Source organism: Adiantum capillus-veneris, chromosome 29 (assembly GCF_014529385.1).
Source record: "Adiantum capillus-veneris isolate H3 chromosome 29, ASM1452938v2, whole genome shotgun sequence".
Taxonomy (NCBI): Eukaryota; Viridiplantae; Streptophyta; class Polypodiopsida; order Polypodiales; family Pteridaceae; genus Adiantum; species Adiantum capillus-veneris.
In genome coordinates, this window is record NC_140959.1 from 82,959,479 (window position 1) to 83,103,657 (window position 144,179).

A 144,179-nucleotide genomic window follows, 5' to 3' on the forward strand; every position below is an offset into this window, starting at 1 on the left:
TTCTAGAGAAAGGTCAGTTTAGATTGATGGTTGATTACCAGAATAGTCTACATCATAAAATTTTAGCTTCAAACAAGAGAAACAACCCTACAGCAAACGGCTCAACAACTTCTAATGAAGAAACTCCAATAGTACTCACACCAGATGTTCACAACGATCTATTGGAAGTCAAAAATCTTTTTAATGACTATGCTACTGGTATTCGGACATACAAAAAAGCAGAGTCATTGGCCAAGAAAAAGGGAGGTGGGCCAAACTGGCTACTTCCACATAATCAAGAATTGGAAGAATGGAATCTTGGAGAATCCCGAAATGATTAAATCAACAAGCATCTAAAGTCAGAGATTAAGGAGAAGGCCAAGGCACTGCTCTAGAAATACAAAGACGTATTTGCCTGGGAAGATACATATCTAAAAGGAATAGATCTAGAAGTGTGCTAGCATCGGATACCACTTAAGCCTGATGCCACACCAGCATGACTGCAGTGGTACATAATGAATCCTAATTACGCAAAGAAGGCCAAGGAGGAAATTGATAATCTTCTTAAAACTGGGTTCGTTACAGAGGTGGCAAGTAGCAACTGATTATTTTCCATAGTGGTTGTTGCAAAAAAGAACGGTACGCTCAGAGTATGCATGGATTATAGGAAGATGAACACCCAGACCATTAAAGATCCCTTCCCATTACCATTCACGGAGATGATGTTAGATGAGATTGCAAGCCACAAAATGTATAACTTCATGGATGGCTATAGTGGCTACAATCAGTTGAATATTGCACCAAAAGACATGGCTAAAATAACATTCATCATTGAATGGGGAGCATTTATGTATTTGGTAATGCCATTTGGACTTTATAATGCTCTAGCAACCTTTCAACAATATATGATGGAGATCTTCAATGAATTTTTGCACAAGTTTTTGGCCATCTTCATGGACAACTTTACTGTTTTTTCCACTCAAGAAATGCATATATTGTTTTTGGAAATGGTCTTTGAGAGGTGCAAGGAGAAGAGGATCTGTTTAAATCCATTCAAGAAATGGTATTGAGATGGATGAAGATAAATATAAGAGTATTGCGCAAGCCAGAGCACCCACCACTATTTTAGAACTGAGTTCATTCTTGGGGTAGATTAATTTTATCGAAGATTTGTTCATATGTTTGCAGCTAAAGCATTACCCCTATATGAGCTCACAAAGAAAGGGAATGAATTCATATGGACCGAAGAATGTGAACGTAGTTTCTAATGCTTAAAAGATGAGATCAATAGGAATTCAACCCAATTGGGATATTATCTTCCATGTACATGTTGATGCTTCATGTATGGTGATGGGGGTTATACTGGCTCAATATGATGGGAAGACTGAATATCCAATCTACTTCGCCAGTCTCGGAGGTTCAGTTCGGCCGAACAAGGATATTCACTTACAGAGAGAGAGAGAGAGAGAGAGAGAGAGAGAGAGAGAGAGAGAGAGAGAGAGAGAGAGAGAGAGAGAGAGAGAGAGAGAGAGAGAGAGACACTGGGAATGGTGCTTAGTGCATCTAAATTCAAACATTATCTACTATGCAAGCTATTCCACTTCTATGATGATCATTAGACTTTATTGTTTTTTATCAATAAAGTAATCATACACGGGAGGTTAATCAGGTGAATGATGTTCCTAATGGAATTTGAATTCAAGATCTTCCACAAGCCAGGAAAATCACATTGCGGGGTTGATTTTCTTTCCAAAAGCACTGAAGGCTATTCAAAAACATCTTTGAGAGATGAACCAATAGATGCTGAATTTCAAAGCAGAGCTAAGGAAGAGCATGATCCAAATGGCAAGAAGTGTATGATTTCCTTGAGCTAGGCAAATTCCCAGATGATTGGTCTCAGAACAAGAAAAAGGCACTGATTACTTGGAGTTTGAAATTCACCATCATTGTGGGAGCGCTTTATAGGTTGGGTATTGATGGTGTACTTTGACAATGTGTTCCATTAAAAGGATGAATATAGGTTATTACTGAGGCCCATATTGGAGATGCAGGAGGTCATTTTTCAACATACATCACCTATAAGAAAATTCTTCAAGCTGGATTATGGTGGCAATCAATGATGGCTGATGTCAGAACTCTTTGTAAAACGTGTGATATATGCCAAAGGATGGGTAGACCTACTACAACAGATGATATGACACCTCTGACTCCAATACAACCAATGGGAGTATTTATGAAATGGGGACTTGACTTCATGGGACCATTCAAGAAGGTGACTCCCAGAAAGAATAAATACATCATTATGGCTACGTGCTATGTCAGCAAATGGGTGGAGGCTAAAGCACTTCCACATAATACTGCCAGGTCTACTGTCTTATTCATTAATGAGAATATCATTTGCAGATGCTGCTATCCTATTGAAGTAGTGTCAAACCGGGACATTCATTTCACTAATGACACGACGGAGATCCTCATGGATATGTTTTCAGTCAATCACAGAAAATCACTGCCATATTATCCTAGGTGTAATGGCCAAGCTGAAAGAAGCAATAAAAATCAAAACAATTCTCACTAAGATTGTTCAAAAGGAACCACATCAATGGGATGCCAAACTTCAGACAACGTTATGGGCATACCGCATTGCTTACAAGGTCACTACGAGAATGACACCATTTAAGTTGGTCTATGGAACAGAAGCAGCAGTGCCCATGGAATTTGTCATTCCAAGCTTATGACTCGCAGTTGAGCATGGGATAGATTTCAATTAGAACTTGAAACAACAGCTGGATAAATTCCTACAGCTGGATGAGATAAGATAGAGGGCTTTACTGGAACAATAATTGGTGCAACAAAGAAGGAAGAATTGGCATGACAATATGATCAAGGTCAGAGAGTTCCAGAGAGGTGATTTAGTACTGCTATACCAGTCCAAACTAGGACCAAAGAAGCCAAACTTGAAAATATCTTGGTCAGGACTTGTTCTACATTAGGACCATTATGAAACCAATAAAGAATTCAGCACCGGTACCAAATATATACTTCCAACTACAGTCAACAATTCCAGTACCAGTACGGATTCCAATTGTCCGATCATGTCAATCATATACACCCGGACCATTAATAGCACAAGCAAGTTGCAAGTGGGAAATGCAGCAAATCCCAAAAAGAATCTTGCCAATAATGATTAATCGGACAAGCAATGCATGTTTGACACGTCACAAACAGAGCGCAGAGATCAAGGGTGGGAAGCAAGTGGATCATTCATGGCAAGGATACATATAACTATGCGATGGGTTTGCCCATTGAAATTTTACTTGCGACCTCTAGCGCCGCTTGATTCTCAACCTGTAGAGCAGGCTTCGAGTTCACAAATACCTGCTTCATGTCTGTGTATCCCAACTCCTTGGACATTCACCATCCCTGACACACCTCGCTACTCTTTCAATGACTCATTCACGACAGCTACCACAAGTAAGTCATTTTCAACCAAAACTTCTTCATCTGAGTCGTGTATGGGAAGAAAATTGAAGTCACAGAGCATGCTAAAAACCCTTGATAAGATGACAAAAAAAACAGAGAGCATTAAGGCATCACTTGCAAAGTCTTTGGGAATGGTTCAACACAGTAAAATAGCCAAGTACGTATTTCAAGAAAATGAGCAAGCTCTGCTCATGTTATGGGGGTTTAGAAGTCATTGTGGAGGCTGCGACACTTCCATTTGATGGACACATTACACAACGGTACTGGCCTCCTACCAGGCAGATAAAAGTATTGCTGTCTTCAGTGCAAGAGAGATAGATCTGACCCCTTGAGAGTTGGAGCATGTTTTCAAACTCCCAAATGCTCAGAAAGCCACATCAGCAATGACGGATGAAGTCAGAGAGTTTCTGAGAGAAGATGACTAAGCTAGGAAGAAACGTAAAGATGGTGCTCAAGGCATTCTAGTAGCAGGACTGGAACACCCTGTAGTATATCGATTCATTGCTGAGACCATCATTTTGACAAATAACCCAACTTATTTGTCAGAGAAGCTGTTTTGATGCTACTGGCCAAGGTTATGAACCCAAAAGCCAGTATCAATATTACACAATTTATGTATAATAGTGTCATAAACAAACTGTTAAGGCCAAATCCCCAGGAATCTATTCAAGGCTTGGTATGTCTGACAGTTTGTGTATTGGACAGATTTTCCAGATGTACCTAGGGTTGTTCAAACAATCTATGATAAAGTCTTTGCTTTGTGAGCAAACAAGATTAAGATGGAATCATCTAATGAGGACATGGATGATATGACTGGTTCACATGCAAAGGAGAGTACATCAAAGTCATGTGATGACAAAGGCAAAGGAAATGAGCAAGTTGGGGAGAAATGGTCTATCACTGACACAACCATTAGATCTGCAACCAAGAAGCCAAGGACACTTGAATTAATTAAAGGATTCAAGGCCAAAAGTCAAAAACTAGCTGGCCTTGATACCATTACTATACAAAGTACATCGAAAAAGGAGAAACCAGACATTTGGCAGTGGCTCAGTCCCAAAAATAAGCAAATTTACCAATGGTAAAGTTGGACCGGCTACAATGGCTACAGACAACACCCCTTAAGGGAAAGCCGACCATAAAGAAACCTGATCGAGCTACCTTCCCATATCCCTTTCCAATGACAATGTATGAGACAAATCAGATTGACCCAAAGGTCATCATTCAAGGGTGTACGATAGCCATTCAATTTCGTTGGAATACATTGTGAATTCCATTGGTCAAATGATGGACGCTCGGGCTCTACCTCTAGTGATGATACAACACAAATTCAAGATGAACTTCATCAAACCCAGGCGAAGTTGAAGAAGCTAAGGGAGGACAATGCTGGCTGGTCATCTAAGAATCTGGCCCTACAGATAAGGAATAACAACAAAGAAGAGAGTTGGAGGAACTGGAGAAGAAGATTCACAAGCTCACTCAAGAACATAGAATAATGATGGAATCAAAAGCAGTCGGCCAACGGGATGTTGATCGCTTCCAGAGACTTCTTGAGGCTAAAAGAGGAGACTATAAGGACCTATACAAGACACATCAAGTAATGAAAGAGGACATTTCCCAAAAGTATATTAATCACTAGCTGGTATAGATTGTGGACAAGAATGGAGATTTAACTCTCAATGTGAGTGACCTCGAGAATTTTATTATATATATATATCTATATATATATATATATATATATATATATATATATACATATGAGATAGCTCAGTCTGAGCTCAAAGAGAAAGTAGGCCAGTACACTACAACACTAGCCAATGAAGCCCTCATGGAATATCTAGACAATTAGAAAAATTAGGATGATGATTATGAAGAGGAAGATGATGATGATAAGACTCGATCAAGACATACAAACTCAGAAGAAACCTGATGACGATGATGATGATGAGGATGGACCAGGTGGTCACAATACTGGTTCATCCGTCAAGGGTTCAACAACTGGTAGCAGGCATACCGCAATCAAAATAAAGGGGCATTAAGGAAAAGACTACGGAGAGATAAGAATCAATTTCTAGAGGATGACTCGCTCTATTCGGATCTAGAGAGATTCCAGATGCTTTGTATCGGAGCAAGAAGGATGGTTGCAGACTAGAATTCAGCAAGTTACCACAGTCAAGTAGTTTGTTAGTTACCTGCACAATCTCCATGTGTCCAAGTATTGGAAATAATTCCAGAATGGTGTTACCATATACATGTGGTAATGATGTGTGTGAACACACTAGGACCGCTAGGGCATTTTTTCCCTCTTTAGGAGGTTTCTTCCCCCGTGCATTGTATATATGCCCATCACTCTAGGGCTATCTATCTTTCCATTGCACACTAAGTAATACACTCTCTATTGTGTGCCTTGATCTTCCTTCATCTTCTCCAAGCTGTGTGTGTTTTCTTGCAACCGTAATTCCAACAATTGGTATCAGAGCAGGTTGAATCCTCCCGGGCTTAGTCGCCAGCAGCTCCAGCACACGCCTGCTCACTCTCTCTGATTTTAGTGAGCTTTGGCAAGCGTCATAGGTTGACAAAGATTTAGGGAGAGCGTTCGTTCGCTCAGATTTTTGATTCGGGCCCATTTCGGCCTCCTTTTCCACTACAGCCAGGTCTGCACAGGCAATTTCGTCATTTTGTGCAAAATTTTTGTCAGTTCCATACAGTCTATTGCGGGTTGTGCTATATAGCACCTGTTGGTCTCACTCAGTTTCTCCTCATTTTTGGCAGTTTTCACATCAAGTGCAGGCATTTTCGATGACTGAAACAACACAAATGTGTTCAAAATGTTTGCTGTTGAGGAGGACAGATTGGATGGGGACAATTACCCTATGTGGGCTTACATGATGCAAAATGTTCTTGTGTCAAAGGGTGTCTAGAATATTGTGCAGGGCATTGATGTACATCCTGGTTCTGAGGATGTAGGCGATGTTGAGGATGTGGCAGGTCTTGCTGCAAGGATTGTTGCTATTAGAGTTGTTTTACCTACGGTAGAACAAGCTCGTTGGGATGTAAAGGATGCGCACACTCATGCATTGATTGCGTTGTCTGTGAAGCGCACCATTACTCCTCACATTCGTTCAACGAAATTTGCAAAACAAGCTTGGGATATTTTGGCTGGTCTTTATGCAAGCCGCAATGAGGCAAAAATTGCATTGTTGCGTAAAGAGTTGGAGTCAAAGATTATGCATGAGGAAGATGATATGGACACTTTCCTTGCTGGTGTCAAGGATATCAATGAGCAACTTATTTCTGCAGGTGAAGTCATTTTAGATAGCTCCCTTGTGCAAACTGTTCTTGATGCCTTACAAGATTCTTACCAGACTTTTACTAGTACTTGGAGACTTATGACCCAAGGAAAATCTGAAATTGTCAATTTTGATGCATTATGCACATTGCTGTTGCAAGAGTCACTTTCTAGAAAAAACAGGACTAAGCAGCGTGCAATTGAACAGGATTTTATTGCTTCTCAAAGAAAGGGTGGTAATAGCAATGCAGCCACTTCTTATGGTTCTGCTGCGAGTGGCAAAAATTCTGTTCCTAATGCTTTTGCTGGCAGCAATTTATCTGGAAATTTTGGTGATAAGGGCAAAAAGAAGATGTGTTGCCATTATTGTAAAGCTAATGATCACTTGATCAAGCAGTGTCCTAAGTTGAAGGCCAAAGAGGCTAAGAAGAAAGAGGGTGGTTCCATTGCAAATGCTAGTTCCACTACAAATGCAGCCATTGTTGAGTCTTCTGTGAAAGGAGATTGTAATGCTGATGTTGATGCAGAATGGGTTTTTAATGCAGAGTGCATTTACAATCCTGCTGTCCATGATGCATGCATGTCCGTTAGTGCAAATTCACATGTGTGGTATTTCGACAGTGGTGCTACAAAGCACATTACCTCACATCGTGAATTGTTCACCTCTCTCAAGTCTGTCCCTCATGGGAATTTAGTCACTTGTGCCAACAATGCCTCTTATCCGATTCAGGGGGTTGGAAAGATTGTGCTTACTGCTGCAAATGGTAGTTCATTTACACTTGTTGATGCACTTTATGTACCTGGGATCAAGAAGAATCATTTGTCTGTATCTACACTTGCTAGACTTGGACTTGTAGTCAAATTTGTGGATGACAAATGTACAATTCATGATCTCAGTTTTTGTGATGAAATTGTTGCATCTCGTCTTGTGCCGTGGGCTGTATAAGGTCACTTTATGACAAGTATGGACAAAATTTTGCAAATGCAGTTGCAGATTCATGGGCTGTTTCAGATGCAAAAGTGTGGCATGCACGTTTTGGGCCTTTGAATTTTTCCAGTTTGCTGCGTTTGCAAAAAATTGATATGGTTTCTTCTTTGCCGCCTCTTGAAGCACCTACGAAAGATGTTTGTGAAGGATGTATTTTGGGTAAAATGCAGCGTTTTTATGTGCTTCAAACAATTTTAGGCTATGGCTGAAAATGTTTCAAAATGTACTATGGGCACCCTCCGTTCCGGTCGAGGGGGGGAGTATATGTCTCATGAATTTAATGCATTTCTGGCTAGTCATGGGATAAAACACCAATGTACAGTGCCTTATACACCTCAGCAAAATGGTGTTACTGAGAGGAAAAACAGGTCACTTACGGAAATGGCACGATGTATGGTCAAAAGCAAGCTTTGCCGCATTCTTTTTTGGCTTGAGGTCATCATGTGTGCCACTTATGTACTTAACAGGCGTCCTACGAAAGCTTTGCAGTCTATTGCTGCATACGAAGCATGGCCTGATATAAAGCCTTCTATTGAGCACATGCGTGTTTTTGGCTATTTGGCATATGCTTTGGTGCCACAAACACAACGCAAGAAATTGGATGATAAGGCTGTCAAATGTATTTTTGTTGGTTATAGTGTTGAAAGAAAATGTTACAGGTTGTATAATCTGCAAACAAAGCGTATTCTGGTTTCACGGGATGTAGTGTTTGTGGAAGATTCTGTTCAGCCCTTCCTGTCATGTACTAGAGACGGTAATGGAAGCTCACATGACATTTATGACACTTTGTTGCCTCATTTCAGTGGTGGAAGTTTGAATGTAAATTCCAATTAGGCAAACGTGAAGCCTATGGGGGTTTTCGAAAATGCTACAGATTAGCCTATTACTGATGCAGATGTACATGATATACTTGATGAGGAAGTGGCTAGAAGTGAGCAGGCTAGAGGTATGCCAAAATGGATGGTGCATACATTGCACCTTTGTCTAGTTGTACTCGTTCAGGCTCTCGCCATGCATCTTATGCATCAGATTGTTATGCTTTGGCTGTGCCTAGCTTACATGATGTTGAGGAACCTCTCTCTTTTGATGAAGCACAAAATTCAAAAAATTGGATGGCTGCCTTCAATCAGAATATGATGCACTTATAGAAAATGACACATGGACTTTATGTGATTTGCCTCCTGGAAAAAAGGCCATTGGTACAAAGTGGGTTTACAAGTTGAAACGCAAGCCGGATGGTGAGATCGATTGCCATAACACTCGACTTGTTGAAAAGGGTTATGCACAGCAAAAAGGCATAGATCATGAATAGAATTTTGCTCCCACTTGTCGTATGACTACTATGTGTTTTCTATGTGCATTGACAGCTCATTTTGGTTGGGATGTACATCAATCAGACATTGTTATTGCTTTCTTGAATGGTGACATATTTGAGGAAGTTTATGTAACGTAGCCGTGGTTTTGTCAAGAAAAGACAAGAGGACAAAGTGTGCAGATGTAAGAAGGGTTTGTATGGGTTGAAGAAATCTCCTCGTGCTTGGTATGAGAAAGCTGACACATGACATTTGGTCAAACAAGGATTTCGTAACAGTCTAATAGAAAGCACATCGTATGTAAAGTGTGAGGGTGATGTACTTCTCATTGTGGTTCTTTATGTAGATGATTTGGTGATCATTGGACCAAATGAGAGACATATTGCTGAATTTAAGGCTGATTTGAATGCTACTTTCAAGATGAAAAATTTGGGGCTGTTGTATCATTAGTTGGGCATACCGTTTACGTAGTGTGATGGTGGTATTCCCTTGTGTCAGAAAAGTTACATAGAGACATTGCTATGTAAATTTGCACTTGAGGATTGCAAACCTATTGCCACTCCCATGGAAACACGTTTGAAATTGAGTCTTCATGATGCTGGTGATCCTGATGATGTCACTCTTTACCAAACTGTTGTTGGCTGCCTCATTTATGTATGCAACACGAGGCTGGATATTTAGTTTGTAGTCTCACAGGTTAGCAGATTTATGCATAGCCCAGGGTCAACATTGGCAGGCTGTCAAGAGGATTCTTTGCTACCTTAGTGGCACTTTATATCTTGGCTTGTTTTACCCCAAGGGGGGATCATTGCCGCCAGACTTACATGCTTTTTTGGACTAAGATTGGGCTGGTTGTTTTGACATGCGAGTGTCCAAAAATGGTTTTTGTATCATGCTTGGCAGTTCATGTATATCATGATTGAGCAAGAAGCAACCTACTGTGGCCACTTCTAGTTGTGAGGCTGAGTACAGGGCAGTCTTCACAGCTACGGCTGAGTGTGTATGGCTTAGACGCCTTATGGCTGATTTGGGTGTTGGACAGGACACTGCCAACACTATCTACACTGACAGTCAGAGCGCATTGGTAGTTGTGAGAAACCCAATTTTTCATGCTCACACAAAGCACATTGAGGTGCATTACCACTATGTTAGGGAGAGGCTCTCAATAGGAGCAATCAATTTGGCTTATGTGCCAACACAGGACAACCTTGCAGATCTTTTCACAAAGGAATTGTCTCGTGAGAAGCTCGAAGCTTTTCGCAAAGATTTGGGCTTACTCCCCTTTGTGGATTGATCATGTCCTCAGGGCATGGCACTTCCCTTTACTCATGTGCCAGCTCTTGTTCACTGCATCATTCCAGGGGGGATTTGTTACCATATACATGTGGTAGTGATGTGTGTGGACACACTACGACCACCGGGGCATTTTTTCCCTCTTTAGGAGGTTTTTTCCCCCGTGCATTGTATATACACCCATCACTCTAGGGCTATCTATCTTTCCATTGCACACTAAGTAATACACTCTCTATTGTGTGCCTGAAGCTTCCTTCGTCTTCTCCAAGCTATATGTGTTTTCTTGCAACCCTAATTCCAACAAATGGGACCTCACCAATGATAATAGAGTGGTAAACACAACTGCTAAATACTTGACTACATCAAACCTTAAGTCGCTAGGGAATCAAGTGGAAATGCTATTAGGTAATAAACCAACATAGAAATGCATGATAGATATTCGGCAACAACTAAATGAGATGCTCGTGCATATGCAAAGTGCCAGGGGCATTCTCAATTTGAGGGTCAAAGCCTTATTAGAAACAATGAAGCCAACAGTAGAGGACCCAAAGCCAGAATGATCTTGCAGGAACATGAAACACAACTGAAGACTGTTTTCCACTTAGTAAGGGTTATAAGGAAAATGATGTGGCAAGAAAATCACATGGTTTTGAAATTTCTAGCATTTATTCCTGATTCTCTAGCACTTCTATATGCCATCCCAGCCAAAGAATTAAAATTACCTTGCTTCTTTCCATCTCTCTATCCACCTCACGCTAAGCCAACAGATCAACATAGATATCTTCAGATAGCCAATGTGCTCAGAACCTAGTATGAAGAGGCAACCATGGAATGGCTGGCATGGAATAAATTACTGTAGGACGCACTTCAAAAGACTGTGGTCAGTGAACTACTAGGTGACCTCCACGGGTTTCAACTTTCAATGGGCCAATGGAAAGTTCAAATCAAAAGGCTCATTAGTATCACAAATTAGCTGTTGCAGCTGACAATTGAGGCTTGTAAGATTCCAGAGAAGGAATTGGCTAGCAAGGAAAGCTCTAAACCTCAATTCAGAGAAATGTTTGAGATCCTATTTGAAGCTCGCATTGAATGCAACCAGCCATTACCTCAGGGATGGATGCACACTCCTTCCTATTGTCACAAACTGGCCGAACCTCGCCTAACAAGAGGCAAACTCACTCAATATGATGCTGAGACAAAGACTTGGGATGCTATGATGCCCTATGAAGTGGAAATGAAGATTGCTAGGAAGGACCGGCTGGGGCAAGAGGCACTGCTCAAAATGATTGAGAAGGAAAATGCTAGAACCACTACCTCGGAGGCATCCCAGGCACCATCCAAGAGGAAGAAGGCACCTGACAAGAAGAGGGTTCTCTAGACAGACACTTTGTGAGTTAATTGGTGTTCTACTATTGGACTTTTGCAAGATGAAGTAGATCCGATGGTTTCAGCAGCAAGCACCTTTGGAGTCATATGCTGACATAGGAGGGCTTGATGCCCAAATACAAGAGATACAACAAGCAACTAGGAACTGTTATTGGGCAATTGGAGAATAGCCTGGGAATCATCATCTGGAAATTTTGGTATATACCAAAATTCAAGAAAGGAGAGAAAATATGTAGAAGGTGAACCACCTCTAGCAGGATTGGCGGATATCAGAAGCTTCCAGAAGTAGTAACCAGTGAGTTACCATAGTAACTGACAGTGCACAGTCAACCAGACACCAATCCAACAACCTATAAATAAGACCCACTATTCATTTTTGGGGACTTTTGAATCTTGAAACTCTTGTGACTTTTGTATCTCTTTGTAATATTCTTGTAACAAAATCTTGTACTGTTGCACTCTCTCTCTCTGTAATTCCAAAGCCATTTACTGGCATACTTAATGCTCACCAATTTTACACTGACTATTCTAAATATAATTTCAATTTTAGTTCCAGTCACAGTGTTTTGTAATTTTATTTTCTAATTCTATCTTCCAGTAGTCTAAAGTGCTATCTAAATTCTTTGAATCTGACATCTCTAACTCTAAGTACTAACCTACCATACACATATCTACCAATGTACCCAAGAGTGGTGCGAGAGGAAGCAGACGAAGAACTAGATATGGAGGGAGCATGTGAAGAGCCAAATGTGGTTTGATGGTGCATTCAGAAGAGTGGTACAAAGGGTAGGTGGATGAGTTGTCATCCAAGATCTTCAAGGTAAAGTGGTGTTTCCATGTCTTATGATCTCAAGAACTTGCATACCATTAACAAAGCAAAATACTTGGCACTTCATTTTGAATTGAAGCAGTGCATAGAATATGGGATTTTCATACTTATTGTGAAAGGTGATGCTCTCCTTATTATAAAGCAATCTTTGGGGCAATGGTAGGTAAAGAGGGATTCTCTCAAGCATTGGTTCTATTCAATAAAAAAGCCCTCGAATTTTGTTGAAGCAATTTAGGTCAAATATGTTAGAAGAGAGCAAAAGCAAATGGCACATCAATTTACAAGTAACCGTTTGTAGATGTATGTAGCAAGCTTGTAGGTGGTTTTAGTCATGTATGCACGAAAGGAAAATTTGCAGGGATTGATGATGTTTTGAGTATGAGGCAATACTCGGCAACCATGACAAAGTTGTAGAAGAGGAGAATTGTCCAAAAAGCATGTAGGTTCACTTTTGTGGATGAAGTTGTTTTGGTTTATGATCACGACGAGATGCTAATCATGTTAATAATCTTCCCCTTAATTATGGTTATATGCATGCTAGTTTGAATCTGAATGTAAAAATGATGCTTTGTTATGCACCCAAAAGTGTAACCTGTGCTAAGGTGAGTTTATCCCTAAAGCAAGCTATATCTAATTAAGTTTCATGGTACATCCATGATGATATACATGTGGAAGGAGAGATCAACTACAGTTTTACATGTATGGAAACATTAATCATGCCTAAAGCAAGCTAGATCTAATTAAGGTTTCACACAACATCCATGCTGATATACACGTGGAAGGAGAGATCAACTATGGTTTTACAGGTTTGGCAACATTATTGCAAGGACTATAAAAAGAAGCTAGTTATCACTGCACAAGAAGTAGCTTAAATGGTGGAACATCAATATTTTCAAAATGCGAAGTACATGTAGCACGAGCTTGAACATTGCACAGAAACACTAGATTTCTTTTGGAATAGAGTAGCTAGAAGCAAGAACACATCTAGATGAGAATCTTTTGGTTGTTGTTGCTAAATGATTCCTTGAAAATGGGATCCTTGGTGCCAGAGTCTATTGACAATAGAGGTTAAAACTGGAAGGAGATCTATGTTTTCTTCCTGTGTAGTAAGTTCAAGCAAACACTATTATTGATAGAGAAGAAAGATTCTAAACCATTAGCAACTGCCAACTATGACTTATCTCGGAGGATGGAGCACAAAATGGATGTGGATAACTTGAAGATAACAAATTCATGTTCAAGCAATACATATCTAAAAAGAAAGTGACCCTCCAACATTGGAGAAGAAGTATATCACAACTCTTCACACAACATTGGAGGAAAAAGCGAGTATCTTGGAGAAGGGCATGCTCTCTATGGTTATAGCACCTAGGTAAGGACAGTGCCACCTCCCCACTATACATGTTTATGTTAAGTTTCTCTCTTTTTTACAGGCATAACATGCGAGCACATATTAAATTTCCCATGGTTTTTTGAAAACCACGTTTGTAAATTTTTTTAATTACCATAAACATCTTGCTACCTCCCAAGGTTAGGCTTTAGAATCAAAATTGCACGATGACTTCTATCTGCAGTTGTACCACTACTTGCACTCCATGAATATTTGTGCAATGAATCGAAAGATTTTCTGCTAAGTAATCATGGCACTATCGTTGAAAGTTTTGGAAGGATGTTCTAAGGCAGAGATTTTGGAAGGGGCATTCTTTTGGTGTGGCGGTCATGGATTGGACGAAAAGGAGAAGGCGGGTTCCGGGCCTACCAAAATTTTGGGAGCTGCCCCCCCCCCCCCCCAAAAAAAAAAAAAGAGGAGGGTTTCCACTGTACTCTTCAACGGAATGGCAATCCAAGTTGAATTGAGGCCCACACTTTGAGAGCTTGAGGTTGTTCCACTGTGCCATTGCTTATTCGCTACAACACTGTCAAAATTTTTTTCTTCTCTTTTTTGCTGCCGTCTCTTGTGAACTGAGGAAGCGGAGGCACAAAAACTGGTTGAGGCCCACACTTTGAGAGCCAGAGGTTGTTTCGCTGTGCCATTGCTTATTCGCTACAATGCTATCGAAATTTTTTTCTTCTCTTTTCTGCTGCCGTCTCTTGTGAACTGAGGAAGCGGAGGCACAAAAACTGGTGCCATCCTCGTCTGAACGCAGCCTAAGTTTTCTCCCACTCTTTCCCCCTTGTGAGATAGTTCCTAAAGGAAATCTTCTCTCTCTCTCTCTCTCTCTCTCTCTCTCTCTCTCTCTCTCGCGTGTGTGTGGGGAGTGGTTGTTCGACCTCAGGGCTAAGTGGCACGGGCATGGGAGAGTGGGATCTACGGCGGGGACATTGTGGATAGATCCCAGCGGTGGCGCCGAAAGTTATAAAAAGTAATTTAGGATACCCTAGATTACTTTCGGCTATCGCTTTTGTGCATACATGTTTTAAGTAAATTAAGGTCCCCACGTTTCAGAACGCGCGTATGGCATAATGGTTAGGGTATGCGTCTCTCACGAGTGAGATCACGGGTTTCAAACCCACGCCCCCAAAAGGGGGTACCCTATATTACTTTCAAAACTCGGGTACACTAGATTACATTTTTGTAATCTAGGGTACCCGCATTCCAGATCTACGGCCCACAATCCTCCGACCGTAGATCCCACCCTCCCATGCCCGTGCCACTTAGTTGTGAGGCCCGCCCTAGGCCTAGCTTGATGTCAAGGTGTGCACGAGGACGTTGCCAATGACTCGCCATTCCACCGCCGTCTTAGGATACACTCGTGCTTGCCCTTGAGTCTGCAGTTTGAAGCAAGTCTTTCTACTATAGATGTGAGGTATGGTTGGAGACGAGCTGCCACTGCTTTGACCTAGTGCGATTGACATGGTGATACTGGAACTGGCATGGCGGAGTGCCCTCTGCGAGTAGGACACGGGGGGTGACCTGAGTAGACGTGAAGACCATCATCTTGAGAAGTTGAGATTCCCCGCATCTCATTGCCTTGGTGATGCTCTTTGTCTTGTTGAAGGCTGCTCCAGCGGCATTGTCCTCTCGCAGCAGGGAACAAAAGCGAAGGTTCCTAGGAGGTACATCTGATAGCTCTAGTGGGTTACATGAGAAGGATGCATGGTTTCGGGACATATGTATGCCAATTGCGGCGCTCTTCTCAGAGCACATCGTCATTGATAAGCTTCGTATCTGGGATGTTCTTGTTTAGTTGCAAAGCAAGGGCTTCTTTTCATGTGCGGTCACATATGAAGGTATCCATAATTTTGCAAGACAACTAACATGCTTGTCAGGGGACGAGGCGTTGCACTTTGGTTATGCTCTGGTCAATATGTATGCTGAATGCAGTGTACTTTTGAGAGCAGAAGAAGTTTGAAGGTATGGAACATTATGCATGATGTGAGTCCGGTTAAAAGATGTTGCAAATAACTTCTTGTGCTTTCAAAAGTACACTACATTCGGCAGCATGAAGCTATGGAAACATAATCCACAGGAGGATTTGTCCAACATGGACTGGCGAAGGAAACTTTGGACTATTTTAATGGCATGCAACTGGACATCATTTTGCTTAGTCACATTCTCTTCGTATTATGTGCTCAATGCATGTAGTCACTTGAGTGTGTTGGTCTCTTCCCAATGCCAATACCCTAGGAAGCTGCAGTGTCAAAAGTTTTTCATGAGCTTCTTGCTTGGGATGCCATCTTTGGAGTGCATTCATTGTAGGATGCTTTGAGCTATTCTTAGCAAAGGCAGAGAGAGGGCTTCTCTCTAAATAGGATATCCACTATAGGGGCAGGGCTAGGAAGGTTTCAAATTTTTTTATCAATTGTGAAGTGAGGTCCTCTTTCCAGATGTGGTTATTTATGCTTGAAGATTGTGGCCATAAGCAAGACATTGACATTAACTAACGAATCCATTAAGTAAAGGGCTGTTGAAACAAGATGTGGTTTTGGGCATTGCTTTGATCGATATGTATGCTTAGATGGTGTATGCTTGAAAGCACAAAAAATTCTTGAAAGAGTTTTCTAACCGAGTTGTTATCTTTTGGATTGCAGTGATTGCATGATATGCCTGACAAGGGCAAGGCCCAAAAGCTTGGGGTTGTTCTCCGTAAGTGAAGAGCAAGAGCTTCTCCCTAAACGCGATCACTTTTTTATAATGTGCTCAGTGTGCATGTAGTCACTCAAGTGTGGGTCTTTTTTTCCCAGTGCAGAGTGCTTAGACAAGCTTCAGTTAGTCAAAATCTTCGACAACTTATTTTGTCCCAAATGTCATCTTTTGGATTGTATCGATTGCGAAATATGCTTTAACAAGGCATGGCTAGGGAGCTTTGAGCTATTTTCATCGAATGCGAAGCAAAGGTTATATGTTTGATATGGTCCTGCCAAGAAGCCCTTGGTTGTTCTCAGAAGGTGCGAGGTGAGGGCATCTCTTCACATGCAATCACCTAGCTCTTATCTATCTCTTCGGATGCGGTAGCCTATGCTTGCATTTTGAAGGTATTTGACATTATGCAATATGATGGCTTTGGCTTGGGAAAATTACAATGGACATGAATGTCAAATGTGAGATCACTTGGAGTGTTCTCAAGAGAAAGATTTAAAAACTTTTAGAACGCACACATTGCCAATTTCTTAAGGTGTCAACTAATTTTAGAGAAATTTTATTGGACTCGATAAGGTTTGTCCTAAAAGTACCCCTAGACTACAAGTGGGAGGTCTAAAGGGTCTGATAATCACAAAAAGTACCTAGATCGCCAACTTCATAGTAAATTTTGAACAAATCGTTATAAAACAATGTGGTCCCAACTAGTTGCACTCCTTGGGACCTTTGTGATTGACGGGGATGATTACCGTCTTACCTTGAGAGAATTAGTTTGGAATAGCACTACATCCACCAAAGCTAGAGATTAAATTATAATTCTAACACTATTGAGTCTTGGCTAAATTAATAGACTAATAGTGTATTTAGCGAGTATAAGGGCTACATGAGATGGTGAAGACAAGCTTTCCATTGACATGCAACTCATCATTAGTGGATCAAATTATCTTAGAGAAATGAAAAGGCAATATGAAGTGAACTTGGTGGTGAAGAGGCTTTTGTGGTGCTTCTATGTAATGCCAATGATAATGTTAAGTATAGTTTTTTTTTGTGATCATAAAATATGAAAAAGGGTGGGTGTTGTGCTCTTCCCAATGGCATTGGAGATCATTTCTTTTGTTTGATGAAAGTTTATAGACATGAAAGCTAAGGTGGCAATTCTCTTGATTTATGGACAAAATTGAATTTTGTGATAGTATTTAATGTGCAACATTGCCATTGAAGGTATAAAAGGAAGAGTATACTTGATATTGGTTGTTCAAAAGTTGTGTATTGTGAGTAGGTGTTGAGAACAAAAAAGTAAGATGAATCTCTTGGACCAAAAGGACCGAAGTGTTGTGTAGGTGCGAGATGAAGATTGAAAGAGAGAGGAATGTGTTTTAGGACGGAGCTTTGTCTACGACAAAACCTATAGCTCCTTATAATGTGTATTCATAAGAATGATAGAATAAACAGTTTAGTAAGGTTAGTGGATGGGCAATCGGTTATAATGGCAGGTGGCCACAATGTAGGTCTTTCTACCAACAACCTCTTACTTAAAAGGCCAATGGGCCTTTAAGCAAGGCATGTAACATATCTATGAGGTGTGTTGAGAGAGTGGCATGGGCACTTCCTAGATTGGCATGTTACACATGTATATATATATATATATATAGATAGATAGAGAGAGAGAGAGAGAGAGAGAGAGAGAGAGAGAGAGAGAGAGAGAGAGAGTTTATAAATAGAGATAATAGCTGAGCTTTATTGGTGAGCATCCAACATCCGTCATTAGATTTTGAGATGATCCAACGATCTAAATTACTTTCCACTTGTTAGCCATATATTAAATATAAGATAATATGCCATAATTAAATACCATTACACTATCTTACCAATTAAAATCACTTTCTACCCACTTTTATCATCATTTTTCGAGCACCCCATTACCACTTTCGAGAAACGTTCAAATCGAAAAAGGACAGATAAAGTGAAAAAACCTTGTGGGAAAAAAGCTTTATCATTTTTTGATTCTCTCATTGAGATGATTTGATGAGAGTATTAAGAGCATGTGTACAATTATGCAAACTCAAGAAGTAAGTAATGAAAACAGTATGTGGTGCAAGAGCAAGTTGTGATGAATCTCTAAGGAATTTATGTAGTATTTTTGACACACATAACCTTCATAAGTGTTGGCACAAACCTCTAGAGGGCTTTTATAGTAGAGGTTTGTCCACTCTTCCTCACTATGCATGAGTGCATTAGTGATTCACCATCATTGGACTAAGTTGGACTTAAAATTCAACTCATGCTGACCTCATCCAACATGAGTGACACAACTTACATATGGTCAGCTTTCGAGCTTGAGAATGGAGTAAAGCTTAAACGACATGAGCTCCTTGTTTGGTTATTTTTTGGTACTAAGGCTAGCTAGCACCATGCTCCATGTTGACATTCCCAACTTCCTTTTTTGTATATCTTGAGTTGGTTGGACATGATTTCAACCTTCTCATGGGTATGGAATTTCCTACTAGGTATCCATTAGTGGTTGGGGTTATTGTCATGCAATTAACCCAATGTGCTCATTGGGGAAGAGGTTTTTGGTATTTATACCATCCTTCTCCTTGTATATTTTTGGGTTTGAAGGTCTCCTTAAGTTGTCAAGATTGATGGAGTCAGGCTTGGGGTTTGTTGGTACCCAATGGTCTGTCTGGTGGGGTATAATACTTTGTAACTTTGACTTTTGGGACCCATTTACCCAGCTCCTCTATGTCATGACATTGCCATTGTTTATGTTTCTTTAGCGATTTATTGTTGGTTGATGGGATATTTTGGCTTTTCAATGTGTGTCTTCTTTGACCTTGGATTTGCATATTTAGAAGCCAAATTTCTTCATCACCCTCAAAGTATCCTTCTTCTTTGAGAGTGTCCTTAGGCACCTATCTTTGTTGGGTACTATTCTTGTAGTGCGTCCTTACTATATTGCACATGGTGATCTCCCTTGGGGCATTGGGACTGGGCTAATGTTGATGATCCTCTTGTTTCTTTGGCCTTCCTTGACATGTTGACTTCTTTTAATTTTGTAATCACTGCTTCGGCACCCCCAATTAAGTAGCTTTGGCTATCAAATGCTTTCCATTTATTTCATTATTCTCTTTTTTGTCTTTTGTTGAAGGATCGCCAATAATAGGATGAGCCATGGTGCACATACAAGGTAGTTTAGCATAATCAAGGTGGTTATAGCACACAAGATATGCCATAGCTAAAGTAGAGAGAGAGAGAGAGAGAGAGAGAGAGAGAGAGAGAGAGAGAGAGAGTTTGTTGCACACTCATCAATTCACTCCTACTACATATATGCTCTACACATTATAACATTGCATCAGCTTATCCGATAAATAGTCCCATCTCCTCTTTACATCTGTTGTGTGCCCGTGTGGCACTATGCTCCTCCATGCATCACATAATCAAACATCACTTAGGGTGCATTCTCATGTACACAAAACATCGGTGATTACATATTCACAATACTCTCCTAATCAAGATGTCTTTGGCCACTTGTGCATGCATAGATATATCTCTTTGATCACTCACCCTCGATGCATCCCATGGATTACATTGGACTTTTTTTAAAAGCTTTAGCCACTTGTGCATGCATAGATCTCTCTCTCTCTCTCTCTCTCTCTCTCTCTCTCTCATCACTCACCCTCAATGCATCCCATGGATTACATTTGACTTTTAAAAAAAGCTTTTAGCTTGGTTACCCATCTCATATACACAAGGATTGTAAAGTGATACAAGGCCCTTTTGCTAAAATTCTTCTTTGATTTTTGGATTTGCTTGTTCGTTATCAATGTATAATTCCTTTGTGATAGGTTTGCTGTATTTGAGTCTTCTTTTAAAAGGAAGAATCTAAAATGTTTAGTGTTTGTCAAATTTTTGCATGCTGCAACCTTTTTGACTTGGGGGGGAGCCCCAACCCTTAACACTAGTCATGTAGAGAGAAAGACACTTTGTGGTGTTTAGAGACTTTTGTAAGAAATCATCAATAATTCTAAAGAGGAACCCGATTGAAAAAACATGCCCAACACATAGTGCAAGTTCCCAAAAGAAATATAAAAGAAAATCTACCAATGCTAAATTTGCCTTTTTGTAGCCATCTCAAAGGACTAATGTAGTAAAATTACTCAAAGATAGGTCAAAACTATTTTAAGCATTCTCAAACTTCATTGAAAAATACCTACATAGGTACTTCATAGACCTATCAAACTTTTGTATTTTTGGGATAAAGACTGATGACATTTAAGAGTCATCCAAAATTAGATAAAAGAACTATTAGTTTGATGCAAAAAATGCAATTACTTTTCCATTTTTTGACTATTTGAGTAAACACGTTATCTCAAATACTTTTTTGCATGTGAAACACATGTTTTAGAAGTTTTGTGAAGCTTTGGAGTCATATGCAAAAGTTATGCATAAATGACTAAATTTTGGCATGACCCACAATAGTGGCCCAAGCCATTTTTGTAGCCTAGATACAAGACTAGTGTTAAGAAATTTTAGCTTTTTATAATAATTGTTCCATGTTGCAACCTTCTTCCACTAGTTCGCTACACTCCTTGGCTCACCTTGATACATGCACACACACATTACATGAAAGCTCTACCAAGTTGGGTCATGTTGAAGCACACCATCCCCATCAAGCCATTAGATGTGATCATGGGCTTGTTTCATACTCTTGCATATCTTGGAATCTACAATCGTAATCTTGACTGTCTCTCCACTTCTTTGGTTCACATTGGCTTCTATCAAAATATACCTTTGTGAGGGCCACCCAACATGTCCTGTGTTTTTTAATGCTGATTCACATAGATTGCAATCTCTTATGTATAGATGTTGCTATATGTAGGACATCGCAATCTTCCTCCATTCCTAGTTTGTTTGATGCTTATATACACATACATGTGTTCATTGCTACTAGTTCTTCATGCCTTTGTTAACACTAGTTTGGTAACCTAACAGGATATAAAAGTGTCCTTTTTGGGTTTTGGAAAAAAATCAAAATACTTGTATCATATGTATGTGTTTGTAGAAGTTCTTACTTTAGCTCAAAGCTAACACCACACTTTATGTGGGAAAAATACCAAACATTCACAACTCTAGACTATATGGTCACGAGGAGCTAAAAATATCCAAAGAGAGAACCTATTTTTTTCGTAACATCAATAAGTTCTTGAACAAAGTCTATGGTTTTTGTAGGCCCAAAAAATTTCATTTGAACATCGAGTTGAATATAAACAATTGCATTCTCTGCATTCTGTTGACATTCATCAATGTTTCTATATGTAAACCTATCATTACCTTCGTAAATGTTTCCACTTTACACATGGGTTCTTTAGTTCATGTTAAAGCACAAAAAGCCAATGTAGTATAAAAACTGCACGGATGAAAAAACTGGCTTGAACAATGTGGCCTTCCATATGGCATATACACCTATTAACTTGGCACCAAATTGGACTTGTATGCTTATATTTGGACTTAAGCTTGAAATTTACCATGTTTATTGAGTAAAATTTAGCAATTTGAAGACAATATAAACTCAAAATGAGTCAGATTCTAGAAAAAAAGGAAAATCACTCTCGCCTTTGTGTTGTTTGCTTTTTAGGGTATTAGGTGCCCCAAAACTCAAGGATGAAGAGCTACATAGGGATAACTTCATAAACACACTCAAAGTTACCTTTTGATTACAAAGACACTTCAAAAATATTGGAATTTACTAGGAAATCAACACATACAATTTTCATTAAATGGATCATAGATTCCAATACATAGGCTTCTATTTCTGAAAAGCATGGAAAGACCTTTAGAACTACCTAAGATTGCTATATAGCATTTTAGAAGACATAAGCTTGTTTAAAGGCGATTTAATGCCAATTTCATGAAAATTAGACAAAAATAGCAAATGTTTTTTTTGGCTCGAGTTAACTTTAGAAATGTAATTCAAACACAACTCAATACGTGGAATCAATAGCCCAATTGAGTGTGGATAGAGTTTGCTAAAGGGTGTTTGATTTGAGACATCTTAAAGGGTTGAAGGTCATTAATATCAAATAATTTGGACTATCTTGCCTTTGAAGCACAAGTCTGTGTTGGAAATGTGCCAAGCATAAACTAGAACAATTTTAAATCAGCATCTTTTGCTAGCAAAAAAATTGACATCTTTCAGAAAACTCAGTGTGGAAATTTGGTTATGTACATCCTCAACCAGTGAGATGAAGTTTTTGTAAAAGCACAACTATTTTTGGTAGCTCATGCAAGGTGAGCAAACAACTTCAACACACAACCATTGCATGTATTCTTGAGCAAAAGTAGCCATCAATGCGTATCATCTATTGCGCACTTTGGAAAAGAAATTACCTGGAGGTAATCTACACACAGAGTTGGAGAAACTAAAGGCCTTTCATACATAAATCTTGATGCACACCACAAAGCACTTGCAATGTATAATACAATGCTTCCGCGCACACACATATTCTCATTGTTAATGTATAGAGCCGACATTCCCATTATGTATACAAATATGTATGCAAAATGTCTTTAGAGAAACCAATAGAAGAAGAAGATCAATCATTTGTGATTGAAAGGTGGAAAAATAGTAGCATCATCGACAATAGCAATAAGAACAAGGAATCAACACAAGAAGAAGAGTAGAAATTGACAAAAAGAACCCTGGCTCCTATGAAATAATGACATTATGTATCTTTCTTTAGCCTTTACATCTTGCGGTCTATTATTGTTGGAGATTGCTTGAGTAGCATGGTCTCGGGTTTGCATACATTTGTTGAGGGGAGGTATCTTGTTGGTTGTCTCTTGGATTAGAGATGTTTCTTGTCTCTTGGATTGGAACATTTTGATGCTCTTAGATTGGAGTGTGATCTATCGATTTTGTCATCATATCCCAAACCCCAAGGGGAGGATCGTTAGGTTATGTGGGCTTTTGGCGTATGATTGTATGCTTCTTTGTGTGTACCCTCTCTAGTCTACGAGGATGCCAATGTGCATGATTCATGTGATATACCATGTGATAGCATTTTTCACCTAGGAAGATGAGGTATATGGTGAGATTTCAGCCCATGATGTAGCTCTAATGTCTCCCTTTATGTATGCCTATATATGAGGCTTGTAATATCTCTTTCTAATGTATAATCATGTTTTACTTTGAGTCTTCATTGTCTCCCTTTCTCTAATTGAAAAAAAAAACACACACACACACACACACACACACACACACACACACACACACACACACACCATGAATGCTTCAGTCTCACTAATCGTCCGCAGTTCCATCATTTTTGAGCATAAGCTTGATAAAGCCAAAATTTCAATGAGCACAGCCCGATGGGAGAAATCTCTCGAGTAAAGTCCAAAGTTCCAAATCAAGTAGGCCAAAGCTTAAATTATCTTTTGAGCATGAACATAACGTCGAAAAAGCTCAAATATGGCAAGCGAGCAGCATGCAGAGAAAGTTTGGCATTTGTTTTTCCTTGTAGGAGTTGATAGAGGCAAAAATCAAGACCTTCATAATGTCAAGAATTGCATCTCAATCCAAGGCAATGACAATGACGCATTCATGGTGTAGTGGCAAAAAATGAAAGAAAGATAGCTTGTAAAAGACCAACCTCATGGATAGTGTACCGAGCGATGAGTAATGCACAGGTAAATGAAATAATTGAAACATGGTCAATGGAAGGTGAATCAAGAGTTATTGATGTAGAGGTAGTTAAAACTATGAGTCTTTTGAGTTGTAGGTGGTGGATCATTGGTCACAAAGTGGTTGCATGGATGCATGAGCCTCCTAATGATGCATGGGTTTGGAGTGTAGATGATGAAATTGACATATACATTCTCGAGTAGATCGAGCTCGTTGTGGAGAAAGATTATTGGTGTCCTTGCTCTTGGTTCCTTGACTACCCCGAAGGCACATTCCACCAAATGAATTGAACACTAAAAAAGGTACAAGTCTTCAATGAGAATCAAGAATGTATTGTGAAAAGCATTGCAGTACTCATTGTGCACTTTCTTCCTCAAGTTTAAGGCTGAAAGTGAAGGGCAAAGGAATGGAGGCTAAGGCCCCTAGCCTTGCAATCAAGAAGGGTGATAAGGGAAAACCAAGTGAGCATGCCTCTCACGCTAAAGATGTTGAGAAGCCCCCAACCAAGAAACAAAGATAACATGTGGAATATGAAGAAATTGATGAAGGAGAGTGGGAAGATAGCCAAGGAGACTCTTGCCATGAAAACCAGTCCTGTGTTGATGAGGGATCATTGCGCAGACGCATAACCACCGAAACACACATGAAGCAATTGATCAAGGAGAGCACGCACCATCAAGGAGCGAGGAAATTTGAGCACCTTTACTACATGTTTGTTATTGTTGTTGGGAAAACATTTTGAGTGCCTTAACCACATATTTGTTATTGTTGTAGGAAAGCCTAAGCTACTAATGTTGTGATTTCCTTAGGTCTTCTGGTATCCCAAATTTTTAGTGCGAATCTTCCATGATTCTTTTGTCCTGCCTTTGCCAGCCTCTCACCTGGAAGGGGTTCACATGGGCCTCGTCATGCGCACAGATGCATCTCAGCGCTGCGCCCTCCCTTGCTTTGCCCAGTCACGCACCTACCTTGGTTTGGCCACGCGAGAACCCCTCCCTTCAGCTGTACGCTACTCCCTCTCGTCGTCACACTCACACGCAGACCGCCTCTGTCTCTCGCCACTTCCATTCGCAGATTGTCGCCCATCTTATCTCGCCTATCAGATAGAGACAGACGGCGTTTAGAGAGAGAGAGAGAGAGAGAGAGCCTCTCCTGCCAAATCTCCACCTGCAAACCCTCCTCTCCTGTGCCATCGCCTGGCCCACCCCCTCTTCCATTGTCGCTCCTCGTTGCTGTGACCTATTCACAACTTAACATGCACACCACCCTGGGCGCACCAGCACAGAGCAGCATGGGCGAAGAGAGAGAGAGAGAGAGAGAGAGAGAGAGAGAGAGAGGCTCCACACTATGCGCCAGGAATGAACAGCGAATAAAAAGAATCTTCTCCACCTGGCGGAACACAAAAAAAACAACCAAAACACCCTTGCCAAATACCCCTCTAATTTCAAAAATTCCCAAGTTTCCAAAATGCCCTTAAATTTTTTGGAAATTTCCAAAATATCCCTGGTTGTGAAAAATCGTAGCTTTTCACACGAAGACTGATTGTCAAATCAATACAAGATGATAAAGCTAAAATTTGAGTTAGTTATGTAGGCCTCGGAGATGAATTGCTTGATTAATTTTAGACATAATTGCCCTTTTTGCGAGGCAATTTGTGACAAATGACATGCTGCGCAAGGGGTATTTTAGGAATTTCCACCAATTAGAGGGGTAGTTTGGTAATTCTCCCTAACTTTTAGCAAGAGAAAGAAATATCTCTGGCACGGCTTGTCCTCCCTCTGTTAATGCGCAATTTCAAAACAAACGACCGCCTCATATCGGTGTCATGGCCTCTGCTCAGCAAACTGACCTCGCCATCACACAAGCTTGGACCTTGCACAGATCCCCCATCCTATTCTCTGCAGCACACACACCCTAATTGCAATCCGACATGCGCAACCACCTGCTAGTCGCACAACGAGAGGACAAGGCTCAGGGAGACCCCAACAAGCTCATGACAGCTCTTCTGCTACTACCTTTCCTGCACCAAACTGGGGGGAGAGAGAGAGAGAGAGAGGGGGAGAAAGACCCTATGCTCGATCGCGTGCACTAGGTCTGACATCGGCGAAAAAAATCTCTCCGATCCTCGTAAATATATCACCCAAGCGTAATAGATTGGTTATGCCATTTCCCCTTGAATAAAAGGTCTTCAGTTCAACTCCTCGGCGACAAGATCTTTAAGGTCTCTTGGGATAGTTTCCTGCAACATTAAAACTCTCTTCTTCTTCTTCTTCTTCTCTCTCTCCACGTGCCTCCCCACCCCTCTTTTTCCGCTTTCAAATTTGGCATGACCTACCCCTAGTGACCCACCCCTTTTCTTTTCCCTTCACCTTTCCCTTTTCCTTTCTTTGCCTCCACAACTAATTCATCGATTGACTTAAAAACAACGTTTTGAATTCAAAATGCCCTTCCCTTTCACTCTGGTTACTGGGTCTATACTCTTTTTGTTTCTCATTAGATAGAATCTCCACAAGATCCCTTAGAATCTCCAATTAGCATGTCCATGCACGTCACCATCTAAAACCAACCTTAACGAGTAGCATGTGAACTCATCATTTAGATACTATGAAACTCAAGCTAAACCACTAGGCTATACGCCTTGCGTGCCCTTAGGCCTCCCTTCAGCACTTAAAAAAACAAATATCCCTCCCCCCCCCCCCCCCCCCAAAAACCTTTCCCTTTTTCTTTCTCCCCCCCCCCCCTCCCCCCCAAAAAAAAAAAAACTAATTAATTAATGCCTTTGTGAAAAAGTTGTGTAGGGGACCTACTAGGTCTATGCAACACACATTAATTAATTTCATATGAAGATTCTCCACCCGCTTAACTTTTAGAACAGGCAGTTGAGTATGAGCTGTTGCACACAACACTCTCTCCTCCATACCCGCCTTCTTGCACATGCCATCCACCTCTGCTGCTCGTCCTCACCCTGATGCTCATGCTCCGGACTGCCCCTGCTCGGCACTGATTCCACTGATGCAATCCAACTCTCATACTCGTCTTCACCCTGATCCTCATGCTGCGCACTCTCCCTCCCCGCCTCAGTGCGATTCTCCATCGAGCCTGCGGCGGACAACAAAGCCCCACTCAAGCCTAACGGACGACCTGCACACAACCGTGACGCATGGCAGCGGCATAGCGAACCTATTCCACCGAACTGCATCTGTTCGGCCTCTCTCTCTCTCTCTGCCCTCATAGCAGTACTCCCACCATCACTTGCAGGCCTATGCGCAATCAGCCCCTGACACTGCACTCATCGCCATGGCATTGACCATCAGAGTGTCTGTCTCTGTGCGAGTGTGTGGGTGTCAGAGAGAGAGAGAGAGAGAGAGAGAGAGAGAGAGAGAGAGAGAGAGAGAGCCCTTCACTGCACGCGATGGACCGCAGGTACAGACAATAAAAAAAAATCATTCACCGCCGCTCTCGCTCCGGTCGCCATCTCTTCAACCTCGGAGTTCCTGCGACACTCCACGTCCTGCTCCTCTCTCTTATCCTGTCTCCTACACTTGCCACATTTCCCTTTTTTTCCTTTCTTAGACACGAGAGCATCCCCTCAGATTCCTACCAATTGACCTGCTTCCCAAAATTAGGGACACATACTTGGCTCTACTCTTTTTGTTTTTCATTAGATAGAATCTCCCCAAGATCCTTTAGGATCTCCAATTAGCATGTCCATGCTCGTCACCATCTAAAACCAACCTTAATGAGTAACATTTGAACTCATCACGTAGATACTATGAAACTCAAGCTAAACCACTAGCCTATACACACCCCCCCACCCTTCCATTTTCCTTCCCCCCCCCCCAAAACTAATTAATTAATGCCTTTGTGAAAAAGTTGTTTCGGGACCGACTAGGGGCAAATGTCCCAATTTGACCCCCCTGCACTAACTATTGGTTTATGCTAGACTTGATGTGTCATATTAAATGTTAGAACATTTAAATGGTCCCAAATTTAAATGGTGAGGAATCACGAAGGCCTGTTGATAAAGTGAAGAAATGTTTGTAGCTGATATTATTTTAGGGTTTGCAGTGGACGTTAGTAAGTATATAGTGCAATGGTTATACAAAAATGTGAAGTTAGTTCTTATTGTAATGTTGAGTAAGGTGGAACGTCAATTATACTGGTGAACACCTATTCTTTATATGGTGCACTCTTCATTTATGTCACTTCTTGCGACATAATCACACTTGCATTTTCAAGCATGTGGCTACACATAACCCCATGCATGTTTGTGGGTCCTCAAAACACATTTATACCTTTATGAATCTAGAGCAGCATCGCAAACCGTCTCTAAGGATAATGTGATGTAGTTATTTCTAACATATTGATATGTTTCTTGAGTTGTTGTTTACATGATAAATAACACATCAAATAGCATATGTGACTCGGGATAAATGATGCTAAAGCTGCTCTACCAAAGCATTTACAATAGCTCAATTGTATAGGGTGGCTCCTGTAATTAAAAACTTTAACTACATGTCAATTAAAAATTTTATGGCCCTTCATGGCCTTTGTTGTATATTATGGAGTGATGTAACTCTTTGAGAAGATATTTTGTAAAGTAGATAATTGATTAGTGTATCTATGAAGTGTTGTGGGAATTTCCTCTGTACCCCCAAGGGTTTTTTCATCCAGGGACCTCAATTTGAGCAAGGGTGTTGGAGCTTTGTATAGAGTTCACCCTCATACTATATATATATAGGTTGAGATCTCCACTTTATATGTACACTTACTGTGTAGAGTAATCACACTTTTGGGTTGCAACGTTGTGGTGTCTCGTTTCTATGATCCTCTTGTATATCAGTGTTGCTCCCTTGTCTCCACTCCTTTCAACACTTTTCACACCAAGCTCGCAAGGCCTCTAGGCCTTAGATCAATTTCAAGTAATTCTAAGGGAGGTTGCCCATGCCCCCCCCCCCCCCCCCCCCCCCCCCCCCCCCCAAACCTCTTTTCCTTGTGATAAAAGCCAAGCAACCCACTCCAAGAGATCAAATGAGCTCTCCACAAATTGATGAATTTATGAACTTTTCATAAACTTACAAAAATTTGCAGGCAAGCGAGTATACAAGATAATCAAAGTTAGAGAACTTCACCATAGCCAACACTTTGGAGCAAGCTTTGCACAACGAGAAGGCTTCCAACAAAAATTCAAGCAGTAGCATACGCTTCATTGGCAACAATCTCAAAGGGAGCTTCGACGACAATAGAGTTTTGCAAGATTTCTTGATTTTAAATGCTCAAAATTGACAAGATCTTTTCGGGCAAAGGTGTTGTGCTTTGGCTAGACACATTAGCAGTTGGAGATGGTCTCGCGATAGCGGGAGGCACTATGGATGGAGCAACTGGGGGTGGTCTAACAATAGGTGGAGGTCCTATGGCCACAGTGGAAACGTGAGCAACATGGGGTGTATGAGCTACAATAGAATGTCCTGCAGCAGCTGTACTAGAGCCTTGGGCAATGGGAGAGGGACCACAAACTGAACAAGAACGTGTGAAAGTACTGGCAATAGGTGAAGGGCTGACACCAAAAACCTGCACAAATGGAGCCGATCGCGCACCAATAAGCGGTTGCATGGGAGCCCTAGGAGCTAAGAGTTGGGCAGTTGGAGCAATAGGCTACAAATTATGGGGGCGACCTAGAGTCGCAGCCACAGGGGGTGTATGGGGATCACAAAAAGTTGCACTATGGTCTTGGGAGTCCCCGATAGAATCATTAACTTGGGAATCTAGCTAGTTTTCGTCCTGAAGCATACTCAAAAGCTCGCATCACTCCCCACTTGCGTGCTGAAGACCACGTCCTCTCCCTAGACTCACTCTCTTCCTGAACGCTATTTGGCCTAGTGCCCCCCCACGACCGTTTTGGAATGCGGCATTAAAATGGCTCATTGTTCACCCTGGCACCCACACATCCGTCCAAGTCACAAAATGTTATAGTGCAATAAAACAAATTTTAATATTGAGTGTGTGTTTGTGCGAGACAATGAAACCAGTCTTCATATATTAAGATTTATTCATTGTGTGTGTGCGTGTGTGTGTGTGTGTGTGTGTGTAAGCTGCATAACAACTTAACAAATTGGCAAGCTGGTGGCAATACAATATCGTGAAAAATGTATGTGTGATTGACAGAATTCATTGCATTTTTAATAGTGTTTGTTGAACAGCACGTATCCTTTGAGTATCATCAGAAATGTTAAAATTGTGTATGTGAGACTTCATAACCATTTGGCAAGCAACTATGGAAAGCAAAAAAATATCACGAATGAAGATTGTATCTGTGGATGTATATAAGCTTCATATGTTAAACAATTCCAATGGGATAAAACTTCAATGGAAACTTTAGTTAGTCCCTTGAAAATCAATAGTAATATGCAGATTAAAAATGAAGTGAGCTACTCACTAAAACAAATACTCATACCAGGCAGCCAAATAACGATTGAAGACAACAATTAGATGTTACGCCAAAAATATAAAATGAAGACAACAACTAGATGTTACGCCAAAAATATAAAATCAAGACAAAAAATTGGTTGAGTTGAGTTGGTAAACTGGCGGCCTTGGCCTTGCAATCAGCAGTGGGAGCTCGCAACCTACTTGTGGGCGTTGCAGTAGGAGCCCTCCTTGCTACAGGAAAACAGAGAGCCACAGGAATCTTGAGGTAATAATCTACACCAGTAGCAGGGCTGAAATGGAATTGCTATATTGTTAGAACGATTAAAGCAATCTAATTACCTCAGGTATTGCAGTAGAATGAGCTTCAAGCTGCGCTCATAAGAGCTGCGCGAGCTGGAAACGGTGCGCTCGTAAGAGCTGCGCATGCAAGCTAAAGCACTTGGGCATGCGAACCCTGGAGAAAACAGGCATGCAACAGAACTGCACGAGCTGCATGCGCTATGGAAGGTTGACGAAGGGGAAGAAACAACTGCAGGTGCGCATGTGAAATAGCCGCGAGAGGAGGGGAAGGCCGTTGGCAAGGCGCGCGTTGATTGGTTGGAATGAATGAGCACGAGATGGCTGGGAGAGGCGAGGGTTGGGCTACAACGGCCAGCCAGCCACTCCACGGCGAAAAAAAGGAAGTGCCGCATAATGAAGCGCCCCTGCACGATTCCTTTTGGCTGCCGTCGCCTTGTGCTCATGCTAAGAAGACAACGTACTGGCAGGCTCACAGTGCGCGTTCAGAGATCCACTCTTAGGAGAGAGCTCATTTCAGGCTGGCAGGGAGGCTAGGCTAGCCTCGTGAGTCGTGACTCGTTTAGACTGCGCGTCTGCAGCCCAAAGGCCAGTACCCTTCTCCTTTTCCACAGATCTCCCACGCGTGTAAACATAGGCAATGCTAGGCATGCCGTGCGAAATTCTACTTGGAGCCGTCTACTTTCTGCCTCGCGAGTTCACCTGCAGCGAGTTCACCTATTGTCGCACGCCTTCTCCCAAATGCTGGCCGTCCACATGGACGCCATCCGTCAAAGACCGCCTAACCTACCCCAACACTAAGGCCTTCCCTTAGCAGGCCAAAAAAAACCCACCACCAACAAACACCCCGCCCCCCCCCCCCCCCCCCCCAAAAAAAAAGTTCAAAAGATCAGATCCTTTCTTTTTCATGCCTCAACTCTCTCCACATTCTCTGCTTAGTAGCATTATTCTTTGGGCTTGAGTCCTAGAAGCTAGCATCATTAAAAGTAAAAGGTCAATGGTTCCAATATCTCCATTCTTATCACATAGGAATGCTTAAGCAAAAAGCGAACTATATAAGCCAAATATTAAAGTGCTCAAATCAGTCTCCAAAACGTTCATACACTAGGACCTCTTTTAAGAAAATCATGCTCGATTCATGTTCCACTGGTCAACTTTGGCCCCCTTTATCAATGAATGTATTCGGCTATATGTGTCATAGATGGTGTTTTGATGTGATGGGAGCATGGATTTCATTGTAACTTTTTTTGGTTTTTATATAAATCACTCACTATTGTGAGCTTGGCAAAAAACAAAATTAAAAAAATCATTATAAACATTAAACAAATTCCATAGTCTATTATTTGTAGTGAACAATACTTGAGAAGAAAGGGAAGGGGGACTTGGGTAACCCCCACACCGAGGGGGTAATCATGAAAGAGCAGATAAATTGATTGATGTGATGTGGCGTGCCTCACGCACACGTACTAGAGAGTGGGGGGTAATCCACTCATTTTGCAACTGTTGCAAATGCACCTCTTTGAGATGCAATTATTGGTGTGTGGTTGGGGTAAATGTCTTCTAAGCCAACCACACACCAGGATGAAGAAAACTACTCCCACTAATGTCATTTATGGCTAACATCCGGAGGCAAACCTCCTCTTTTTGTGGAGAGACAGACAAAGGTGCTCATTGGATGATCGTCGCATCATTGAATACACACCTAATGTAACTTGTGTAGATTGTCCTATACACTCTCGATTGTGAAATCATGCACTATATGACCTCAGAATGCAAATATTATATGCTGTGAAAATTTAGAGGCTTCAGCTTATGTGTCATAGAATTTTTAGTGTATGAAAAACTTGGGAAAATAAAAACCTAAATGTACTCCACAAAGATGCATTATTCCACTCATAAGTGTAAAACATGGAAAACTATGGATTGATGAAGCCTTCAAACTAGTGTTAGAAAAAAACCGGGGTACAATGTATTTTAACCGGTTAAAATCGTAAAATCTTGGTTAGATTTTGAGCTTGCCTTAAAGAAAACCGGCAAATTTACACAAGTTTTAGTGTAAATATCGGCAAAAGCTTCAAATTTTGACCTAAAAACCGATAGAATTTCAAGTTTGCTCTTATTTTCTTCGGTTAGGAAAAATATATTTTTGTAGCCCTACTTCAAACACAAACGTGCAAACCTAAATCTATTCCACATTCCAATGATTAGTGTTGAACATGGAAAAGGGTAAAAAATTTATGTCAAGTTTCAACTTTCAAGCAAGTGAAGCAAGTGGATGAAATGATGAGTTTCTCAAGCACTTTCACAAAAGCTATACATTTTTGTATCAAGGTACTTGACATCAACGCATGTGGCTCCATTATGCCAACATGTGAGCATTTGAGATATTTTAAAAGCATTTGAGATATTTTCTATCAAGGTACTTGACATCAACTCATGTGGCTCCATTATGCCAACCCACGAGACTAAGTGACACACAAGATTTAATGTTGGGGGGGTGAGGGGATCTACAGTTCACGAGTGTGAGGCGAGATCTCGAGGTGGGCTAAATCCGAGTAGCACAAAAATCGAGACGGACAAAACCCAAGCAATGTAAAATTTTGGCCGGTCGGTTTTGAACCCACCCCCTCATAACCTAGGTTTTGGGTCACATGAGCTAACCAACTCACCCACGCGTACATGTTATACGCAATCTATTTTTATGATGTATTATGCTTAAAAACATGCACTATCAGTGTTTAGGGGGTCCAATTTGTGGTCGGGTTTAGTTTTTAATAGGACTATTGCAACTACGATTGCATAAAATCTCGTGTGTGAACTTCACAACCATGGATCCCCTCACCACCCTACGTTCAATTTTGTGTGTAACTTAGTCCTGAGGTATGCCAACATGTGAGCATTTGAGATTTAATTTTTTTTTTAATTTTACTTATATATATATATTTTAGTAGTGCTTACAAATGATGAGCCAGTGTTAGGGAAAACTTTGATCCCAAACATATATAAAACCATTTAAGACAATTCGTAGCAAGTTTGCAAGTTAAATGACTACCATACACTATTTTCTTGCAAAATCGAGCGGCCATTTTCCTTTTTATTTTCCTCTTAAACAAGCAGTGACAACGTTTTCATTAGATGGAATCTAAAGGGATCCCTTGGGTTAAGAGAAAGAGAAAAGAAAAAGAAAAACTTTTTCTTTATTGATTTCTTTAAAGAGAAAAGGGGACAAGAGAGGAGCAGTCTCACATGGTAGGGGCTGAACAAGGCTTGGACATCGACGTCGATGCATGGAGGAGTGGGTAGCCAGAGCCCCGATTTTTTGTTTTAGTTGGGGAGGGGAATTTTTTGGGGGAAATGACCAACTTATTTGTGAAACCCCTAAAATTTCAAAAATTTTCAAATACCCATGTATCTATTTTGGTTGGATTATCTAGATTTTCTAAGCTTTATTCCTTTTTCAGAATTGAGATCCGTTTTCAAGTGCTTGGCGAAGAGAGGGAGGTTGGTCAATGAAGGGCATGTTTCTTGGTCATCCACAGAGGCACTCTCTCTCCCTCGCACGCGCTGGTCTGTAGGGCTGCTTATAAAGCTGATAAGGTGACAAGGGGGGTAGGGGCCAGGCGACGCCTACATGCAATCTCTCTTCGTTAACGCACAACCCATGCTTGTCCAATGCTCGGACGGAGGCAGAGACTCGATAGTCAAGCAGAGGCATGATAAGGGGGGTTGGAGCATCCTGCAAGGGAAGCGGATGCATTGGCTTCTATGCATCTCGCGTGGGCAAAGCAAGGCAGACAAAGGAAACGAACTGGGTGGATCACAAAGGGGTGGGAGAACCCTCAAGATGAAGGGGATGCACTGACGAATTCTCTACATCATGCACAAGGAAATTTTTAAGAATTTATGACAAAATGTCTTACAACCAGGAATATTTTAGACATTTTGGAAAATTTGAAGGGCATTTTGGGAATTTTTGAAATTTGAGGGGTATTGAAATAAAAGGAAAAGGTGATGGGAAGAAAAGAGAAGAGAAGGGAGAGGGGAATATTTTTTTTTTTTCAATGTTAAGGCCACCGTAAAAGCCACGATAGGCTTGTAGCCTAGTGGTTTAGCTTGACCCTTATAATTTCAACGTGATGGGTTCAAATATTGAAAGTTGAAATTATGTGGTTTTGTGCAGCCTTTGAAATGCAAAGTGGGTGGAGTATCTTGTCTAGATTCCACGCAAAGAATTGAAGTAGAGCCAGTACAGTAAAAGTAAAATAGGAATTAGCTATCTTGAATTTCTAACCGGCTCAAAGCTAAGTTGAGGCACACTTTTCCCGAACACCATGGTGAGCAGATTATATAAATCAACCAAAAATTTACATCAATTAGTGTCGTGCATTACTGCATGGTAAATGCCTTTAGAATGTGGTTTCCAAAAGAGTCTACTCCCGGGCCATCTCCAAGCGTCCCATCCAAAGTTGGATTCACAAATTGACATCACCACCTTATCAAGCTCTTTCATCTCCCTGTAGACTAGTAAGATCTCAACGCCATTCAGTTGAAATTGGATGGCTAAAGAGTCAACAGTTTTCTAGCACTTATTGTTGCCATCCCAGAATTGCTCTAGTCGAACGAGCTCCTTATTATTCACATTCCTGGCCATTTCTACCCAATAGGGGCTTTGCGACGGCCCCAATATTTTAGAGAGCCAAGGGGACCAGTGCAAAATGGAGTTCTTAAAGTATCTGGTTGCTTCTCCCCATTCCGAAACCTCAGCTGCTCTTTTGCACTTCCTCATCAGTTCCCTTAAGAGTCCACCAAATCTAAGATAAGACCACTTCGGGGTGAGAAGTTTGTCGTGCATCACAACCCCCTTCCACTTTTCCCCTTTCGATCCTTGTTTTACTGCATCAAGCATTTCCTTGGTCATGATAGCCCAAGCGTGATCCTATTTAGCCAATGAGACCATAAATTTGGCACAAAGTGCCTTAGCATGGGATACATGGTTAAGAATGCCGAGCCCTCCTTGGTAAACCGGGCGAGCAACTACCTCCTATCTAACCCACTGCCATGGCCGGGAGGTTTTCATGTTGTTCTTCCAAAGAAACCTTTTCACTGATTTTAAGAATTCTTTCTAGTTACACTTAGACATCTTAAGCACGGGGCTGAGGAAAGCAATATACGAGATCATAAAAGCATTAATCACTCTAATCCGGCTTTGGAAGGGGAGGAGAACAAACTCCCATCTTCTCATTTTTTAGCTTATTTTTTCAAGGACCCATTGAAATCTTTGCCTATGGGTTACGTCCATCCCTACGGGGGCTCCCAGGTGTCTGAATACACTCCCTTTTGAGATAATCTCTCCTGTCCAGACTGCTGGGTCAAAAGAGTCGTTCTCCAACAGGGAGATAAGTCTTGACTTCTCTACATTGCACTTGGATCCCGAGGCCACGGCAAATGTTTGCACAATCTCCAGAGCTCTCTTGTGACAACTTGAGGGCACGCCTTCAAGAATAGGAGTGAATCATCTGCGAACATTTTTACCAATAGCTGGTTGTTGCCCGATAATGCCAGACCTTGAATCTCTCCCCGCACATCACTGGCTTCAAGCATCGTAATGAGAGGATGCAATTGGATGGCAAAAAGCAAGGGGGCTAGGGGACATCCTTGCTTAATAGACCTTCTAACCTCAAAAGAGCCCACAATTCTATCATTAAACAGGAGCTCTGATTTGATGCCAAAGCCTAGTGTGCGTATGAGGCAACAAAGGTGAGGCCCAAAGCCCAGAGCTCCCATGATGATGCACTCTTGCTTCTTGGAGAAGGATGCATACTCTATTCCTACCATTACTGCCAAGATATTGTCATATATAGATCTCCCTTTAATGAACCCGTGTTGATGGGGAGAAATGATCCGACTCAGGAGGGGGGCAAGTCTAAGAGCTATTGCCTTGGCAATAATTTTGTATGCTACTGACATCATCGTAATGGGACGCCAATGTTTAAGTTGAAAGTAGCAGATCTATTTGGGGATGGGCTTGATAAGCCCTCTCTTAACACTTGCATCCAACGACTCTTCGGAAACAGCTTGATTGGCCATCCGTGTGACTGGACCCTTGAGATCATCCCAAAATTCTTTGAAGAATTCAGCCATCAATCCATCCCAACCGGGGGACTTTTCATTGCCAAGAGCTTTTAGTGCCATTGAGCATTCCTCCTCAGAGAAGGCCATTTCCATGCGGTTGGCTTCCTCCTGGGGAACCTTCTTTTCAACACTCCCAAGTAAAGACGCTCGGGCTTCTTCCACTTCCTGAGATTGGGTCTCTGGCTGGCTGATAATTTGGCTGAGATAATTAAGCATAAGTCCAACCATGTCATCCTGGTTTTGAATTGTATTCCCTTCCTCATCATCGAGCACTTGCACGCAGCCTCGACTCTTTCTCACTTTCAGAGCCCTAAAAAATGTGCTTGGTTAGAAGGCTCTGGTTGAAGGAAAGTTTCCCAAGAGAGCAATCTCGCCTTCTTGATTTCCTTCATCTGTTCGTTGGCCAGGTGAGATTTAGCTTCAAGCCATCGCTTGTGCTCATCCTCGGTAGCCAGTCCGGCAGCCTTCCTAGAGGCTAATTGCGCTACCTCCTCTGTGAGATGTTTGATATGTGCCTCATGTTGGCTTTTTTAACCCGAGGACCCGAAGTTTTGATAGCTTTTTGTACACTCCGAACAAATAGATTCCAAGCACTAAGTTTATTCATCACCGCATCTTTCTTGAGCGTTCCCAACGCTTTCTTGGTGATGCTTCTAAAGAGAGGGTCTTTGAACAGGTGTGCCCATGTAACCAGAAGCTTTTTCTCCCCTCTCCCGGATTCCCCCCCCTTCTTTATCTTTCTTGAGTTGTAAGTGTAATGGCATGTGATCGGAGAGGCTTTTTGTTCAGATTACCTTCATCTCTAACATCGATGAGATCCGGCTAGCTTGATGAGCGCACTAGCATTTGTCCAGCCGGGAGGCAGTGCGGGCATATTGAAGGCTTGTGTAGGTGAATCCAGGCATGTTGTTCCATGGGCCCACTTCCCACAAGTCAATCATGGCCCACTTCTCACATAAGCTCAGCCATTTAGACTTTTTTGAGCCAACCAGTATACTGGCGGAGCCTGTTCTGTCCTTGCTTTTCTCGACCATATTGAAATCTCCAACCATCAGCCACTCCCCTTCGATCGGAGTATGCTTGAGCTGCAACCACAGTTTAGCTCTATCCTTCGCGTTGCAAGGGCCATAAACATTTACTATGGTGATAGGTTCATCCTCCCATCTAATTCTAACACCAAGGACTCTTCCAGAGAGGTGGTTTAGAACCGTCTTTGGCTCCAAATCTCTGTCAGCAATGAACAAGACACCACTGAAACTTCCTTCCCCATAAAGATAAGTTTTTTTCCTACAACCTATTTTCTCTTACTATGAGCAGAATGGCCCAGCAACTGACTGCCTTCTCTTTCTTCACTTCTTCCCAGAAGTGAGTGCCCTTCTTCTGGGTTTTTAATCCCTTCACGTTCCAAGATTGAATAAAGAGAGTATCCATCATTGGGAAAGGGGGACAAATTCTTCTGCCTCCAGGAACTCTTCACCAGACAGAGTTCCCATTCAGGTTGTCCTCTTGCATTGGCTCCTTTTCTACTGGAACCTGCATGCTATCCAGCTTTGAAGAGAACAGGTTCTCTTGATTCGTCTTCCCCAAAACTTCGAATAAGTTGTCATATAGGAAAGGAGGCTTTGGGAAATCCGGCGGGAGACCTTTGATTTGTCCCAAGGCCTTAGCCTGCGCTTTGAACCATTTACATGAAACATGAGATATTTGTTGCCAGCCCTCATCTTTTGACCTAAGAGTTGGAGACATCACAATCTTCTACTGAGCGGTGGACGAAAAGCGGTAGCTTTGGGTGGTCTTGCCCTTACTCCAGTTGCCATGATCTTGTTTCTCCACATCTTTATCCGAGTTGACTTTATTTTGATCACCCTCTGCATTGCCAAGATTTTCAGTAGGCTTCTTTGTTGGATCTACTGCATTTGTGCCACCCTGCGGGGTAGCCTGTAATTCGCTTCTCTCCATCATCTGGTCTGTAGGCTTTAGCACCTCAACGGGACACGCCCTCGCATAATGCCCAAATTTGTTGCATTTGAAGCAGGCCCCGAAGAAGGTGTTAAAGTTCAGAGGAATGATCTTTAGTCCTGTCCCAACATTCACCACCAAGTTCTTTGGCTGTGGCTTCCGCAGATCCCACCAGATACAGACCTTGTTTGCTGCTACACCCGAGGCTCTAACAACTGGGACAAAAAGTGGATCACCAAGCGAAGTTGCGGAGTCCTTCAAGTTCTTCCTAAGCCATACGGGGAGGTTGACAAACTCCACCTATACTGGGCAAAGATCCTTGAATGCCTCGTTAGATTCAAACAGAGGGTCCCAAGAGAGCACGCACACCGGCGCGCGATTGAAGAACATCGGGCTTTTTGCCAAAACCCTCTCAACCATTGCACTGTCGTTGAAATGTATTGAGAGGAATCCTTTCGCTATATATTGGGCGAACATTACTGAGCCGTGCTAATTCAGAACCAGTGGACTGCAGAGCCAGTTACTGAGCTCAATTCTATTGGGAACTCTCCCCATAAACCCAAAGACCATAGTCGAATTTGCAACTCCGCAAGTTGTCTTTTCACAATGGCAGGGGGAACAATCACCGTAGTGGTATCTTCCACCTCGACACACTGTGGGAGCACTTTCTTGAGTGCTTGGAAAGCTCTATCCCCGTTTTGCCACTTCAACAGCATCCTCCTGCGTCGTCGAATCTTTGTGCGACCTTTTGTTCAATGATAGTGCACAAAGGATTGTCGCTAGGTCTTTTTCCAACTACGTCTTTCTTTGTTTCAGTTCCTCCTTACTCAGATTAGTAAGGGAGCTTTGACCGCTATCATCGGCGCCCGATTTCACAAAGTCGCCTATCGGATTGATAGCCTTCAGAGCGTCGGGTTGCTCGATCGCCGACCTCTGTTTGCCTGCCTTCGGCGTAGGACGGCTTAGAGGAGCTCGCCATGCCAAGTCACAAAAGGACAAAAAAAAAACAAGTTTTTGGAGATTATAAGATCAAAGAAAAGTAGCACAAAAGAACAAGTATTTGGAGAATATAAGGTAAGGAATAGTAGTGTCAAAGCCAATATTAGATGCACTAGTGTGGCCAACGGGCTTCGCCCGCCTCTCTCTTGGTTTTTGTGCAGGTTATCTCTCTCTCTCTCTCTCTCTCTCTCTCTCTCTCTCTCTCTCTCTCTCTCTCTCTCTCTCTCTCTCACTCTCTCTCTCTCTCTCTCTCTCATCCTCTCATCGTTGTGCACCCAGACTTGCAAGCCACACCCGTCAGATGAATCTACTTTGGACGTGTGGCAGGGAGGGGAGGCGGAATCCCTCCCCCCATTATAGATAGTATAGATGATGTGTTACTTCAAAAGCAAAAAAGTATGCAAGGTAATCCCTAACATAGCTTGTGACCTACTGGGTCTGCGCACACATTAATCGGAATCTAGCGAGATCCTGCTGATGTGGATCCGCTGATTTATATACTCGCGGTTTGGTGCGTGCAGAACAAATAAAGAACATACAAAGCATGTGCGCATGGCGCCTGCCGTCCATGAGGGAACGATCGAACAGAAGTGTTTTAATTCACTGCAACATGTACTGTGTGGCATGAGCAGGACAGAGACACTCCTGACTCTGTCGAAAGCAATCAGAGAGACAGCAATGCTTTAAATGCTGTTGTATACAGCAAGGAGCCATTACAAGGCTACCATAATGGAGCTCTGCTATGACCAGCACACATAGAGTGGTGAGACTGTTGACAGGAATGAGAGACAGAGCAGTGCCTTAAACAATCCCTATATTGTATAGAGTAACTAGGATGATGGAACTTTTTGTTTCAGATTTTGCACATACAAAAAAACCAAAACATGTCCGAGCTTGAAGTAGCTCCATTTACGTTATTACAAACTCGGAGTAGTTCGATTTACATTTTGAGAATTTATGACAGGTTCTAACTGCGATTCAGCATATTTGAAAACCTACATAGTATTGCATTAAGACAATTGACTTGGGCTTTCAGAGCTGTTAGTTCTTTTCCCAATGACAAAATCTGCTCTTCCAACTTTGTTACTTGTATGTCAACAACGTTGATTGCATAGTCCTCGATAGTATCCCTCAAACTATGTATCGCTTCAATAAGCTCCGACCGAAGCGCACGGGTATTTGTGGTTTGATCCCCAACCAACTCTTTCAAAATTGTAGCAAGAGCATCCTCTATCCTGTCAATATGTGCGTCTTCTATCATACCAAAAGAGTCATCTGGTTGTGTCTCACTCAATTGAACCATCTGATTTTCATCTTCTTCATCCATCTCAACACTGCAACCAAAGCAAATTGTTATCAGTTTATATTTTTTGGTCATAACAAAAAGCAATAATGTTATTGGTAGCAAACACACCACACTATGCATCTGTCGTTATGTCAACACGATGTACAAGCGGAATGAAATCATCTCCTATTTCCGGATCTCTTATGCCAAGTTCAACATCAAAATCATTCACAACACTTCTTGGTGGACTACAAAAGACGTAGGTCATGGTCAAAAACTCGACAACAAACATAGTCCTACATCAACTATCACAAGCATACCTTTGTCTCTCTTGCCAACGGGAATCGAACTACTCTGCACGAGATCGTGTCTTTGCATACGCATCATCATTAACAAAAATATTGAGAATGTCTTCATATGTTGCCGTGGATGGGTATATCATACACCTCCACAATGCTTTGATTTTTGCAAGATGCATTCCACGGCCCTGATAAGGAGTTATCCAACATGATGATGGATAGTAGTTTCCGCTCTTCACCATTATATGCAGGGTAGATAGAAATTTGTAGCCTGTTGGATGTTGAAGATTAAATTTCCAATACATTAGGGCCCTATCAAAGATGTTTGTCGGTGTTAAGCGGACCCTATTCTTCAATTCATTGGCACCATATAAGCTGTACAATTGTACACCGGCATTCACGTCATTACTACTTATATTGTGGACAACCTTTTGAAAGTGTGGTTCATCGTGGTCTTTCAAACAATACCCCACCATGCCCTCGAACGTATGAATCTTGTGTTGTTTCAAGCCGCGGCACAAAACCATTCCGCCTGCAAGTGTTGACTTAGCCCAACCTAAGTACGCTTTTATCTTCCTATTCACTGCAATCAACGAGGTTGCACAAATACGGACAACCATTTGCAGATGAAGGTGCAATAGCGCTCCTCCTCTCTCCAATGTGCACAGTCCAGCTAATGTTTCTCTTTCAAGAAACAACTGCATGCACCCCAACAACCCTACGTCTACATCGTCACCACCGACAGATATAGTAACACTGACTTCCATTACTCTCGCCTCGGGTTTCTTCGCTTTCGAGGAGCCAACATTGCAGCCTTTAGTATTGGTCACAGCCTGCTTCCCTTTCCCCCGTGCCGCAGACTTTAGTCTCGCCATTGTTCACACCTACAAGAACAGTATCAATGGGAAACACGTATTGTCGGCCCAACAACAAAGACGAAACAACATGTCTGTCACACATAACTTACTTGACAACCTACCCCATGGATTGCACTAGCTAAACACACAATGTAATAACTTGACGACCTGCTTCATGACGTGCAGTAGCTAAACACACAGACTAACAACCAATAGTTGCTCTCAACAACAGCAGAAGAAGACAACAGCGTTGTTTCATCAGCGGGTAGCTAAACACAGACACTAACAACAGCAGAAGGAAAGAAGACAGGACTTACGTAAGTAGTTGTAGGCCTCACGAAGAGTCGCAGAGAAACGCGGCCACCAGCAGCCGTCAGTGACAATGCCAGAAACACGTAGCCAACAAATATAGGCCTGCCTTGTTGGAGCCGCCCTGCCTTGCTGGAGCCTACTTGCAACGCGTCAGAGGGAGCCAAGCCTTGCATGACACGCAATGTTGGATTTTCGATTAATCCACATAAACCATAGAGCATCTCCATAGATTCGGTCTATTAAACCTGCTTGCCAAAATTGGGAGCGCCTACTCCCTAACCTGTGCTATTCTTTCTAGTACAATAAAAGAATGCAAGAAGGTAATTTAATTAATTACAAAATAGTACTTTGAAAAAAATTGAACGCATATTTTTTATAGTTATATGGATTTTTAGCTCGTAGGAATTGTTTTGGTTTTGTAATACATCTATAAATAATGGTCCTCAAATTAGATAGTTTTTTATTATGAATAAAAATAATTGTGTTAGCTTATCCCTGACGACTACGCATACTATTCTTTAAAAAATTATTGATAATGTGCATACATACATTTCCAAAAGGGCATTAGCAACTAAATTCGCATAAATCTTGCCTGTACAAAGTGTACATAGGTGGTGTTTGTAAGCCACGACACTGAGTGACACATGGGGGCACGTGGGGGTGGGTAAGGGGATCGACGGTGAAGGGTTATGTCGGGCATCTCGAGGTGGAGGAGTGCACTCAAAAAATAGCGGCGCCGTTGAGGGACTGGGATTGGAACCCATGACGTCCCACCCCAATGCTTTTGGAAGCATGGGCTAACCACGTCGCCCGTCCGCGTACATGTGAAAGAACTCCCATTTTACACAATGATATAAACGATAAACCTGGACGGCCTAGAATAGAACCCGGACGGGGCCCTTGGCCGGGTTGACATCTACGGTCGGGTTTAGTTTTAATAAGCCATCTACGGTCCAGAACACCTCGACGATCGCGCGTGGAGTTCCCGTCCATTGATCCCCTCAGCCCCCCCTCTTAAATGATCCGTGTCACTTAGTCCTGAGGGTTTGCAAGGTTTCATTGTGTATGTACTATCTTTTGAAATATTTTTTCCATAGAGAAATGTTGACATAAATAATAAGGAGAAACAAGGTGAGAAGTCACGAAGGTGAGTTGAAGTTAAGGTGTAGGGAATGGTCGTCCATTGACCATTCTCCATAATCAGGACAACTGACAGAGGCCGAGAGCACTGATTGTGGGAATGGTCTGTGTACGACCATTTTCGGCCATCAAAGTCCAGGGGAATGGGGGCCAATGCCAACTTGACACGTCATACATAGCAACGCTCTGCAAGTGACCACATATACAGTAACAATGCTAATGTGCCGCACATCATCATTCCATGAATTGAGCTTCTGAAGTGCTCATCATTCCAGGGAGCTCACCAGTCCTTGCGCTGACTTGGATAACAATGATTGGTTGTGTAACATTCACTATTGTTTTTAATAACGTGTGTTTAGTTGTCACTCCAATCTGAGCAGGTGACTCTGGCTACCTGCAAATGCCGCCCCGAGTCTCGATCTAATACTGATACCAGTTGAAGGAGTACGAGCGGAAGTGCGACGCGAGAGAGAGAGAGTGCGAGAAGAAGAGCACGATGATATGGTGAACTCGCTCTACTGTAATGTGTAGAGCATAGTGAGTTCTTATTAGGTTTTTACAAAAGAATATGTGTACATACCTGGCGGCCCGCCCACTTACCTGGGTGACCACATTGGGCTTTATACCCCAACACTTCCCCCTTGGAGAAGCGTTTTCGTCCGCGAAAACACAAGTGATGGTATCTTCATAAGAACACTAATGTTTTCCACCGTGACATCCCTCAAGGATCCAACGGTTCATTTGAGGGGAACCCGGTTCAATAGGAGGTTCAATGAAACCAAGAGTAACATCTTGATTTTCTACATTGTTGTCCATTTGCAACCATCTGATGGTACCGGTTCCTATCCAAACATAGTGTGTAGACTCCATTTAGAACGCTCATGAGCATGGTAAATGAGTTTATCACAACTAAGATGTACAAAAAGAAGTACCTCTTGTCACTTTTCATGAAAATAACTTATTGGCATAACTCATCAGCCAAGTTTAAGTCCTTGACTTGTTCCCCCATGTCATCATCAGTAAATAACCCCACCCTAATGAATGTTCAAGGTTAAGAACTTGACCTATACATGAAGAGACTAAACCTAGTCGCAAACATGCGTTAACTGATAGTAAGTAAACTCCAAGAAGATCAATAAATGCTTATTAATTGGAGTGCTTGGTGCTAATGTTCGCACTTTGCATATCCTTTAGCCCAAGATTACACTTTGTAATTTGCCTATCCCCTTGGATAACTAACAGTACTGAGGTGTGTTTTCCCTCACGGTTTACCAACAGTCTTCCTAGATGACTGATAAATGGGAATCACATTATCGTGTAACATTGTTGAGGAATCAACAATGTCCGGAATAACCATCATGGTTAACTTGAAAATCCACAAACACCCAAACCGAGCCATGACCTCTATTGGTGATTAGTAGACCCAAAAGTAATCTCATAGAGATTCTGCACATAGAGTGCAAAATGCTTCATAAGCAACAACTTGAGGAATATGCATGCCATTCCAAATCAGCCTTTGCTAAACACTAGGGCCCATAACACCTAGTGTGCATGCATTTAGCAAAAAGCAGATCCGAACCTGTATATCCATGGTGATCCTTGCCTAGCACACATTAAAAAGGAATGTAATTAGTTTTGAAAAGAAACTAAATATTTGCAGTTCCAATCTTTTGCAAGCCTTGCTAAAACGTCTGAACCATAATAGAAGGTGAAACATTGATCACTTCTAGGTACAAACAATGAAACTTTCACAATTTAGAGCCTTGCTATATGTATAAACAACCATCTGTAATGTTGTTTAGCAGTACTTGTACCTGGACAAGTCATTCTAAGTATCCGACAATTTCTGGTCACGAAATTGCTCCTGATATGTCGTGCTAAAAATGGTCTAGAAAACAGACGTGACAAACACCTAGGGACTTTGTCGTGACACATTTAGAAATAGTGGCGCCAGTGTCAGTCCAGAGACTCATATTCTCCACATGTGGAATATGTCTCATGTGAAGATGTGTTAAAAAGAACATCCTTTAAGTACAAGATGTACTTGTGTGTGGAGGTAACTCTAAACACTCTACGGCAAGAGTGAGAGGGACCCTCATTCATTGCTTCACACTGGCTAAACTGAACTCCTTGAGTTCCTAGACCATGTTGTCTCGCATGTGACAAAATGTGCCAAATTGAACCTTACAAGTAGGTTCGTAAGAGCATAAGGCAGAAGATAGATTGGACACTAGGCCCAAAATACTTTGTGCCGACATGCCCTTGGCATGGCTCTGTAACATTCAAGTGTACTTATACGTCTTGAAAAGCAAGCAAAGCATACTAAAAATGGAATAACACCAAATCAATAGATGCGTACCTGGAGATTTAAACATAATATTCACTTACTTGTATTCAAATGGAGAGGAGCACGTCCCCTACCTGAAAAAACAAATAGCATTGCACTGGGAACCCTGGGTGTTGCCTTTACAATCCAAGCCCTTGGATTAGAATCTACGTAGTCAAACCCCTTGGTAAGACTCTTTGTAGAAACTGCTCAACTAGCAGATAACGATAACCAACATAGTCAACCGTGTACAGAATGATTGGAATCAACTTGAAAAGTATGTTCGTCCGCTACTACGTGGTAGATTGCAAAATTCTTCCCTGAAAGTATAACTGAGAGAGATCAACTGTGATCCTTAAGGCCTAGGGGTGATGTAGCAATCACCCGCCGGGTCTTACCCCAAAACAGTATGTCCATAGACACTCCGTAGTGCTATAGAGAGAGCAGGGGACCCACACAAGTGAACTGCCGAGCTCTTATGGACAGCCATGATGTCATAACTGATTGTTGCATCTATACTTTCTTGTAGAGATCAGCTGCTGTGAGTTGAAGATTATCAAAAACTCAACTTGAGTGTCGCACAGAAAACATGTAGTGCAAAAATGACACCCTAAACATCCGTAATGACAGGACCCTTGCTTGTCCATTAACGTCGATGTGTACTTCCTTGGGTAGATCTTGAAAACAATCACCCAAAGAATGCCAATAGTTGGGTCTTACCCTTGGCCTGACAACGACTCTTAGCCTATTTGGCTAATAGCCCTTATGCAAAATAGTGTTCAATCGATGAACCAATGAAGACTAATTTGAGCAGCATCTTAGCCACGTGCTAGCTGTGAATTAGAGCACCTTGGCTCAAGCTGACTCACGAGAAAACAAGAGCATGCTGGGCTGAGGAACTTTCCTTAAGGTTTTAGAATGTGTACCGAAGGTATGTGCTCTTACGTATGCCTAAATTGCAGCTTATCGTATAAGAATTCCACAGGTTTCCGATATGACTCTCTCATCGCGAGAGGTAACCGGAGAACACAAAACTCATTGCGACCCACCTACCATGCAGGGGTCGTGATTGTATGAGGACGACTGAGCATTGGCACTTTGCCCGTGAAATAAGTCCTAGAATTAGGCTCCTTTTAGTGTTGTTGTGTGTTGATAGCAACCAACAATCATGAAGAGTTAGCTAAAATCCCGAGCAAATGTGTTCATCGGCAAGTTCCAAGCAACCAATGGCACAAAGTCGTTAATCTGTCCTTGACAGAGTTGCGAGTGTGTTAACGGAAGCGTAATGCATGAAATGGTAGTATTGAATCCATCGCCCTAGCATGCATTGCATGCAGAATTGGAAGCCGTTGCAGAGAGTGATGGCCTCAACTGCAAGAACCAAAACTATAAGTGCCTTGCATAGTGTAGACCGGTAGGGATTCTGAAGTGCCTTGCACAGTTTAGACTGGTAGGGATTCTGTAGTGCCTTCCACAGTTTAGACTGGTAGGGATGTTGTGAGATGATATTCCCTATTGTGCCTGTTCCTTGAATCCCTGTTTCCTATAAAATTGCCAAAGCACTTTGCTTTGCACAATGATAGTAATTGCAAAGTAAAGTTTAAACAGGAGCAAACAAAAAAAACTTAAACTTGGCTAACCTGGTCGTTGTTGCTGCAACCAGTTGTCATGAAATTTGGAAGGAAAAACTCGTTCCAAAACGGCTTATAGCCATATTTGCACATACGCCATCGTATATCCTATACACCTGTCTGGTACATAATGAAATAACCTGCAAACACATTGCATATTTCTTTCCAATTTTGTATGGTCATACCACATGCCAAACGTGCGAAGTCTCGATACAAAATTGAGCAATTATGAAAGTTGTGCTTCACATAAATACTTCTATGCTCATAGCGAACAGATATTCTTGCCAATTTACAGAGCAAAAGAAAGTCGACCTTGTTGAGCATTTACTGATAATCGACCTTGTTGAATTGGCCCCATGTACTGAAAAGCAGAAAAACTTGCAAAATGTGTACTGTGTACCTGCTTGGCTTGATTACGTTGTCCTTGAGATATACGTAAATAATGTCCTTGACATATATGTAGATATGGAGCCCTTCTTCTGGAATCCTTGCTTCCCCCAAGTTAGAGACCATGTCCGGTCTTGCCCTTACTCGCTAGGTAATTTTGCCTTGTTGGAGCCTTGTTCCGTTGTGAAAACATGATGGAAGCACCATCGTGCAGCTTATGACGGTGGTATATCGAAAGTAATCCCTACCACTTTGTGGCTTTGTCGAGCAAAATGATGTACCCAAGGCATATAAATAGTTACCTTAAGGGCACAAAGAAAGCGTAAACGAATAAAATAAAAATAAAAAGAATTAGTCGGCCATGCCAACATCTGTACCATACCCATTGCAGGCATTGCATGTACTTTCCTGAATGCAATTGGATAACAGTACCAATTGGTAGCAACCTCGAGACCGTTAACCATTCGTGCATGTTTTTCCTGAAAACTTTAGTCAAATACAAAAATTTTAAACCTTATTGAGATGCGTACCTCCCTTGCATGTCAAATGTAATCAGTAGCATTTGGATGAATCTTCCAATCCTATGACAAGCTGGTCGTCTGTTATTTATGTGTAGATTGCTTCCCGAAACCGAGGAGCTTCCTTGCCACATGACTGGCATCCGAATTTCTGATTGCATGTGATTGACAGCTTCTGAACACGAGATTGATTCCATGGTCATGATGTCCTGACATCATGCCGATGGCTTTGCAAAGTGGCATTAGCCATAGACTTCATAATGTAGTTGAGCTTGCCCTCCTTGCTTTGAAACCCTGCGGACTCGCCCTCCGTGCTCGACCTGGTAGGGATGGGCCCGTGGCACCCGCAACTGCAAGGTTGCTATCCGTGTCCTTGCAAAACTGCAAGATAGCTCGTGGGCCAACACCCCTAATTGGGGGTGGTAAATTTAGGGCAATAAACTATTTTGAAAAAAAAATCAATCCTTCAATGGCATGCTGCCACTGTGAGGAGGGAGTACAAGCGACGGCCAGCAAGCTGTGGTGCGCCTCAGTCGGCTACAAAACCGGATTTTCTCCCCAGCCCTGGGCGAACGTGCAGAGCCCATCTGCGCTCCATTTGGTGAAGATGGCCTGCGCCAGCTGCCGCTTACCAAGTCCCTCTGCACACGAGCAATTTCGGCCTCCTCCAAGCGGCCTCTTACCAAGCCCCTCTGCACACGAATTTCGGCTTCTTCCTCCGCTTGTTTGTCAAGCCGTGAACTTCCTCCGTTCTGCAGGGACCGCTTCCCACAGCCATGCACACAGCCTTGCAACTCGTGTCCTCCATAGCCTTCCTCGAAAACAAAAGTCATGCTTCACCATGCGAATCATCCCGAACGAGAGAGAGAGAGAGAGAGAGAGAGAGAGAGAGAGAGAGAGAGAGAGAGAGAGAGAGAGAGAGAGAGAGAAAACTTCATGCGAGACCTCCATCTCCGCTCTTCCATAGCTCCCCCCTTCCTCCTCCCACCTTGCTCTGATACCAGTGAAAGGGCAAGGTGACTGGAACATGCTAATCTCCACCCATCCATGCCCTATATATGCCCTTAGCCTTCTAAATATAGGGACCCCCTTGACTGCATGTCCGTCCTGGCGCTTGGCCGTGCCTGGTCCTACCATTGTCCTGACAATCAATAGATAACCTACTAAGGAAACCTTGATCTTTCTTGAGAAGATGGATTTTCAAGAAACACATGAGAGGTTACTATTAAAGCATATGATGCAGAAGCGTAGGGTTAGAGAGAATGCACGAGAGAGAGATTTCTCAACAAACAGACCATGGCAATGAATTAGATTATTAGCTTGCTCAAAAAGGCCTTAGAGAACACGGGATTAAGGAGTGCATTTATAAGTGTTTGATCCCACGATATGAAATATTGAATCAATGAAATTATCTTTAACACTTTAATTTGTGAGAGAGTTTTCCATTCAAGAACCTCATAAAGGTCCACCTCAAATTGTTTTCTATGTTCACTAGACCTACCTTTTCTTGTGAAAGCATTTAAATGTTCTTTTGTTTCATTTTTCATGATTGTAGGCACTCATTTAAACCTACTCTCCATAACTCTCATTCCTCCTTAACTTTAACAGTCTTTCGTGACCCTTCACCTTGTTATTAAATGGGGATAGAATATTTGGGGACCTTAAGTACCCCACCCTCATGATTACCTGACCTAGTACCATGTCAAATAAGTAAAGAAAATACCTACATGGCAAAACAATAAATAGGATCTCATTGGGCGTTCACTTAAAGATAAATGAACTTTAACACCCTCTTTGTAGCTCACAGTGGACATATGTATGAAGACGAAGTCGATGAAGAAGCTACCATGGACACCCCAGTAGGTGCCATATACACCTTGGATTTGCAACCACCAACTTGTCATTAAAAAAAAAAGAATGTCATCTTCAGTGCCACGTGTCTCATAGAAAGTTAAACTATAGTCCACACTACGTCCAAGAATCCCCATTTGTGAACCATTAATACATCACGTCCAAGATAATACAAGATAATGAACTTTGAAACACACCCTGTTCATAGTCCTCCAGAGTGTTTTGAATATGTCATGCTGCTTCCTTTACCAGATGCAATGTGATTTTGACCTTCAACACACCGATTCAAATACGGATGACTATAACTCCTACACATGGATCCAAATCAAGTATTGGGAGGTCCATTTACCCCTCACTACTATTCAAGTGCCTCTCTCTGGCAATCATCACCAAACTAGGAAGTTGGAACTAAAGCCATTTAAGCTGCCACCACGTGAGCCATGTCTTGGTAGAATCATTCTCACTGCAGGCTTCATAGAGCTTGCCTTTGCCTTTTTCCTTTTGCAAGGTCTTACATTTGGCTTTGGCTTTACAATTCTGAGACAAATGGATCTTTAGTTCTCTTAAGAACTTCGTCAGTGTCAAGGCAGTTAACTGAGTATGTTCTTTCCATAGGTGAGTTGGACATGTTGGTCATCATTGTCGTTGGAGGCCACCCTCTTCCACGATCAATGAGCACAATGGTCTTGATATAATGCCAAAGTCGATGATGTGGAAGCGTAGGGTTAGAGAGAGAGATTGCAAGAACCCAACGGATCACAACTATGAATTAGGTTATTATGCATTGACAGAGTGCTACCTTTAGGGTAAAGGGGCCAATATAAGGCCATTTAAAACATGGGGGCCAATAGAGGGACATTCAATTTGAAAGATATGGATTAAATGATAGGATTCACAGTTTTCAATGAAATTGATATGGAAAGATAGATCATATCAAGCTCTTGCCATTCCCAATGCCATCCAATCATAATTCCCATCTATTTAGGTAATATTTTCCATTTAATATAAAGGTGGCCTTGTCTTGGACCCCGGTCCGTTATTGGCCCCTCTAGCCTATACCTACTTGTACCCCGCCTTTGGGAATTTTCTGACCCAATAGCATGTCAAATAAACAGAATAAATACGTAGAGGACAAAATAATGAATAGGACCACACTAGTCATTCACTTGAGATGCATAAACTTTATAACAATTACTAAGATGTCATTACAACATCCTCGATGGTCAACCTCTATGTTGGGCCATTTCACTTGGATAAGTCTCAAAGATGGGAATAAACTCGGGTTTGGGTTGTTTGATTGTAAAAGGCATTTGTAGACTATTTTTAGGGATGCTAACCCCTTTTAGAGGGGTTGCCTCTGTCTCCATCTTTGAGGTTATTGTACACTTTTGTTGCTTCCTTTTTTTAATTGGCCTACCTAAGATCTGAGTCGACTTCTGTAACTCTTGTGAGCAATTATGGATAGTTAGATCAAGATTGTTGTGAGTAATTAAGGGCTATTGGATTAAGCTCATTGATTTCACATGGCAATGTCTTCTCTATTGTGATGGGGTGGTTAAGAACGACATTAGCTACGGACCATACACACACTCTATTATCATCTTATTAAGAGGGGGCATTAAAAAAGGGGGGGGGACATATTGTCATAATTATTGTAATATGTATACTAAATAATAACCTTCTCTAACTTGGATCATGGGTGATGCTATCCTTTGATGATCTTAAGGCGTGCTTTTTGCCTCCACAATACTTGAAGAGATTGAAAGAGGACTTTAGGACTTTGTCTCGACAAAGTAAACCTATTATGTCTTATGCTAACCAAGTGTTGTAGCTACAACTGGTATGAGAAAAGTAAATCAGATGAGAAAAGGCATGGAGGTTGCTTCTATTGATTGAAGCTATTTGCTTGACACAACTTGAAGACTTGAGGCATAACACTGTTTTTATGGAAGATAGGTGACAATAGATCTCTTACAATTAAAATCTATTCACCTTGATGGAATTTTATGTGTTGGTCAGAGAACCTTTAATTAACAAGGTGAAGAATCTTAAGACAAGAGAGACTCACATGGAGGGTTGAATGCTAGAGGGACCCTTTGCAAGCCAAAAAAAAAAACACATATGAAAGAATATAGACATGTTACTGTTTTTATCTCAGAAGGCATGTTGTCGCGCATGGCAAAAACAGATATTAAAAGTTGTAATTGTGAGTTGTGGAGATTTTTCGGCCTGCGTAAGGCCGTAGGGGGACGTGCAGATTTTTGGTGTAATTCCTTGACCATTGGATTGAATTGTTGGATGTTCCCCTAGTGGTCTTTGAACTTTAATGTGTGCATATGGGGCTACCACTTATTGAGTGGTTTGTGGGCTTTAACTCACACACACACACACACACACACACAAGTTGGGACCTCTTGTGGGAATTATTAGGCATGAGACTGGACTATTGAATTGTGGGCTCTTGAGTCTAATAAGACATGCTCTTGAGTCTCTCTCTCTCTCTCTCTCTCTCTCTCTCTCTCTCTCTCACACACACACACACACACACACACACACTCACACACACAAAGCTACCCAAGCACTTGTTGGAGACAGAGAACAGAGAATCATCAGCCTTGCAAATACCCACTAGTGGATTCCTACTTACCCCTTTGATTTTAAAAAAAAAACGGTTTCTGGCACTCTGAGAATTTGTACTGCCCTTGCAAAGTTCTCTTCCTCACCAGCCATCTTCAGAAAATGAAGGAAAACCAGCTAAGCTGCTGGGTCTCCTACCCTGACCTTGAGAACTCCGGCAATGGAGGCGATGGCGACAGAGGATATGACAAGGGCTGGATCACCCCAAATGGTGAAGAGGATCCTTTCCTTGTAGCTCACTTACATCTCATTGCACACATGGCCATAGACCGTGCCGAAATGCATTCCATCCTTGCTCAACAAAGAGATAACTGGAACAAGCTCTTCCAAAGCTCTTTGATAGCCCTTGCCATGGCCTCAACCATCTTGTCTGCACTTAGTGGCTTTGCCCCCAATATATGCTTCAGCTTGCCCGCCTGCACCATCAACTTATTCCTCGCTTTCATCATGATCGGATTCAACCACTTCCAACCATCTCAGCTTGCTGAAGAGCAGCGCACCGCCGCCCGCCTGTCCAAGAAGCTTGCTCACGACATCGAATTCACTCTCAAAATTGCACCTCATCTGCGGCAACATGCGTATGGCTATGTCCGAGAGGCGACAGAGAGGCTACATGCCATTGACAAGGCATATCCGCTGCCATTGACACCCATGGTGGTGGAGAAGTTTCCCAAGAAGGTAAGGGCACCTGTGTTGAGCAAGCATGTGGATGAGGATGTGGGCTTCAAGAATTCAACACAAGTAGGAGGAAATGGGTGGGAAGAAGGCATCGCGCAAACGCTGCAGCGAGTTGGTGAGCTCATGGTGAAAGGCGACGCAAGGGTGTATAAGGAAAGAGCTGAGAGGGCAAAGAAGATGAACTTGGCATGTGCTGTGGTGGGGCCATTGTGTGCAGGTGTAGGGGCAGCATTGAATTTGATAGGGGTAATGAAAGAGGAGGGGCTCATTGGGGGTGCTTTGCACATGAATGTGGGTGTCATAGCAGCAATGGCAAGCACATTTGCAGCATTTGTCGCGATCTTTTCACACGACGCACAGCTTGGGATGATATTTGAGCTATTCAGAAGTAGCATGGGCTACTTTGAAGAGATTGATGCTTCCATAACAAGGGCAGTAAGCTTGCCGGTGGAGAAGAGAGAGAATGGGGTGCTCTTTATGCTTCAAGTGGCTTATGAGCTGGGACATAGAGTAGAGGATCTTGCCACTCTTAATCTCTCCTCTCACAAGACAGCAGGAGCCTTGTTCTAGCTGGTTTAGCTCTGTTTAATACCTTACAAATCAAAATAGTGTAATCTTTGCATGTTAGAAAAAAGAGTATGCTTCATATCTCCTCTCTAACTCTATCTATGGTGTGTGTGTGTGTGTGTGTGTGTGAGAGAGAGAGAGAGAGAGAGAGAGAGAGAGAGAGGAAGAAGAGAATTTTAACGTTGTAGGAAACTATCCCAAGAGACCTTAAATCTCTACCCGACGAGGAGAGTTGAGAGACAGAGATAGATAGATAGATAGATTGTATTATCATCCATGGAGGTCAAATATGACCTATGGGACCAAAAGACCAAACATTACAAACGTGGGGGGATTTTGGGATATATCTCAATTAAGGACTGAAGGTCCAAAAAGAAGGTGAGATAAAATAAGATGAATAAAATCTATACATAGGGGGGTGAGAAGGGAGCTGGTTTGGGAGTTCAAAACTCTTGAATAATGGTTTTACCTCTTCGGCAGATTGCCCATTTTCCTGTTGTGCGCGCTTTTCGCACCTTTTGTAGTTTTGCTTGAGTTGTGCGGATGTAAGATCTTCTGCAAACCATATTTTGGTGTCTTTGAGAAGCCTTGATTGCTCAAGAAATTTGATTCGGTCCGCATTGGTTTTGAAGGTGTAGATTGCATTATTGGTGCGAGGTTCGTGTGTAAGAGAAGTGATTGTTGCCGGATCACACTGTACCATAGGGATTGCGGATTGGATGTGGACAAATGACTCGTGATTGAGATCTCCCTCTCCTTTCCAATCGCTTTTGAGCCCACCAATGCGAACATTGAGAGCGATATCCTCTTGCTGTTGCCGTTCACGTAACGTGGATGTCACGCGATCTTCGACCATGCGAGAGATTACCTCTTGTACTTGAGTTCTGACCTCCTTTGTGACGGTCGTGTCTACTTCTTCTTTTGCCTTCGTGAATTGATTTATATTTGCTTCAACTCCTCCTCCTTGCGATTCTCTATTGTGGCAAGCCCAGCTTCGAAAACTGAAAGCCTTTGTTTTAGCTCGTCATTCTCCTTCCGGAGGCTTTCGACTTCGGTTGGAGGCGGGTGATATTGTCTACCTTGAGAGGTGTTGCTAAGACTCCAACGAAACTGAGCTTACCTCGGGACGAGGCCCGAGTAGCCATGAATGCTAAGGGTGAGCTGCTTGGGTTGCGGTAGCCTTTTGATAAAGGCCGACCTTCTCGGAATAGTCACATGCTTGAAACGGAGACACCTTAGGTTGGAGTTAACGCCGACGACCTTGTGATTGAGGTCCTAAGGTAAGGGCAAGAATCACCTTCAGTGAAATTCTTAGGTCGGAGTCAAGGCAGTTGTGCTGGTCGTAAGGTAAGAGGTAAAAAACATCGCAGATTGACGAGGGCGAAATCAGGCAGGGCATCACCGAGCAGGTTGACGGGGCAGGGTCGCAGGCGACCACATAGGACCAGGTCGCGCAAGAAGCCGAGACTAGGCCGCGCAGGGCCGATTCGAGCACAGCAGGGGAGTTTCTTGAGTCGGGTAGGGGCGAGCTAAGGCTTGATGCCCCCCACAGGGCAGCCCCTCGCCCAGGGGGAGGCTGAGGAGGAAGAAGAGAGAAACGGCTAGGTCGTAACGAGCGAGAGAGAGAGAGAGAGAGAGAGAGAGAGAGAGAGACGTTGTGACGTCGTAGGAGCAATCCCAAAAGACCTCAAGGCTCATAGATCTATCCTAGGAGTTTTGAACTGATAAGACATGTTGTTCAAGAGGGAATTGGGATAACCTATCTAATGGCAAGGGTGGTTGAGAGGGGATCTATGGTCGAGGTAAGGTACAAAACGCTGATAAAGTGTCAAAAATAATTCAAATTTGGTTGGGCTTTGTGTGGTACGTTCTAGGAGTAATAGTCTGGCTCTAGGCTTTGCAACAATTTTGTGGATGTGTTAAAGGGTGTCCATGTGGGGGGGGGGGGGGGGTGTGTTGTGTAGCACATGTTTGGGCACGAGTTTTAAGAGCCATCATGAACGAGTAGATTGCGGCCCTGCCTTGCTTGTGATAACTATAGATGATTGTCATCGGCAAGCATCTGCCACTGTTAGGCTTAACATGATTATGTTAAGTTCATGGTCTTGTCTCCATATTGCTGCAAGAGGCCGAGTCCAAGAAAAACAGGGCTGAACAGTGTTGTTTAAAGGGTGCGTGAATGCTGTGCGTGTGCGGAGGAGGAGGAGAGAGACACAACACAAGGTCATAAGCATTTCGGTTGTTTGTGAAAGATTGGTTGTTTGGTCTGGCACCCTGATTATTCCTTTCTTAGCTTCTACATACTAGCTCAACTACTACATATATTCTTCATAATATAAAATGTTAACATCCAAGACCACTTGCATTGCAGCAACCTTGACTTTTCTGGTTATGATGTCCAAAGCATTCAAGAGAAGTCTTGTCCACCATTTTTGGTGCATTTGTTCAGTGACACCTATGTTTGCAAGTATGAACTCTTATGAGTCAACAGCTTGCAACCATAAATATCTCTTCAACGTAAATTTGAAAGAGGACAACAGCTAGAGAGAGAGAGAGAGAGAGAGAGAGAGAGACCACTTGCACTTGTTGCCGCCATCAAGCTTCCCTGAAGCTTGTTCACACCATGCAACACAAGAGAAAGAAAAGGTTGTGTTCGGCTGCATGAAAGGTAGGTTCCAACTTGCTCTACCTACAACAAGCGGATGTCCTGGCAGCCAATTCCATGTTGCCCTACCCCACATAGAGTTCTACGCTGACGCTATCAACCCATCTTGATCAAACATGCAAAATTTTTACATACTCCACATTTGTCAAAGGGTGTTTCGAATAGATGTCAATCACCAACTAAGTTCTTTGTAGTGCACTATCAAAAGGCTACAAAAATCAACAGCTCCACTTCACCAATTGTGGCAGGACTGAATGTGCTTGTCTAATTGCCACGTACAAGCAGACCAACCTTTCACCATCGGAAGTGCTCTGTACGTTGACTAGTGGCTGCTTCAAAATTGAATCAATAGCTAGTAGTCTTTTTAATTTATTAGTCACAAATTAATAGCTCTCATAAACCACAACCTAGATTCTAGAGGGACTAGACTAGTGTTTTTCAGGGGCTTAAAATGGTCCCTCTACAGCCACAAGGTATCCAAATTTGCCAGATAACATGGATCCTTGTGGCAAGAGTACGTTTGTGTGCCGAACATCCTTTTCAGTCCTAGGCCAGTACCTGCCTACAAATTGATCGCAACGAGCAATAAACCACCAAGGCTCCACAGATTTAATGGGAGGCCACTGATTACTGACCACAAGAAGATCCATTGAAAGTAGACCAAATTTGTCAACCAAAGTCTGCCACTACAATTATTCAACAACATTAATAGGCCTACTTCATCATTTATTGACAGTCTTGATTGTTGTTAAAGCCTCACCTGTCACTATTTTTGAAGCCAAACACATCACAGCTGGGTGAATGCATACCATTTCTTGACTGAGCCCCAAGTGGTGGGATCAACGAAGCTGAACTGGGTGAAAAAAAAAGGGCGTTAATCCACCGCCCAGGGTTCATTAAAGATCCCGTGGGAGAGGGTGTTCCAGACTGAAGTGTAGCTGCTTTTCGTTAAAGAATGCACCATCTCTATAAATTTCCTAGCATTTACACCCAGGCTAGCACATTATTCAAGTTTACAAGTGGAGAAATGAGGTAACACGTTTATTGATCCCATATTGACAGTAATCCATAAAGCTTCCAACTATTAATTTAATGCTGCATAATTCAAATACTGGATCAATCCCTGCATTACACATGGAAGCAAGAGGACCATATTGAGACGCAACTTTCTGTGACTAAGTCTTCAAAGAATCTATACTAGCAAATCACAAGAAACCTTAACCTCACCATAAATGTGACAAGCCAGTTCAAGGAATAGGCCCCTTGCAGGTATTAAAGAAAAGATTACCAACCGTTAAGTGCTTTTAAGCATTTGAAGCAACCTACAGCTACCATCTCTGGTTAAACAACTACAAGAAACTATGCCAAAAGCATTTGTGAAGGCCTCTCAAGGACCAAGAGAAAAGCAGTGCCGTTCATGACACAACCTCGCCTTGTACTTGATTTATGGCAACCTCACCTGGGAAGCACCAGCTCAAAACTTGATGAGTGTGTATGTGTATGAGTACAAACATAGGGCCACTCTAACTAAATCGACTCGCATTCATCCTCCAGAATATTAGAGCACCCAACTACAGCATCACAAGTTTATGACATCGTTTACTACACGATGAGTATAACAATTTTAATTCCCCGCGATCAATGAAATGGGGCACCTAATCACATCAAGGACCACCAGGTGAGGCAGATTCAGGATCTGTATCACCCCTTGTATCACCATCAAAGTGGCTTCCAAAACAGTCAATTGCTTGAAGCGGCACATTTTGGAATGCTCGAGGCTGGACCTCACCATCACCAGAATGCTCGAGGCTGGACCTCACCATCACATTTTGGAATGCTCGAGGCTGGACCTCACCATCACCAGAATGCCCTAGCATATGATCTTGCATAGAGTCGACAACCTCCATACGCACTTGCTGTATCATAGGCGCAGGGGGAGGTGTTCGAGCGAGAGTGAAACCAACAGGTTTAGCTTCTTCCCCAATTACTAGTGGTTTCCTTATTTCTGTGAAAAATGTACCTACCACCACCTGTGCCACCATGATAGAAGTAGTTAGCTATTAAACAGCGTAAACCAGGCCACAACACACTCCATGAGCTCACCTGAACTGGACTAGCTGCCATCAAAAGTCCAGCCACCCCTCCTCCTATCACACGACCATCAGGTCCTGCCAATGACACGCTCAGGCCTCCAGTTCTGCTGCGTGTCCCAGCGTTCTCTATCAGCAGAAATGAACCAGACAGGGATAGAATCTCAAAGCGGCCCTGCCACAAGTCACCACAAATACCAGAATGTTACCAACAGCTTACTTGCAGAAAAGGATAACTAAATTAACAACTTCCAAGAGCATTGCTAATGCAATTAATGTTTGACATGAACCAGTCTTCATACACCACAGGGAAGGGTGAAAATAAGATGCTTTGATCGCAAAAAACTACTCATCCAAGGTTGACATGTTCGAGCGTATGTTGTTAGTACGGTACAGAATGGCAAGTACGATGAAAGAGAAAGAGACAGGGAGAGTCTAGAAAAGAGCTTAGGATGCCAAAGTTGAAAAGGTCCGAATGGCATCTTTGCAGCACATGAGGCATGAGGTTTGAATGGCATCTTTGCAGCACATGAGGCATGAGGTTTGAACTTTGGCCGCATGGCCTAGAGCCTTGGTTGGGCCTTGTCCCATGGACCCTATGACAATAGAGGCCTAAAGGACCCAATTTACCCAAAACAATAGCCCATCAGGCAACGATGCACAATCACACTGACCGAAAGCCTACATACTAGTTTGGACGTCCGTATGGGACGGACGCAGGAGTCCGTTCGTCGGACATGGCCAAACCTATACTCATCTCAGGGATGGAAGAACAACTCCATGAAGAAGATTTGGATTCAAACCTCTGCACTAACCTGGAACCCACACTGCACAGTGCAGACACCCATCTCGCACCTGATGTAAGATTTACGCAGGATGTGCTATGACCAATTGAGAGCACGGCATAGGACCACAGTGATAAACGGCACTGCCGAAATCAGGTCCCATTGTATTACTCAGATACCGTCATCCATAAACTGCTACCTCGACAGTCACTATCAGGCACAGTAGAAGGTAGATGTGACGAAGATCTCACAATCCTCTTTCCTACCTCCTCTGTAATCATTCTAGAGTTGTCGCTGAAACCCACTACTGACACTCACCCAGTAGGAGATAAACTTTAGAAGAATCAAATTGAACAGTGAGTTGAAGAACCAAAACATGAGAACTTCAAAGGAATACAGAAAATAGGAGAGCAGAAGTTCCCCTCAAGATAGTACTGGCACCAACTAGCACCCCTTGTGGTATTTCTTTACTTTTATAGATGAAAAATGCTCAGACCAGCAATAATCGAAGCCAATCTAGGTGGCCATCAAGGTCCTACCTATTTCGCAGACACAAGGTCACCTCCAAATCCCCCAAGGTTTGCATGTTCAGAGGAGAAAAGTCCAGGGGAGGGCCATTGGAATGGAATGGCTTCCAATGGAATGCTCTTGGAAGCAGCCGGAAGTAGCCTTCTACAACCCTAGGTTCATGTCAGTCCACATCAAACCATTGGATCTAGAAACCAGCCCACTAGAAGGCTTCTTTCAGCCAAGTAGCACCTAGGTCTAAGAGCCCTATCCTCACTCCAATCAACTCCAAGAGGTATCTCTAACAGTGGTGTTTTGTCAGGTGCAGCAGAAGTGAATTATGGTGTATGGCTCAAGATGAGTGATCAGTGAGTGCTAAAGGTTCCTTTTACTTAGCGGAAGGGAGAGCCTTCCGTACTTAGAGAGAATGTGCAATGACCAAAACAAGAGAGTGGAAAACTGTGAGTGCAAAGTGCATGAGAGTGCTAGAGAGAGTATGCAACTATGACTGGCAAGGGCATGCACGTCCTGCTAGAGGCTCACAGAGTGCCACGCTAATGACTCATGCTAGACTATAGCAGAAGCATGTCCACGTAGTGCAAGTGAAGTGCGCACGTGACATCCCCCCCTGTTGAAGATGAGGCACAACTATCGAACTTCTATGTTGGGATTCTTTCTGTACTTTTGATGTTTACTGCTTTTGATGCATGCGGATGCATAACCAATTAAAACTCCTCCAAACACCGATATTGCGGATGTAGGTTTGGTGCGATGTAAACACCGACCAATCGAGTTACTAGGTAGACTTACTACTGTCGTAGAAAACCAGCCTCAGTGCTTACTCTGCCTTGTGAGCAAGTACGACCACTCGAATAGTCCTGTCGTGAAAACATTGCAAGAGAAGCTGAAAGGTCAGGGTGCTCGGAGGTATTCCCAAGGGTTTGTTGTCGACGGAAGTGGATGCGCACACTATGCGAATGCGAGTGTAGAAGAGGGTTAGGGATCCTATCTCCAACTCCTTCCATATCCGCATACGAGGCAAGTAGATCCTGGTACTCAAGATCTGGGTTCTTGTGTATCCGATGTCGATCTTCCTTCAAAGACATGGCAATGAAGATGGGAGCTAATAAGTCCATGATCGGGACTCGAAGATTCTTTCAAGAAAAAAAACCGGGAGAGGTTCTTTGGGTTCTTGGTTCTCGTTGGGTTCTTGATGGTTCTTGGGTTCTTCTTTAGGTTCTTCCCTTGGGTTTGCGAAGGCGAAGCGCACACACAGCTCTGATACCAATGTCAAGTGCAGCGGGAGTGAATGATGGTGTATGGCTGAGGATGAGTGAGCAGTGAGTGCTCAAGGTTCCTTTTACTTAACAAAAAGGAAAGCCTTCCGTACTTAAGAGAAAATGTGCAATGACCAAAACAAGAGAGTGGAAAACTGTGAGTGCAAAGTGCACGAGAGTGCTAGAGAGAGTATGCAACTACGATCGGCCTGGGCATGCACGCCCTACTAGAGGCTCACAAAGTGCTAGGCTAGGTCCTAAGCTAATGAATCATGCTAGACTGTAGCGAATGCATGTCCACATAGCACAAGTGAAGTGCGCACGTGAATGGGTAGAGCGATGTGGATTACTCTCGAGATTGATGACGCTTTGGTAGGTGTGATGTGTATCTACGCCCCCACTTTAGCTCAGGAGAGCCGAATTTTGGCAGTAGATTGTGAATGCATTGCGTGTGCATTCATGAGTTGCTGGAGGTGATTTCAACGATGTAGAGACCACTGAGGATTGGTGACCTATTCAAGCTCTATCTTTACCAGCACCATGTGAGAGGGAACCTTGGGACCGATTGCTTTCAGCAGTTTTTAGTGCAAATGCTTGGCATATTTCATTTGTGGCTCACACTCCACAATCATTGCAGTTTTCGTATGGTTTTAGAAGGTAGTCACGTTGTTTGCTCAAATGACTAGATAGATTTTACATGGGCGCCTAGGCAGTATCTCATGGTGGGACAAGTACGATTCGGACTCGCACAGTGCTCTTTGATCATGCCTAGTTTCTTTGCGTTTGAGATTTGAGACTTCCTCTACGCCTAGACAAGGATCGCGCATATCTGACTTGGTGTTACACGATGCTTCATTGTTTCAGATGATTCAAAATGTTTGGGCACGCATTGATCCTACATTTCTCACGCCCCATTTGACTACATGCATCATTGCGTCTTCCGAGGCTTGCAAACAGACAAAATTGCAAAGCGACAACAAGGTTTGTTCTGTAGGGAACGTGAGCTACAAGACCATTTGAGTTGCATGCACTGGCATCTCGAGGAGATTCAAGAAGACAAGTTCTTGGGTGAGCGTGAGGTTGATAGGAGAGAGACACTTAGTCACATTCAAACTACAAAAATAGAATTCCCTACCATGCTTCGATCTCGACATGGATATCCAAAGCGAATAGGATCAATGAGGATTTCTCTGCACACTTCCGGAAGAGTCCCAAGAGGACTTCTATTAGAGCCTTACGAGATTCTCTAGATAGGTTACATACGGAGTTTGATGAGGACCGAGGTCCTTGACATAGCTTCAAATTATTATGAGCGTTTGTTTACTACTAATCAACTCACTGTGACGATTTTTTGCATGCCAGAGAACAGGTTTGGTCTCATGTACAGCCTGTGGTTACAGAGAGCTGTGGCTACAGAGATTAAGCGTCACATTTTACCATTCGTCATGATCCAACTTGTCATATATACCAACGAAGTCGACAGTAAAAAGCCATGAATTGGCGGTTTTAATTGTCGACCAGCTTTATAAGTTGTATGGTCTGCTAGAAGACATCGTCAATGATTGAGATACTAAGTTCACTCGGCAATTTTGACATGTTGTGTTCGCTCACCTTTGGACGAAGTTGAGTATGTCATGCTCGAAACATCCTGAGTCCGACAGACAAACTGAAAGGATGAATTAGACGTAGAGGACATGTTGAGGACTTATGAGTTTGATTGAGAAAGGTACCTTCCATGATTAGAGTTTGCCTATAATAGTAGCAAGCATTCTGCTACTGGATTTAGCCCATTCATGTTGATGTATGGATTTGAAGCTAAATCCCCTATTGCGATTGGCTTAGAGAAAGTCAAAGATCGTGAGGCCCAAGATTTCTTGTATGATATGCAAGAGATGCTTGAATTGGATAAGCATAGTATAAGGATGGCTTGTGATCGAGCTACTACTTATGCTAATCAAAAGAGACCTCCAAGGACTCTAGAGGTGGGACAACGGGTCCATTTGAAGATACCCAAGGATTCCAAGACTATGCGAACTAGAAAGCATTATAAGCTTTCAACTAAATATTGTGGTCCATTCTTGATCACAAAGAAAATTGGCCAAGTTGCCTATAAACTTGCTCTTCCTTCGCATGTTAGTATACATCCAGTGTTTCATGTCAGCCGCCTTAAAGAAAAGTTAGGCGAAGCCGACACTGTTGTGCCTATCAAGGAAAATGTATAGCATGATATGCAAGCTTGAGTATATTCCTCGAGAACCAATGGCCATTCAAGATCATCGTACCTGTCATTCCCGCCAAAAAGCTTATGATTAGTACTTAATCAAATGGAAGGGGCAATCTGAAAGGTTTGCTACTTGGGAATCACTTGGAGCTTTGAAAGCTCAGTATCCCCACTTCATTGATGAGGACATCAATGGTTCTTAAGGAGGGAATTATGTTATGTCCCGCTTTCAAGAGGGGGTCTTGTCTAAGACACCGTCGGGATGGGCGTTTGGTGCCCAAGCGGACGTAGTGTGAACCCGATTAATGTGATTGGCCACTTTTATGAAAGGGCACATCAAAAGGCCCAAGGAAGTTTGAAACAGGCTCCTTGGACACCAAAGGCCCAAAGTCAAGTCAGAGACTGTGTTCACAATAGTCCAAAACAGCCTGATAAAAAATATGTTATGCACCCTAACAGCCCAGCAGCTGCCTCTTTATTCTGCTTGCAATGATCTGTTGAACTTCACCTAAATTAACATCCGCTAAACAGAAAGATAATTCTCAAAATGGCAAAGATAAGATAGCACCTTATTTAACAGCTCCCTAGTGTTATCACATGTAGGGAAAAAATGCCAGCAGCAAAACAATCACATTAATTAAGTTGTAAAAGCATTTTTAGACAAACAAGAAATATCAAAAACCTCGTATGTCACAGCACCACCAGAAACGCCAGCATGGCGGAGTGTTGCATTAGAAATGGCTCCATTTGCTGATAATACACAAACGGCCCATGGTCCATGACTTGTGAAAGTAATAATCTTTGTAGAGACATCCTGCATGTTGACACAAGTAAGATAGCAGTAAAACAATAAACAAAACAAAATGCAAGCAACCATTAGTTCAGCTACAGCCAGACCCTCCCAAACATGTCACAAATAACAAAATAAATGAAAAGTGTTCACAAATAAACCTTTTACATTCATGAAAGGGCATGGTTTCCTCAAAGAAGGTGTCTCCTGTCAGATAATACAATTGAAGACCTCAGAAAACTTAAGGTTGGTGCTACTCTTTCCATGTAATTTTGGTCCTCTTCATGAGTTTGCTTGTGACTTATCCATCACCAGTTTGAAATTGTGGCCTATTCACAGTCACTTACGGAAGACCTTCACTGTGGTAAGATTAGACACAATTCGATCTTCTAACCTTTTACGTAAACTACAATTGCTAGACTTTAACATCTCTGCCAAACAAGGGATCATCAACACTATCATTGTTTCATATTGGGCTCCATCACAAGTTCCCAGAAGGTAGTTTGCATGCAGTTTCAATATGTACTCCATCGAGCAATCACACTAGGTCCATAAAAAAACTAAAATGCTTGCTACTAGTTCAACAACTCTAACCTATCAAGAAAGTACAACTTACAGCCTCATATGACAAAAAAGCCACAAGCTCCATCATGCATTGTAGTAGCTAGATATAACAACATCCCACCAATGTTATCAAATCCAAATCAGCCTAATAAGACTTAAAATTAGTTCAAAGCATACAAAACTACACTGCAAATAAACGTTACTTCATTGCAGATGTCCATGGCCATACCTCGCCTGCATTGATTGTCAAGACATGCGGGGTAAAATTTTGCCCTGCTGCACCTGTAACACAATGCAAAGAACACTCTCTCTCTCTCTCTCTCTCTCTCTCTCTCTCTCTCTCTCTCTCTCTCTCTCTCTCTCTCTCTCTCTCTCTCTGTGTGTGTGTGTGTGTGTGCGCGCGCGCGCCTGCTGTGCACCCCCCGCCACCTGCCTCGCGCCCGCCGCCCACACCCCCAGCCCTCCCTCCAAACTGAGCCCCCTCTCCCTTGCCCAGTCGCCCACACACACACACACAGGTGCACGCACATACACACATTCCTCCACGCATACATACAAACAAGATGGAAACGTGAGGACGGTGCAGGCAATTGCATCCAAAATGGCCTCCCCCATGGCCAACTTTGACAAATAAGTAAAATAAAATACCTAAAGGCCAAAATAAATAATGGGATCACATTGGGCAGTTCACTCATAACTTTAACACCCTCTTTGCAGCTCTCAGTGGACATAAATGGTGAGACCAACTCGATGAAGAAGCTACTACGGACACCCTAGCAACAATTGTCATGCTGCATACACCTTGGATTTGCTAAACTCAACTTTGTACCTTAGAAGAATGCCATCTTGTGTATCGGTTGCCTTCTAGATAATTTGAATTATAGACCACACTACATCCAAGAATCCCCATTCATGAACTGTGAACACATCATGTTCAAAATGCTCTCAAGATAATGAGCTTTGGAACACACCATGCCCATAATCCGGCCAACAACAATGGATTTGGTGCCTTGCACTCATCCATAGTGCTTTAGATACCATCACACAGGTTCCTTGCCAGATGCATGTGCATTGAACTCATACCCACAAGTTCTAACACCGAGAGCTTGAACACCAACACAAGGGTCCAAATTATTTATAGGGTGCACTGCTTGCCCCTCTCTACCACTCACAAGCCTCTCTCATGCTTAAGGTAGTGGCGACAACGCTCTCCATGTGACTAGTAGGCAAGAGTCCCTACCAGTGTAGTCCTTGAGTCACTATCAGTCAAGGTGGAAAGGTACGTAGTGTACAACATGGTTAAGGTACGTACGGAACGTACTTCCGTACTGAACCACCTTTCAAGTACGTAATAGGTAAGTACCATTTGTAAAAAAACCATATTATATTAAAATTAAGTTCACAGAGCTTTCAAAAAATAGACTCATAAGCAAATTAACATTACGATAGACACACATGAGAAATGAGAGAGGAAAACAAGTGATAAAATCACAAGGCTTGCCTATAATTGATAAATTGGTCATATGATAAAATTTAGAATGCTTCAAAAAAAAAAACTAACTAAATCATTTGCAAAAATGTGGCCAGATTTAAAGCTTGCCTTGAAGAAAACTCGTAAAGTTGTAAAAGTTTTAATGTAAATGCATGCAAATGCTTCAAATATTATTAACTTAAAAGTCATTTCCATCTAAATATTAACCTAAAAGTTAGGGAAGCTTTAAATGTGCCCTTCTTTCCATGGTTAAAACAAAAGAAATTGGCTTAGCTCTTACCATAATAGAAATGCAAAGAGAGGGGGTTAAATTTGTAATCAAAAACTAAGCACATGCATCTTGGACATTCAAATGGCAAAGAAACATGACTGTCTATCATCAATGTTTTCATTGCAAGTCAAGCTAGTTTTGAATCAATAGCCCATTTTAAAAAAAAATTAAGGGACCTGTCGCCATCATCAATGTTTTCATGGAAAGTCAAGCTAGGTTTTGGATCAATAATCAAATTTTGTTAAAAAAATAAGGGACCTGTCGTGCCATCATTTGTCTGTGTGGCACCCCCCCACCCCTTGCCATGCTTGCCTTTGGGAAACCCCCTTAGCCATTTCTCACCCTCAGTCAGATCGTTTGTCTCTATGGATGCAGCCAAAGTATAACCTATCGCTTGCTCGTTGTGTGTGTGTGTGTGTGTGTGTGTGTGTGTGTGTGTGTGTGAGAGAGAGAGAGAGAGAGAGAGAGAGAGAGAGAGAACTTCCAAGTTTTTGTACTCGCTCAATTGAGGTGGGATAGTCCCCGACAAAGCATTATCGCCTGCTCAAAACTCAACAAGGTTGCTTTAGTTGCCAAGAGATGCAAGGAGAGCACCTCATCTGTAAGCCGGTTTGTGTGAAACAACATATACATAAGAGATTCAAGGTTACCATATTCTATTGGTATACTTCCTGCTAGAAAATTTCTGCTTAGATTTAAGGTCTCAAGAAACTGAAGATTACCATTCTCTTTTGGAAGTCTGCTAGAGATGCTATTGTCGCTAATGTTGAGTATGAGAATCCCTAAAAGTGAACCAAGCTCCCTGGAAAGATCGCCTAGAAAGCCATTATGTGAAAGGTTGCAAAGACATACATTTGCCAGGCTTGCAGGGAGAGAGAGTCATATCTTCGTCCAATCTGTCACAACACGCAAAAAGAAAAAAACATAGGCATCACTGCCTGCATAGGCTACATGCCCTCAATTGAAAGAGAGAGATAGATAGATAGATTGAATTATCGTCCTCGGAGGTCAGATATGACCCATGGGACCAAAATCAAAACATTACAACCGCTTCTTCTAAGTAGGGGCAGTCGATACACATCGGTTAAGGACTGAGGGTCCATCAAAAGAAAAAGAAAAGTCTAAGGGGGGGTCCTATGGATCAGGGGCTGGTTTAGGGGTTCGAAACTCCTGGATGATGGCCTTCCCTCCGCGATATACTGCCCACTTGCCTTTGGCTCGTCCTTCACGTACTTTTTTCAACTCTTCACTTTTGTGCTTGACTTGTGTCGGGGTGAGTTCTTCGGCGATCCAAAACCTGGTGTCTCGAAGTAGACGTGATTGCTGGAGTAGTCGGAGCCGCTCCTCTTTGTCTTTGAACTCAAGAATAGCGTGTCCACTAGGTGTGCTTGTCTTCCTTCACCTTTTCTTCGACTTCCTTCACCTTGTCTGTTGTGAGCCCGATCATGGAGTCAAATCGTGCCTCGAGCGTGCTAAGGCGCGCTTTGAGGTCATGATTTTCGTCCATGACCATGTCGAGGGCAGCTTGCAACTGTCCAATGCGATCCGTCTTGCTCGGGGCCGCAAGGACAGCAGCAAAACTATCCGGTACCCTTCCCAATGGTTTGTTGATCGTCGTCTTTTCCCTCGCTGGATTCTTTGGTGAGAACATACTCTTCCAAAAATCAAATGTTAACTTTAGAGCTTGGGTGAAGTCACAGAGCTCGGGTCGAACAGAGCTTGGATCGGACCGAATAGATTGGGTGAGGTTAGATTGGGCTTGGGTTGAGTGGGCGGCTGATGAGCCAAGCTCGTACCAGATCTTCGCAGAGCCAAGTGTAGCAGATCCGGGTCAGTGTCGTACAGCAGAGGTCGGGGCCGTACAACAGCCGAAACAGCCGTGCTATGCAGAGCAGGGCTTCAAGCTTATGAGCAGAGGTAGCGCTGGACTGAGCAGAGTTTCAAGCTTAAGGGGCAGAGGCCGTGCTGGACTGAGCAGAGCCGAAACAGGCCGCGGCTGTATAGAGTAGGGCTTCGGGCTTCGCTGGACTGAGCAGGGCTTCGATGTTGAAGAGGGGGGGCTAAGTTGAAGTTAACGCCCTCCCCAGGGCAGCCCGTTCGCCCAGGGGGGGGTTGAGGAAGATGTTGAAGGTTTCTGCTAGAGAGAGAGAGAGAGAGAGAGAGAGAGAGAGAGAGAGAGAGAGAGAGAGAGAGAGAGAGAGAGAGAGATCGCTAGCTGACACTCCTTGACAGAGCTCTATTTATCTCGTCCCCCTTCGCTCCCATTGCATCCTCGCAATTTTAAAGCAAAAGTGTCCTCCTTGCAAGCCCCCCCCCCCCCACCCCCAAATCGTTGCCTATGTGCGCAACCCTCCTTGCAGTGGAGAGAACCACGCTTGCCTTCACTTCCACGTACCGTCCACATCAAGCCCTCTCATGCAGGGCCTCCCCCACACATAAACGAGATGAAGAGAGATGCATGTCTGCATGGAGGTCCTGCACTATAAGGAAGTGAGATGAAAGGAGCGAGAGATGCAGCACGTCCAGTGGGTGCCACCCTGCAAAGAAACAAAAGCGAGAGAGATGGTAATAGTTTGTATCTTAGATTCCAAAAGAATCTTGTCAATTTAAAGAAAAACCATGTCTCCTACGCCAGCTCAGCCCCACCACCAACTCCCTGCACACACACCATCATCTTTGTGCCGAGCTTGTACCCCCCTCGTCCCTATCATGACCTCCGCAGATGGAGTGCTCACATCATTCGTGTGCCAAACCTAGGCCTCCATCACCCCTACCCTAATTGGATGGCATTGCACCTCTCTCTCTCTCTCTCTCTCTCTCTCTCTCTCTCTCTCTCTCTCTCTCTCTCTCTCTCTCTCTCTCTCTCTCTCTCTCTCTCTTCAGCCTCAGCACCTCAGCGCGCAGGTTTCAGTCAGCTCCACAGCGCGCAGGTTTCAGCCTCAGCACCACAGCGCGCAAATTTCGGCCTCAGCAACACAGTGCGCAAGTTTTCAGCCTCAGTACCACAGCGCACAGGTTTTAAGGCAGGCTGGGGTTGTTGAAAGTACAGGGCTGCAGAAACGAAAAGGGTGCAGGTCACTGGCGCACCCTCTCTCTCTCTCTCTCTTTATCAACTCAGTACTAGACTTCCCATCGCCGTCACCCTCTGCAGTGCCCACCAGCTTTACCGGCTTGCAACGTTCATCAAACCTGCAGGGATTTATTTGCAAGGAATTTGAAAACTGCAAAGCTCACAGAAATTGCAAATTGACACATACAGAAAGCAAACATATGCCATGTAGGCTGAATGGGGAAACATATGTATGCATAATGCGGTGCTCTCTCCTCTCTCTCAGAAAGTGAAACAAATAAGGCAAGACAAATGGCGGCGCACTACATGGTCACAAGCAAGAGGATGACAGCCATTGAAAAGGAGTTGAAAGAATGCAAAGCTCACATGGATGAGTGGAAGAAAGAGAAGAATTTAATTCTCGAATGGAAAAAGAGGGAGGAACAGGCGAGGGAACTAGAACGCAAGGAGTTCCGGGACAAAATTCAAGCTTTAAAAAGTAGCATCTCAGCCCTTCGGGAGGAACTCGACGAAACCAAAGAGGGAAGACGCCTCGAAGATGGGGAAATTCAGCCATCAATGATTGACGAGCTGAATAGTATACGAGCACAAGTCAAAGAAATAAAGGAGGAAGGAGAAATGAAGACCTCATGGGTGGAGGTTCTCTCCAAAACGCAAAAGAAAATGGACGAGGCTGAAAAATGGATTGAAGTTGTCAAGAAGGGAAAGGGCAAGGAAATTCCGACTACACCCGACATCATCAACAAAACACTAGAAGAGGAACAACGAAGAAGGGTACGCGCTCTACACGTGAGAGTGACCGGCCTAAAAGATTCAGATAAAGTGGACGAAGAGGTGAAGAACCTCATGTCCATGATGGGGGTGGAGAAGCCCTCGCACACACAAGCTTGGAGAGTGGGCAAGAAGAGTGAAGGTAATGGGGAGAGTTCAAAAGGACGGGCTCTCATTTTGCGCTTTCCCTCCATGGAAGAAAAGAAAGACTTTTTAAAGAAGAGGCCAACCCTCAAGAAAACAGGTATCTTTTTAGGAGATGATCTTACGCTCTCACAGCTTGCACATATGAGAGAGGTCATGCCAGAGATTATAGCAGCAAGGGAGAAGGGGAAGTTAGCTTTCTACAGAAATGGACGAGTAGTGATTACAGAGCACCGCTCTACATGACGGTGCGAGACCTATGGGACCACTCTCAAGATGGCAGTTTGGAACTGTAATGGTTCGTATAGACTTGATGTGGGGGCCTTTGAGGATAGCTTCAGAGACAGAGACATTGTTTTCTACTCAGAGACTCATCAGGCTCCAGGACAGTTGATGCCGCACATATCAGGATACAGATGGGAGACAGCTTGTAGGACATGCACCAGAACTGCACATGGGACTAGAGGATCAGGAGGTGTAGCAGTTCTTTTCAGAGAGGAGCTCCAACCACTATTGCGCATAGTTCGGAGAGATGATCAGGCCAGATACTTGTGGGTGAGGCTGAGGGCAGAGACTGGACGTTTCTTGTACATCGCCATATGCTATTTTCCTCCCAGCACTTCAGTATATGCTTCACCCAGAGGACAGTCTCCTTACTCTGCACTTGATGATGATATCTGGGAGTTCTCCAGAGATGGAGACATCATACTCCTGGGGGATTTCAATGCCCGTACAGGCAGCTCACAGACAGTCTTCTATGACACATCAGAGGAGATGCTTAGAGAGCTAGAGCCAGAGGAGTTGGGACTTGAGAGATGCTCACACGACAGAGAACATACAGAGTATGGGAGATACCTGAGAGAGATGACGACTACTCACAATTTAGCCATACTGAATGGCTTAACGACTTTCCCATTGTCTACAGGTTTTACTTGTTTTCCACATAGACATGGGTCCAGCACTGTAGACTATGTTCTGACACATCCGAGCTTTATCTCTCACATTCAGGATTTCACAGTGGGGCCCAGGCCAGTTGGGATAGCAGTAGATCATGCACTTTTAACATTATCAGTCTCCTTTGAGTACAATACATCTCAGGCCTCACGAGGTGGTGGACATACACGCTATACTTTTACACCAGAGACTGACTCAGTCTATGTAGAGGAGATACGTAGGCTTTTATGCACATCAGAGCCAGTATACACAGTGGAGGAGATCACATCTATGCTAACAGTGACATTACATGGGGCAGCGACAGAGGCATATCCACACACTCAGCCGGGGCAGAGACGTCTTTCTGGACACATGCCTCAGAACAACTGGTATGATGAGGAGTGTAGACAGAGGAGAGCTCAGATACAGCGGGACCTTACATTGGGAGTGATCACCTATAGACAGTCTCGCATTGCTACACGACGACTAGTGCGGCGGAAGAAGCGAGCTTTCTTGGTCCAGATGGAGCAAGATTTATATCAGCTCTTCCTTAGTAGAGATTCAGGAGAGGCTTGGCGTCTATTCCATGAGAAGTCTCCCCCACCAGTGATTACTTCTACAGAGATATGGGGGCAGTATGCAACATCTTTATACACTGTACCTGGACAACCACCATTACCAGACCCACCACAGCCATGTCCGGCTACGAGCACCTTCTTTACCACTGAGATGGTAAAGGAGGCCATTGACAAGATGAAGACCAGACGGGCACAGGATCATGAGGGTTTGGTAGCAGAGCACATTATACATGCTGGGGATTTGTTGGCAGAGATGCTTGCACGGCTATTCAACCGTGTCATGTGTGAGGGTCTCCCTGAGTCTTGGAGATTATCTACTATTGTACCTATCTTCAAGACAGGTGACCCCACAGTGCCGGGGAATTACCGTACTATCATGGTAGGACACACATTGGCACGGTTATATGCATCCATCCTCGAGCATAGGCTGAGCAGTTGGGCAGAGATTATGGGCATACGAGCACCTGGGCAGGCTGGTTTCAGAAGGGGTTTCTCCACACTAGATCATGTCTTTACACTCAGAGCTATCATTGAGGAGGGTCGAGCACATGGTAGACGAATATACTGCAGCTTTGTGGATTTTCGCAAAGCGTTTGACACAGTGCCGAGGGCCAGATTGATGCACCGGCTTATGGAATTGGGGGTACCCACAGAGCTGATGTGGGGGATCATGGCATTGTATAGTTCAGTGATGGGTCATGTACGCACATCAGAGGGGATATCCGACATAGTTCACTCCACCATCGGAGTGAAACAGGGATGCCCACTATCCTCTACTTTATTTGGCATGTATGTTGATGGGGTCTCTGATTATATTGACAGAGGAGGAGATAGAGGTGCTCAGCTTGCAGGGACATGGATCCCTCTTTTATTGTATGCTGACGATATCGTGTTGATATCAGAATCGCCAGAGGGTATGCAGAGACATTTGGACGCATTGCATAGTTTTGCAGAGGATAGTGGATTGTCTGTCAACCTTGGTAAGACCAAGGTCATGGTATTTAATACCACGCCACAGTGGGTTAGGAGATCAGCACCTACTTTCACATATGGTCAGGACAGTATGGAGTACACTGATGCATACACATATCTTGGGGTGGTCTTTAGTGGACCGAGGTTCACACTAAAAATGGCAGCAGACACTAGATTGACTCGTGCCTATGCAGCCCTAGGTGGTTTAGAGAGGATTTGTTCGCAAGTTCAGTTCCAGGAACCTCGAACAAAGCTCTGGCTTTTCGATACTTTGGTCGCTTCAGTTATGCACTACGCGGTTCAGGTTTGGGGACCGTCTATTGACAGTGCTGGATGGACTAATATGGAGAGACCCCTGATATCTATGATTTCTAGGCTGATTAGAGCCAAGGCCTCAGTCCCACATGACATCATACGAGCGGAGCTGGCTGCCCCACCTATGGAGGTTGAGGCACTCACCAGATCAGTATCATTTGTACACAGCTTATGGGACACCACTAGGGACAGGTATGCCAGGCTTGCTCTCGAGTCATCCAGACAGCTGGCATTACAGGGAGATACATCATGTTGGTATGCACAGATGAGCTCATGGTTTCAGAGGCATGGTTTCAGCATGGACAGGCTGCCCCCTTTCCAGTATTCTCTTGATGCACCATCCTTGGCTCTTACACGGATGGAGACTACTAGACTCATTCGGCAGGATCTTATCCAGCTTGATAGCAAGAGGACATGGATAGAACCATCACGGGATTTGGGTACGAAGAGGGTTTTCTATAGAGAACATCTTCTTCAACTCACGACAGACGGATTTGTCACACGGCCCAGTTACATGGACACACATCTATCTCATAGGTTACGATGTGCTATTGGCCAAATTCGCACATCTTCACACCAGCTTGGGATTGAGACAGGTAGATTCAGAGGCATACCAGCAGACAGTAGGATATGTCAGTTATGCCATGCAGAGCCAGAGACAGAGTTTCACTACATATGTCGCTGCACAGTTTACTATGAGATACGGGGACGCTTTCATTGTCTATTCAGAAATGGTTTTGACTCGTTAGACAGAGTCATGAGATATCAGGATCAAAGATGTCTCGGATTATTCCTACTTGAGATTCAGAGACATAGAGACGCTCTACTGAATGGGCAAAGACAGAGACAGTCCCAGACCGCGACTGAGGAGGGGAGCCACGCAGCACCGGCGGAGATTGCGGCAGAGGATCCACAGGATTCTAGCACGACACCCAGAATGTCGATCGGGATAGGCTTCATGCTACTGTTATATTGTATCATGGTGACACTTATCCCCACTTTGTACCTTTATGGTGATACCATTGCTCAGCCTACCAGCCACCCATAGGAGTCGGTAGCACTCCTATCAGTTCTTTGTTTGTAGTTTTCTTGTTTGTACCCAGACTTGGTACTAGACTCATCATTGTAATCAGTTGGTCTCATAGGTCATTTTGGCCTCTTGTAGACGTTAATATATCATTTCATTTCATTTCATTTCTCTCTCTCTCTCTCTCTCTCTCTCTCTCTCTCTCTCTCTCTCTCTCTCTCTCTCTCTCTCTCTCTCTCTCTCTCTCTCTCTCTCTCTCTCTCTCTCTCTCTCTCTCTCTCTCTCTCTCTCTCTCTCTCTCTCTCTCTCTCTCTCTCTCTCTCTCTCTCTCTCTCTCTCTCTCTCTCTCTCTCTCTCTCTCTCTCTCTCTCTCTCTCTCTCTCTCTCTCTCTCTCTCTCTCTCTCTCTCTCTCTCTCTCTCTCTCTCTCTCTCTCTCTCTCTCTCTCTCTCTCTCTCTCTCTCTCTCTCTCTCTCTCTCTCTCTCTCTCTCTCTCTCTCTCTCTCTCTCTCTCACACACACACACATACCGTGGGCTGTTAAGAACAAGAGAGAAAACCCTGAACTGCAATTGTTTCTCTGTTGAAGTCAAGGTTTCTTTTTTGCAAACGGACTTGTGAGCGTCATGGGCTCTGTGAAGAGCAGCCCAACCCCCACTATAGTTGCCTGCTTTAGCTTCTTCCCTGCCTCTGCAGCCCGATCTACACCTGGGATGTCTCCCCCTCTCACTGCCCTCCTGCTCGCAGATGCCATCTACATCTCTACTTCACATTCATCATATCATGCTCTCTTGACCACATCGCCTTTCCCTCCAGTTGCACCTATGCGTAGTGCCCTCTGTGGCCACCCAATATCTGCCGCGGTTCAACATTGAACCCCGTGTTTTGACCTGCTCCAACCCCCGCCTCAACAGGCTCCTCAAAGAGCTGGAGACTGGAGTCCTGACGTGAAGACCTCTTGGAATTAAAGAGGGTAATCTTTATGATACCCTACCCTGTAGGCTGTAAAGAACCCCAAAAATCTCTCTCTTCCTCTCTAGAAACTCGAGGCGGATCCCCAAAAATCTCTATCTCCCCACCACCCTTTTCCCCTAGAAACCAGAGGCGGATCTCGTGAGGCCCACTTTCCAAGATTTGACAGACCCACTTGCTCAATGCATGGCTCAATGGTACGGGATGTTCCCTATGCACATGCTCTCCCTGGGATTTTGGAAATCCGCAGTGGGCTCATTTTCCCTCAAGTTGGTTGCCACTAGCAAGAAACTACTAGCATTTCTATGCCAACATCACCTAACACTAGCAGAGGTGCACCTAACAGCAGTGACTACCAAAATGGGCACTCACTTCATATTTCAAACTCAAGATATGTCCATCATTAAATTTACACATCTTCAATTCAATGAGTGCCCACTATCTTATTTCAACCAATCAAAATTTTTGGCCTATCAAAAAATGCTTAAAAAGACAACTCAACCTTTTTCCTATTTTAGTCAGCAAAAAGAGAAGGCAACGCTATAGCCTTTGCCCTTTGGGATGGCCAACAAATGCTTAGAGATGGCGGGGGGCCACAAAGAGTACGTGCAATTGTGTGATTGTCTGTGAAGGTCTGCACAAATGGGAGCAAGGGGGCACACCCTTTTGAGCATGCAGTTCACTACCAAGGTGGGGTGCCCTGCCTTGGGAAACCCCTTGAGGTTGGCGCCAAGAGGGCAAGAAGGGGACAGCCCAACGTTTTTGGGGCTGCTCCCTCCCTTGCGTTTTTCATGCAGCCAGAAGCCTCTTTGGACTGGCAACCCTAGCGTTTTTGCCTTGTTTAGTGGGTAGCAGGTTCTTTCCTTGCGTTTCTCCTTCCCGAGGCAGATGCTTGGAGGCGCTATGATCATGCGAATGCAGAGCAACTCCATCATGGTGCAGGCATACGACAGGAGCAGATCCATGTTTGTCATGGGGCAGCCACACTATGCATAGGGCAGCCCCGATCCGGTTCCTTCTTCCCTCAGATCAGCCTTCTTGCGAGGAGGAGATCCCGCTAGAGCATCGGTTCCACAAGAGAGACCGTGATAGTGGTCTCATATGCAGGAGCAGTTGGCAGTGTCACTAGCAGTCACAGTTGTGTGTCCTCGGGTCTATCCATTGGGAATGTCAGTTCTATGTCAGACCACCCTTGGTCACTTGTATGAGGCTTGAGCAGATGTTATCAGCATGGAGCCTTCCCTCTCTCCAAAGCACTTAAAGAAGAGGTCTCAGCTCTCAAGCCAGAACTTGCCGATAGAGCGAGCAATGGACTAGAGGAGGGGGAATTCCAGCCTTCGGTAGTAGAGGAAATCAAGGTCATCAAAGAGCAAGTACGGATGATCAAAGAGGAGGAGAAACAAAAGATGGTAAAGACGTCTTCGTGGATGGATGCGATCACGAAGACGCAAAAGAAGGCGGATGAGGCCGAGAAGTGGATAGAAGTCGCTAAGAAAGGCAAGGGGAAAGAAACCATATCTGTCCCCACTCCTACAATCATCAACATGACTCTAGAAGAAGAACAACGAAGGAAAACTAGAGCTTTGCATATAAGAGTAACCGGTCTAAAAGACCGAGATGATGTGGAAGGGGAAGTTGAAGAACTTCTCCGCATGATGGGTAGTGAGGCTACTCATACAAAGGCATGGAGGGTGGGGAAGAAGACACAAGGCAATGGGGAGACTTGAAAAGGGAGAGCTCTAATCATCAGTTTCCCATCCATGGAGGCAAACGACATCTTGAAGAAGCGTCCTACACTAAAGAAAACGGGCATATTCCTTGGAGATGACCTCACTCTCACACAGCTTGCACATATGAGAGAGGTAATGCCAGAGATTCAAGCGGCAAGGGAGAAGGGAAAGACTGCCTTCTACAGAGATGGCCAGGCTGCGATTGTAGAGCGGCGCTCCACATGACGGTGCGAGACCTGTGGGACCACCCTCAAAGTTGCCACGTGGAATTGTAATGGATCTATGCGACTTGATGTGGGCGCCTTTGAGGATAGTTTCAGGGGAAGAGACATCGTCTTCTACTCTGAGACACATCAGGCCCATGGGCAGTCTATGCCTCACATCAGTGGATATAGATGGGAGACTACCTATAGACAGGAGACACGATCAGAGCGCAGAGGACGGGGATCAGGAGGAGTGGCAGTGTTATTCAGGGAGGAGTTGCAGCCATTGATACATATAGCCCGCAGAGATGAGCAAGCTAGGTACATGTGGGTGAGGCTGAGAGCAGAGACAGACAGATATCTTTACATTGCTATTTGCTACTTTCCCCCGAGCACGTCAATGTATGCACCACCTAGAGGACAGTCCCCTTTCTCTATTTTGGATGATGACATATGGGAGTTCTCTAGAGATGGTGACATCATCATTCTAGGGGATTTCAATGCTAGGACTGCCCATCATCAGACAGTATTTTATGATACTTCAGAGGAGATGCTGAGAGAGCTGGATGCTGCAGAGACAGGCCTATCCAAACTATCACAAGATGGAGAACACACTGAGTATGGACGACACTTGATAGACATGGGGACTGCACGGATTGGCCATCTTGAATGGCCTAGAGAGATTTCCCGCCTCGGGGGGTTTTACATGCTTTCCACACAGACATGGAGCCAACACAGTGGACTATGTCATGGCACAGCCGAGCCTCATCTCTAGTATCCAGGATCTCACGATTGGACCCAGACATGTTGGTGTGGCAGTGGATCATGCTCGTGTCAATGACCATCTCCTTTCAGTTTAGTGTAGCACACAAGCTACGGACAGCAGCCCCTACTCGCTACACCTTCACGCGGGAGACAGAATCTGTATACATAGATGGGATCTAAAGACGCCTATGCACAGAGGAGCCACGGCAACCTCTGGAGGAGCTTACTACTATATTGACACAGACACTACATGATGCAACAACAGAGGCATACCCACATACCCAGCCTGAGCAGAGACGCCGTTCAGGTCATGCCCCATTACAGTTGGTATGATGAGGAATGTTGGGACACTAGAGCTAGACTTCAGAGGGAGGTGCTTTTGGGGGACATCACTCACAGACAGTCACAGATTGACTTCCGACACCTAGTGCGGCGGAAGAAGAGGGCATTTTTGGCTCGGCTAGAGCAGGATCTATATCAGTTGTTCTTGAGTCAGGATTCACGTGAGGCATGGCGGCTCTTTCAGGAGCACTCTCCCCCCCCCCCCCCCCCCCCCCCCCCCCCGCCATCACTTCTACAGAGAACTGGGGCCAGTACGCATCATCTCTGTACACAGTTCCTGAGCAGCCCCCCCTTCCCGACCCCCCCGATCCATGCCCACACACGTGCTTTTTTCACCGCCGCAGAGAGGGTGAGGAAGGCCATTGACAGGATGAGGACTGGGAGAGCTTACAATCGTGATGGTTTAGTGGCTGAGCATTTCACACATGCCAGAGATCTACTAGCATAGCTTCTAGCAGTGATGTTTAACCGTGCCATGTGTGAGGGCTTGCCTGATACTTGGAGCCTATCTACTATTGTACCTATCTTCAAGTCGGGAGACCCTATGGAGCCTGGGAATTATCGCACTATCATGATTGGACACACATTGGCACGGTTGTACGCATCCATTCTTGAGTAGCAGCTGAGTAGATGGGCAGAGAGGGAGGGGATACGCGCAGCCGGGGAGGCAAGGTTCAGGAGGGGTTTTTCTACTCTTGACCGTATCTTGACACTCAGAGCCATCATTGAGGAGGGTAGATCGCGTGGGAAACGGATCTATTGTAGCTTTGTGGGTTTCCGCAAAGCTTTTGATACAGTGCCTAGAGCTAGATTGATGCGCAGATTATAGCAGATGGGAGTACCCACAGAGCTCATTTGGGGGGTCATGACATTATACAGGTCAATAGTGGGGCAGGTACGCACCTCAGAGGGTCTATCCACCCCGATTCACTCCACTATTGGGGTGAGCAGGGCTGCCCGCTCTCTCCTACTCTATTTGGTATGTATGTGGATGAGGTTTCTGACTACATTGAGAGAGATGGTGATAGAGGTGCACAGATGGCAGGGACATGGATTCCATTATTGTACCTCGGAGTGGTTTTTAGTGGGCCAACATTTTCATTGAGGAGGGCAGCAGAGACTAGACTGACCAGAGCCCATGCAACATTGGGTAGATTGGAAAGGATGTGTTCACAGGTTCAGTTTCAGGAGCCTAGGACGAAGCTCTGAATCTTTGACACTCTGGTGGCTTTTGCATTACTTTATGGAGCTGAGATATGGGGACCTTCATTAGATCATCACGGGAGGACAGGCTGCAGTGATGGATGGGGGGACATGGAGAAGCCTCTGGTCTCTATGATCTCGCGGCTCATTAGAGCCAAGGCCTCAGTACCACGTGCTATTGTTCGAACAGAGCTAGCTGCCCCCCCACTAGTGGTTGAGGCGCTCACCAAATCGGTCTCCTTCATACACCGCATGTGGGAACTTCCCACAGACAGATATGCTCGCCTTGCACTTGAGTCCTCTCGACAGTTAGCCATGCAGGGAGATACAGCATGCTGGTATGGGGAGATGACATCATGGTTTCAGGCGCATGGGTTCAGCATAGACAGATTGCCTCCCTTCCATTACTCACTGGATGCACCCTCTCTGACTCTTACACAATCCGAGATCACCATGCTCATCCGCCAGGACTTGACTCAGCTAGACACCAAGAGGACATGGATACAGCCAGCACAAGAGCTGGGCACGAAGATGGCTTTCTACAGAGAGCATCTCCTCCAGCTTACGGTTGATGGCTTTGTGACGAGGTCGAGATACATGGACACCCACTTGTCTCATGGGATACGATGTGCTATCGGCCAGATACGTACATCTTCACACCAACTGCAGATCGAGACTAGGAGATACAGCGGAGTACCAGCAAGGCCAGGACATGCCCCCTGTGTGACATCGAGCCTGAGACAGAGTTGCACTACACATGCCACTGCCCCGTCTACTACGAGATACGAGGCCGCTTCCATTGCTTGTTCAGAGAGGGATTTGGACCATTCTCCAGAGTCATGCAGTACGAGGATCAGAGATGCTTGGGTTTGTTTTTGCTCGAGCTACGCAGACACAGAGAGAGCCTGATGAGAGGAGAGGCTAGCCAGTCCCAGAGACAGATCACCACAGCAGAGCTCGTTATCTCACACCAAAGGCACACTGATCGATCGAGCGACTGAGCTTGGAAGATCCAGACGCCCACGACTACGGAGGACTACACAGCATCGACGGAGGCTGCGTCAGAGGATTCGGATCACTTTGGCTCGACATGCACGACGCCCGGTCAGACTACTGACCATGGAGGAGATTGATGAGATCCGCCAACGACTGATGCTGGATCTCTTGTGATCTAGCTATCCCAGCTAGCTGCTGTTCACACCTAGTAGTTTAGGTTTCCATAGTATTTTATTGTGACATTTGTCATTTCATTTTTGTCATTGTTGTCATCTTGTTACTCTGACTCTGACTTTGTATCAGATCCACCACATTGTAACTTTCTGGTCTCATGGGTCACTTTGGCCTTTTGAAGACGTTAATATAACATTTCATTTCTCTCTCTCTCTCTCTCTCTCTCTCTCTCTCTCTCTCTCTCTCTCTCTCTCTCTCTCTCTCTCTCTCTCTCTCTCTCTCTCTCTACCTCAGTGATCTCTCTTCTCCACAAGAGTGCGTTGTTCATGTGTTTGGCATTGCAGGTGTTCTAGATCGGAGTTGAGGTACCTACCGGATCATGAGCCAATTATTGTCTTCATTGCATCTTCCGCTGCCACCTTTGACAGTTTCCTACGACGTTAAAAATCTTTTCTTCTCGGGGGTGTGTGTGTGCATGCGCGCGGTAATAAAAGGAGGAAAATGGTATAGCCTTTCCATAACTCAAGTGTGGTAAATTAATTATGTCATTTCCCTCTTGAATAACAAGTCTTCAGTTCAACTCTCCTCATCGGTTAGATCTTTAAGGTGTCTTGGGATAGTTTCCTACGACGTTAAAATACTCTTCTTCTTGGGGGGGGGGGGGGGGGGGGGGGGCTAATAAAAGGAGTTTTATTCACGGTTCTCATATTTCTTTATGTTGTTACTTACTATCTATTCCAAAAATTGAGCGGTAAACGGGGCTTCCTATCTTGAGAGGGGGGCTCTCGGCTCTAGCTTTGGAGCTTCCATTGATAGTGGTTGTTCCATTCCAATGTGGGGCTAAGATAGTGGTTACTTGGCTTTACTGTTGAGGATACTTCTCTTTTAGAGAAGGCTTCGAGGTTATATTATCTTTGAATGACTTCTGGTGCTTCATTCAATCGAGTACAATGCATGAAGTCTTCTCGTTCTTAGTCTCCTTGCTCGCTTTTTGCGGATTATGGTGCTGTTCTCGAACTCATATTGCAGTTAATATGATGATGGATGTCTTCTTGAGCCATTTTTGCCAATGTGCTACTGAGCTACTTTGGCGGTTGCTTTGTTTATTGGATACACAAAACTACTATTGCTATTGCCATCTACTCCTACACACTAGACCCTTGCTTGCTTTTTGCGGATTATGGTGCTGTTCTCGAACTCATATTGCAGTTAATATGATGATGGATGTCTTCTTGAGCCATTTTTGCCAATGTACTACTGAGCTACTTTGGCGGTTGCTTTGTTTATTGGATACACAAAACTACTATTGCTATTGCCATCTACTCCTACACACTAGACCTTTGACTAGGCAACAGCCCCAAGGAGATCTAAGACTAAAGCAAATTGCATCTCTTCCTTGCAACAAGGTCAATCTGAAGAGAGAGGGGCTCTGATACACGCCTCAATGTCGCCCAGATTGTAGCCTCTTAGATGACGTGAACCAAAAGAGTGCTTCACTGTAGCAGATATCTAAGGGAGATCGCCACGCTACCCAAAAATGTTGGGATTCCCACAAACACTAGGGGCTGCCCTTCCTATAGGTTGCCCACACACACACTAGGGCTACCACCAAGAGGGCGCCCTATAGGCTGAGCACAAAAGACACAAGAGGCCTCCCTTGCCCCCCACCTATATAGGCATCTACAAAAGCTACTCAACGCACATCCAGCCCCACAACATGGGAAAAATGGGCCAAAAATAGGAAATGGGGAAAATAGGGCAGCTAGCTCATCTAGAGCTGAAGGAAAAATAGGACAAGACTAGGACAAAATGTCCCAAGCCTATAAGAGACTATATGGAAATGGATTGAGCCATGGCTATACATAGCCCGACATGAGAAAACTACCTCACTCCGGCCATGCACAGCCACAAAACAGCCCACAGTCCCTATTACTTATCCGTGGAAGATAATGGGACAGACTAGACGAATCAAGAGAGGTGCCGAACTCTATATATTTTGCACACTCGGTTTGGGACCTATTTAATGGAACAGCAAGCAGCAACCCCCACTTGCGCTTTTATCTATAGAGACGGAGTACCTCGTAGCTTGTTACGCTGCTTGTGTCATGTGAACTTTGAAGGCATTTCATTTTGGAGGGGTTTGGTTTTCTCCACGCTACTTTTGTTGCCCGAGTCCTGACAATCACTCTTGCATTGCTATCGCAAACAACCTGCTAGTGAAGGCATTTCGCTTTGGAGGCATTTGGTTTTCTCCACACTACGTCTACACTTGTGTTACATGACGATCACTCTTGCATTGTTATCACCAAGAAACCAATGCTCGCACACCAAGCATATAGAGGTTCACAACCACTACGTTCGAAAGCAAGGTTGTCATTGGACGTACGATAAAGTACGATACAGTTTTGTACAGGAATATACAGTGTATTTCAAATTATATCAAACGGTTTGGATAAATATGGTGTTTTAAAAAAAAAAACTCCTTAAAACCATAAATAACATCTACAAATTACCTCATGATTGAGGACTGTACCTAGGTCTACCATCTAAGCATAGTTGACACGTACGGTCACGTACGACGGGTACACGTACGACGACGTGCGATACTAATCGAACTAAAAAAAATTAGACGTACGGTGACGTAACGTACGATGCAAAAAAAAATCATGCGTCTTACACATGATAGATCATATGAGTCATGACATCGACCTTAGTACTTAGTACCAGGGCTAGAAACAAACATTTTTCCTAGCCGATCAAAATAAGGGAAAACTTGAGTTTTTAGGTCAAAATTTGAAGCTTTTGCCGGTAATTACACTAAAACTTGTGTAAATTTGCCGGTTTTCTTAGAGGCAAGCTCAAAATCTAACCGGGATTTTATAATTTCAACCGGTTAAAATACACTAGACCCCGGCTTTTTTCTAACACTGCTTAGTACTAAATACTTGTAACTTAAGTCTTACAAGTTAGAACATGAAAGATCTGTCCATGGACATTGGAAACTCCGAAACGACAATGTCCGAAGAAAGAAGAATCATGATCTCCAAAGTGGTGGCGGCCATAGTAGATACTAAATCCGCTACCCAAGCCTCGTCGCACATAGGTCATGGTGGTTTGAGCCAATGCAGCCATTGGGCTCTTGTTCAAATGCAGTCGAGATGCAAAACATTCCCACACCAAAAATCACCCCGCCCAAAAAAAAAAAAAAACCCGGACGACTCATTTACGGAACGTACGAGTCGTATGGTACGGTACGGAACGTACGGAACGTCGAACGTGGACAACCCTGCATCTAAGGTTAAAGGGCCTAACAAACTTATGAGAAATGACCTAGGGAGTGGGCACAAAAACCAATTTCTCAAGGTACAGGCTACCAACTTTTAAAAAAAGGCTAGACTGTATTTGTATAAGTACAATTGTTCGAATGTATACCATAAGATCATAAGGTACGGCAATCATACGCCGTACGGAAACTTCCAAGTTCGGGAGTAGGTTTTAGTAGGGAATCTTTCATTGGAGTGTTGTCCTACATAGGTTTTGGCAAGGAATCTTTCATTAGAGTATCATTAAAGTGTTCTCCTATAGGAAAGACGCAACAGACTGCTCCTTAGAGAATTTTGGCATCACTCATTCATCTTGTAATATGCAGCGGAAGTGATTTATTGTAACAATGTCAAACTTTGTAAATAATTAATTTATTTACGAGAAAATAGTTATTTAATTAGTTGTATGCACATCAAAATATAACTAGTAGTTCTAGGGCCTTAGGTGCGTCCAAACTTGGTCAGAGCACCTCAGGGAGACCCTAGCAGAAAATACCTTGAAGCCCTAGTGGTTGGGAAATCGGGTCTTCAATAAAGGGTAGATGATAGCCTTAGATTTCAGGCTCAAAAAATTACGCACGTCAGTGCGAGCACAGGAATTAGATGGGGTCCTTAGAGCAGTAATCCTAAGTCCTGGATTATTTTTAAGGCCTTAGGATAACTCAATTAAACTAATTTAAATTGTTTGTGCCGGACCAAATGGTCGGACAAGTGCGAACAGGTAATGCCAGAGCAGTGCCGGTACGGCATTGTGCTGGGGAGTAGCTAACATTTTCATTAGTAGTGTCCATGTGTGTAGTTGTGAGTTAATTTACACATTTCATTAATAGCTTAGGAACTTTTAAATGTGAAAGTTGAATGGTTTCAAGTCATTAAGTAAGAAAACAATGCAAAGTGACTCTCTCACTCTCACTCTCACCCTCCCTCATCCTCTAGCGCCCCCTCTTCTGGCTGGCTATATAGGAGCACTCCCTCCCCCTCTTCACAGGTTGGAAGTGCACCTACCCTCCCTAAAGTGAGCATGCTCTACGCACCAGAGCTCTCCATTGAAACTCGAGAATCAGCCCTTGTGGCATATGTGGAGTCCTAGAGCTCCCATCACCTAGAACAAGGTTTCTCTTGATCATAGGTTGCTATGGGGGAAGGTTCATCGCGAAAAGTAGAAGAAAAATCTCTCTCTCTGACGCCTAGCTGTTGCAAATTCTCTGTTTTCAACCCCTAATCACCTCTATTAGGGTGAATTTCAGCAAAGTACTCATAGAATCTAGTTCTTCTCTACCTACACTATGCATACACAAAGTTTGGTGCGATTCCATCGCGAAAAAGGTCTCTATTTCGGCATTGGAACGTGCTCAGGTAACATTTTCCGGTTATGTGCAGAAAATTACAACAAGCATGTGTGCGTGCATTTTGCGTGTTTCTCCCTTGTTTTTATTGCGAGAATGATTATGCATTAAGGGACAAAGTTAGCGGAAGGCAGACTCTCATTTATGAGAGCTTCCGTGGAGTTTTGTGAAACATAGACTCTCGCTTACGAGAGCTTCCCAAAATCTCACAACAGAGGGAAAATCCTCTCAGTAGTGAAAGATCAGTTTTCTCACTCTCTCAGTCTTCAGCAGAAAAGAAAGAATACAGGACGGGCTTTTGCCCTCTTCCTGTTCTTGTAAAGATTCTCCCGTAGTAATAAAGATATTCTCTTTATGGGGGAGGATGGTCGCCCGTCTTATGGTTCCCAATGAAGTGTCAAGCTCTCTCGCTCTCTCTCGCTCTCTCTCTCTCTCTCAAATTCGTGAGTATTTGAAGTGCAATTAAAAAGTCAGTTTACGCTTCCGTATTTTTGTGACAGTGGTATCAGAGGAAGGTCATCTCTCTCTTTATTAAGGGATTGACGACTCTTGGCAGACTGCAGAAATGGAAGGACGTGCAATAGAGTTTACTATCCTTCAACAGCAAGTGGCAGAGTTGCAAAAAGCTCTCTCCCATCCAGAAGTCCAAAAGATTCTCCATACCCTTGAGAAAGGGAAGGAGAAAGTGTCGATGGGGTCCAGAGAAATCCCGCCGAACCCAAAGATGCAAGACCCAAAGAAAGATCCTTTAATTGGAACCTCCCACATGCACGAGAGACAAAAGAAGCCTCCAAAACGTCATGTGAGGTTTAATCCAAAGGTTCAAGAGTGGGATCCTCCTAATTCTCTTTGAAAGCGCGTAGCAGAAGGTACCGGTAGGTGGGCGTCGCGATGTAGTGCAAGATTGGGGCAAGAAGCAGGAGGTGGAGTGCAGCAGAGAGGAAGCGCTAGGGATGGAAGCAAGGAGAGAGAGAGAGAGAGAGCTCACGTTTTTCGAGAAAACTCAATAAGTGAGTTTTGGGTTTTCCCACTTTTATTATAAATGACTTTAAATAAATGTGTCCAGGTTCATAAAAATGTACAAAAAGAGGTTATTTAGGGCTTTAACCCAACAATGTCCCACTTAAAGACATAAATGACGCCTTTAAGTTAACCAACTCTCACCAGTTGTATGCAATGCTCATGTTGAGCCTTAACAAGACTCTTGGTGAGAACATCTGCAAGGTTATCCTATGTATGGATCTTAGTCAAGGTGACTAGACCATCCTCCAATACCTGTCGTATGAAGTGGTACCGCACATCTATGTGTTTGGTACGCGCATGAAACTGGTATCCATGTCACCTGCCATGTCTGCATTACAATATCCCTGCAACTTTAGGTCACTCTTGACATAACAAATACACTTTGATTGTGTACCTTTCAAATATCTCAGAATGCATTTGACAGCTTCCCAATGCGCTTTGCGAGGATTGTGTACCTTTCAAATATCTCAGAATGCATTTGACAGCTTCCCAATGTGCTTTGAGTGGCAACCATAGCATACATAAGAGAACCACAAGTTGATGCATAAGGGATTCCCTTCATTGCTTTCAATGCCACCTCATCCTTTGGGCAATCTGCTTTGCTAAGCTTAGTGTATGGAGGTAAATGTACCCCAAGAGACTTAGCATCAACCATAATAAATATATCAAGTACTTTTGCAATGTACCTTTCTGGAGATAAAAACAACAATTTCATCTTACTATCTCCTTTAATACGCATGCCCAAAATATGCTCTGCATCACCCAAATCCTTCGTAGCAAATGCTGAATTTAGCTTACGTTTCAGAGCATCAAGACTAGTCTTATGTTTCTCGGCAAGCAACATGTCATCAACATAGAGAACAAGTATGATGGGACTACCATCTTCATCCCTTTTTGTATACAAACAATGATCCGTATGGCTGCGTTTAAAGCCTTGAGACAGCATAAAAGTGTCAAACTTCTTATACAACTGTCGTGATGATTTTCTCTAACCATACAGAGCCCTTTTCAGTTTGCATACAAGTTCCTAGCGTGTAGGAACTACAAAACCTTCAGGTTGTTTCATGTATATGTCCTCTTCAATGTCACCGTGCAAAAACGTTGTCTTTACATCCATTTGATTCAATTCCAAATCAAGCACCGCAAAAAGAGCAAAAAGGACACGTAAAGTTGTAAGCTATACAACAGAAGAAAAGATTTCTTGAAAATCAATTCCTTCTTTCTGTGCATATCCTTTTGCAACCAATCTTGCCTTGTACTTGGTTTTTCATCCACTATCTTAATCTTGTATACCCATATCTTAATCTTGTATACCCGTTTGTTAGGAGGAGTCTTTCCTCCTTTAGGCAATGGCACAAGATCCCAAGTATCATTTGCATACAAGGATTTCATTTCCTCTTGCATCGCAAGCTCCCACTTACTGCTTGACTCACATGATTTCGCCTCTTTATATGTAAGAGGTTCATCCTCATCTATCAACATTACATGATCCAAAGAGGGGTTAAATCTCAACGGTTGCCTTTTCAAACGAGTTGACCTGCGTACTCAATGATCTACATTCTCAAGCAACGGTTCTACATCATAAGGCAACTCATTTTCAGCTCTATCATGCTGCTGAAAATCATTTTCAACCAATTCAGGTGGCTGTCCATCCTCATTAGGAGCATCAAAATCATGTCCTACCTCTTCTGGCTCAAGGTTAACCGGCTGATTATCAATTTCAGCTTGCGGTAATGCATCATGAGGCTCTTTTTCAACATCAATGGGTGGCACGGAAGGCTGAAATCTAACTGTTTTCTTGTCAACATCAGATTTTGTAGCATTCTTAAGCAATTTTGCCTCATTAAACACTACATCTCGGCTGCGTATTACCTTTCTACACTGTGGTAACCACACGCTATAGCCCATTTCACCTTCTTCCCCATAACCTAGGAAGACTCCTTTAATGGATTTCATATCAAGCTTTGTTCTCAAGTCATTGCGTACATGAACAAAAGCTTCGCAGTCAAATACTCTCAAATGATCATAACAAGCAGCCAGACCAAACCTCCTCTACAATGTAATTTTTCAACGTACTATTAGGAGAGCAATTGCAAATATGAAATGCAGTTTTCAATGCCTCCCCCCAAAACTCTTGGGAAAGATCAACAGTGGACAACATGCAACGCACTCTCTCGCATAAAGTACGATTATACCTCTCAGCCACACCATTAGAAGACGGATTATAAGGGGCTGTCAACTCCCTTTTAATCCCATTTTCATCACAAAAACGTTGAAATTCAGCAGATACATACTCTCCTCCATTATCAGATCTGAGACATTTAAGCTTTACTACTCTTTTGCGTAGTGACAAAAGCATGAAACTTCTTTTCAACAAACGCACCCATCCTTTCCTAGTACAGTCATCAGTGAATGTAACAAAATACAATGCACCACCAAAAGACTTAACAGGCATAGTGCATACATCGAAGTGAATAAGATCAAGAGGATTAGCTTTACGAGAGACACCAGAGTAATAAGAAGATTTCTTTTGCTTTCCATAAAGACAATCGTTACCAAAATCCAAGTTTTTGCCTTTTACATCAACCCTCTTCAGAGAGGAAAGCACATCAATACCCTTTTGGCTCATATGGCCAAGTCTCTTATGCCACAATTCCGTGTGTGAAGCAACTTCAGCAACAGCAAGAAACTTGCGTGGCAAAGCTTTGCATCGAAGATAGTATAAAGTACCTCTTTTAGACCCTTTTGCAACAAGCATAGAGCCCTTAAGCAACTTCCATGAACCCTCTGCAAAGATGATAGTATAACCATGTGCATCTAACTGGCCAACAGATAGCAAACTTTTCTTAATGCCTGGTACAAACTTGACATCATTCAACACAAGCTCTTGACCATTGTTAAGAGCCAAACGCATAGTATCCATTCCCTCAATATTGCAAGCAAAATTATCACCAAGGTACACCTTGCCATAATTGCCTGCAACATATGTAGCAAAACACTCCAAAGATGGAGTCACATGGAATGAAGCACCAGAATCCACTATCCATGACTGAAATAGGCCATCATTAGCACTCAACAATGCATCAATGACATCTTTCTTCGAGATAAGCATGTCTTCTGCATTAGCTATCACCAAATCTGCGGGGCATGAAGCCGCAACCAAGATTTCCTCAACGTCTGACAACTCCTCAATGACCACACTAGAGGATACATTTGCATTCTCAGCATCCCTCGAGGAATCACCTACTGATTTTTCCCCTTTCTTCTTCTTATCTTGCGTTTCCTTCTTTTTTTTCTTGCTCTTTCTTGAAATACCTGCAATCGAGTTTCTTGTGACCCTTTCTGCCACATTGATAACAAGTGACATCCTTATCTTTTGTCTTGCTCTTACTTCTATTTTGAGTCCTGTTGCCCACATCACGCTTTTGATTTCTACCTCTTGCATTGTAGACAGAACTGCCACCTTCCCCACTAGACTTGCATCTAATCTCTTCATTGAGAATAGACCCTCTCACACCGTCATACGTGAGGGTGTGACTCTTGCTCAAGGAGACAACCAAGGTTTCCCAAGTATCTGGCAATGTCATAAGCAAGAAAATAGCTTTCAGCTTATCATCGAATTGTTGCAGCCCACTGTCCTGCAACTGACTCAACACACCTGTAAAAGCACTCAAATGCTCAAAAGCTGACTTCGAGTCATCAAGCTGCATATTCACCAACTTTTGCATCAAAAGCACCTGGTTCACAGGCGTAGTGTTTACTTTAGCTTTTGCCATATTGCATAAGCAAAGTCCAAACGCTTGATGTCCATCAAAATGTCATCATTGATAGCCATTTTGATGTAGGCCATAGCCTTCTTATTCAACCTCGCCCACTCTTCGTCAGACAAACCTGGCGGCTTATTCTCTTCCAATGCATCTTCACAATCCTTTAAGAAAAGGATACCTCGCATGCGTTCTTGCCAGAGTTCGAAGCCTTAACCATCGAACCGTTTGATTTCCATCAAACTTTTAGTGTCAGATGCGGAAGAGGAAGAAGCCATTTTAATTCAACCACAAGTGTGTATACAAGAGAGATGCAATAGGCTGAAAATTTCAGCAAATAGGAGCAACCACAAGACTTTGCATACGATACCACAATTTTTGTACATGAAGCTGTCCAAATCTGAAATTTCAGCTGAAAAGTGCAATTTCAAGCACCTGTACTCAGCTTTTCACTCAATTTGTCGCAACAAACATCAATACATGTGATCCCACAACTTTGGTACACCTACATGTTGCTGTGTTGACCTGTTTTGACCTGTTATAACCTGTAAATCACCTGTTTTGACCTAAAAACAGTCTGTTTTGGGCTGTTTTGACAGTTTTGGTGACCTTTTCGACTCCGGATACAAGGGGCTTCGCGATGGAAGCGAAATTGATCGCGGGAGAGCAATTTTAACTCGTTGTCCAGAAGACTGCGCAGGGTTGTTTTGAAACCCTAGGGCTCTGATACCAATTGAAAGCGCGAAGCAGAAGGTACCGATAGGTGCACGTCGCGATGTAGTGCAGGATTGGGGCAAGAAGCAGGAGGCGGAGTGCAGCAGAGAGAAAGCGCTAGGGATCGAAGCAGGGAGAGAGAGAGAGCTCACTCAATAAGTGAGTTTTGGATTTTCCCACTTTTATTATAAGTGACTTTAAAAAAATGTGTCCAGGTTCATATTACTCAATAAGTGAGTTTTGGATTTTCCCACTTTTATTATAAGTGACTTTAAAAAAATGTATCCAGGTTCAATATGAACCTGGACAAAGTATAAAAATGTACAAAAAGGGGTTATTTAGGCCTTTAACCCAACACTCTTCAGTTTTCTTTCATGAAGAATCTGTTGCTCCAAAGGACATGTTCCTTGACGATCCGTCGCAGCAGAAAGTGCAGTCAAGGGAGACAACTCCTGTCTACAAGGAATCCTCAGTCTAAGCATAGAAAGAAGGAGCATCATAAGAAGAAGTACCACAAGCAAAAAACATTCAAGTCAGGTGACAAAGATGTAAAATTTGACACCTACAACGGACGGCGTGATAATGACAAAGCTTTGGCTTTCATCCGCCAATTTGAAGTTGCATTTGCAGAAGGGAATTTTAAGGAAAGGCCCAAGCTTCGCCATGTCAGTATGTACCTAAAAGGCACCGCCAGTAGTTGGTGGCTGACCCTGATCCTAGAAAAACGCAAACCCCAAGATTAGACTACTTTCAAGGAGGAGTTCTATGGACAATTCCTTCCTCCAGACTATGAGTTTGGTACAAATTCGAGTTTGGTACAAATTCGGTTCGTAAGATATGTAGTACAGAATGGATTGAGTTTTTAGGTACGTAAAAATTCGTACTTTTTTCCACAAAGCCTAAAACTGAGAGTACTTCATACATTTATATATGTATTCACCAAGACTTCTAATAAAGACTAGAAAATCAACAATAGACCATTGCAAATGCCAAAAACTAGAGTCCACGACTCTAACCGAACAATGAAAACACAAAGCTGAGCTTAGCTAACCAAATAGTGTTAGATGTCTGCAGTCATGGTCACATAAAACTAAGATCATCAAAATAAATACATAATGAATCACAATAATCCAAGACTAAAGTCTGAAGTCCTGACTCTAATAAGTAGTAAGTACTACAAACCGCACACTGCACTCAAAGCTGACACATGCAAGAGAGGAGCACACACTACACTGTACCTATATCTCTACTAAAACCAGTCGCTCTCAGCTACAGCAAGGTGTTTTTCGAAAAGAGAGGCATAATCGCCTGAACTAGAGCAACCCAGAAAACCCACCCCTATATTTTTTTATTTGTTTTTTTTTAAAAAACGTGTATGGATCCTACCCGTACGTACGAATCCGTACATGGTTGTACCGTACGGATAAAATATGTACGTACATACGGATGCAACCTTGTGAGAAAGAAGTAAAGAAAAAATGGGATCAACTCTCACAGTCAGAGAACGAAACTGTTCCACGCTACGTGGATAGGTTTTGGGACGTTCTCTTGAAAGTCGCCCCATTTAAGAAGATTGAAGATTCGGAGAAGATGCACAAGTTTGAAGCAGGATTGCATGAAGCCTTGCAAAAGGCTATGAAGCTTTACCCTCGAGGTAACTTGCAGATACTTATGGAATCAGCTCGCATAGATGATGGTATACATGACAAGGGTACTCCCAGGAAGATGGAGCAAAGCACTTCTTCTCAAAAAAAGAAAAGAACCGCCTCCGATGCAGAAGCAAAGCCAAGTCAACCCAAGAAAGGGAAATAACTTTCTCCTACTGAATTGAGAACCTACATCAGCGAAGCAAGATGCTTCAAGTGTGGACAAATGGGACATATGAAGGGTGATTGCCCTACCCCCAACAATGCAGTCCCAGATGTACAAGGGAATACAACCAAGAATGGGAAAGAAAGCTCTTCTCAAAGCATGGGGTAGCATCAACAACCAACGGGCTCTTATTCTGTTTGATCCTGGCAATACAGACAATTTCATCTCTACAAAGCTAGCTGATGACTTGAATTTACAGCCCAACCGTTTTGGAGTTTCTATTCAAGCAACATCTGCTTTCAAAGGGCAAAACTCGAGTTCTACTCCAATCAAAAGCTGAATTTAAAGGTCGACAACTACAAAGATCAAGAGTCTTTCTTACTAGCTTCACTTTAAGGTGTGATGTCATCTTGGGAATGCCTTGGCATTACAAGATGCATCCCATTCCTGATTATGTTCAGAAAACTTTATCCTTTGATCATAAAGGAAAACAATATATTGTACTTGCGGATGCAGGTAATTGGCGTATTCCCATCGCCAATCACATTGCAACCAAGAAAGGAATGAAAAAGTGTGTTTCAGCATACTTAATTTTTGCAAGAGAGAGAGAGATGTCTACTTCACAACTTTCTTTCTCCCTAGAGCAAAATAGAATTAAGTTAATAGAAAGTTTTGAAAATTGTTTTACAAATGAACTCCCGCCTTCTCGACCTGAGGATCATACAATTGATTTGATCCCAAGAAGTTCTCCTCCAAATTAGCCCCCTTATAGAGTCAGTTTAATGCAACAAGAGAAGATCCTCAAGTAGGTTAACGAACTTTTGGAGAAGGGCTTAATAAGGCCTAGTACTTCTCCATATTGTTCACCTGTCTTGCTAGTACAGAAAAAGGATGGCACATTCCGTATGTGCATAGACTATAGATCTTTAAACAAGATCACAATCAAGAATCGATTCCCAATCCCTCGGATTGATGACGTTCTTGATAAGCTACAAGGAGTAAGTGTAGTCGTATAGACTTGAAGAGCGGGTATCATCAAATCTGCATAGCTCCTCAGGATGTGCATAAGACTTCATTTAGAACAACCTTCGGGTTGTATGAATTCTTAGTGATGCCTTTTGGACTCACTAATGTACGAGTCACATTCAACAGAATGATGGATAGAATCTTCCACTCATATAGAAGATATACAAGAGTCTTCTTCGATGATGTAAGGATTCTAGGTACTAATCCTTAATTAAGTACTTAAACTCATGATTAAGACTTAAAAAACTTGAACTGTACTCAGAAACAAGACTTAGAAGACTTTGTGTCGATTGATTCAATGTGTGATACAAGGGCTCCTTATATAGGAGACAAAGAGATACAAATGAAAAGACATGTCTCGTGGTGAAGAGACGCGACTTTAGACGTAAAGACATCCTTTCAGCGAAGAGCTGCAACCATTGGGCGAAGAGTCGCAACCGTAGAGCGAAGAGGTGTGACCAGTCGTCATATAGAAGATATACAAGAGTCTTCTTTGATGATGTAAGGATTCTAGGTACTAATCCTTAATTAAGTACTTAAACTCATGATTAAGACTTAAGAAACTTGAACTGTACTCAGAAACAAGACTTAGAAGACTTTGTGTTGATTGATTCAATGTGTGATACAAGGGCTCCTTATATAGGAGACGAAGAGACACAAATGAAAAGACATGTCTCATGGTGAAGAGACGCGACTTTAAACGTAAAGACATCCTTTCAACGAAGAGCTGCAACCATTGGACGAAGAGTCGCAACCGTAGAGCGAAGAGGTGTGACCAGTCGTCGAAGGAGTGTGGCTTTTGGCAAAGAGGCACATCTCTTGGGCGAAGGGGTGTGACCATCCAAGCGCAGGGGTCCTCCTTGGCATGGCACTTCGCGTATCTGCAACTAGGAGTAGCTGTAATGCTGTTAACATAGTCACAATCGTGACATTCCCTCCCATTTAAAATGAGAGCCCGTGTCAAAGAAATGACTTCTGATGTTGAAAGAACTCTGGAAAAGCATTGATTCTTCGAAAACCTTCAATCTTTAAGTTATGGGAAATCTTTGTCTTGAACCTTTGATTCTTGCGAAACCATTTTGCTTTGACTGCTAAATCCTAGGTCATTGCATTATTCAAAGACTTTTTAGAAGAATCTGGCTTAATCAGGTTGACTGCAACAAGAGATTGATCTTCAAAATTCTTCATGCTATGTAAGACTTCTGGTTGAAAATCTTCCAGTAACTGTGAAATATTTGGGACAGAGGAAATCTTCTCAAGGTACTCTTTAGATGGGGTAACATCTGAAGAGTACATCTTAACATCAACCTTCTTCTTCTGTGCAGCATTAAAATTTTTGTAAAGTAATTGAAATTCGCGATTGTCTACCTCTTCAGTTGGATCTGGTTCGTTTGGTTCCTCCACTGATGCTTCAGACGAAGATGTGGAAGAAGCAGCATTAATTGTCCAAGAAGTCGTAGGACGACTCCGAGAAGTGTTTTGCGTCTGCATCTCATCCAGGCGAGTGTGAAGTGATGCGAGGCTTGTGGAAAGTGTGGCCATCTGCTCCTTGATGAGAGTAAGGGCATCCTCAGATTGACCACCTCTGTCCTGAGAATTCGGCATGGTTACACCTCAAAGGGAACTCGAATATGTGCAAGATTTGGGTCGGGAACAAGTTCTGGGACAAGTGCTCCGTGAGCGGAAAATGTCTCTGGAATAAGTCGTGCTCTCGAGTCGAGGAATCGGGAATAATTATCACTTCTAGCTCTGAGCAAGAGAATCCGGAATCACGACCATTTCAAGCGTAGTGGAATTTTTGGGCAAGATTTCGTCGAGAAATTTTGTCTAGCAGATTATCCAACTGCTCTCGTCGGCAAAAGGGACTGCACGCAGAGTGCGCACACCAAGCCAGCACTGAGAGGAGAAGCTAGAGGAGAACCTTTGAAAAAAATGGCTTTGTTGACTTTCTAGCATTTTTTTTGCATGAGTTAAACTGAAAGGGTGAGTTCACATAAGGTTTTTTTTAAATTTGGGTGTTTTCACATTAGGTTTTAATTTTGGGGAAGGCCACCCAAGGGTTTGTATAATAAGTTAAATGTCAAATCGGAAGGGGCTGCCAACATTAATTCCCAGCGTAAAACTTCAGCCAGGCGTAAAAACTCAGCCAGCGAGTAAAATTCAGCCAGTGTTTCAGAAATTTCAGCCCATTGTTTGCAGATTTCAGACAACCGCTTGCAAAGTTCAGCCCTTCGTTTGCAGATTTCAACCCTTCTTCCGGCTCTGAGCAGGAGAATCCCGGAATCACAATCATTTCATGCGTAGTGGAATTTTTCGGTAAGATTTCGTCGAGGACTTTTGTCTAACAGATTATATACCTAGATGAAACCAGGATAAGCCCAGATTCACCCTTAAAGGAAAGTGCAAGGTATAGACCCATGGTAGTCATCCACAAGACAATATAACCATCAGCTCCATCATGCATAGTATTGACTAAATACCACGACATCCCCACTAACGTCGTCAGTGCCCAATAGTGGGTGTCCAACTGCTCTCGTCGGCAAAAGGGACTGCACGCAGAGTGCGCACACCAAGCCACCACTGGGAGGAGAAGCTGGAGGAGAACCTTTGAAAAAAATGGCTTCGCTGACTTTCTAGCATTTTTTCCATGAGTTAAATTGAAAGGATGAGTTCACATGAGGTTTTTTTTTAATTTGGGTGTTTTCACATTAGATTTTAATTTTGGGGTTAATTTGGGGGAAGGCCAGCCAAGGGTTTGTATAATAAGTTAAATGTCAAATCGGAAGGGGCTACCAACATTAATTCCCAGCGTAAAAACTCAGCCAGCGAGTAAACATTCAGCTAGCGTTTCAAAAATTGCAGCCCATCGTTTGCAGATTTCAGCCAATTGTTTGCAGACTTCAGCCCTTCGTTTGCAGATTTCAACCCTTCTTCCGGCTCTGCGCAGGAGAATCCGGAATCACGATCATTTCATGCATAGTGGAATTTTTGGGCAAGATTTTGTCGAGGAATTTTGTCTAACAGATTATCCAACTGCTCTCGTCGGCAAAAGGGACTACACGCAGAGTGCACACACCAAGCCAACACTAGGAGGAGAAGCTGGAGGAGAACCTTTGAAAAAAATGGCTTCGTTGACTTTCTAGCATTTTTTTGCGTGAGTTAAATTGAAAGGGTGAGTTCACATGAGGTTTTTTCAAAATTTGGGCGTTTTCACATTAGGTTTTAATTTTGGGGTTAATTTGGGCGAAGGCCGGCCAAGGGTTTGTATAAGAAGTTAAATGTCAAATCGAAAGGGGCTGCAAACATTAATTCCTAGCGTAAAACTTCAGCCAGGCGTAAAAACTCAGCCAGCGAGTAAAATTCAGCCAGCGTTTCAGGAATTGCAGCCCATCGTTTGCAGATTTCAGCCAATCGTTTGCAAAGTTCAACCCTTCGTTTGCAGATTTCAACCCTTCTTCTGGCTCTGAGCAAGAGAATCCGGAATCACCATCATTTCATGCGTAGTGGAATTTTTGGGCAAGATTTCGTCGAGGAATTTTGTCTAACCAATTATCTAATTGCTCTCGTCGGAAAAAGGGACTGCACGCAGGTTGCGCACACCAAGCCGGCACTGGGAGGAGAAGCTGGAGGAGAACCTTTGAAAAAAATGGCTTCGCTGACTTTCTAGCATTTTTTTTGCGTGAGTTAAATTGGAAGGGTGAGTTCACATGAGGTTTTTCTAAAATTTGGGTGTTTTCACATTAGGTTTTAATTTTGGGGTTAATTTGGGGAAAGGCCAGCCAAGGGTTTGTATAATAAGTTAAATGTCAAATCGGAAGGGGCTCCCAGCATTAATTCCCAGCGTAAAACTTCAGCCAAGCGTAAAAACTCAGCCAGCGAGTAAAATTCAGCCAGCATTTCAGAAGTTGCAGCCCATCGTTTGCAGATTTCAGCCAATCGTTTGCAGAGTTCAGCCCTTCCATTTGCAGATTTCAACCCTTCAGGGTGTGGGGGAAAGGGTGTCGCGAAGGGGGACACTGCCTCGGGAAAAGGTGCGAGCACACGGGTGCGAAGGGGCACAATTCGATGGAAGGGCACACGAAGAGGCACCAACAGACGGGTTCACAAATGCACCGGATACGCAGCCGACACACATCTGTGTGTTGTTCTTTATCTATATAAGTGAAACACAAAAATACGTGTTACCTCATGCTCACGTATGTGTACGTGTACCACCTTTCTTCTGCTTCCATACAACTCCGGGGAGGGTTAGCACGTAGCGATGAGGGTGAGAGGCTCAAAACCTTCGGGTCCCAGGAAACAAAATTTGCTCTGATACCACTGTAAGGATTCTAGGTACTAATCCTTAATTAAGTACTTATACTCATGATTAAGACTTAAGAAACTTGAACTGTACTCAGAAACAAGACTTAGAAGACTCTGTGTTGATTGATTCAATGTGTGATACAAGGGCTCCTTATATAGGAAATGAAGAGACACAAATGAAAAGACACGTCTCATGGTGAAGAGACCCGACTTTAGACGTAAAGACACATCCTTTTGGCGAGAGCTGCAACCATTGGGCGAAGAGTCGCAACCGTAGAGCGAAGGGGTGTGACCAGTCGTCGAAGGAGTGTGGCTTTTGGCAAAGAGGCACGTCTCTTGGGCGAAGGGGTGTGACCATCCAAGCGCAAGGGTCCTCCTTGGCATGGCACTTCGCGTATCTGCAACTAGGAGTAGCTATAATGCTGTCAACATAGTCACAATCGTGACAGATGACGTCCTAATCTTCTCAGAGACGGAAGAAGAGCACTACAAGCATCTCACATTATTATTTGAAGAATTATGTGAACACAAATTATTTGTGAATGCTAAGAAGAGTGAGTTCTTTCTAAAAGAAATTAACTACTTTCGCCATATAGTATGTCACAGCCAGGTGAGAATAAACCTGATAAGATTCAAGCAATTGTACAATGGCCTACACCAACTACAGTACATGACGTATGAAGTTTTCTTGGCCTCTGTTCCTATTATTGGTGTTTCATTCGAGCCTTTGCCGCCATAGCGGGTCCTCTCCATGATCTGACAAAGAAGCGGATTCTCTTCCATTGGGAGTATGGACAATAACAAGCTTTTGAAAAGCTTAAATATCTCCTCAGTCACGGACCTATTCTCACCGTCCCTGATCTTCGCAAACCTTTCGAGATGTAGTGCGATGCATCTGGAGATTGTGTAAGAGCAGTTTTGAACCAAGAGGGTCACGCCATAGCCTACAAAAGTCGACGCCTTAAAGATGCCAAATTACATACTTCCGTTTATGAGAAAGAGCACATGGCAGTAATTCATGCTCTTTCCATATGGAAACATTATTTGTTAGGAACTGATTTTATAATCAAGATAGATCATCAGAGTCTTCGCTACTTTCTCACACAGAGAAAGTTATCAAAAAAGCAAATTGAGATGGACCAACTTTCTTTCAATGTTCCATTTTCAGATTTTACACACTTCTAGAACAAAGAATGCGGTTGCAGATGCTCTCTCTAGGCATCCAAAGATCAACGCAATGACAACTATTTATCATGAGGAACTAGAATCTCTCAGTGAGATATATCCTCAAGATCCAAACTTCGCGACTGTCATGTGACACATCCAACCCTATGTGTCCATGGACAAGCTACAGCATGACTGTGAGGATTCTGGGTACTAATCCTTAATTCAGTACTTAAACTAATGATTAAAACTTAAGAAACTTGAACTGAACTCAGAAACAAGACTTAGAAGACTCCGTGTTGATTGATTGATTGACTGACTGAAACTGAGCACAATAGGCTCCTTATATAGGAGACGAAGACACATAAATGAAAAGGCACGTCTGATGGTGAAGACACGTGACTTTAGACGTAAAGACACATCCTTTCGGCGAAGAGTTGCAACCATTGGGCGAAGAGTCGCACCCGTAGAGAGAAGGGGTGTGACCAGTCGTCGAAGGAGTGTGGCTTTTGGTGAAGAGGCACGTCTCTTGGGGAAAGGGGTGTGACTATCCAAGCGTAGGGGTTCTCCTTGGTATGGCACTTTGCGTATCTGCAACTAGGAGTAGATGTATTGCTGTTAACATAGTCACAATCGTGACATTCCCTCCCTCTTTAAATAAAACCCAAGGTAGTTGTAGAAAACTCTGGGAGAAGGAAATGTATTGTTGTTGTGCTTTTGCATCCAAAGCTCTTTCTGTTAAGTCCCATGTCATGGCACTGTTATTGACCATCATTATTTTGCCAAACTGAAATCTGATCATATCTGCAACTTGTCTCATCTTTGTCAAAAGTATGAGTATCACATCTGCACCTTGATTATTGCCTTAGTCAAAGTCATTTGTAACTTCGAGCTTTGTCCAAGAAAAGATTGAATCTGTATCTACTTCGAGTGAAATTATTGGTAAACTGACTTGAGTTTTCTGTTGAGTTATTATGATCACTGGTTGGAAATTTGTAAGGTATTCCATTGGTTTGTTTGGAATAGTAAAATCCTCCTGAAGGGATGTTGTAGACTGAGACAGAGTAGTGTTTGGAGGTATATCCATCTGTAAAGGCTTTTCTGTGGAACAAGCTGTGTCCAAAGATTCATTTGCAGCGATTAGAGCAAGAGTTTGTATCTACTTTATCCTTTGCACCGTTGAAGGCAAGGATTGGAGTCTTCAAGTTTAAAATATTCTCATTCACCAATGCATTTGGTATCTGTTCAAAAACAAAGACTGTATTCTGCAAGGGCGATAACGAGGCTACTTTTTCTGCCTGGAACACGGCGAAAGAAGGGGTTTTGTGCTTGTTGGTTGTCACACAAGAACCTGAATCTTCTCAATCTTCAACTGTTTCAATAGGTATTAAGGCTTCCAGTTGAAAAGGGGGAGGTCGAGGGAGTTGTTGCCTCTTAGACCTCTGAAGGATCCTCTTGCACAAGGAAAGGATCAATAAATATTCAACTTTACCACCATCGGATAAGAAAGACTTAAATGTAGGGCATGGCTCGCAAGGGGAAACTTGTCGAGCGTCGCCACATTCACGACCGAGTACTCGACTAGGGTCGGATATATGTGCCACAGTCCGTCCATCTTGATATGAATAATTTCTTTTTAAGATGAGATCCTTTGGAAGCTTCATGTTGCTACTTCTGTTGCTGGTGATTCCAATAAGAAGTTTGCTCCTCATGAATTTTAACTTTTCCAAGAATATTCATGCTGAGACTTTTGCTGCTCACACGAAGATACTTTGTGTCTATTTGTCTCTGAGAAACCATGCTTTGGGTGAGAAAATTTCGGTTCCGACTTATGTTTGAGTTGTTCTTTCGGTTCCGACTTATGTTTGAGTGCTTGAGACATAAATGAAAAGACACGTCTTATGGTGAAGAGACATGACTTTAGACGTAAAGACATATCCTTTCGGCGAAGAGTTGCAACCATTGGGCAAAAAGTCGCACCCGTAGAGCGAAGGGGTTTGACGAGTCGTCGAAGGAGTGTGGCTTTTGGCGAAGAGGCACGTCTCTTCGGCAAAGGGGTGTGATTATCCAAGCGTAGGGGTTCTCCTTGGCATGGCATTTCGCGTATCTGCAACTAGGAGTAGATGTATTGTTGTTAACATAGCCACAATCATGACAATGACAATGGTTCAGTTCAGTCAAGTCAATCTAGAATAGGAAGTGATCTCGCACTTTTGTGAGTCTGTTCGCAAACCGTGCATGACCAGTCATGTAGAGTAGATGCATATCCTCTGGTTGCACACAGCATAATCATCAGATTTCCATCAGAACCTATCAGAAGCGTTTTTACACTGCATAGACCTTTTTTCCCTATTTTTGACATTTTTCACTTATAATTTTTAAGTGACTTTTGTTGGCAACTAGATAGGGCAATTTGATTAGCCAAGTAAATATAGAAACCTAGCGCTAGCACTTCTGGTAGAAGAGGCAGCAGGAGCACTTGCTCAACAGGCAACTTCTCAGTAAGACCAACCCCCGCAACTGACCTAGCGTTTTCAGCCCAACTGAGAAGCTGGCGTTTTTGCAAGACAGATCAGCCCTTGTGTTTTGTATAGCAAATCAGCCCCGCCGACCCCAGAAGACAACAGATTCCCAGCGTTAGCAGATTTCCACCGCAGGAAGTAAAAATTCAGCCTAGTGTTTTTGGATTGCAGTTCAGCCCTTAGCGTTTTGCAGTTCCATCGCGACAAGATCAACAAGTAGACCAACGGTTTCAATTTTCAGCAGTCAAGTATCACAGTAGAACCCCCAAACCTCGCAGATCTCACCTTCCCGCAACAGATACTCGCCGCACGGTGAGATTCATCAAGGTTTACAGATTCAGCCCGGAAAACACAGATTTCAGCATCTGCGTTTTCAACGCATCATCGCCATTGACATAGAGTCTGAATTCAGCAGATAAAAATTTGCAGATTTCAGCCATTAGCATTTTCAGATTTCAGCACGTCTCGTCGTCGTCGACATCGTCGGCAAGTCCAAGCATTGTAGAGATTTGTTCAATCATAAGTAGACCATCTCGCCATAGAGAGTGGGGCCTTCGGAGGAGGGTTTGACAACATTCTGGTGGCGTATTCTTCTCTCTCTATCTCTCAATCTGAGTACCTTCATTCACAGTGTTCACCACTTTGTTTGTGTCCATTGCACTCTCTCACTATAGGAATGGAAGGCCCTCCCTTCCGTAAGTAAAAGGAACCCTTGAGCACAGTTCAACATTCACTTCCGCTGCACCTTACATTGGTATCAGAGCTTTGGCAGTGTTCTGTATCACTCAAGGAAAGAACCACATAATTTCTTTTTTTGCTTGTTGCGGTCGCACGTAACCCAAGTCCTCTTGGGCGTGTCGATTCCTAATCGTGTTTTTGAAGAGTAACAAGAAACCCAAGAACGAAGGGCTTGTCCAGCCTCCCCTTGTTTCTCTTTTCACTCATTGAGAGTGGACCGTGCACTTAGCGGCCGGCCAATCGAGTGAGGTGGGAAAAAGCAACCTTGGTGTGAGCGCAAGGCCGCCAAGGGGTGCGCCCACGGAAAAGAGTAGAGCTTGGGTATAGAGAAGATCCTTCTCTAACACCGATTGCAAGCGACAGAAGAACCTCAAGAACCTCAAGATCCCCAAGAACCCAAGAACCACAAGACTCCAAGTTCCTCATGAACTTAAGAACCCAAGACTTTAGTGGATGGTCATCACTCGAAGCGGAATGGATACTTCGATTGGAGATGGTGAGCATGGGAGTGGCGAAGAAGAGTTTTCCCCATCAGGAGGTTTTTCTGACCCTCCCCCTTCCCCATCTAAGCCAAAGATTGCACCAGATCCTATGACAACTTTCGACAAGATGATGATGGACAGTAAGCTAGAAAGCAACGAAAGAATGGCAACCATAGAACGTAAATACGAAGAACGAATAGCAGCCATAGCACGTGAACGCGAAGAAAGATTGGCAGCCATCGAGCGTAAGTACGTGCAAGCATGCTTGGAAGCCAAAGAAAGACAAGCAGAATTTGATCGCGAGAACAAAGCAAGAAAAGAGAAGAGCGACCAACACATGAAAGAGTTCTTGCGACTCTTTTCAATTGTGCACGCGCAGTTTGAACAGAATCAGGAGAAGGAGACTCTTCGTCTCTTCTTCTCCAAAGCATGACAAACATGAAGATTTGCATGATGATTTGAATGATAATGATAAGCATGATGAATTGCATGATCAAGATGTGATTATTCACGAGCATGATGATTTGCATGATCAAGATGTGATTATTCACGAGCATGATGATTTGCAAGAAGAAATTGTGATTGTTCACAAGGATGATGGTTTAGTTGATGCTTTTTCTAGCGAACCTAACCTCGTTGTTGCAGATTCGATCAATCACAAAGAATCGATCTTGGCTCTTGAGTCGAGGTCCAAAGAACCCCCACAAGAAGATTCGATTCATCACGACGCACCGATCTTGGCTCTCGAGTCGAGGTCCAAAGAACCCCCACAGGAAGCATTATGTGTTCGAATGATTAGTCAGCACGTATTGTTCGAGTGTTTCATTCGTGATGCTTTCTTGTATTTTAGTCACCGTCCTTATGTGATCCCTTTTCATAGGCATGACATATTGCACGTTGAACACGATTCACTCATGAATGAGCACGGATGTATGCAGATTCTTCATGAAAAGATGAAATGTTTGCACCCAAGGAATCCACATTCCGTGTCTCTTCCTTGGCATGACACAGTATCCGAAACATCACAAGAAGGATTGAGCATCAAGCATCGGCATTTCCATTGTGATTTGCCACAGTTGATTAATTTCGATCAGGAAGTCAATATTCGACCCCATTGTTGGCGTGTGTTTGATGAACGGTTTTGCATTCCATCTGTATGTTCATCTACATTGCATACACAAGCTTTACAGAAGAGTAGAATTTTTCCAGTAACTTTACATGGAATAGGTATGTTCATGTTTTTGTGTTGGAAGTGGTTTCAAGAATTTTCAGCCATGGAGATTCTTGAAGAAGGTGGACCTACGTCCATAGACAAAGTTGAAGCATTAAAGAAGCTACCAATGCCTTTTTGTCGCTTTCGGCGCGGCCCAAAGAAGCAAGCATTGCAGACCTTTATGAAGTTCAAGTATCGCATGAGGAGTGGGCCGGCGAAGAGTCCCTTCCAAGATTCCAGACCCTGTTGGTGATCTCCCTCGACGCCATACAGTTCGGTGCCAGCACCTCACTTTGAAAAGAAGGAGATATCACGTGACACATCCAACCCTATGTGTCCGTGGACAAGCTACAGCATGACCACAGTTCAGCTCAGTCAAGTCAGTCTAGAATAGGAAGTGATCTGGCACTTTTGGGAGTCTGTTCGTAGACCGTGTATGACCAGTCACGTAGAGTAGATGCATATCCTCTAGTTACACACAGCATGATCATCAGATTTTCATCAGAATCCATCAGGAGCATTTTTACACTGTATAGACCTTTTTTCCCTATTTTTGACATTTTTCACTTATTATTTTTAAGTGACTTTTGTTGGGAACTGGGAAGGGCAATTTGACTAGCCAAGTATATATAGAACCCTAGCGCTAGCACTTTTTGGCAGAAGAGGCAGCAGGAGCACTTGCTCAGAAGGCAACTTCTCAGCAAGACAAACCTGCGCAACTGACCTAGCGTTTTTAGCCCAACAGAGAAGCTAACGTTTTTGCAAGACAGATCAGCCCTGGTGTTTTGTACAGCAGATCAGCCCCGGCGACCCCAGAAGACAGCAGATTCCCAGCGTTAGTAGATTTCCACCGCAGGAAGCAAAATTCAGCCTAGCGTTTTTGGATTGCAGTTCAACCCTTAGCGTTTTGCAGTTCCATCGCGACAAGATCAACAAGTAGACCAGCCAAGGTTGTAAGGTACGTAGTATTCGGTACGTGTTCGGTACGTATTGTACGTTGTACCGTATGGATTGGGCCATAAGGTACGTAAAATTCGTAGTATATTTTTTAAAAGCTGAAAATACAAAGAATTTCAAATTTATATACAACCTATCTAGTTTAAAAAAACTGCACAATACTTAAACATAGCCACAACTTTCAAAAAACACTTAAAATCACCCCACAAGTTAAGTAACCGCTAGAATCGAGCCCAGACCACATGGCATAGTGTAAGTCAAAAGTACATAACTGAATGCTGAATCCTGATACAAAAATAACATAGTCACTCAATAAAGAGTCTTGGTGGCTCAAGCAACAAAATAAAAAACATAAATGAGTCATGACAAATGTCCAAGTCCCAAGACCCAAAGCACTGGGCAATCACTACTACTCAAAATCATCATCAGAGGTTGATGAAGACTCAAAGAGCATGTCTCCATCTGTCAAGACATTGCCCTCATCATCATAATCGGGCTCTCTCTCCTCTGGCACAGATGCTAGGGGTGCATCACCCTCATCTGGATCATCATCCTCTGGACTCTAGGTGTGGATGAGTCGAACGGCCTCATTGGCTCGTCTACGAGTAGGCCGAACGGGTAACTTTCCTCTGCGAATGCTCTCTCTGTGTGCAACCTTTGGCTCTGCAGCAGCAATGCGAAGAGGAATACTGTAAGCTCGAGAGCGATAGTGACCCGGCGATCCACGCTCTCTAGCTCCCTATGCAACTCTCGAAGGATCTCCTCCTGCTCATCTCTAATCCGTGCATCAACCTCTTCCGCAGTAGGATCTGCCACCATCTTCAACTCTGTGGGATCCACCTACAATTACAAGACAAAACATAGTCCATGATTCAACAGTCTTTTAATCATTGACTTGTTTTCATAAATGTGCATGTAAATCTCACCTGCTTGGGTGTCCCCAAGGCATGAAAGCTGCGCACAAGCCGCATGTTAGCACGGCAATAAACCAGTCTCTCTAACTGCTGCACTCCGATTGCGCTCGCATGCCCCAGCTGAGCAATCCTACAGCAATTCAAATAGCGAACACTCATGGGTCACAAGTGTCACGTGTGACAATATAGATTCATCATTCAATAATTATAAATTATAATACAGACTTCAGTATTCACCTGAGAAAGGATGCGCAATGCAAGGTGGCACAACTTGGGAAGGCCCTGGCGTCCATAGTTCTGCCACCATGTTAAAGAAAGCTTGGTAGCTTCCTTTCTCAATGCTACGGACCGCACAAAGGTGGGCCCTAAACTGTTCATGTAGCTACTCATCTCTGAATCCAGAATCAATTGCTCATCCTCATCATATATAATGTTCAGATATTCAGAGCGTAGTGTGAGCAATGAAGCCTCCTCAAACAATTCTTGGCTCTTGTAGAGAGGATGGAGAACTGCAGCCATCCCATGGATGGGACGACGCATGAACTGCCATCGAGTCTCTACAATAGCCAAAATATCATCACGACTTCAAACAAAATAGTCACAATAAGTATGTGTTTTGAAAAATTATAAATAGACATGTCACATGAGGACATTAGAGCACTTTGTAGTTTGTACTTAGCGATCCTGTGTCAATGAGGTACATCCAGAAATGTGTGTCTTCATCTGCATAAACAGATGATACACCAACCCAAGTGTAGAGCCCTCCATGTCTGTGACCCGTAGTAGTACATCGCGACAAGATCAACAAATAGACCATACTCTGACCAGCGTTTTTAGTTTTCAGCAGTCAAGTATCCCAGTAGAACCCCCAAACCTTGTAGATCTCACCTTCCCGCAGCAGATCCTCGCGAGCCGCACGGTGAGATTCATCAAGGTTTACGGATTCAGCCCGAAAAACGCAGATTTCGGCATCTGCGTTTTCAGCACATCGTCGTCGCATCATCGCCATCAACATAGAGTCAGAATTCAGCAGATAAAGATTTGCAGATTTCAACCATTAGCATTTTCAAATTTCAGCCGGTCTCGTCGTCGTCCTCATCGTCGGCAAGTCCAAGCATTGTAGAGATTTGTGCAATCATAAGCAGACCTCTCTTGCCATAGAGAGTGGGGCCTTCGGAGGAGGGTTTGACAACATTCTGGTGTCGTATTCTTCTCTCTCTATCTCTCAGTCTCAATACCTTCATTCACAGTGTTCACCACTTTGTTTGTGTCCGTTGCACTCTCTCACTAAAGGAACGGAAGGCTCTCCCTTTCGTAAGTAAAAGGAACCCTTGAGCACAGTTCGGAGCACTCATCTTGAGCAAAGTTCAACATTCACTTCCGCTGCACCTTACAGCGACAATCTGGGCAGACCTTCAAGCTAGTCATTCAAGGCCACCTTATTCCATTAGGAATAATACACTATATCATCAACAAGCAATATGTATAGCTCAATCCTTAAGATAGAAGGTGATGGATGAAGCACATACCCTATGCGAGTATCGAGGAATTGCTGCTACTACTAGTGCTCTTGAAAGATATTTCTTTTGGCAAACACTCATAGCGAACATTGAAAAATATATACGCGAGTGTTTAGTATGCCAAAAAGTGAAATATGATCGACATAAAGTTTATGGCAAGCTTTAGCTACTCCCTGTGCCTGACACGACATGAGAAAGTATTGCCATAGATTTTATTACGGATCTTCCTAGATCCAAGAATGGAAATGATGCAACCTGGGCTATAGTAGACAGATTTGGTAAGCAAGCACATTTCCTTCCAGTTAAGAAGACGATCAAAGCTGATCACATGGCTAGAATATTTCTAGCTCAGATTTTTAAACATCATGGATTGCCAAAGACTATTGTCAACGATAGAGATCCTCGCATGACTAGTCTATTTTGACAAGCACTGTTCGAGAATTTGGGAACTAAGCTTGATTTTTTCGTCAGCTTATCATCCTCAAACAAATGGTCAAAGCGAAATCGCTAATGCCACTATTTTAGACCTTCTCAAGTGCTATGTTTCAAAAAGATAATCTGAATGGGAACAGTACTTATCGTTAGTTTAGTTTGCATATAATAATACCATACATTCCTCAACTAGTAAAGCTCCATTCGAAATTATTTATGGGAAGCCACTCTTACTTCCTAATATGGTTTACCAAAGAAAACATCTTTGCCTCAGACGAATTTGTAAACGATATTGATACCGCCTACAAGCAAGTAAAGCAAGAGATTCTTCGTACTCAAGAGCAACAAAAGGGAAAAGCAGACAAGCACAGAAGAAATCTCAATCTTCAAAAAGGACAATATGTCCTACTTAAGTTTGAGAAAGCTAGATTGAAAAAGGGAAGGTTGTAAAACTTTCCCATAGATTTTACAACCCTTTCAAGATAACAAATAAAGTCAATTAAGTGACTTTTAGATTGGATTTGCCTTCTCATTGGCGCATCCATAATGCTTTTCATGTAAGTCTCCTCCGACCATATGTTGGTTCTCCTCCAGTGGCTCCAGTACTAGAAGATCCTCCAAAAGTCGAAGAGACTGAGGAAATCCTTCTAACAGAACAGATAATACACCACTCCGAGAGAGAACTAAAGTCCGAGAGACTACATCGAAAATACTTAGTCAAGTTCAAGAAATACACCCCTTTAGATGCAAAGTGGATGACTGAGTCTGATCTCAAGGACTACCCAAACACCTTGCACAGTTATGATGACGCTCTATAGTTGAGGTCGACTATTTAGAACCAAGAGGGATGTAACAATGTTAGACTTTGTAAAAAAAATTTTTACTTTAGCGAGTCGGGAGGCCGGGCACCTACTCTCGCGAGGTGAAGCTTTTGTCACTGATTTCAACCTCAATTACAGACCTTAGACACCGCCTTGGGGATGGATAGCCCGTTCAATCTTTTAGAACTTGCACCCTTGTTAGGCGTCGGAGGGATCTGATTCATCTCCGATTCATCCAATCGGTCCGCTAGGTTAACAACTTAGCGTTTAATGCTCTTTGATACTGTGGTATTGCCTCACCAAGGAAAGCTGCTACAAGGTGGTGCCCTGCAACTGCTCCCCTCGAATGTGGATGCGCGTTAACCCAATGGGTCAACCCGACTCCGGGAGCCTCCCCACCAAGGAGGATAATGGTAAATTCACCGTCACTAAGAGCGACACCCGTCAGGTCCTGAAGGTCCCGAATGGTATACAGCAACCCGCCGAGACGATCAGCCCGAGCTCGGGTCAAGGCCGGGCAGTTCAGTAGAATATGGTCAATTGATTGCCCGCCCTCCAAGTCATTGCAAAGGGGATATGCACTCTCCCTCGGTAAGACTTTATCCGCCAGTCTTAATCCTCCTACTCTGGCCAACAGTAGAAGGCGCTCGTCGTCACGCTTCATACTCAAAGATAAGTTGCACAGGAAAAGGTACTTGCGTATGATATTCATCCCACGGAGCTTATAGTTGGTCAGAGAGGCACAAACGGCTCTTGAATCCCATTTATCCCATATCAGTTCCCAGGCCGTCTCCGCGGTCGCCGCTGGACAATGTTGACGGAACCACCTATCCGTCCTAGTTGTCCATGACCACCCCTTCCTAGACTTCGGGGTGGTCGCTACCAGGTCCCTAATAAGCGTGCTAATTGATCCGAACTTATCATCAGCACGCTTCCGTTAAACACCGCAGAAGACGACCGGATGGACGTTCAGTTCGTGATGCAGGGTCGACGCTGCAACTGATGTCGACTTTGCCGCTTTCCCCACCAGCCACCTCAATCTAGTGGCAACGAGGCGCTGCAGCGGCAACAATTGCTTTTGGTCGTGTGCTCCCATGATCTCTACTCCGTAAATAATTAATTTGTTTACAAGAAAATAGTTATCTAATTAGTTGTGTGCACATCAGAATAGAACTAGCAGTTCTAGGACCTCAGGTGCGTCCAAACTTGAGCCAAAGCACCTCAGGGAGACCCTAGCAGAAAATACCTTGAAGCCCTAGTGATTCTGTGAGGATTAGTGGTGCTAATCCTATAATTAAAACTAAAACTTCATACTTAAGATCAAACTGAGACTCAAGAGACTGAATGTGTGTTTGATTGCTTGATTGAATGCTTGAAATCGAGTACAATAGGCTTCTTATGTAGGAGACGAAGAGACACAACTGAAAAGACACATCTCATGGTAAAGAGACGCGACTTTAGACGTAAAGACACATCCTTTCGGCGAAGAGCTGTAACCATTGGACGAAGAGTCGCAACCGTAGAGCAAAGGGGTGTGACCAGTCGTCGAAGGAGTGTGGCTTTTGGCAAAGAGGCATGTCTTTTGAGCAAAGGGTCGTGACCCTCTAAGCGTAGGGTTCTCCTTGGCATGGCACTTTGTATAACTGCAACTAGGAGTGTATGTAATACTGCAACATAGTCACAGTCGTGACAGATTGGGAAATTGGGTCTTCAATAAGGAGAAGATAGTAGCCTCAGATTTCAGGCTTAAAAAATTACGCGCAACAATGCGAACACAGGAATGAGATAGGGTCCTTAGAACAATAATCCTAAGCCCTGGATTAGTTATAAGGCCTTAGGATAAGTCAGTTAAACTAATTTAAATTGTTTGTGCCAAACCAAATGGCCGGACAGGTGCAAACAGGTAATGCCAGAGCAGTGCCGGTACGGCATTGTACTGGGGACGAGCTAATGTTTTCATTAGTAGCGTCCATGTGTGTAGTTGTGAGTTAATTTGCACATTTCATTAATAGCCTAGGAACTTTTAAATGTGAAAGTTGAATGGTTTTCAAGTTATTAAGTAAGAAAACAATGCAAAGTGACTCTCTCACTCTCTCTCACCCTCCCTCATCCTCTAGCGCCCCCTCTTCTAGCCGGCTATATAGGAGCACCCCCTCTCCCTCTTCACAGGTTGGAAGTGCACCTACCCCCCCCCCCCCCCCCCCCCCCCCAGAAAGTAAGCGTGTTCTACACACCAGAGCTCTCCATTGAAGCTTGAGAATCAGCCCTTGTGGTGTGTGGAGTCCTGAAGCTCCCATCACCTAGAACAAGGTTTCTCTTGATCATAGGTTGCTGTGGGGGAAGGTTCATCGCGAAAAGTAGAAGGAAATCTCTCTCTCTCACGCCTAACTGCTGCAAATTCTCTGTTTTCAGCCCCTAATCACCTCTAGTAGGGTGAATTTCAGCAAAGTACTTATGGATCTAGTTCTTCTCTATCTACACTACGTGTGCACAAAGTTTGGTACAATTCCATTGCGAAAAAGGTCTCTATTTCGGCATTGGAACGTGCTCAGGTAACATTTTCAGGTTATGTGCAGAAAATTACAGCAAGCATGTGTGCATGCATTTTGCGTGTTTCTCCCTTGTTTTTATTGCAGGAATAATTATGCATAAAGGGACACAGTTAGCGGAAGGTAGACTCTCATTTATGAGAGCTTCCGAGGAGTTTTGTGGAAGACAGACTCTCGCTTACAAGAGCTTCCCAAAATCTCATAACAAAGGGAAAATCCTCTCGATAGTCAGAGAGTAGTTTTCTCACTCTCTCAGTCAGAAGCAGAAAAGAAAGAATAGAGGACAGGCTTTTGCCCCGTTCCTATGCTTGTAAAGATTCTCCCTTAGTAATAAAGATATTCTCTTGATGAGGGGGGACCAGCCCATCTTCTGGTCCCAAATGAAGTGTCAAGCTCTCTCTCTCTCTCTCTCTCTCTCTCTCTCTCTCTCTCTCTCTCTCTCTCTCTCTCTCAAATTCTCTTGAGTATTTGAAGTGCAATCAAAAAGTCCGTTTACGCTTCCGTATTTTTGTGACATTTATGGTGATAATTCAGGATGATTGCTCAATGCATATTCAAGGTTCCTTTTTATTCATGTGAGAGATGTGCAAAGACCAAGAGAGAAGAGAGATACTCTGAGTGAAGGTTCTACAAGTGATAAGAGACAGAAGCATAGTCACAAGGGACACCCATTTTTGGGCTTCCCATCCCCACTTTTCCATCCCGCCCTCTTTTTTACACTTAAAATCCATTTGAGCTCCGTCCCCACTCCTCAGGACGCGTCCCTTGTGACTATGGAGAGAAGACTAACACCGGATGAGGTCCCAAGCCCACCTCCAAGGGGCTCCAAGGGGCCCCGTCTCTATCGCTAGACAGGTATTTGCTTTAGATTGCACAATGTTGATACAATGGTCCTAGATGCTCAGATGCCGATGGGATCTTGCTACTTATGCTTTGGATTTGAGAGGCTAAGGGCTGAAACTGCAAAAGGCTATTGTATCTCCCTTTGATCTGGAACTCCGACGACGATATGGGCTGATCTACTATGGCTGATGTCGAGGGTGCTCATGACGATGATAATGATGGGCTGAAATCTGTAAATCTGAAAACACTGGCTGATGATGGCTGAAAATGGAAACGCTGGCTAAATCTAATGCTTGATGGCTGATAACTGCTAATACTAGGTTGATATGGGAGCATGGCTGAAAAACGCTAGTGAAGGTGGTTGAAATCTGCAATGCTGTATGGAGGTGAAAACGCCAAGTGGTTATGAGGGTGTTGCAAGCCAAGAACGCTGGAGGGCTGATTTGCCTCCATGAGGGGTACCGATGGTACTAACTAACTTGCTTCAATAGGTGACCCCTAGAATCACTTAAATAGGTATGAGCATACTGGGTGGAGCAAGGCTCTGATAAAATCCCACAACTTGCTGAAACACTACTAATAAATCAGTGACTTACTTAAAACTGGTGCTTCCTATGCTAAACTACCTAGAGCAATGTACTAATGCTACTGTATGGGAACTCCCCAATGCCTACACCTAGCACACTTGATAATAAGTCAGTGACTTACTTAAAACTGGTGCTTCCTATGCTAAACTACCTATAACAATGTACTAATGCTACTGTATGGGAACTCCCCAATGCCTACACCTAGCACACTCTCGTTGTGCTTATGTGCAATAAGAGGGTATGCAACTAATCTAAAGTGTTTGGACATGCACGTCCTGCGTACAAGCTCACAAAGGTGCCAGAACACTTCCTACGTTGTCCTAGACCCTAGAACTAGGGATTTACAACTTGTCCACATGCACGTAGGGTTAGATATGCACATGACATCCTCCTCTTTTTATGGTGAGGTACAGGTACCGACTCCGAGCTGTCTCGCTTCCTTGTAGTCCGCCAACGACTCTGGGTAATCTGTGAAGAAAGCTTCGTCGACCCACTCTGTTGCATGGGTTCCGCGATACTTGAACTTCAAAAAGAAGTGCAAAGCTTGCTTTGTCGAGCTGCGCCAAAAGCAATGCAGGAAAAATTGCTCCAACTCTATGCCATCAACTTCGTCTACAATCTCGGGTTCGACCTCTTCAAGAATCTACTTTGAGGATCTCCCTAAAACAACTTCAAAACGTTGCACATTGACCATGAGTTAGGCAACCATAATTTCAATTGACACATCTTTGACTTTCTAATGACTGGTCTGACGCAAGAATGCTCACTCATCTAATGCAAAAATGATGGCTGATCTGCTAATGCTGAAGGGGTTGGCGATGGTAACACTGATGGATGCTAAGGGAAAACGCTAGGGTACTGCTTGGTACTGGGTACTAGGTAACGTTGATGGATGCTGACGGAAAACGCTAGGGTACTGCTCAGTACTTGGTATTGATCTTCTGATGCTCCCAATGAGGACCAAATGTATCTTTGAGGAGTGAGCCACTTGTGTTGATATGTTTTCCTTGCAACTATTAGGAGCACGCTAGATTTTCCTTGGTCCAGTTGGTACCTTCCCTTGGCTTTTGTGGTGGAAGACGAGTGCCCTCTTGCTTCTCTTCCAATATGGTTGTGTCGTACATCTACATCCCTTTTTGGGGGTTACTTATTAATACATGACTGAAGTGATTGTTCGTATGCTTATATGCTTAAGTGAGGGTATGCAACTATGACATGCCTGATCATGCATGTCCTTCTAGAGGCTCACAAAGTGCTAGGCTAGATCCTAAGCTAACTAAGATCAAAGCTAAGCTATAACAGTAGCTTGTCCACATGGCTCGGGTGCAATGCGCACGTGACATCCCCGTGTTAAAGTGAGGCACAACTGCCAACTTCTTCCTATGGATGCTTTTTGTACATCTGATACTAAATGCTTTGATGCTTGTGGATGCATAAACCGATGAAAACTCCTCCAAACTTATGAATATTGCGGATGTAGATGCAGCTGCAATGCAAACACCGACCATCCGAGGTACTAGGTAGCCTTACTACTATCCTAGAATATCAGCCTTGATGCTGACTCTACCTTGCGAGCAAGTACTACCACCCGAATAGTCCTCTCATGAAAACATTGCGGGTGAATATGAAGGTAAGGACGTTCGAAGGAATAACCAACGGTTCTATGTCAACGAGTGTGGATGCAAGCTAAATGCGAATGCAACGCAAAAGAGGTTAGGGATCCTTTTTCCGACTCCTTCCATATCCGCATACAAGGCAAGCATCCAATGTCAATCTTTGTTCAAAGACAAAACGATGAAGACGCGAGAGCACCCAATGCACCATGGACTAAGGGTGGGAGTGTAGAGGCTCACCATCTACATGTTTACACACAAAGATAAAGAGGAAGAAGGGTGTGAGAGAGAAATACACAAAGAGATACACGTAATAATTCCATTGCTCATCCCATTAATGAGTTTGTCACAAAGTGATGCCATGGCGTACCCAACTGTAAAGAAATGGCCGAAAGTGGCAGATGTACGGACACCCACAATTTGCACTGACTTGCCACGTGGTACTGCTCTACGGATTTCCGCAGATTGCACTGCCAGCTTTTGATAGTTTTCAACGCCGGCTTTTGGATGCAAATGCTTTCGGATTAAGTGCTTTTGTATCTGATGCTTTTGGGGCTCTACTTTTGGGCATCCCTTGTAAGTTTATAAGTGCCTAGAGGGCCACTTCCCGGCAGCATTTGTTCGTAGAGTCTCCGAGAGAGTCGGACCGTTGGGAGTTGTACTTTGCGAAAGGTAATAATAAAGAAATACCAAAAGGGGCGCCAATCTTTGGGGCCAATTCTTCTTGGCTCGAAACTCCACCATGCTGAGTCGTCTACTCTCTCTTTCTTTCAAAGTTATTCAAGTGTTTTGAAATGCTAAAGTGTTGCCAAGTGCATAGATTGCAGTTATCTCTGTATTTCGACCGATTGAGGGGCCTAAAGACTACTAGAAAAGAAGACATAGAAGAAATCCCAACTTATAAAGACCCGTCAAGTGGTTCAAAATAAGTAAAGGGGTTAGGAAGTAATAATACTAACCCGACCAACTTATAAAGTTTTGTCAAGGGCACCTAAAATTGCGTAAAAGATTGATGATGTGGCAGTTGTATGGACGCCTGCAATTTGTATTGATTGCCACGTGGCAATGCTATACAAATTTCCGCAAATTGCATTGGCAGCCTTGGACAACTTTTGGCGCCAGCTTTCAGGAGCAATGCTTTAAGATCCAAGTGCTTTAGAGCTGCAGCTTTTGGGGCGTTGCTTTTGACATCCGTTGCACTTTTATAAGTGCCCAGAGGGCTACATTTCCGACAGCATCTAGACGTAGAGTTTCGACTCTCCAAGAGAGTTGGACCCTTTGGAGTTGTACTTTGCGAAAAGTAATAATAAAGAAATATTGAAAGGGGTGCCAGTCTTTGGGACTAGTGCCGTCTAGGGGTGGAACTCCGCCTTTCCATGTCTCGCGTGGATTCTCTCTCTCTCTCTCTTTTTAAAGTACTAAAGTGTTGCAAAGTGTGTAGATTGCAATCATCTCTCTGTTTCTGTCCGGTCCATCTCTCTGTTTCTGTCCGGTCCGTTGCCGGAAGTGATTACAGATTGAATAGTCATAACCTACTAAACAGCTTCGTTCGGTCATTTTAAACTAGATCGTGAGGTTTCCCATTTTTTCCCATATTTATGGGTTTTTGTCATGTGCTCATCTAACCCTATGTGCATGTGGACAAGTTGTAACTCCTATTCTAGGGTTTAGGACAGTCTCCGAAGTGTTCTGGCACCATTGTGAGCCTGTACACAGGACGGGCATGTCCAAGCACTTCAGATTAGTCGCATACCTTCTGATTGCACATAAGCACAGCCAGTGTCTGCTAGGTGTAGGCACTGGGAAGTGTTCCCATACAGTTGCATTAGTACCCAGTCTAGGTATTTATCTGCATGTGAAGCATCTCTTATAAGTAAGTTATTAACTCATCAATAAGCGACATTTTTAGAAATCATGAGTTTTAAGCTGCATTGCCCAACCCGAGCTTTAATTCCCTACATTAAGTGACCCTAGGGGTCACTTCTCAAGCATAAGTCGGTACCCTTAGCACCAGCACCCAATGCCCGCAGTACCATCAACATTCATGGCGTTTTTGCTTCCGCATTTTCAACCATGACCAGCAAACCATCAGAATTTTCTGCCATCAGTAGTAAATTCGCATAGCCGTCAGTTTTCAACCCTAGCATTTTTCAAAAGTTGCAGATTTTAGCCATACTCCCAACGATTTCAGATTCAGCCCTTAGATCAGCCAGCATTTTTCAGTTTTCAGCCCATTGGCGACAGCAAACAGCCCATAGCCTTGTTGCAATCGCAGATCCCATTCAACATCCCTAGCGTTTTCAGTTTTCAGCCTTTAGCATCGCAGATCCAAGCATCAGTAGCAAGATCCCATCAACATTTCACCATCTAGGACCATTGTGTCATCATTTGTGCAATCTAAAGGAAATACCTCTCTAGTGATGGGGGGGGTCCCTTGGAGGGGGGTGTTGGGACCCCATGTGGTGTCTTTTCTCTCTCTATCACTCACAGAACCTTCATTCAGATATCAATCTATCTTCTCTCTCTAGTCTTTGCACATCTCTCATGAAGTAAAAGGAACTCTCTCATGAAGTAAAAGGAACCTTGAGTACGCACTGAGCACCCATCATGAGCATGCACCATCAACCACTTCCGCTGCACATTACAGTTTTTTAGGTTTTTTCCCATTTGTATTCCACTTGATATGTGACTAGGATAGGGCAGTTATTTACTATGGTTTTGTGGTATTCAAGAGGCTGGTCTCTCTCTCTCTCTCTCTCTCTCTCTCTCTCTCTCTCTCTCTCTCCCCTTTTGTCTCTCACTCTCTCTCAAGCTTTTGCACTCACTCACATAAGTTTCTCTCCCCCGGATAATATACTGCTTTAATGTGGCAATTTGACACTTACACAAGGCGGTTGTTCAGTTGTAAAAGTCCTTCAACCACATCAAACACAGCAAAGATATCCATTGTTGTTGGCCGGATTATGGACAGGATGTGTTTCAAAGTTCATTGTCTAGGAAAGTTTGGACGTGATGTGTTCACGGTTTAGGAATGGGGATTCTTGGACATAGTGTGGGTCTATAGTTCCATTTTCTATGAGGCGAACGATGCTCAAGATGGCATTCTTCTAAGGTAAAAATTTCATGGTAGCATAACCGAGGTGTATCCAGTAGGAGATATCACTATTGGGGTGTCCATGGTAGCTTCTTCATCCACTCGGGCTTCCTACATATGTCCACTATGTGCTGCAGAGAGGGTGTGAAAGTTATAGCATCTCAAGTAAATAGCCCGATGTGATCACAATCTTTCCTTTGGCTTTAGGCCTTTATAGTACTTACTTGTCAAAGTCTTGGGTACTTAAAGGCCCCCAAGCTAGTATATACTATATAAGCAACACCTAAGATTGCTCCCATCAAGTCCTGTCAATTTTGTGCTCCAATATACAAAATCAAAAGCCTCATTGTTCTTTGATAACTGGAAAGATCTTCATTTTGAGCAATCTAATGCATGTCTATGTGAGATGCGGAGCTGGGCATGGGTATGTTGTAGAAGTTGCTTACTTCCTTAATTGCATTAACTACAAAATCCCAAATCCAGCTTCCCTATGTTAGATAGCTCAAAATGAAGATCTCCCCAAAATTTAAGCTCCAAAAAAATCTATGGAGCTATAATACGGACATTTTGAAACGGCTCAAACTTTAAAGAAGACCAGAATATTTTTAAAAATCAATTAACAAGCATAAGCAAACCAGAATCTTCTACTTAAATCTATACTACAGCTGGCTACTTTAGAAAGGACATAGTGAGCAAACTGTGACCAACTTTCAATCACCCTAAGTTATGGCTCTAGAAAAGCACATAATTTCACAAAAAAATCCACCTAATTCAGTGCAGGAAGTTCTTCCCTAATTGCATGGACACGAAACAAGGCACGGTAAGAAAAAGAGAAAGTACCAAGCGCAAGAAGCTGAGCCTTTTTCCCTGATGGTCCCTTCTTCTTTGGGGTAGCAGAAGAATATGCTGGTGGAGAGATGCTCACAGAGACACCATTCTCATCTTTCATGTACTTGCGAGGTCTTCCCCTTTTCTTTTTTACAGGTTCTGATGAAGATCTGTCTGCTAAACTGACAATTAATGCTGAGGAAGGTGAGGGTCCTGCTGCCTCTGGACCACCAAAATACACCGTACTTGCAGAATTTGGGTTAGGTACTGCATTTGGGTTGAGGTTGGGAACGACAGAATTCACATTAGGACTTAAAGTGGAGTTTAGATTAGGGTTGGGGTTGAGGTTGGGGTTGGAGTTGGGGTTAGGGTTAGGGCTAGACAAAACTGAGAAAGGTTGTGTGGCAGAGCTATGGCGCTTGGCAAGAGGGGCATGGATGATTGAAGGTGAACTACCCATAAGTGGGTAGCCGGGATCTCGAAAATAAGCTGAGAAAGGCCCATGGCTGTCGTGCCCATGTTGAGGATGGGTATGTGGGGCTTTAGGACTAGCGGAATCTCTGCCTTCCATGCATGCGTGTGTATGGGTGCTCGTCGGGAAATTACCTGTGTATATGAGGAATTCTCTGTGTGAAAGTGGTTCGCCCTTCTCACTCTGCAAGTGCTTTCAAAGCTGCAATTGGCGATTGGAGAGCGAGCTACAGCAGTTCGTTTCTGCGCAACTAGTCGTTAAGCAATTTTCTGGATGAGTGTGTCCGTGTGTATGGCTGTGGGTGCGTGTAATTGATCTTCTGTAGCTAGGAAAATGAGAGCTTTGAGCAAGAGCTCAGCTCAGAGATGGTGGAAAGAGAGGATGCGCAGAGAACTTTAGGGTTTTCATGCGACATTCTCAGGGGCAGTGGCAGTGAAGTGGAATGCAGCTCTTCTCTCTCTCCCTCTCTCTGTGCTGTGGGGGGCGGGACGGGGAGCAAGGGACTAGTCGTTCCCAACAAATGTATACATTCGGTGACTGATGATAGGTGAAGAGTGTGACTCGTGAGTTTCTTTGCATAAAATTTTTATTCAATAAAAAGCCCCTGGTGCTGATAGTTTGGCTTCCAAGGAATGTCTTCTTCTCGTCATCATGAACTTCCAAACAATCCAAACCTTTTGTAGGCTCTCCTCTTCCTCCTGTTGAAGAGTACACCACTTCACCACATTCAAAAGCTTTGTCAATTGTCACTATTTTGTGAGGTGGATGTGTGTGTCCTTTGACCAGCAAGAGCAAGTCTTTTTGTAGGGCCATGGACTATGTTGCACAGTTGCAGTGCTCCGCAACACAAAACCTAGGTGTAAGGCCATGGACTCTTTCTACATACCGCAATGCTCAAAAAAAACTTGAGTGTTTACGGCTCAATTATTAGTTATTTGGGCAGATCATTGAGATTGCATTGTGATCCCGCGCATATAACTGAGTTGGCTCATTTTTACTCTGCAAACGAATTTTCTACTATGACTATTTTAGCATAGTTGCGCATGTAATCAACGGATGGGCTTTAATGCAATCACTTATGATGGCATTGAATCATTTGTAGTCCACATATGTGGCCCAGTTGTAATCGAGCAACAATTGCTTGCAGCTTTTATCGCACATGGTGGGTTCCAATAGTTCGCGCTCCTATCAACCCAATCAATCGTCGCGGTCACCTCCATGCGCCAGTTTAACAGCAAAACTGCCAATCGTGTGAGCACTCAAAAGTTGTTGTTTTGAGAACACGCCTTAAGACGAGCATAATTGGGGCTCAATTATTTAAGCGAAGAATTGAGCTTCGTGTGACCACGCCCTTAGTGTAAGGCAGTGGTCACAAGATGCATAGTTATCAATTACTTTTCGAAATAACTGTCTCTTGCATGGTCACATGTACACCAGTCATTTGTCTTCTATCCAACTATCGAAGTCTTCTTGTAATCATGTCAATTGTGGCATAGGTACACCACTTACATATTGCTGATAACTTGTGCATGCATGACTACATTCAACTTGCATTCACAAATTATAACCTTCAAAACTAATCTAATTTTATGAAACCATGTTTAAAGGTCCTCAAAATTAGTCAACCTATACTTATAGCAGGATGCAAGTTTCTTGCATTAATTAACCGCTTACTTTCTCCAAAAACATGTAAAGTTGGTTTTCTAAGTTTTACAAAACAACTATATATTTATTAGTAACTAGACATAAATTAAAAAATACTCTAAATTTGTGATAAAGATGTGAGAAAATGTACAAGATTTTACCTTTGTAAACTTTGTCAAATTTTGAGTAAAACAATCTTCAGACCATCGAAATTAGTCAATGTGCCTATGAGCACAAGAACAAGTAGGTTGCTAAGTTTTTTGAGCAAATTTTTAAAGCAGTGCTCCGATAATGATGTGTATCATGTGGACGTTCAAAACACTAGCTAAACTTTAACTTTGCCAATACAATTTTTCATATTATAGCACGAAAATTATATATGTCCAAACTTTTGCAAAAGTAAGGTTATAGTGTTTGCCTCTGTATTTACTTGTTGAAAAAAAAAAGGAGAGTATAGTCTTGAGAGAGAGAGAGAGAGAGAGAGAGGGGGGGAGGCTACCATATATTTGGTAGTGACGTGTGGTAGTGATGTTACCACATTTTTGGTGGTGATGTGTGTGGACACACTTAAGACCATCAAGGCATTTTTTTTCTCTCACTATGAGTTTTTTTCTTGGACTTGTATAAACATCTATCATTATAGGACAATCCTTATCTTATATTGCAACACTTCGTAATACAACTTCATGTGTTGTGTGTTGTTGAGCTTCTCCTTTATCTTCTCCATTTCATGTGTAGTCTTGCAGCTTTATTTCAACAATTAGGCTCGATAAAGCAATGACCCATTCATATCTATATCATACTAGATTCAAGCTAAACTAGAACTTAAGTAAGGCACAATGCACAAAGTAAATATGGTTGTAGAAGATAGTTTGATTACAATGCATAAAATATGTACAACATAAGCTCATTTGCAAAGCCGAAGACAATATTGTAGGTGTCATAAATGCAAGCACATTTGGTAGCTTATTTTAAGTTGTACACATCATTGAGTTGATTGTACTCACCAACTCACCTTCCATAGACATCACATGGTTAGGCTTATTTCGTTACACATAAGCGCACATGAGGTTGAGAGAAGATTCACATGAGATGCAACAAAACTCGCACCCAGTACCTTGGTCTTCATTTTCTACAGGGATTTTAATATAGGCTATTTGCATGGAGATGCTGTTGAACCTATTGGCAAGAGAAGACACATCCTCCTTGAACTCCATGACCAATCCATAGAGTTGCATTTTCAATACAATCTTGAAATGCTTGGCAATAGCTCCAAAATATCTCTCTCAGGTGATCCATGCCTTGTGTCCATTAGTAAAAGGCATTAAGATAGTGCACAAAACTTGTCATCAAGCGAAGTGAGTAAGAAATCTAAGCTTGTTTGTCTTTGGTTGCAAAAATTGCTTGGCTTTGCCTAGTCTCCACTCTTTCACCCTCATTTAGTGTCTTCCACAATTGCTCACACGAGATACCCTTTGGTTTTCATTTCCCAAGTTTGGAAACCCTTGCCCGTTAAACTTATCAATTCCTTTTTCGCCTCCCATGAGATGCACCCCTTGTGAGTGAGAGGAATGGTCTCTTACCTTATGTAAGAGACCACTTCCTCTTATAGGCCCTTAGGCCACTATCTTTAGGAGATCCCTAAGCTTAGCACCTTCCTATGACCCTACCCCACCCTATCTTACCATTGTCCTACCATTATTTCCCCCTTGAATTGGAGTTTTTGTCCTCAAAAACATCAATGAAAATTCCTTTCCCAAGAGAATCAATGTTTTCCTAAACTAAACCTACATTAAAGCTATACGTCCACTTGAGAAAAACCAAATCTTGTACTCAAACATGGGGCTCTGCCTTTGGCCAAAAGGGATCTCTACTCGGATCTCAAACTCTGTAGAGGCTCTACATTTGGCCAAAAGGGATTTCTACTTGGGTCTCAGACTAAGAGAGAAGCCCACTTCAAATGAGATACTCGAGCTTGGTAAAACTTATTGCTCCTACTCTTGAAGACATTCCTTCTAAAATTTGGAATGCTTGCATACTAATATAGATCAATCAAGCGATTGATTAGCATTTGGACTTGCCTATGACAATTAAAGGTGATCCTAGATGTGATCAAGGCTAACTTCAAATTGCCCACTAATATTGTTCTGAAATAGAAATGTTGATGAGGAGAACTAAAAACTAGCAGCACATCTCGCACTTGCTTGTAGTCGCCTACATCGTAATGTTTTGAAAGAAAATTATTTTGCTACTTTTCAAGCTACAAAACAAGCTGGTAATTTGGAGATTGCGAGCACCTACAAGTATATAATTACTATTCGGAAAAAAAAATGAGTTTTTCTAAAAAAGAAATTCCAAGCCGTAGATTTGTGGAGTAAAAACTACAATGAAACTCAATATTTTTTTGATTTGAAGTGTCGACTACCTAATGACGTCCACTTGCTGCCGAATTTTGTGCACTTGCCTACTAGCTACCTGATGACGTCCACTCATTGCCAAATTTTGTGCACCCCTTGCCACACCACAAGTCACCAAGTGGTACTGAGCCTTGCACATTGTCGATGTTGCCAGGCCTCCAAGAATCTGACTTCAATTTTGCCATGCCACCAAGCCCACGAATACCTTGTAGCTCAAGTCATCACCATACGTCTCCTCCACGTGGATTTTGAGCAAGCATTGAAGTTTTATTTGAGCATTGAAGCCTTATTTGATTTAGAAGTATTGTGTCTCTTGCATGGAAAGTGACTCCAACTCAATAAATTCAACCCCGAAGTGTCAAAGACATGCACTGCAAGGCTTACAAGGTAACAATAATGAGATTTCTAGCGTGTGAATTCTTGGTGACTGATAGTAAAATCACCACCGATCAAGGAACTCAGGGAGAGCGATATCAACAAAGCTTACCAAGCCTATGCTCATAAATTGGTGAATAAGGTTCTTAACTTTTAATCTCTTGTATTTGGACTTTAGAAACTACTTGAGAGAGTCTCTTGAGTAAGATTGCTCCATTAGAATGAGCATCAAGAATCTAAACAAATTAGTAGGAAAAACTTCTACACATGGAAGATACCTAATGAAAATGGACTTATGGGTCATTGTCAATCCAAGTTGGAAAGGGAAAAGTATCATGACACAAGGAGCACAAGCACAATTTGCATCTAGAGATGAGCAAGCCCTAAGCATAATAATTTACTGCATCAAATGACAACTATGCACACTACATAGATGAATGTAGCACGTTACAAGCATGTGAGAAGTTGTCCCGGATGTTTGGGGCAAAGGCTAAACATTTTAAAATTAGCCTAAAAATGTAGCTTTATGGGCTTCTTATGGAGTCGCATGAAAACATTGCAACTATTATTAATAAGCTTCAATCCATTTGCACTCACCTAGCATCCTTGATGCTAAAGTAGATGATGAGGTTAAGATTGACGTCGTGCTCAATGCACTTCCAATCGAGTATGATCAAACGACACTAGTATTAAAGGAGAAAAATCTCACTCCAAAGTTCGAAGATGATTTCAACTCACTTCAAGATGAGGAGAAGAAGTTTTTCAAGGATAGTTCTACATCAAATGGAGCTTTTGTTAGGCAAAAAGAAAAATGCAAGCATTGTGGCAAGCATAATCACAAGTTGACTAATTGTTTCAAACTCAAAGCATGTATCTCATGTGAAAAACTTGGAGATACACTCTCAAGGTGTTTTAAGACCTCAAGAGGACCTCACCAACAATGACAAAATGATGAAAGAAAGCACCACAAGCTCTCTATGTCACCGATGTTTTGTAAATGATCCCAAAACTACCCTCTAGGCCATTGCATGATGCATCCAAGTGTGAACCATAACATATTGTATACATTTCAGCCATGTTATGATGCCATCCACATGTGAACTCGTGCATTATTTAGAAAGCATTGCATGAACCATGACCTATTGAATCCATTGAGATCTACGCATAATGTATTTTGGGTTTATCAAGGATGAAGTTAAGCTTAAGGGGGTGATTGCTAGATCTAACTCTACCTTCACATATGTGAAATACCTCTAGCCCTTGTACCTCTACCTATGTTCCACCTACAACCTCTACCTATGTATGCCACCTAAATAACATGTGTGGCTTGATGCTACACAAGCCACCTCTACTATTTGCATGCACCACTCTATCATTAATGGATGTCATTTGTACAAATAAATCATCCTATGAATCTTAATTTATTGCATCTTTTGTACAAAAGTATCCATGTCATTTTAAGATTCAAGTAAGCTTAAGATTAGTCATCAATTATGATGAATGCAAGCAATCCTTATGCGTCTTGATTTATAGGCCTAATATGTTGCGCACCTAAACATGAACTACACACAATTCAAGAGTTGGTAGAAGTTAACTAAATCATGTCTTTGGTTATTGCATGGTTTATCATAACTAGCTACTGCTGTTTGCATATATTTCTCATTATTGTTTACATTTGTAGTTTATATTTCCTAAGTTGGTTAAGTCATACTTGAGCTGTTTACACTAGACATGTTAGCATATGATTCAAATAACGCTTTTCTTGAAAAAAGAGTGTCTAGGTTAGTAACCTTGTTTTCAATAGCCATGGCCCATTGCCATGGTGTTTGCTGACAATGTGCATGAAGAGTCTTGCACAAGAGCTCCACCAAACACCAAGCAAATTTATTGAAGCAAACCCAAAACCTTGGGGAGGTCACATATGATACATGTACTCATCATCTGAGTTCAATAGAAAAGTAGTTTTAATTCCAAAGTTGTCACATGTTTATTTATAGAGGGGTATCTTAGGAACCTTGGAAAAACATTTACAAACCAGATAAGAAACTAATGTGATATACTCTGAAAAATAATAGATGAGAGACTTAATGATACTCATTCAGAATATGTAGTATAAAAGTTTTGCATGGAGTGAATGCTCTAAGCATAGTCATCCAAGCAAGATATTGAGAGAGAGAGAGAGAGAGAGAGAGAGAGAGAGAGAGAGAGATTTGCACTACAATCTCACATTGAATGTAGGTTTTTTCCAAGCACTATCACTACCACCCTATACACAAAGAAAATATTGAGGATAGAATGTAGAATGAAGATGGAATGAATTGAAAGGCATGACAAATATTGAACAACATCAAGAGGGTAAGACATAGATTCAAAGGGAGGATCAAGAAATTGGAGACCAATTTTGCAAACAATTTCAACATTGGCACAAGCTAGGTGGAATTGGGTCAATTCTACTTGATTCAAGCATCAATTGATAAACACATTGATAAGCATGCAATTCATGGAGCAACCATGAGATCTACCAAAGAAAATAGCTTACGTTAGTGTGATATAGCAATCACGACATTGGACATAAGGTCAACATTCACTCTTGCATCATATTGTAGGAAGACCACAATGAAACTTCATTGAGACTACACTTCTAAATCTATGAGATCACTTGAAGGAAACAAAATCAATCATGTGAATTGTGTTACAATAAAAATCCTTCATCTATGCTTTTGTTTAATGGCACTTTACGTAGGATAGCATGAATGCTTCAAACAAAGTCTCAAGACTTGGAGCTAGCTATACCAGAATGAACAATGGATGTCTCCATCATAAATTGCTAACTATTATCGTCTTCTCCTAGTTATCTTCTAGTGTATTTTGCAGGATGTAGCATGAAGAAGTTGAGAAGCAAGGACCATGCTAAATCTGGAAAGGTACACTACAAGAGGCGATTCATATTAGCGACGCTCACACAACGACGCTCAAATTTTTTTTTTTCCCGGCGTCGCTATGAGCGTCGCAAATTTACAAGTTTACAAATTTGCGACGCTCATAGCGATGCCGGCTGGGCTAAAAAAAATAACAGAGAGCGCCCAAAAACTCAGTTCTCAGATCTGAGTTTTTCAGTGCCCTCAAGCAAGCAGCAGGTAACGCTCTCCCTCTCTCTCTCTCTCTCTCTCTCTCTCTCTCTCTTTCTTCTCCACACACACACACACACACACACACACACACACACGAGGAGAGGAAGGAGAGCCAGGTATGCTCCTTCCCTCTCCTCACTCTCATGTTCCCTTCCCCTCTTTCTCTCTCGCTCTCTCTCTCTCTCTCTCTCTCTCTCACACACACACACACACACACACACATAGTGTTTTTGAGAGAGAGAGAGAGAGAGAGAGAGAGAGAGAGAGAGAGTACAAACATAAACAAAAACTCACACACACATACATAAACAAAGAATGCACACACACATTGAGAGAGGAAAAGAGAGAGAGAGCATGCATAAACAAAAAACGCACACATTGAGAGAGGAAAAGAGAGAGAGAACATGCATAAACAAAAAACGCACACATTGAGAGAGGAAAAGAGAGAGAAAACATGCATAAACAAAAAAACGCACACACATTGAGAGAGAAAGAGAGAGAAAATAATTTAACGTCGTAGGAAACTAATTAAAATTAAAAGACCTAAAGATCTAGCCGACGAGGAGTTGAACTCAAGACCTATTATTCAAGAGGGAAATGGCATAACCAATCTATCATACTTGGCATGGGTGATAGAAAGGTTATACCATTTATCTCTTTTTATTGGCACACACATCCACACACGCGCACACACACGAGAAGAAGAGAGTTATAACGTCGTAGGAAACTATCATAAAAGACATTAAAAATTAGGTTAGATGTAGATTTACGTTAAATTAGATTTAGGTTTATTTAAGTTAAATTAGATTAGATTTAGGTTTATTTTTAGTTAGATTTACGTTTATTTACGCTAGATTTAGATTTACGTTATATTAGATTAGATTTAGGTCTCCATAGACTGCGATGCCTGCATGAAGCGGGTGAAGAAATCCCTCAATGGAATATAGGGTATTGCTGCCTTCACTCATGGTGGGCTCCGTCGATCCAAAAGTACTGGTGAAATGTCTTCAGAAGATAGGGAAGAAGGTGGATCTTCAGGGCGGCAAGAGTCACTACATCCCCGACAATGACCATCTAGACAACCTCTAGTCATTCAACAGCAACTTCAAAGTTAGTAACAAGAGCAAGAACGGTCCAAAGGGCCATGTGGATGGAGATGAGGCAGCGTCACCGCCGGAAGTTAACTCTCACATCTTTAGTGATAAGAATGCCAACTCTTGCCGAGTTATGTGAAAAATTATGTGTTAAATCAGTTTTAAGGTTCTTATAATCCCTGCTAGTTTAGTTCTTTGTTTTTAATATAACATAATTTACGTTAGATTTAGATTTATGTTATATTAGATTAGACTTAGGTTTATTTAGGTTTACCCACACACACACACACACACACACACACACACACACACACAAGAAGAAGAGAGTTTTAACGTCGTAGGAAACTATCCCAAAAGACGTTAAAGATTAGGTTAGATGTAGACTTACGTTAAATTAGATTTAGGTTTATTTTTAGTTAGATTTACGTTTATTTAGATTTATGCTTATTTACGTTAGATCGAGTCCACGCAAGAATTACTTACGGTTTAGGGTTTAGAGTTAGACGAACAGTGAAAAGATCTACTGTGAAAAGATGTTAAGATGCTGTGAAGTGCTACAGCTAGAGAAGAGGCAAAGGGGTTTTGTCCACTACATGCAGTATCATGTAGACGTGGGTCTGTAGATTTCTTGTACCCACAAATATAGGTATTGACCAATAAAGACGAGATTATAACCCGGTGGTTCTGATCTCCGTGCACCTCTAGACCGAGGTGTGCGGGGATTGGACATGACTAGAGAATGTGAGGTAGAGAGAGAGAGAGAGAGAGAGAGAGATAAGATGAAGAATGCCAATAGAATATTAAATTTGTTGTCCATGTTATAAGATTTTTATCCTCATTATGAGTAGTGACGAGGATGTGGGACCGTCCAACCGAAACACCTATCTCTCAACGAGGGTCTTATGTCCTTGTAATCAATGCAAGCATGCTGTGCGACGGACAAGACGTGTTTCTTTGCAGCACGTTCGCGAATTTGGCGAGTTCGATCCATCTATTATAGATCGAGTTGTTGCCAATTATAACTTGTCGGACTCTGACGCAGGCCAACAAGTAGCAATCTTGCAACCCAATAGACGTGTTCGCAGGCGCTTTGGTCAAGCAACATATGTGAGGCCACAAGATGTAGCCTCTGACAGCTCGGGGGATGATCATGCAGAGCACGTTCCCAACGAGGCAATGTTTGAGCCCGAGATTGATAAAATGATCGAGACGATCATGGATTCAGAAAGGCTTATCTATGATGATATGAAAAGTGAAGCCGATACGCCATTGTATAATGGAGCACGTATGTCTAGATTGAAAGCACTCCTGGTTCTTCTCAACAAGCAGGCAAAGTTTGGATGGAGTGACACTAGCGTCACAGCGCTTTTCAGGTGATCTATTACAATTAGTTTACTTTAATAAAACTCTAAATGTATAATGATCTGATAGATTTTTACACGACTGTATCGTATTTTTATGTTGTGTAGATTGCTTAAAGAGCACATACTACCAGCTGACAATGTGATGCCAGATTCCCGAGATGAAGCAAGAAAGATTTTGCGAAACTTGGGGATGGATTACAATTCTATCCATGATTGTCCTAATGACTGCATTCTTTTCAGAGGGGAATACATAAACATGGAGAAGTGTCCGAAATGTGATTTCGAAAGATATCGAGTAGATCTCCACGGGACAAAAATTCCACAAAAGGTTTTGCGACATTTTCCTCTGCTTCCTCGCATCAAGCATTTCTTCGAATGTAAGTCCATGGCCGCCCTAGCATCATGGCATGAGGAGAATAAATCTTCGGATGGTGTGCTACGAATTCCTGCAGATTGCGCAGCCTGGAAACATATAGATGGAACATGGTCGGATTTTGCCAGGGAAGCTCGAAATTTGCGCTTAGGCTTGGCTATGGATGGCGTAAATCCATTTGGTCAAAGATCAACATCTTACAGTGTATGGCCCGTTGTCATCGTCAACTACAACATTCCCCCGTGGTTGACTACGAAGAAGGGGCACCTATGGCTAAGCTTGATTGTGCCAGGGCGATATAAAGTGAAGAATATGGATGTGTATCTTCGTCCACTATTGGAAGAGCTACAACAATTGTGGATTGGCATAGAGGTGGTGGATATGAGCCGACACACAGGACGACGGAATGCTTTGATCAGAGGCATTCTAATGTGGACCATGCATGACTATCTCGGGCTAACAGAATGCTCAGGTGATCTATTGACACTCCTCACTCAGACACTGTAAATCTTGTTTTTTCCCATAGTTGATCTATTATCATGTGTATACATGCAGGGCTTCAAACAAGCGGATACAGAGCATGTGTCACATGTGGACCTAGACTGAATGCACGTAGGGCGCCCTCACTGAAGAAGCAAATCTACGAAGGTCATCAAGCGTATCTTCCAGAGAATCATGTGTTACGCGATGGCTTTTTGGGAAGAGAGCCACCAAGGATGTCTGCACAAGCATGGTTAAAGCAGAAGGAGATGTGCGATGACGGATTGCCTCCAGGGATGAAGAGACTATCTTTATGGTACGAGTTACCATACTGGCCCCGACTCATGATCAATCACTTGCTCGATCCAATGCACATATTCAAGAATGTGGGTAATCTACTATGGGACCATCTGACCGGCAAGAAAGATACTTTGGGAGCCAGAGTTGACCTTAGAAATGTGGATAGTATGGAGCAATATTGGCCGCAAACAGCGTCTGATGGATCGATAAAACTCCCTAAAGCACCATAGATTTTCACAGGAGCCCAAGAACGCAAAGTAAAAGAGACCATTCGATCTTTGCGGACCCCCACTGGCGTAATGCACTCGCTCCGAACGTGTTTTACTAAAGAAGGAAAGCTTATCGGTTTGAAGTCACATGATTGGCATAAAATGTGTCAGGTACGTTCATAGTGGACTTTAATATCATTGCATAAAATGTGGACTTTAATATCATTGCTGCACATACTTTACAGTTTATTTTACCGGTTGCCATTGAGGGATGTTTGTCTCTCGACGTCCGTAACACAATCTACAAACTTGCAAAGCTGGTGCAATGGATCTCACAAAAGGAGATCAACATAGACTCCATACCATTCGCCAAACTAAATGCTGCGGAGCTTGTGTGCATGTTTGAGAAACATTTTTCTACTACCATGCTAACCATTCAGGTGCATCTTCTTGTTCACATAGTTGATGAGGTGGAAATAGCTGGCACAGTTCATTCCAGATGGATGTTCTTCTTAGAACGTTTCATGAAAATGCTTAAGGGATATGTGCGTCAAAAGGCACGTCCGGAGGGTAGCATGGCAGAAGGTTGGTTGGTATCAGAGTCCCTAGTGTACATTGGAGAGTGGCTAGACGGATTTGATAAAGCCCGGGACACGCTATGGCGAACCATAGATGATGAGCGCATATCTGGGATTGTCATGTGCAATCTCGGTGTTGAGAAGAAGATGACGGAAGATCTAGAGGCTAAAATCAACCGATTTTGCATGCTTCACAATCCAGTGATGCAAAAGTGGATTTCACAATATGAGGATGCAAAGCAAGAGCGACAAAGGGCACGAATCGAGTGGAGACGGGGAAGACGACCACCGATGCACTATCCGACGGGTCTGGAGAGCCTACCAACATTCATGAGCTTAAGATGGTTGCACAACCAATTGAAAAGCTCACAACAATGCGGTGACGAAGTGACTGAGGAAGAGTGGGAGTACTCTCGGGGTTGCGCGACCAAGGTAAGTTTGCAATGTACGACTAGCTAGTGACTTTATTTCTAAACGTTTGAACGGCCACTCATAATCTTTGTTCGTTGTAGTATAAGTCATACACAGCAGCATGGTGTAAAGGTCGACATTTTAGGGTGGAACGCATCGACAAAAAGCGTTTTACTCAAGATTATGGAATCATGGCAAAATTTGAACAGTCTAGTCGACGACGTTCCTCTGATGCAGATCCTGTGGTGGCGGAACTCACTTACTTCGGCACGCTACAAGAGATTTTGAGGATCGATTACAAAGGATTTTTTGTCGACTTGTTCGACGTGCAATGGTTCAAGATAATCATGGAGGGTCGCAACGCTACTGTGCGTAGAGGAGAGTCTGGTTTTCTTGAGGTGGATTCTACTAAGAAATGGACTGACCTAAGAGACACTTTCGTACTACCCGAGCATTGTGAACAAGTAAGTATGTAAATAGTTAACATCCCCCTTTTACAAGTTATGTGCTTGAAAGCTCTCATGTAAGTTATGTGGCTCTGGCAGCTAATATTTCATCCTACAACGTCTACATCAAACTGGTGGTACGTCATAGAGGTAGCCCCTCGTAGTGCAAGGACCTATGAAGGCTACCATGTGCCAATCACAACGGCATCAATGGAGGGGATCAGAGAAGATGCTCAATCAGAAGCCGCTGCGGTGGTGCCAGACGAGCATCAAGATGCTACTACTCTATATGGGGTGCATGCAGAGGATCTACAAAATGAAACAGAGGATATGTGTTTAAACGGAGAGCTCTATATAGATATAGGAAGTTATGCTGAGTTATGCGAGGATGAGAGAGAGATCTCTTAAAGCCACAAATATTGTATTTGAACAATTTTGCTCCGTGTTGTAAAAGCTCTGGCTCTCTAAGTACCTTCCATGGTGTATAACGCTCTTTTCTACTCGCGCTCACATCTTTTGATTGAAAATTTTGAGTTTTCGACTTGCCTCTTCTATCACTCAATTCATTGCGTCATTGTATTTATATGCGTCATTACGTCATTGTATTTAATGGTCTTTGCGTCATTGTCTACTCTATTCATTCAATATTAAGTTTAAATATTCGTGTGTTTAATGCAGGTATGGATGATGAGGAGTTTATTTCTTCTTTGTCACCGCAGCAGAGATAGTGGTACGTGGAGAGTCATCGCTCTGGCGCATCATCGCGCGTTCCTACTCCATCCGCATCTCTCTCTCTTTCGGAGCATTCGGCGCGCTCCGAAGCTTCGGTGTCGACGAGACGATCTTCACACTCCTCTAGACACCGGCGCTCTAGTGGTGGCGGTGGCGGTTGTTGTGGGGATTCCGCCGCCAATGCCTCCACACCGCCTCGTGTTCGAAGAGGCTCTTTACCCTCCCCTTCTTTGCCCGCCCCCACACCAGCCACAGCATCGCCATCTACGCCAGGTTTTACGCGGCTGACTGTTCCTAGCGGCTACACACCTCTACCTACTCCGCCAGGAGCCACCCCACTCGACACTCCTCGCTTCGGGGCCCAGACGCCGGTGGAGACACCTGACGTCCGTACCCCCATCGACACGCCGCTAGAGACCCCTGTCGGGACACCCAGGTTCACGCGTCACCGGCCAAAGGGCTTGCCTTACTCCATCGACTTCAGCGGCGGCATCATCATGGATGATGACGGCAAGAAGGTGATCTCGCGCATGCGTGGTCTTTGCTCTCAGTTGTTTAGACACTACATACTAAACAAATGGAGTGAAGTACCAAGTGATTTAAAAGACAGAGTCATCAGCATACTTCATGATGAGTTTCTCGTTCCAACACGGGATCAACGCTTCAATGAAGACCTGATGAAGATTCGAATGCGCGAATACTGCAAACACAAGCGTTCCGAAGTGCAAAAAGCAATCAAGCATGGGTGGAACAGGCCAGATTGGCTGGCCAAAGAAGATTGGAAGAATGCGAAGAAAGCAGCGCGCGAGAATCCTGACAAGTGGAAGCAACAAAAGGATGCAGCCAGAGCGCGAGTAGAGGCAGGGAGCTGGCACCACTTGGGGAGCGGTGGATGGGCATCATTTGAGACCGATTTTGTAAGTGTTTTTGCATTTCTCTTTATGTTCGATAGTTTAGGGTTTATGAGTTTTTTAATTCTAACATAATGAAATCTTTGTATGTTTTGACAGTGGTCGATGACAGGACGTGATCCCACACCGTACGAGCGCGAGTACGCAGGCAGGAAGGGCTTAAACTCCCTGATGGACATTCTCAGTTCTCGCGGCGGCATGGTTAGTATTACGGTTTACTCTTTTCTATTTTTTGTATTGTTTTATAAATGTCGTTATATGTTTATACTTACTGAAAGCTGTCTTATTGTCTTTTTTTGCAGAATCTGATAGATACGCCGCTTGGACGCGATGAGACGTCTGACTAGACGACGTCAGTTTAGCCATAGCTAGATAGCATTAGTTTAGGGTTTCTCATAGCTTATGTATCATGAGACGGATTTTATACGTCTTTTTGAACCATGTATATTATTACATTTGTCACCGCAGTTCATTTTGCCAATCAATTCTTTATGCCTATGATGTTGTACAATTGTCATTATTACATTTGCCAATCAATTCATTTTGCCTATGATGTGTACAATTGTCAATTTTACGCTTGTCAATTTTGCAAACAATGCGTCTTGTGGGTGACTATTTTGGGTCTATTATCTACCCTTGCACTTTTTTTAAAAAGTGAATCAAGTACAATATGGTTGATGGGTGGCAGGGCATTCAATGTTCTGTCACCAAAAAAAAATTCTCTCGGGCGTCGCTATAACCGTCACTATTTATGGCTCTGGAGCGTCGCTATAAGCGTCACTATAGACTTCTGTGTAAACGTCGCTATAACCATCGCTATGAGCGTCTCTATATAGCGACGCTCTCGTAGCGACGCTATTAGCGACGGTTTTAGCGACGCCGGGGGTTATAAAAACCCAGTGTATTTCCGTCGCTAACAGCGTCACAAGAGCACACAACCTCTTGTAGTGGTAGCTTCATTATAGGGCTTTACTTCTAAGGCATAGCAAAAAATACAACATCTTTGGTTTTGTTGCTAAATCCTACCACTATTCTCAAGAACATACAAAACAAAGATGGGTTTCAAAAAATATTTTTCTTGTAGAAGGATTTTACACAAGATAAAAATACATTTGGTACCCACATCAACATAAGGCCAACTGCAATTATAATAGAGTTACATGAAGATCTCAAGTGCTCAACAAGACCTTGTGCTAGACAAAGTCACCAAAGAAGCTACAAAATCAATTGAAGGATTTGAATTCCTAAGTTTTCCAACGCTCTTGGTCAAAAGTCAAATGCCAACATTCAAGAGAGGCCTACAAAAAAACCAAAGGCTCCTTATACATGGCAATTTGGAGAATCAATAGATAATGGAGTCTTCGCAGTCAAAGAAGGACAATCCAATTGACATAGCTACATAGTCAAAAGTGATTAAATAGGTATTGCAAAAGAAAACTTCAATGCCAAACTATTCCTTCAATGATCCACTCTTTGAGGATTCAAGCTTACTCGTACCAGAAGAAATGTTTGTGGTAAGCACAAGAACATAAAAGGTCAAGTTGCTAGGGTGCAAAAATGACTCTTTGGCATAGTCAAAGTCAATCTATTGAGCCACGAAATGAGCAAAGCGTTAGTCCTAAAGCTTCAAGTCTCAATAAGCTATGTGCTACGAGTCATAATTATTAGCTTACGCTCAAGCTAGAAGATTTGAGCTTATCTAAGTCATGTCACTCATACTAGAAGAGATGAGTGTAAGAGTCAAAGTCTTAATAATAATGGAGGGGCCTAGAGTCCAACACTCATGCACAATAAGATGAGAACATATCCTCAATGGAAAAAACCCTTCTTAAAGGAGCACCATCTTGAAAGCCATATCAGATGCTTTTATAGCTACATCTTTTTTAAAAGAACCTCTCATAAATCTTTCTTCCATAACATATTGTTTTTTATGCATTTTTGTGTATGCAAATAGATGTCCCATCATTGGACAAATGCATTAGATGCTCTTTTTTGCTTCCACGTATGCACCTTGAGTGGACTACAACATGCAAGTATACTTCCCATATTTCTACCCTTAAATTTGTTGCCATCTTATTTCTACATACATCAACAAATAATCGCTTTGATACTTTGTTAATGTAATGGAATTGGACTTGTAACATGGGAAGTAGCGAAACTAGAATAACTATAGTGATCATTTTTAAGAGAATTCTTCAAGAGCATGAAGAGAAGACTTGATGATAGATAGCGACATATTCATTATACCCAATTAGCTTGGCATGAACAATACTTTGCAAGAGAGAGAATTAGAGAAGTTGACAACAGTTAAGGACCGGATTCTCTCATAATGAGGGACTTGGTACAATACAAGCTTTGTGTTTTTTAAGACCTAATCGATGCAGTGAAGATGGAAAGCTTCACGCATCGAAATTATGCCCTTAATCAATTTAATGAAAGCGTTAACTTATTCAAGCTTAGAGAAGAAGATATAATTCTTTGCTTCACACCATCAAAGTGTGCGTGTGTGTGTGTGTGTGTGTGTGTGTGTGTGTGAATGAGAATAAGGATGTCCAAATTAGCCCCCCCTCTCATGCTTGGTCCACCTCTCTCTCTCTCTTGTATTATTTAATTATATCATTTGGACAAGTGTCCTCTTTTTTCTCTTTGAGAGAAAGAGCTTAATTATTTATTTAAATTCATCTAAATTCTCATTGGACCCCTTTAAAGCCTATCCAATAGGATTCAAGCACATCATGAGGACAAAATAGGGAGGATCTTAACACCTGTCTTTTATGCTTCTTAAGAGATCATGTTTAAATTGAACTCACCTTAGTCATTTACGCATGACAATCTTTTATGCCTATTGAGAGATCATATTTGAATCGAACACTTCAAGCACCTTAGTCATTTAAGCATGACAAACACCTCAAGATTGGGCAAGGTTCCCACAAATACTTTAAGCACCTTAGTCAGCAAGCACGACCAGCACCTGCTGAAGCTTGGGTAGGGTTCCCATCTCAAGGTCAACCCCAACTTGTTTAAGGTCCTAGGTCTAAGGACTTTTAACACTAACCTTTGGAGGTCTTTAATGAAGCTAACCCTAAGGTCTCATAGTCTCCATTATATGCACATGTTTATATTCTACCTCTTGTACCCATTCATCTCCCCCATATTATGATCAGTTCAATATGAGAAAGTCTTTTTGGAATAGGTAGATATTAGATTTTATGACATTACCTATCTCTTGAACCATTGTCGTCCTTGACTATGAGGTAGAAGAGATAAAGTTTTAGTCATTAGTCTACAATTCTTCGTAGGTAGATGATCCCTTTTTAACCTACAACATCATTCCAGAATGGATGACTAGTCCATTTGGTGCGTGGGAGACTTAGATACTGCAAACATGTCTGCTCTTTAGTCCATATCATACTCCCAAAGTAGAGTGATAAATTTTACTTGGTGTTTGAGTGATGTCGTCATCACAAACGTGATTCTAAGCATGCATACTATTTAACTATGTGCACAAAAGAGGATTAGTCTTATAAGACAAAAACATTGTTCGTTTAGAGAGCATTTATATTTGCTTACTCTAGTGTAACATTGTAAGCATTGACATGGTTCATACTATCCTTAACCTGTGTTTCTTGCATCCATCTAGCATCTTCAAAAGGATAGTTTTTAAATTTAATAAGATATCACCGGATAATCTTACTATGTCTTAGTACCTTGTCTTCGTATCAAAGAATCGATTCAGGTTGCAACACCTCTTCTTGATCTTCGATCGCTAGCGGGTCCTCAATTATTGGTTCTTTTGGTGGCTCGCCTTTGTAAGTCTTGAGTAGGCTCACATGAAAAGCATTGTTGATGAGCCAATGGTTGGGCGACTTAAGTTGATAGGCCATCTCGTTGATTGGTTTTAAGATTTGGAAAGGACCATAGTATCTTTTTGCTAACTTAGCATAATACTTTTGGTGGCCCGTATGATTTTTTCCTGTAGTTTTCCTCAATCGAGCCTTAGGAAACTTGAGTAGGACCCAATCATTTTCCTTGAAGGCTAAGGCCCTTCTATGCTTGTCAGCAACAGCCTTTTGCCTTTTTTGGGAGATGGATATAGCCTCCTGAATCTTTTGGAAAGATTCTTGTAGGTCTCGGCTATACTCATCAGCGGCGAAGATCTTCCCATGTACCTTAAGTAGCAAGGGACTTTTAGGTCTTCCCTCAATGATTTTTAGAAAAAGGAGCCTTCCCTATATTGGTATGGACAGTATACTCTACAAGTGGTAAGTACTTCTCCCATTTGGGCACATTGATCTACTTATGTAACATATGTCTTGAGTACATCGAGAATCGTAAGGTTGGCTATTTCACTTTGGCCATCCATTTGTGGGTGATAGGCCGAATAGAAATTTAGCTGTGTACTTCAATTTTCAAAAAGACCCTTCCAAAAATTACTGGTCATTCGAGGATCTCTATCCGACACTATTGATGTTGGCAAGCCATGGTCTTTAAAAATTTGGGATATGAAGAGGGTTGCCATTTGGTGTGCCTTGATAGTCTTTTTGACAGGTATAAAATGTGCTTGTTTGATAAACCTGTCAACTATCATCCATATTCCCGTATTCCCATAGATAAACTTGGGCAACCCAAAGATAAAATCAATGTATATACTCTCCCTTGGTGAATTAGGAATTGGCAATGGCTAGAGTAATTGAGGTTGCTTCCCCTATTATACTTAGTCTTTTGGCATACCACACATTTGGAAACATATTCTTGTATGTCCACTTTCATGGTAGGCCAATAGAAATACGTCTCTACTCCTCGAAGAGTAGGTTAAATCCCTCTATGCCCCGCATAGTGGGACTCATACTTTAATGTCTTGAAAAGAGAGTCAGTAACACATAGATGGAGAAGATAACCATCCTACAAAGTGAATGGTTCTTCTTTCTTTCCTAAGGTAAGGGCTGAAATTACATCTTTGTGATTGCCAGCAATGTGAGAAATATGAAAAATGAATTGCGAAAGAAAATCTGCCCACCTCATTTGTTTGTTGGAGAGCTTGGTTTGTGTCATGAAGTACTTAAGACTTTGGTGATCCATTCGTAGGATGAATGGACTCCCCAGAAGGTAGTGCTTCCATGTATCAAGCGCATGTAGGACAACTAGTAGCTCCTTTTTGTAGATGCCCAAGACACGCTCATCGAAATTGAGTCTTCGACTCTCATATGCTATGGCATGCCCTTCTTGAAGCAAGACTGCTCCAAGGCAATCTCCACAAGCATCACATTGGACCTCAAATGGTTTTGAGAGGTCCGGAAGTGTAAGCACAGGTTGAGAGGTAAGCTTTTCTCTAAGCTTAATAAAAGAATTTTTTCTCCTTGGTAGACCATATGTACTTAATATTCTTCTTTGTCAAGTCATGTAAGGGTCCCGCTATTTGGGAGAACTTAGCTATAAAGCGTCAAGAGTATGCACACATACCAATAAAGCTTCTTAGCTCATGTAGATTCCTTGGGTTAGGCCATTCGTTTATTACCTCTAACTTTGTTGGATCCATACGGATACCATCTTGAGAGATAATGTGACCTAAGTATTGAATCTCTTGAAGGAAAAATTCACTCTTCTTTGGATTAATGAAAAGTTTATTCTCCCTCAAAGCTTGAAAAATTACTTGGAGGTGTTGCTTATGCTCCTCAATGGATTTGGAGTAGATGATGATATCATCAGTAAACATACGGTACGGTCGAAATATTTTCTCCATCAGGCGGTTGAACGTGGTTGGAGCATTTGTCAAGCCAGAATGCATGGCAAGATATTCATAAAGACCAAACGTTATGCGAAACACAGTCTTTATGATATTTTCATTCACTATCCTTATTTGATGATAGCCTTTTTTAAGGTGCAAGGAGTGATGTTTAGTAGTTGTATCCCAAGAATCTCTTGGCCTCTCTAGACTTGTTTTTTAAAATTATAATTATTTTTTGAAAAATTCCAAAATTTTATTTCAAATACACGATGGTGGCTTGTGTTTTCTTGTTTTTCAACTAAGTGGCGTCAACTTAAAAAAATCTTGCTCGTCAAACATAGAGGGCATTACGCTAAGAAATTCGTGGTGGGTTTATTTCAAGTACATGATGGTGGCTTGTGTTTTCTTGTTTTTCAACTAAGTGGTATCGACTAAAGAAAGTCTTGTTTGTCAAAAACATAGAAGGCATTATGTTGAGAAACTTGTGGTAGATTTATTTCAAGTACATGATGGTGGCTTGTGTTTTCTTGTATTTAAACTAAGTGGTGTCAACTAAAGGAAGTATTGTTTGTGAAACATAGAGTGTATTATGTTGGAATCCTGTAGACAAAATTGACAATAGATTTTCCAATATTGCCCCCATAGCCATTCCAGATGCATCAACATGCACATGGAAAATTACATCCCAGTTTGGTTGGCAAGAGACTGGCTTCTTGTTGATCGCATCTTTAAAGCACTGAAAACTTTGCTCACATTCCTGGGTACGAATAAACTTTTTCCCCTTTTGAGTCAGTTCATACAGAGGAAGAGCTTTTGCTGCAAACATATGAATAAACCGTCTATAGAAGTAGACATACACCAAAAAAGAAAGTTCAAACACTATCATTGGCTCTCTGGCTTGCTTAGCACACTTAATTTTTTCAGTGTCCATCTCAATGCCAATTTTGGAGACAATGTGTCCTAGAGGCTGTCCTTTCAATACCATAAACACTGATTTGAAAAGGTTTAAACATATTCTTTTCTCCCTGCATCTCTCAAAAACCATCTCTAAGAGTAGTAGATGCATTTCCTTTGTGGAGAAGATAGTGAAATCATCCACAAGTATATCCAAAAAGTTTTGTAAAAATTCCCTGAATATCTCCATCATACATCTCTCGAAAGTTGTTGGAGCATTACAAAGTCCAAATGGCATGACTAGGTACATGAATGCTCCCATTCAATGATAAATGTTCTTGTAGCTCAATCTTCAGGTGTAATCTTAAGTTGATTGTATCCATTGTAACCATCCATAAAGCTATACATTTTGTGGCCTGGAATCTCACCAATAGCATGTCTATAAAGGGAAGTGGAAAAGGATCTTTGATGGTTTGAGCATTCCATTTTCTGTAATCCTCATATAGCCTTACTTCTTCATTCTTCTTGGGAACTACCACCATTGGAAATAGCTAGTCAGCTTGCAATCTCTGTTATGAACCTTTCCTTGAGAAGACTGTCTATCTCCTCCTTGACCTTCTTAGCATAGTTAGGGTTCATCTTGTATCTCTGCAGCCTCATTGGTTTGGCATTTGATTTTAATGGTATTTGACATTGGTGGCAGACCTCTAGATCTACTCCATTTAGATTAGTGTATTCCCAAGCAAATACGTCCTTGTATTTCTAGAGCAGTGCCTTTGCTTTTTCCTTAATCTCTAGCTTCAAATGCTTATTAATCTTGATCGTTCAAGGGTTCTCCTCTGAGCCAAGATTAAATTCTTCTACTTCTTGGTCATTTGGAAGTAACCAATTTGGGCCTCCTCCCTTTCACTTAGCCAGTGACTTAGCTTCCCTTTCTGTCCTAATCCTAGTAGTATAATCATTGAAGGGGTTGTTCAACTCCAGTATTTTGTGTTTCTATTTCATTAACTGCTTGGTTCCCTTGATCTGAGTCTACCTGACTAGTTTCCTCTTCTGGTCTTAAGTCAAACTTATCTTGTGCTTGTTGTGTTGGTGGTCGTCCATCTAGTTGAGCTGACCTTTCCCCAGGATTTAGCTTAGTGAACTCATATGGATATTGTCTTATTTTCTTTTTAGCTTGTTCTTTGTCTATCAAGACTACACTCAATCTATCTCCATTAATGGAAAAATATTTATTGAAGCCAACATTTTCTCAATCTTCTTAGTACTATACTTTTTGCATAGATCCTCTAGTCTGAGATCTTTCTTTGAGCTTCTAGTATAATCAATTTTTACATGTGTTTGTCTATTGAACCCTTGAATTTTTAGCATCTGGTTAGCATAGTCATGAATTTCTCCAGCCGTTCTTAGCCATTGTCTGCCTAGAAGCATCCCATAAGCTCCATGCACATCTAGTACCAAGAAGCTGGTCTTAAACTTCTCTTTCCTAACTATGATATGCATATTTTCAATTACACCTATGGCTTGAACTACTCGTTGGTCAGCCATTCTCACTATGAATGGTGTTGGTTTTAAATTGATGATCTTTAGAATCTGCCTCAAATGTTCACCCTAGGATGTTGACTCCAACTCTCCCATCTAGTGTTACTCCTATTATCGGTTCCCATCGCTTCCTCAGCTTGTAATCAACTTGAATAATTGGACCCTCATCATCCCTTATGGCTGCCAGGTTCATTGCTCTTGCTTTAGCTTCTGCCTTTCGCTCTGCCTCATGAACTTTGCATCTTCTAGTAATGTGCATCTGATATCATCTAGTTTTACCATCAATTTTTGAGTCCTTTCATAGACCTTCACATATATTTTGTCTTGTTCATTACCAAAGCTACAACCTAAAATGGAACTTTTCTCCTCTTGGCTAGCCGTCTTCGCAGTTCCATTGGGCTGACTTCCCTTGTCTATTTGCTAACTAACCCTGTGATAGATTCTCTATTTGGTCCTTCATCAGTTCAATACCTCCAGCTTTGGTCAACTCTGATATGACTTGTTGTACTTTGTCAACCACGCTCTAAACTGCAGTTGTCATGGACTCATTCAATCCAAATATTGTCTTCTCCACAGTTTATCATAAGTCCTCTTCATGAGCCCTTGAAGACTAAGGCTATAGTTTTTGAATCATTCAGGCATCTGAACACTCTCACTGTTATGGCATCTACTTTGTCAGATTATCTATAATCTTAGTTGCTAGCTCTCACTATTCTTGCCATTTATCAACTACCTTCTCTTTGCCTTGTGCCTTCCATACAGCTCTTTGTTGTTCCCACTTTTTACATTCAACAGTTTGCCTCTTCTCAGGTTTCTTCAAATATGACATCTTTAAATATGGTCATGAATCTGATTGACACTGGCTCTGGTCCATCCTATTCAGGTCCCTCTGGTTTGGTAACTTCCAAGAACTGAGCTGCAAAGTGACCATATTTCCCACACATATAATAATTTAAGCTTCTTTTTCCAAAATCACCTCTGCCTTTGCCTCGACCATTACCCCCTTCGTATTTGCCTCTGCCATTATCAGTACACGTGCTTGTCTCATTTTCTTTGGAACCACTCGTTCCATCTGTTTTCACTACCTCGGGATTCGTCAGTGCAATCATTGATAAATCTCTTCCCTTCTTGAAATGATGAATCCTAATACTACAGTTATTCCATACATGTCCATATGCCTTTCAATATGTACACTATAAGCATTCATCAAATCTATGATCTCTTGATCTGCATTTAAACTCCAGATCTACGTCTCTTTGACAGAAGGCCTTGCCTTAGCTATTTAAACAATTTTCGTTGACATTAAGGCCAACTTTCTTGTCCATGATCCCTTCTTCTTGGATTTTCCTTTTTCATCTAACTCACTCTCAGATGAGCTGGAAGTTGTACTAGACTCTGATCGATGACTCACTATCATTGGATTGGCTTTTCTTGTGGCTCTTTGGCTTGTTGCTCCAATTTCAGCGCTCTTTGAACCATATCATTGTATTTCTTTGTGGATTCTGGAATCTCCTGTTCCCTTAACTTCTTGCTTGTGAAACTTTTAAGGAACCAGGCTTGCATCCTTTTTTCTGATGGAGGTTCTTGCAATTGTCTAGTCTAGTCAATTCCTTGATTTTTTCCACATTGCTTACGACTGACAATTGGTCTTGCTTGGTTTTTCCTAATTTGCACAGTATGTCCTCATCACTCTATTATCTAAATACTCCAAGCGAAAAGCTTTAATTAGCTTATTGTAGGATTTGAGCTGGCAAGATCGATAATGGTAGTACCAGTTTCTAGTTGCCTCTTTCAGTTTCTAGGAAAAATATTCCCCCCATTCCTCATCTATATCATTGAGTTCAACATTTTGTTTGAAGGCTTGGATATGTACATCTGGGTCATCTTTCTCTCCCCCTTTGAAGACTAGAAATGAGATTTTCATGTTAGGAGAACGTTCATGGTTACTGGTTCTGAATCTGTGAGCTGGTTTCTTGTCTTTAGATCTTCTTTAATTTTAAAGGTTTGTAT

General features: G+C 42.7%; 5 protein-coding genes and 1 long non-coding RNA gene across 6 annotated transcripts; 2 read left to right on the forward strand and 4 right to left on the reverse strand.

The window, feature by feature from the left end:
- Window positions 1-30,833: 30,833 nt before the first annotated feature.
- On the reverse strand, window positions 30,834-31,881 carry LOC147419488 (uncharacterized). Its single transcript, XR_015187128.1, has 2 exons — window positions 31,091-31,881; window positions 30,834-30,982 (listed from the first exon to the last, which is right to left on the reverse strand). It is a non-coding gene; the product is annotated as an uncharacterized LOC147419488 (long non-coding RNA).
- A 9,170-nt stretch (window positions 31,882-41,051) lies between these two features.
- On the reverse strand, window positions 41,052-42,597 carry LOC147419489 (uncharacterized). Its single transcript, XM_086505238.1, has 2 exons — window positions 42,026-42,597; window positions 41,052-41,472 (listed from the first exon to the last, which is right to left on the reverse strand). Exons 1-2 carry the CDS (start codon window positions 42,595-42,597, stop codon window positions 41,106-41,108), a joined length of 939 nt encoding a protein of 312 aa, XP_086361364.1. The 3' UTR covers window positions 41,052-41,105.
- A 10,576-nt stretch (window positions 42,598-53,173) lies between these two features.
- LOC147419490 (putative F-box protein At4g22030) lies at window positions 53,174-54,709 on the forward strand. The gene has a single exon (XM_086506091.1). The coding sequence runs from the start codon at window positions 53,484-53,486 to the stop codon at window positions 54,627-54,629; it is 1,146 nt and encodes a 381-aa protein (XP_086362217.1). The 5' UTR covers window positions 53,174-53,483; the 3' UTR covers window positions 54,630-54,709.
- A 122-nt stretch (window positions 54,710-54,831) lies between these two features.
- LOC147419491 (uncharacterized) lies at window positions 54,832-56,299 on the reverse strand. The gene has a single exon (XM_086506092.1). It carries the CDS (start codon window positions 55,480-55,482, stop codon window positions 54,979-54,981), a length of 504 nt encoding a protein of 167 aa, XP_086362218.1. The 5' UTR covers window positions 55,483-56,299; the 3' UTR covers window positions 54,832-54,978.
- Window positions 56,300-58,537: 2,238 nt separating this feature from the next.
- Window positions 58,538-120,106, reverse strand: LOC147419492 (uncharacterized). Its single transcript, XM_086505310.1, has 5 exons — window positions 119,084-120,106; window positions 65,755-65,807; window positions 64,854-64,985; window positions 59,395-59,556; window positions 58,538-59,321 (listed from the first exon to the last, which is right to left on the reverse strand). The coding sequence occupies exons 1-5, from the start codon at window positions 119,640-119,642 to the stop codon at window positions 58,956-58,958; spliced, it is 1,272 nt and encodes a 423-aa protein (XP_086361436.1). The 5' UTR covers window positions 119,643-120,106; the 3' UTR covers window positions 58,538-58,955.
- On the forward strand, window positions 70,880-72,389 carry LOC147419493 (uncharacterized). The gene has a single exon (XM_086506098.1). The coding sequence runs from the start codon at window positions 70,917-70,919 to the stop codon at window positions 71,517-71,519; it is 603 nt and encodes a 200-aa protein (XP_086362224.1). The 5' UTR covers window positions 70,880-70,916; the 3' UTR covers window positions 71,520-72,389.
- Window positions 120,107-144,179: the final 24,073 nt, after the last annotated feature.

Coding starts and splice junctions, on each gene's coding strand:
- LOC147419489 (XM_086505238.1), bottom strand. CDS start 42,597: ATGGCGAGACTAAAGTCTGCGGCACGGGGGAAAGGGAAGCAGGCTGTG. Junction 41,473..42,025: donor ATCTTTGATAGGGCCCTAAT/GTATTGGAAATT, acceptor CTTTGGTTGCAG/TGTTGAGATGGATGAAGAAG.
- LOC147419490 (XM_086506091.1), top strand. CDS start 53,484: ATGAAGGAAAACCAGCTAAGCTGCTGGGTCTCCTACCCTGACCTTGAG.
- LOC147419491 (XM_086506092.1), bottom strand. CDS start 55,482: ATGGTCGAAGATCGCGTGACATCCACGTTACGTGAACGGCAACAGCAA.
- LOC147419493 (XM_086506098.1), top strand. CDS start 70,917: ATGATTGACGAGCTGAATAGTATACGAGCACAAGTCAAAGAAATAAAG.
- LOC147419492 (XM_086505310.1), bottom strand. CDS start 119,642: ATGGAAGGCAGAGATTCCGCTAGTCCTAAAGCCCCACATACCCATCCT. Junction 64,986..65,754: donor TGACAATCAATGCAGGCGAG/GTATGGCCATGG, acceptor GTCAACATGCAG/GATGTCTCTACAAAGATTAT. Junction 59,322..59,394: donor TGGCAGCTAGTCCAGTTCAG/GTGAGCTCATGG, acceptor ATGGTGGCACAG/GTGGTGGTAGGTACATTTTT.